Here is a 124,479-nt window from a genome sequence, read left to right on the forward strand (position 1 = left end):
TGAAAAATATTGTATCTAACAGTTATTTAACAGGATAAATACATTTTCAACGACTGCTCCGGTGACCTAGTGGTTAGAGCGTCCGCCTCGGATGTGGGAGGTCGCGGGTTCGTAACCCCGGCCGAATTATACCAAACACTTATGACAATGGTAACAACAACTGCCTCGCTTGGATCTCAGCATTAAGAGGTTAGTGTTAGGACTGGTCGGCCTGGTGTGATGATAATGTGACTGGGTGAGACATCATGCTACATGTCTGCTGCATGATGCCCCAGTGCTGGACATAACTATAAACTGTCACACTGCAGATATCGTAGCGATATGACTGAAACATTGTTCAATCTACGTTAAAAATACAAAATCACACACACACACATTTTCAACAACATGCTGCTATGTAAGTGGAATGTCAAAACAAAGAAAACAAGTTCACTCACGCATCCACTTTCTGTGGAACAGAAGGAAAAAAATAATTGACGCTTTTACCTTTGTTGACGGATTCAATTTAATAAAATACAGCTGGGTAATCAAATATTTCTCACAAAAAGGGATACATAAATAAATATAAAGTATGAAGCAAGTGCTTATGAACTTAAATGCATGGTAATTCATGATCTGTTGCAACCTATCAGGCGGTGATGAAATGAAAACAAGTTTAATATGACCCCCCCCCCCAACAAAAAAAAAAGAAATCATAACAAAAACCACAACTGAGAAAATTCTGCTGATTTCAGCTGATCATAAAAGAGTAACACATGTGTCTAATTATTATCTAGGCTTCAATAATATGAATTAGCAACAAATGAAAGACTGTGTTTCCCAGAAAGAGTACTAATTTCTCGTTTCGTACAATATTATCTTGTGTACTTTATTCGTTCCACAAGTGTAATTATCAGTGAATGATTGAACAGATAGTATTCAATTTATTGTTTAGATTTGATAGTAAATAACGACATGACACTCTGCCAGAGGTGGATAAAATATCGTTTAACACCCTTCTTTTCGGGGGTGGGTGGGTGGGTAGGAGGCGCAAAACAAGAAGGTGAAGTGGCTGTGTTTCCTGCATTATAAATTTTGTTTATGGCATACTTTTAATCGCTCAACTGAAAAGAAAACTTCCTTTAGGTCACGTTCCGACTGTTTGGAGCTAATTTTTTGGGAGGGGTGTGACTCTCTCCCACCTGCCCCTGCTCCGCATTTTGGTATGAAACGTCTTCACAACGTCAAAAAGTAATCGCATTATGTATGCAAGTGGCGATAACTCTGGCAAACAACGCTCGATCACGGCAATTCTCAAGCAACTCGGTGACATACCAATTTTTTGGTTTCAGTTAATTTTAATCAACTAGTCTACTTTTACTAATATGAGGTCGCTTCACAAAAATTGATGAGGAATGATAATTTGGAAAATTTGTATTTTTATAACTAATGCTATTTAAACAAAATAACAACTATCTCATCATATGATAAATATCACATCTGTCCGAAAGCTCCAAGTTATAAGATAAAGAACGATAGTCAAAAGAGAACCATATCATTATGGTATCATCTGCACAAGTTCAGTAAAAGAAAGCTCTCTAGTGAGTTAATGATTTAAAAATTAAATTAAAGGATGATTAGCGTAGAATACTTCTTTTCAAATTCCTATATGTGTATGATCGTGTTTCCATTGTAGAAGAACGGTGCAGGAATCCTCTATCCTACTTCACACGTGACCTTTATCATGACTAATGGATTACTTTGACTGTCTACTGCAAAACATAATGCATACAAAGTATCAAACAATCTGCAATTTCGATTATCACTTGAACATTCTTTTTCAATAATCGAGAAAAACATTTATGGCATCACACTGATGTACTTAAACGAGCAGAGGTTGAAGTTAAGTGTCCCACAAACAGGCGGTTTCGTACTGGTCGACTTAGATACGTGCACGGCTTCTTTAGTGTAATTTTAAGTCGAAATCAGAAATGTAAGGAAAAGAATCCTTCAAATGCTTTAGGAATGGAAAAATCCACCTCGGGAACAAAATCTTGCGTCTGATACTCGGCAAAACCTAAGTGTCTGACTCAAAAATGTGACCCTCGGGTGGAATTTTCTTATCCTATACTGATGCTTACGAAAAAGAATTCCTTAAATCTCAGTCGAACCGTACGTGATGAATGCTATATGGTACGATATATGAACATGACGTCATTCAATAAACAAGGTACACGTATATGCAATGGAGGCTACTGAAGATTGTCTGAGGTATATCCCCAAAGTACTGGCGGAAACACCTGAGCGTCTTCCGATTGCAGCCAACATAAATAGAGGATCTCAAATGGGTAACGATTTAATATTGAATTTATGAAACGAGTTGAATAATGTCCAGCTTTTGCAAGCCTTGGCGATCAAAAACTGGACATTATTTAACGAGTTTCATAAATTTAATATTAAATCATTACCAATTTGAGTCTTTTTATCACACAGTTTTATTTCAGTAGAAATTATTCAGATAGAACGAATGATTTCGTTCATTCTGACAGACGCTGTACCTTTCATTTGTTGTGCGTAAAAAATAGTCTCAAAGTTGAAATAATAAAAGTATATAATAGATTTTTGATAATTATAAATAAAAGAATACGTGTCAATCCAAATATATAGAACAGTTTGCTAAAGACAAAACATTTGTCTACACAAAATGTCTAATGCGTGTAATGTCACATTGTTTGATATAGTCTACAGTACCGGTTTGAGCTGGCCTACACAACTCAGTGACAATGTTTACGTTACAATTCTACTTTACAACTAAACATATTTTTATGAAAAGAAGATTACTGGATGCAGAAATATACACATTTACTGTAATGTATTTGTGACTAGATATTTGCAGTGTTTGATTTGGAACGTTGGATTATACAGAAGATATATACAGATCTCTTTTTTGAGTCGGACTTGCATCACATATTTCCCGCGTAAATGCGCTACGGTTGAATAAGTTCTGTCAGTTGGGGAGACCGGTTTATGTCTATATTCTTCTGTGAACAAAGGTGAGTTTATTTACTTCAGTCAGTTCACATATAAACCAAGCTTGTATATAGGGTGGATTCCATGCCACAGATATACTGCCCATCCATCCCCACCCCCACACTCGTTATCATCCTAGCATTACTGGTAGTTTTACTTGTTGTTATTGTTCTTGTATTGGGAGTTTTGCCATTTTTCATGTTGTGATATATTATACATGACATAACCAACCCCTATGGGGGTAAATTGGCAATACTGAAGCAGATGAGATCATTTTTTCCCAATTCCCTTTCGCCAGTCGAATTAAAAAATGGCGGCCAAAAATATTCAATGAAAACAAAAAATTCCAGAAGGCGAGGTTAAAAAAAAGTTTTCGCACGATCGCAGTCAATCATTAAAGAGAATACTGCACAATAATTTCACGGGCTTATTTCGACCAATCTGAATCACATAGAGTGATATGTATAATATAAAAAATATGAAACTGCACACACTGAAGGCAAAGTGTACCGACTATGGGATAAGTCTTATGTTCTTGGCAAATGTTGTTACTGAACTAATTCGAACTACATAAAAAAACTACATCAAGAAAGAAGTAAACAAAAACCTGTTACGACACTGACAACAAAGCATAATGACTTTGATATATCTATGTAAAAAGAGCCATTATGGTCTCTGTTTGCATGGCTGATAAAACTGTTGTCACCATACAATACTAAAGAGTCTATGTCATTCATAATGTTCTTTCTAACAATGAAAGCAGACTACAGATGGAAGATCGGAATATATATATATATATATATATATATATATATATATATATATATATATATATATACACGTTTTAGGTGCGTTGTGGGCAGTCATCCCGAAAGTGGGTTTACGGGAAGGACATGATATAGTTTACATTTCAAATCAAAATACATATACATAGGTTGTATTTCTTACATAGTAATTATGTATATGTTGAAAATAAGTATATACACTTATGTTATAGTCCTATTCATGTTTTCGGTTCGTGGGCAGATATATATATTTCATGGGCAGTTTTGACCTTTAGGTTGAAGATGACAAAGTAACTGCCCAAAAATACGTTCACGAAGAACAAACATATAGCATTCTGCCCGTGAATACGGTCACGGGAACAATATATAGCGTACTGCCCACGAATACGTTCACAAGTAACAAATATATAGCATGACTTTCCGGTGTGCGCGCGCAAAATGGTTGTCAAGACACGACGATAAACATTAATCTATTAAAGCATCCTTTGCAATGGCCAGCGTACATATAGCGGACGTGAGGTTCGTTTTTCACAGCTTGTTTGAAATAAATGGATGATTATATATCCAGTGTAACAACTTGTCTTGACAGCTTATGGATGCTAATGTTTGACATTTATTGTGAAGATGATTGTTCACTGCTTGTTGATGAATTCGTAGCTTCTGTTAATCGATGCTATAGCTCAATTTAACTGTCATACACTGATATGTTTAAGTCTGCTTGCACAGTTAACTATGCAGAGTTATGGAAATATAACAAATTGGTTTTAATAACTTTCAGAGTTTGTTTTACTATTACTCAATATTTGTTTCAAGTACTATAAAGGCTGTGATAGGTTGGGTGGCTTAGATTACAAATCAGGCCCTTCTCACTTGGGGGGGTGGGGGGGGTGGGGGGTGGGTACTGCCCATTATGAATATTACTGGTCCTAGATGTCCAACCTGATATTTATGACATATAGGTTCAACATCTTACTGCCAGCAGAAATGGTGTTCTGTAGTATTTTTCCCAGTCAATAGTTTATGGATATATTATGTCATGTACTATGCTTGTTTAATTCTCTCATCTCAGTTCTGACGTTACCATTGAATGCTATAATGTTCCCAGACATCCGGTATTCTTGGTTATTAAAATTATATATATACACAGATAACTGAAGGTGAGTTCTCATTATTCCCTAACAATTGTAATTAGTGGGGCTGTAGCAATTGATGGTCTGAGAATTCAAGTTAACTGGTTCAAAACTTGGGTAAACAACAAACTGTTTTCTTCCTTTGACAGGCATCATAAAGTTTTGCATCTTTGTCTCTCTGATGACTGTGGTACACAAGTTACAGACTTTGCCTTAGAATGAGCCTGATTTTTGATACTTGTTACTGAATGGGGTGGGGTAGGGAAGTAACAAAATTATTAAAGGTGGAATGTATGCAAACCATGCTGGAAATAGATATGTGCCAGCAACTGCAACATGTAAGCTTCAATCAATTTGGAAACTATAAGCTTTATCCTGTAAATATTAACAGTTCACACCCTGTATAAAAGGTGATTTTGTGTTTGATTAACTGGAACTGTTAATTTATTATGTTAAGGAATTTATTGTTTTAACCCTAGTAAATGTAATATAATTAGGTCAAAAGTTCCAGTTTGTTTATTGTTTCCAGAGTTGATTATTGTAACTGGAAGAACCTGTTTCTAAGTGTTAAATGAAACGAAAGAGATATTGTTTACTCAAGTGATATAAAATAAAAGTTTAAAATGAACTGAAAGAAATATTGTTTATTCAAGTGATACAAAATAAATGCAAAAGTGTATATTCATTAAGAAGTGTATTGTCAATTGCAAATAAATGAAGATTTATCTTATTTTGTTCTTTACTTGTGTACAAAATTATACCTGGATTGGGCAATAATTACTTGGACTCCATTTGGAAAAGAAAAATCTTTATGTCCTAAATACCTAATGTTCATATCATAATGCTCTTTTAATGGATGATTATGCTTTTCAGCTGACGTTACCATATTGCCAAGTGAACTAATAGTATGGTCTTCGGTGTGGCCCACTAATCACATTTGTAAATGAATTATGCATACAATAGAGAAATAGCTCTTAAAATATCTTATGAGTTGAACAATGTGTGTACAGAAATAAACATGAAGCAAATCTTTGAACTTGTATGCCACACATGCAAGTGAATTGGTGGTTTTCATATGTAACTTGTGTACTCTTATGGCTTTTGTCTATATTACTTTTAGCCATTTCTATTCACACACCAGAACACAACCTTTTTTGTCTGATTCAGGTACTAATGCAAAACTTATTTCAGCTGTAACTGAAGTATACAGAATTTTTCCTGACGTTGAGGCCTACTGTGTAGACAGTATAGCTGTAAGTCATCAAATCAAATGGAAGACAACAGTGTGCAGTTGAAGAAAATGATATATACCCAGTACCATTTAGAGTTATCTTAAAGAAAAGTCACAATGCACACTGATACAAGTAGTTTTAGAAAATGCATTTGTTCCACATACATTTTAACTTAACCCAAAAGTTCAGTCTCTTGCCTAAAATTCAATCAGATGTATGCATTTATTCCATAAAACACAAATATATAATGAACCAAATCATTTTCATTATTGAGTTAGGTAGTAGGCTATGTTAAAGAGTGCAATCACTTTATCGATTTCTTTTTCCATTACATTTTTATTTATTATAAAATGACATTTCTTAGTGGAGTGCTAGCAACTGTAACTTGAGGAATATTTTGTACATGCTGGCCTAAGTGTCATGAATATACTGTGCTACATTTTGCTTTATTAGGTATAATACTATCATGAGACTTGCTTGATTAAATCCTGAATTTGTCAGTTACACTTATAAGTCCACTGGTAGAATTTAAAATCTGTGACAGTTTGGGAACCTTTTTTGCAGTAACTGCAAATCACTTTGCCTTCACAGTCAATGAATTCAAACCATTGATAATTGTCAAACCATTGTGACTGAAAATGTGATTGTCTCTTAGTTGTGTCCTATTTGATAATTTTGCTGCCACAGAGTCTGGATTGTGTCTCTGAAGAAATAGTTCATCTAGACTCTGTTGCAGTATTACATTTTATATGTTCAATTTAATGAATTTTCTTTCTTTGAATCATTCTTATGTCATAACTTGCGAAAATAGTTTAGTTAACAATATTTATTCAAACAGAAAAGATAACCTCACTTGACAAATCATCCTACTAAAGTGATCATGGCATACACTTTTATCTTTGAAATTCAAATATTGCCCACTCGTTAATTAACATAACTAATATTGCACATTGAAGGTGATCATATGTATCATCAGTTTTAAAAAAATAAAGACACGATAAAAAGTTTCTTAATATGGCTACTGTGGCAACCACATTGTATGTGTGAGTGGCACCATCTTGTTTTTTCTTCCAGATATTTTCACACAAATATCATATTTAAAGATAACATGAATTCATACAAGATCTTGTCAGTTTATTTCATAACAGATTTTTCCCTCATATTAATATAATCTTTTGAAAACATTTATACATTATAGTTCTAGAAATTTTTCATGCTCTCAGAAACTATTAAAATCACAGCAGAAAGTGTTATGTTATATCTTTATTCAGCACTGAAAAATATTTATGAACTCTTAAAGTTTTTTCCCCTATATTAACTTAATTTAATGAAGATTTTCAGACTATAACCTTTCCATTGGATTTATTTTTTCAAACATGGCGTAAAAAGTATGTTATAGTAACCAATTTTTACATTGCCTTCACCATTGCAGAAATCTCTATAATCAATTTCCTAGTAAAGAAAAGCCAAGAAAATAAATGGACAGTTAATATTCACTTCAGGATCACAGACCTGAGGCAAATATGTCATTGTTAAATCAAACATTTTTATTGTGTTTCCTTAGACCTAAATATATATATATACTTGCTGTTACTCTAAACGAAGGCTGGTGATCCAGTTGATAACCTTTTGGGGGTTTTAAGGATGTCTTTAAAATTAAGGCCTTAAAAATGTTGAGATCTTATATTAAAAATGACAATTTGAGCCTTGCAGATTCATGTCCACAGGTGCCCAAATAAAAAAAAAAGGGGGGGGGGTGCAAGGGGCAAGCTTGTTGGTGTGTTATAAAATAACTGACTTATCATCGGTGTGCTGACAGGTGATGTGTAATTAAATCACTGTTGTAATATTAATAATGAGTGAGTCTGCACAAAGGAATTTCATACAGCTAAACTAGCTCAACAACTAGAGGCAATTAAGAAATATATCCACATTCGTGATTCTGTCAAATGGCAGATACAACAGCATCAGGAAGCTCAAGTGGCATTTACAGAAGGTAAAGAGCCGCTATACTTGTTATCTTTTTAGGGATGTGCTTGGATTTTGCCCTCAAGCTGGAGCAGTCATAGGATATATAATAAATCGCCACGGTCGGAATTTATCCCCAAGCTGGGGTAATCGATGGGTAAAGTCTTATCCACAGTCGGGGTTTTATTCAAGCTTCAGGTGCAAGTTTTTGTGCATCTCCATGCCCTTGCATAAAACACAGTTACACGTTTTTTTATATAGATATTTTTCAGTTGTAGACAGGAATAATAAGTATTTGCGAGTGTTTGAAATGAATGGGTTCATTATGAATTGAGTGGCACTACATTTCAAAAGCAAAATTGGATTGAAATGCAAGAACTGTAGTACGGAATTAGTGTTGGTTCTGGATCGTAGAATGGAATTGTGTGTGTGTGATTGGATTTTTAACGTAGCTTGAATAATTTTTCAGTCATATTGCTACGATGTCTGCAGTGTGGCAGTTTATAGTGATGTATAGCACTGGGGCATCATGCTGCAAACATGTAGTATGATGTTGCACCCAGTCACATTATCCTGACACCAGGCCGATCAGTCCTAACACTAACCTCTTAATGCTGAGCGTCTAGCGAGGTAGCTGTTAATACCATTTTTGTAAGTCTTTGGTATGACTTGGCTAGGGTTTGAACCCATGACCTCCCGCTTCTGAGGCGGACGCTCTAACCACTAGGACACCGGAGTGGTCAGAATGGAATTGTAACAATTACAATGGAAGCAATTTGTATTATGCTTGTTGGGGCATTCCTCACTGATGGCTGTCAGTGACATCATCATGGGAATGTGTAACAGCCACATTTTGTAAGAACAAGGTGTAGTTGGTGAACAATACAGACACTTTTCTGCCATTTCCACTGGCATCATCTCATATGATGTTATTTAAAAAAACTTCCTACAACATACTCACAACATATAAAACCTATATGCAAATCTGATGAAAGCTGCTTGTGTTTCTGAAACACATATTCCATACTGGTGGCAAGAATGTCCAAATCTACATTACAAAAATGAAAACATTACCATCCATCTAGGAGTTGCAAATGTATGAAATCCTCTTGTTGGGTAGTTTTACTAACAGGCTTTACAGCAGGGCCTTCCATTAGATTTAAATGTGGCAGGTAAGTTGACAAAGTAGGGTGGGGGGTTGGGGGGACCTACCCCAATGGGGATAATTCATTTTTTTTTTAAAGTAGCATGGTGTAAAGTAAAAGTAGATGGGCTGATAAGGAATCCACTGAATTTACAGACTAAAGGTTCAGACATTTGTTTTTAAGAGAAAAATGAAAGAAGGAAACAATACAACAGATATTTTAATATGACTTCAATGTTTATTTTCTAGATTTAATTAAGATTATGAATCAGAATCAGTCTCCAACTCCACTGTAAAGTTTATCTATTACTTCTTCTGCTCAGGCACCTGCAAATTAAAACAAAATTGTAATGCTTAAATAAAGTCATATCATCTCAGCACTAGTTACATATGCAGAAGTCATGTTAATCAGCATTATAAAAATGTATGAAATTTTCTTCACTGCACTTGTGCTTCCCTTACTATCGTTAAGCCATGATACAAGATAACTTTGCACTTACTTGTCATTTCTGGCAAGTGGATGGTGCAATCAATTTGCACAAAGATGAATTTATTTCATCCAAATATTTCATGTGAATAAAAATTCCAAATGGAGGCACTTGTCTGATCAGACAAGATATATGCATATTGTAGTTAGCTGGACTCTAGCTCTGATAGTCCTGGGCAATAGGATAAGCTGATTTTGTTATCAGTTTAGAAATGCATCCGCTTTGCAAATACTATGCTTTAAAAGACGAAACTGAATCCAATATTGATGAAAGAAGAGTCATTTGGATTACCTTGTTTTTTATCATTCTGCGTTGGTTGGGTGCATATTTGAGGATCTCTGATATGGTCTCTTCCATTCCATTTGCCTTTGCTTTGCCATTAGTTTTCAAGCAGGCTTCTGCATGAGTAATACAATGTTTTAAAATAAGTTTCACAACAAAGGATGCATTGCATTTTTCTAAATGCCAGCAATAATCAATGGAATATTTTTAAAACATGTACTTTGAAATGTGTCTCAAGTTACTTTATCAATTCATTTAAAAATCTCTGGCAAGTCACATGAAAAACACAATTTAAATCAAGCCATACTTACTTATCAAAGACTTTCTCATTCACATCCTTTACCTCACACAATAAATATCAGCAACACCAACATTAAATTCACACAATCAGTACAAAACCTAGGTGTTACTCTGGACAGTACTCTCACATTGCACCAACATGTCATGAACATATGCAAGGCTGCGTATCTTGAGCTGAGACGCATCAGCTCCATTCTCAGATATCTTTCAGTTGATGCCACTAAAACACTTGTGTGTTCATTACTGCTTTCAAGACTGGACTATGGTAACTCAATTCTGTCTGGTTCATCTTAATATCTACTGCAGAGACTTCAAAAAGTTCAAAACATAGCTGCTTGGATCATACTTAGAGTACCACAATCAGAGCACACCTCCCCGCTGCTCTGTACCCAACACTGGCTATCCATTCGATCCAGAATCAAACACAACATTAGTTCTCTGTGCTACGTTTCACTGACAGACTCTAGTCCAACATACCTATCCGACCTCACCTATGTGTACACACAAGCAAGATACTTACACTCCTCTTCCGACAATCATATACTCATTATTCTCACTATGAAAACAAAGTCACATGGACAGCATTCTTTTGCATACCAGGGCCCAGCAACATGGAATGAATTGCCCACTGAACTTAGACACAAAGACGCAGTGATCCCATTCAAGAGTGCTCTCAAAACTACTTATTCTGACTACAAAAACAAACTTAATGACTTAATAATGTTAACTACCTTAAATATTCTCAGCATGTTTTTTATGTTTTCTAATTTCATGGTGTTTGTTTTTGTAATCATATCATTGTGTATGTTTTTATGTTGTCTAATGTTGCAAAGCGCTTAGAGCTTCTAAAGATTAGGCGCTATACAAAGTCCTCATTATTATTATTATTATATTTAGCTTGGATGAATATTTTTTAAATCAGTGGCCATAACTAAAAAATGGGATTTTGTTTTATGATCATAAAAGTATGTTGGACACCATCCATGATGTACAATGCTGTCTGACATTTCTATGCACCTAAGGTTTCCATCTCAAATATTAAAGCAAAATGCATACCGAATTTGACAGATTGATGAAAATAAAAAAAAGCAATGCTTACCATTTGAAAAGAGGCAGTTGTCACTAGAATATTCTATTCAAAATGATATTAATTCTGGACACAGGGGATACCACCCCCATTTTTTCCTGACTCGTGATATGTCGGCCTATTCTGTGCACAGCTTTAAAAGATGTAATGTTTATCCATCGAGCTATAGAAATGAAATACATTTACTGTAGACTGTTTCTGTCAGCAGTTGAGTAATTAGGTCAGGTTTATAGCTAGTTTACAAAATTCAATGTAGAATGCCAATAAATGACAAGATGTATTTTTGCAAACTAAAGTGATCTTGAAAAAAGATTAGTAAAGTTTAACATTTTATAAAAAATAAGCTATTATGTGGAAAAGAAACAACAATGAAATAGGATGCAATGTGTTTACGTCTAGTTTTGGAAGGTACCGTCTCTAAGGTACCGTCATAATTGTACCGTAGTTTAATGGGTGGAAAGGCCATTGAAAGGTAAGGGCAGTGCGGAGACCATCGAGTATGTTCCAGAATAGCTGAATCTTTGTAGATACATAGATCCATTCGTAACTTCAGTCCGCAAGCGAAACACTGTACTTCGTATCCCAATCCTGACTCGGGTCCGAAGTAGACAAATCCTGTTCTAGCTAAAACATACGAAGAAGGTAATCCTTCCCTATCCGTAGGCCATTTTTGAAACATGTCCAATCGACGGGCACAATCACAATAGTCAGGTAAGAAGACTGGAAAATGGTAGGGTTTGAACTTGGAGTTCTCACTGGATTTCTCACTCGATTCTTGCTGCGGCGAAGTCATCCTTCTGGTGGGTGGCTATCCTCTTACAACCAATGTTTTATACCGACATGTCCATACGGCAAAGTAAAGTGGGTGGGAAGCCGCACTCGCTTCTGCTACACGATTTGATAGACTTTTTCCAAGGGTCGACTGACGATGTGGTGTGTGGGTAAACGTACAATCTTGTTGGGTTGATAGGTGGTCACTATCTCTAGACTGCAAGGCTTCTTTCAATATGCCAAAGTTGACCACTCGACTGGTACGATAATTCAGAGTAAGTCCTTTCACTTTACACTTCGTGTGCACTTCTCCTTGTTTGGCCCAGTATTCGTAGCCGTAATTTTTGGGACCACCACTAACGAAACTTAGAATCTTGTCATCGGGGTGCTTGTCTGTCCAGGCTCCTAAACGGTCTCCTTCGATGTCAGGGTGCTGTTGACTCGGGTGATCGATATAAATGCAACTGTCCAGGTCAAAGTACAAGACATGTTCCCCTAACAGTTCTAAAGCTTCGTACAATTTTAAGCGAGCATGAGCTGTCATGTAAGCTGCAATGATGACATTTCCAAAGGGGTCATCTTCTACAAAGTTCAGATCTTCTTCGTAATTCACCAAGATCAAATCCTCACGAACGACGTCCACGTGTTTCATGAATTTGGCTTTGTCATGAATCATCTGAAAGTAGCGGGAAGGTTCGGTCAAATACTCCGTCTTGGGTAAACACGGTCATTGTGCCATTTTACCCCACAAGCAATTTAACATCACTTTGGCAAACGATCGCCTGCCTTCGTTTTTCTCAATGTGATCTGAAGTAATGCCTTCTTGTGCCCAGAATTTCTCTCTGAATGTCTTTTGGTCTTCGGGAGTGTGACACCAGGACAGATAGCCACTGGCTTCTTGCTCAGTTTCAAAAAGGCATCCACGTAGTCTGCGAAAATGCCTTTCTGCGTGGGGTCACCCTTGTGGAATTATTGTGTCTTGGGAAAGTGGCAAATTTCGTACACTTCTAACAGTTGGTATCCCATGTTCAGAGCTTTGAACAATTCTACGCTGACCCATGTCCCCGTCAAGGCCCGTTCTTCCTGGGTGTGATGACAAGGTTGATCTTGGTTGCACGTTTCAGCACAAGTACGGCACAAAGGAAACATAAGTTTGCCTTGGCAATGGCGAGGTAAGACGGGATGGTATAGGTTCGTGGGAGGCAAAACTTTGCACTTGACCAAGCCTTCGTATTGTCGAATGTTTTTTAGGTCGATGTGTTCGGTGAACAATTGTGGGTGCCCTGCAGGAAAGCAACAATATTTGCACACGTAGGGATACAGTGAACACACGTCCAAGTATATGATTTCTTCTCCTTTCTCTTCGTCAGCTTGGTACAGCAAACAGGTGGCATTGGTCCTTCCTCCGTACAAACTATTACTTGGGTTCAGGGGGTCCATGAACTGGTAACTTTCCATGAGGCGTTTAAACTCGGGATCGGTGTTCAAACAGTGATTGTATTTGTGTTCCCACATTTCCACCACTTGGTATCCTTCCTGTTCTAACTTTAGGCGTGGCTGACAAATGGCCTGGTACAAGTCTTCCATGGTTCGTTGAAAGAACTGATTTTTAGTGCTGCGGTCAGGGTAACAGACGGGACATCCGTGAAATAAGCAACCGTTAAACTCGTACATGATCTTGGGGTTTTCTAAGTCCCAGCCATTGACCGAATGCATTCCGATGATCTTTCGCCCTGTCCGTTGCGGGCATGCTGAATCCATTTGTCTTCCTTGTCGCACAAGTAATGCAACCAGCATGGGGCTTTGACCGAGTATTGACGTTTGACATAGTTGGTCGTTTGAGGACTGATGACAGCCACAGTGTTTTCAAGCATGAATCGTTGTCGGTAGACTAAGGAACACGCTTTGGCAATGGTGCAAGCCTCTTTTAAATGATCAACCCCTCCGTGTTCCATGAACAGTTCTCGAAATTTTCCACAGCATCGCCGTAAAATGTCCATGTCGAAACGACGATACTTTAGCATTTCTTCCTGAAAGTCAAAAGGGTCGGAGGCGTGAGCCTGGTACCAAGCGTAGAAAGTTTCTCGTTCGGTACGCATGTTGTCAGGGTCGTAATAGTGAGCCCGAGGCAAATGGGGTAGAACGGCGTGTTGATTGGCTTCTGTATTGAAAAAGTGTGGAAAGTACCCTTTAGCCATTTCTGTCATTCCAAACATTTTAGGCATTCGACTCAAAGGCATGGCTAAGTAGCTCATCGAATCTTTAAACTGCACTTGTCCCACTTGCATGAAAATGATTTTGGCTCCGTTCAAAGTGATTTTAGGACGCTCGATGCCACGTTCCGTATAACATCTCAAAAGAAACTGTCCATCATATCCGGAGAAATTGTGAGCCATCACCGTGGCATGACAATGACAATCTCCATAATAATGTTCGATGTCCTCTTGGCTCCACGTCTTGTCGATGGGGTCTAAGACCCATTGTGTGAAATCGGCTAGTGTGTTCGGTCCTTGAAAGATTTTTTCACGCCCTCCAGGAATCTTACTGCAGTGAGGGCAATAACTCAAGATAGGTTCTTGAATCACTTCTCGCACGCTCGATGAGCCACGCAGAAATTAGGAATGTGAATACTGATCTCTTGCATGCATTCGAAATCGAAAAAGATGAAATTGCCTTTCTTCTTCTTGTGACCATCCTCTTTCTCTGGTTGGGATTGGTATTTTTGTATGTAGCATTGGTGTTCCAAGTCCACAATGCAGTGACAAATGTGACATTTTTTCTTTCCTGAACATACGTGTGCCTTGGTACTGTTGATACATAGACCTTGTCCACACATTGGGCACAATCTCAGGAGTTGACAAGCACATTTCTTCTGTGAACCTTGCATCTTCAGATGTTGTTGGTAACAGGCAGGGCTGACAAATGTGCGCTGACAAGCAGGACAATGCACTGGTTCTTGCCCTTCGCTCAGACAGGGTTGAGAGGCCAAACATCCTGAGCATTTCGATCCACAATGTTTGTGTTGCTCTCGATTATTATAACCATCATAAGTCACATTTCTCACAGTAATATTTGTATCCCAGGAATCCAGTGATAGTGGTAATGGTATCGAAATGGTCATCGTGATGATAGAGGTGAATGTATTTTCCATCCTTAAAGTCTTTCCCTCGAAACAACAGAGACCCGCGCACTTCTTGAGGGTGCACTTTCAAGGTGTATCGTGGAGCTAGGGCATCTTGCAATTTTTGCATCTCAGGAATGCCACAGGATGTGTCTTTGGACAGGCATGCTTGTTGTAACAGAAGTTCTGCTTCATTTCGTTGTTTGGCTCGGTTCGATTTTCGAATGTTCTCCCAGGCTCTTTTCCATTCTACCGTGTCGTTCTTGTCGGCATAGGTTCATCCCACCACGATGGCTCGGGCTAAACACATGTGGTCTTGAAAATTGTTAATTTGGACAAGACTTGTTTTGGTAATGCGAAGGTTGTTGACCAATAAGGTCTTTTTGCATTGTCCGGTCCCTTGAGGAGGAGAGACGTGGGTCATGTCCAGTGTGGCTTTTCCATCGGTGATGTCAAACTGGTCATTAGATTGTTGCACGTGTTGAATCTTGTCCATGACTTTGGAAGTGGTCAATTCTGCAGGGCTGCTAAACTCGATCCAAACAGGGGATTTCAGGCCGTCATGTTGTATGGAAAGTCTCAAGCGATCATCTTCTTTGGGTTGACATTGTCGCTTGAGTGTGGTGAGCAAAGAATCCCACATGTCGGTGATGAACCCTTTTGCTTTCTCTAACAGTACTTCAGACTTGAAATCTTTAAACTTCACTGTGTATTTGTAAGCCGTAGTTCTAAATTTTCTAGAGGGACGCTTTTCCGTCTCTCGAATGTCATAGTACTTTTCAGGGTTGACTAAGGGTGGTAAACTTTGTTTAGAGGGTTTGGATTCTGGTTCACTCATGTCCTCTTCAAAATCACTGGCATGAATTTGTGCCAAGACTTCAGCCCTAGTACGAAGCGATAGATCACGTTTCTGCCTCTTACTTTCTTCTTCTTTCTTCTCAAATGAATTGGATCATTTCATCTCGAGAGCAAAAAGTCAAATGACTAAAGTTTAAACACCATGGATTAATTTATAGTCATAGCAGACCAGCGTATATAAAGGGTATGTGTCTTGTCCTTTCACTATTCATTTCACTCTCAAACTGAGCACAACAATGGAAGAGACTACCAAGATTGAACGTTTCATCAGAGCTTTGCGAGGGGTCATTAGAAAATTCTCTTCAGACCAGCCGAGGGACTACTCTCCTTCCTTTCAAGATAAAAGTCAAGATACTTGCTATATCTGTCAGAAGAAAGGGCATTGGTCTTCAGAGTGTCCAGACCGTCAAAAAAGAAAAAAAAGGGGTTAGAAGAGACAAAAGTCAAGATACCTGTTATTATTGTCAAGAAAAAGGACATTGGTCACCAGACTGCCCAAAAAAGAAACAAGAGGAGTCAGAAGAAGAGAGGGATTCTTCAGAGGAAGAGGAAGAAGAAGAGGAAGAAAACAGACAGGTGAAGAAAAAGAAACAGGAGAAGAAAAGAAGGGAAGAAAGTGAGGAGGAAGAGGAGGAAAAGACTATGACGGTGAAGAAATTAAAAAAACAGAGAGTGAACAATGAGACAGAATAAGTCTATGAACTTTTTAAAGTGCTCTGTTGTGAATTGTGAATTGTAAATATTTATAAAAGAATAAATTAATTATAAAAGGTAAGTGTCTTTGGGTTTTGATTTTAAAATAAGAACCTACACTCACGCACACTCATACACAGACAGGTACTATTGGGTAAAATGGTTTTTTTTAGTTATTGGCAATTGAAAGCCTATCTCTTTTCGAGAGATGTGGATGGCCCTGAAAAGGGCCTTTTTTGGTGTAAGGGGTGAGTTTAAACAATCAACTTTAACTGTCTTAAGCCTTTGCCATGGCCAAGGCCTACTTCTGGACTGCGTACTGTTGATGATGATTTCGTTGAAATCACTAAGGATGGTGCAGTAGGCGTAGTCACAGGGTTGGAGTGTTTAGCTTGGGAAGGTCGTATTCTCTTCGGCCGTAATAAAGAAGTCTGATACATCTGTTTCAGACTTCTTAACTAAAATGTCTAACAGTACCGTGACCGTTTGATTTTGACACCCTTGTTTCTTTGCTGCTGCGTCTTCTTCTTGTTTTTTTCTTACCTCTTCTTCTTGCTGCTGTTGCTGTAGGAGAAAAGCTTGTTCCGCTTCCTTTTGCTGTTGTATAAATTTCTCCAATTCTTCTTTCTGTCTCTGTCTAAAATTTTCCATGTGCGGTAATGAAGGAGAAGGTGACGAAGGTTCAGGAACAAATTCTTGCAAGGTAAAAAAATCCACAAAATCCCAATTCACCTCTTCTGAAAGTAAGTCTGGGTTCCCTTGGGTAGTCTCCACCATCAGTGCACCCAAACTGATCGTTTTCTGAGTTTCCGTCATGTTGAAAAACTGTCGCTTAGATTGACTACGCACAGGCGCTAGCGAATCTATATAGACTATGTGACGTCACAGACTGCTCTCTTCGGATTGGACGTGGACTGACTGAATTTTGTAACGCGTGTTTGGATTGGTCAACAAACTCAATCCGTTTCAATCCTTCCTCCCCCTATAAATAAGTACAGTTCACTGCATTCCTTCACCTGTTACTCAGCACCCCAACATGTGGACCGATGTACAATCTTCAACGCTTGTGTCTTCGATGATGTTCCGGACGGACATATCAATGTATGTCCGATCCAACTGGACAGTTATCCACAGGACAGACACCAGCCTGTGGATGCGAAGAATCTTATGTGGAGCATCAAGGATGCCTCAAAAGAGTCTTAATCTATGGTCCTGCAGTCAGGCACAGCCTAAGGTCAAGAAGAAGATGTCACAGATGCCCTTTATGTTAAGGGTATATTAACATAAAACCAAAGGCCCTTTTCAGGGCCATTCCTATCTCTCGAAAAGATCTTGACTTTCAATTGCCTACCCCTTTTTTTATTTTTTTGTTTAAAAAAATAATAAAAAAATAGAGACCCCTCCCTGTTTCAATTTTCGCCTGTTCCATTTTCATAGACCCATCAGGTCGGGACCTTATTAAAATAGGGTCCCGACCCTGTTCCATTTCCCCTAGTCCCAAGACAGTCCCACGATTTATTCCCCATGTTCAATTTCCCTTGTCCCTAGAGTGAATAGTTTTTTTTCTTTCTCCCATGTTAAATTCCCCTTGTCCCTAGAATGGATATTTTTTTTTTCTCCCATGTTAAATTACATAGTCCCCAGAGTGGATATACCCTTTTTAACATGGAAGTTCCCTAGTCCCTAGACCGTCCCTATTCACTACTACCATTGTCATTACCAGCCTGAAACCAAATTTAATGTCATTTGTATAAATTCATTTCAAATAAATATTATGATATAGTTGAAGTGTAAAGTCAAGCAAGTATTCTGTTTGCAGATTTTACATTTTAGATATTATAGTAAAGTCATATTTTCTCTTGTTTAGTAAACTTTATTGCAACTGGTTCCAAAATAGTAAATCTTATTTAATGTTCATTCACCAGAATAGGTATTAATACAATCCCGAATTAACTGTATGGTACTAAAATATACCCTGATCTTGTGTGAGATTGTAATATACAGAACTATACCTCAAGACAACAATAATATATTGAATTTATATTGTATCAAGACTGTCATGGTTATGAACTCCAACTTTATTCAGGTTTTTTCATAATAAATGATCATCTTGTGCTATGGTTGAAAAGAAATCAAAGTTCAGTTTAACTCCATTCTCTCCACATTTGTAAGTTGTTAAGAGGCATACTCATCCTCAGTGTTATAGTAAAATGTAATCTTATTTGGATCAATCTTGGTGGTGTAATATATGAATGGAGAAAGAATATTATCATCCAGATTAAAATATGTTTTATTCAGACTCTACTAAAATTTTTAGTTGGATATGGGTTACGGAGCCTGATGTGTACGAACAAAGCAATGTGTACCATGACCTTTTTAACTTAACATTTTAAACTCCTGCAGAAGAAAGAGATTTTTTAGATCCATTAATCTGTATTAACAAAAACATTTCTTCAGTATGATTTTCAATTACTTAGTATTGACACAACTCATATTTTAAAGTTGTTGTTTTTTTGTGTTTGGTTTGGCCTTTTATGGTAAACCAACACAAGTAAGTTATTTAGTGCCAAGGCACTTTAAGTATAGTGCCTTGCCCAAGGACACACCATGGTAGCTAACCCAGGTTGGTTTGATGGTAGAATTTGAACCTACCTTATTTCACAGGTCCAGAAAGCTAACCACTGAGCCACTACAGCTCCCCATCTTATAGTGGAATGCTGGTATACTTTATGATCAAGAAGGATGGGTTGGGGTATGCATGTTGCATCTGAAAAAAGTGATGGAATTTTTGTTTACATAATATTTTAGTCATACAATATGAATCATTTTCTATAGATTTAAGATGTATCAGATCAAGTTAAGAAAAATCATATATTCTGTTTCCTGGGAATGTACTAAAATTCACTGTTATTGTTTGATTTTTTGGTAGTAAGCTTACTTGGTATTTTTTTCTTTTTAACTTGAATACCTAATTTGTTAACATCCTATTCTAAATCTTCAGAGTTCTGTCTATTAAGTGACAACTGTTGATACATGTAGGGAAGTTTTTGTTTATATCTTTTGATTTTTGTGATTCTGGAAGTTGCAGTATTTGTTGTTGTATTATAACCATTTCAGTAATTTAATGAATGCAGAGTATACTGCTCTATAAATGAAATTTAAGTGAAAATAATGTAAAAGTATGTTTCACTGCAAATATAAATTGTTTAAAATAATATATCATTTATCATATGACTATTCAATTGTGGTAACTAGTATTCCATCCAATATCTATATATTAAAATATGTCTTTTCATACAGCTGGTGATCATTTCGATACAAGTCCAATTGAACATAATCAAATTATCAATGCAGGTGTTTTTATTAGTAGTAGTATTGCAAGTATAAGTGTTAGTATTAAGATTTCATATACAGGTATGATAAGTGTATCATAATGTTTAAATGATGCTCCTTGTTACAACATAAAATATGTTCATTGAAACAAATGGTTCACTGGTAAATTGGCAGCAAAGGTCTTCACTGAATTATGTTGCATGAACTATTTTACAATAAAACATATATGATGCATCTCAATTATGATGAATGTGAGGAGGAGGATTAATAATAATGCAATTTAAGTTATCTTCATAACATAAGTTCTAGCAGATGTGTAATTTTTATGTGGTTCATCATCAGTTTGAAACTGGTCTGTGATTTCTGGATCTGGACATACCTGGTCCCCTGCTGTTGTGCTGCTATGGTCTTTACAGTTCATTAGGATATCAGTTACACTTGGTTTACATTTAGAACCCCATAGGATGGAATGCCCAGTTTGAAACTGAGAGAATGGTTAATTATCCATAATATAACTCCTGCAGTTATTATTAGGTTTGATATCAAGGTCTTTCTTTAAAAGCTTTTCAACTCAGGTTCTGTTCTACCATACAGATAAATAAAGTCAAATTCAAGGCTTTCAGATTTGTCCAGTTTGTTTCATGTGTTGCGGCAGACAGACTGTATATTGCCACTGTACCATATAAATATCAGTGCTTAGTCTGCTCTCAGTTGCTGTGGTTTGATTAGTTACAAGTGTCATCACATGTGACTAATTATTGACCAATGTAATGAAACTTGTATAATTAGAAGGCTGTATTTAAAAACTCTAAAGATCTTAAAAAGAAAATTGGATCGGGGTAAGTAAAACCTTTTACTTTGACCATTTGGCTAGAAAATAATTTTCAATAAGTTTAAATTGGATAATAGTAATATAATAATTAATTACACAAATCAGAATAAAAGCTATTTGCATATCCCCTTACAGCTGTTGCTTTTTCATAGTACTAAGTAGAACAAAGTATAGTTAAGACAGATAGCTTTAAGCTAGAATTAAACTCAAATAAATTGCAAGAAATCAAAACAAACCCAGGATTAAAACTAAAGAAATATCCTGTCATATATACCTTACATCAAATAAAGAAACTCAAGATGGATAACAACAAAATTAATGTCACATCATCAAATAGTTATCTCAGCTGCCTGGTCAACCTAAAGGCAGATAAACTAAGGCAAACTTACTCCGAAGCAGTCTCATCCCCCCTAAGAGAAAAACGACAGATACAGTTCTTAACGCCAATTTTCAACTCGACCCCAACTGACTCGATGAGTAGACTCTACCTGTCACCAAGCGTAAACGAGAATGTGGACAATCTACCGAGTAACCGCAAAACTACATCCGACATGAGTACCCAAACTGAGGAACAATACTCAACAAGCACAAAAACAACCCAGACCACGCTGGTTAAAAACACTAGCAGCCAGGGGACTCAAACTGAGAACCTACTAGATGAAACAGAACGCCCTCACCCTACCACAAATAAAGCAGTCACACACGACTCAACAAAAGGTAAGAATAATAGGAAAACCAAATCCCAAATACCAGTTAGAAAGAATAAGGAACACACTAACTGTCAGAATACAAGACCCAGCAAGCCGGTTATGGACAACGAAACAAAGTCAGCTAAAGAGACAAACACCAGGGGAAAAAAGACCAGTCTGCAAAATATCCAAAACAAGAAACACCCCGCTGAACTGACTCTCTTCGTCAAGGGAGTAAATTCCAAAATAACGAAGTTAGCCTTTAAAACCATAGCATGGCAATTGAACAAACATCACCAAGGAGAATTCACGCTTAAAAGCACTAGAGACGACTTGCTGATAATCAAATGCACCACTGAACAACAGATTGCCAAATATATGGAAATTGAAAGAATAGACCAAATAAATGTTCAGGTCACTAGACACAACAGAACAAAACAACACATAGACCCAAACCCCCCAAAAACACACAACAAAGGAGTCATATACGTATCAACTCAAAATAAAACCAATGAAATAGTAGACTACATAAGGAGTAAAGGACAGGAAGTAGAGAAAGCAATCCGCCTAAAAACAAGAAGGGGAAAGGATAGCACTGCAGTGGTACTCTTTTTTAAGGGCGCCACCCCAGAAACTATCAAAATAGCCGAAAAACTCGAGGCTAAAAAAATTTTTGCTTTCAAAAACAAACCACGGTTCTGTGGCAACTGCAAAAATTGGGGGCATTACTCTAAGAGTTGCGGAAACCTATTCCGGTGCAATCAATGTGGTCTTCACCACCCAGACCGGAAAACATGTAGCGCCACCAATCAGCACTGCGCTAACTGTAGTGGTAACCACAAACCAAACCATGCAGAATGCCCCAGGGCTCTTAGAGAAGCCCTAATAGTCGAATATATGATCTCCCATGGGGTAAACTATAAGCAGGCCAAAACAAAAATCAGGATACCAAAAACAAAATAAATAGGTAGCACCCTCACTGGTAGGAAACACGCATAAAACGAAAACAACAGTAAATTAAACAAACTATAAAGACTTTTTGCACTAGAGATGGATTCCAGAGCAGAAATCAAAATATGGCAATGGAATGCACGCGGCCTTAGGGCCCACGCTGACCAACTAAATAACAAAATACTTGAACAGGAAAGAAAACCAGATGTTATATGCATACAGGAAACCCACCTAAATGATACCTCACGTATCCCAAACATCATAGGCTACAACACCAAATACCTAAAGCATCGATCCCCCACAGCAAGAGGAGGGGGGTTAGCAACCTTTGTTAGAGATGGAATTACATCAGAAATGCATAAATTAACAGATAGTAGACCGCCCAATGACTTCGAAATACAGATAGTCAAAATAACCGCTCAAACTAAGCAGGTACTAATCGTTAACCTCTATGAAACAAATGAGCAGCGCAATTTAAGTGCAGACGAAACAATCAAAATGATTAAAGACTGTGGAGAATGGGTGGTAATATGCGGGGACTTCAATGCGCACAATGAACTATGGGGGAGTCAAAAGACGGACATTAAAGGAAAAATTGTAGAAAAATGGGCACAAAAATGCAACTTAGTTTTTCTAAACAACGGAATGCACACCCGGATAGATGACAGAACAGGCCACACATCCGCAATAGACCTATCTCTATGCACACCAAGATTAACAGGCATTTCTGATTGGCAAGTTGATGAAAGCGACCCTATGGGAAGTGACCATTACCTTATAAATATAGAAATACAAATTAGAATACCTCAAAATAAAGCGTCCTTCACACCAAGATGGAAATACGAACAGGCCAACTGGATTAGGTTCAAACAGATAGGTGACTCAATCGACCCAGAAACCATATATCACCGGGACATTGACACCTTTAATGACAAATTAATAGAAACCATTAACACAATGGCCCAAGAAACAATTCCTAAAACTAAAGGAGTAGCACCCAAACCCACGGTGCCCTGGTGGAATAATGAATGTAAAATAGCAATTAAAGAGAAAAAAAGAGCTCTAAACAAATTCAAAAGAACTAAAAATAATAGGGACTTTAACTACTACAAGGAAAAGGAAAAAACTGCCAAACAAACTATTATGATAGCTAAACAAAACTCATGGAGAGAATTCTGCTCAAAACTAGATATTAACACAAAATCGAAGGAGGTGTGGCAAAGAATTAAAAAAATGAGAGGCAAAACTAAATCAATAACCCCCAACATACCTGGACAAAACAACAAACATAAGGCAGAATTATTCGCAAACTATTTCGCCAACATGTGTAGCAATACCAACTTAGAGGATAAGTTTAAAAATCATAAAAGGCAATTTGAGGAAAGCAACTCTGACAACATAAAGGAAGCAGGAAATAATGACGGCCCACTAAACCTTCCGTTTACAGAAGCCGAATGGAGAAAGGCCCTCGCCGGCAAAAAGACCACATCCCCCGGGGAGGATACTTTGGGGTATGAAATGTACAAGAACCTACCCAAAAAACTTGTCACAATTGCACTTAACCTCATTAATAAAATATGGGAAACCGGTACCATACCTATAAGATGGAAAAAGGCAGTAGTGGTCCCGATTCTTAAGCCTGGAAAACCCTCAAGCGATATAAAATCATACAGGCCCATATCACTAACAGACAATATATGTAAAATAATGGAAACTATGGTAAACAACAGGCTGAAATACCATTTAGAAAGCAAAGGACTACTAGCTAATACACAGAGTGGGTTTCGCAACTACCGAAGCACAATAGACCAACTCATGAGACTAGAAACCGCTGTCAAATTAGCATCTAGAGAAAAATTTTAAAAATCCAGATATGTTACAGCCATCTTCTTAGACATGGAAAAAGCATATGATCTAATGTGGACTAAGGGACTGATAAGTAAACTTAAACCATACGGAATAACTGGCAATATATACAAATTTATTGCTAACTTCCTAACCGATAGAAAGATACAAGTCAGACTAGGACAAGACTACTCCGAACGATACAAACTGGAAAATGGTACGCCACAATGAAGCGTAATCAGCCCAACTTTATTTAATATAATGATAAACAACCTGGAAACAGCGGTAAAACCCAACCACCTTGACTTATCCCAATTCGCCGATGACAGCGCCGTATGGAAAACTGGCAACCCAGCCAGCAGAGAAACGACCAAGCACTTACAAAAAGGACTAAACGATATAGGAAATTGGACAGATAAATGGGGATTTAAATTGTCACCTCTAAAAACAGTAGGCATAGTTTTCAATCCGGGAGGTGGCCACCCCCCACCCACTCCAAACTTAACCCTAAAGGGGGTACCCATCAAATTCGAAAAACAAGCGACACTCCTAGGTATGGTATTCGACCACGAACTCACGTGGGCAGCTCATATCCAAGAACTCGTAACGAAGTGCAAATGAGACATCAACCTCCACAGAAACCTCAGAGGGGTGAATTGGGGGGTTGATCAAAAAACACTCGTTACCCTATATAGAGCACTTATAAGAGCAAAATTGGACTACGGTTGCCAGGTATATGGAGCGGCGAACGCCACGTTACTAAAGAAACTAGACACAGTCCAATCAAAAGCGCTAAGGGTATGCACCGGCGTCCTAAATGGTACCCCCACACAAGATATCTTAATAATAGTAGGAGAACCCCCGCTAGACCTAAGGCGGAAGGAATTGATGCTGCGATACTCGACTCGAATATCAATACACCAACCCAACCACCTCACGCTACAAGCCCTCTTAGCATGCGACAAACCATTCGATACAAAAGGAAAAAATAAAAAAATACCTAGTGGGAAAATAATTATAGAATTAAAAAGGAAATTTCAAATCGCAAATATCAACCCAGAAAAAATAAGGTACTACCCAGACCCCCCGTGGACCTGTCCCACACCACAAATAGATCTTAGCTTACGTAAACTAGGACAAAAACAAAATGACCCGATAGGACTAAGAGCATCAATACTAACGTACATTGACAACAAATACGAGACATACACGCAAATCTTCGCAGATGGATCAAAAACCAAAAATCCAAATAAAACTGCAGCAGGGATAGTGATCCCAAAATTAGATGTCGCCGTTGGAAAAAGACTCCCAGACCAATGCGCTATATACACGGTAGAATTCATGGCAATACTAATGGCATTAACATACGTCAAAACATACCCCACAACTAAGGCAGTCATTCTAAGCGACTCTTACAGTGTACTACAATCGTTAGCAACAGACCAATCCAAGAGCAGACCTAATATGATTAATCATGCAAGATCGCTACTTAAAGAGATTGAAAAAAACAACAAACACGTTGAATTCGTATGGATACCCTCTCACATCCATAATCCCAGGCAATGACAAAGCAGATGCAGAAGCAAAAAACGCCACAAACGAACCAAAAGCCCAAAATATAGCATACAGCGTCACTGAAATCAATAAAATGGGACAAGATCAATGACATGTGGCAAGAGCTATGGGAAAAATCGGATGCAAACAGTCTAATACACACGATGATGAAAAAAGTAAGTAGAAAAGTCGAAAGTCCGACCTTCAAAAATCCATACGATATAACAATAATAAATAGAATAAGAACAGGTAAAACACTATTGGCAGGATGCGCAGGGAAACACACAAAAAGGGGACCAACCGAAAACTGCCCCTACTGCCCAACTCCAGAAACAATCGCACACTTAATAAATATATGCCCCAAATACAACCAGGAAAGGGCCGAACTAAAATCTCAACAGGAACAAATAGGAGAACGGTGGACATACCCGGAGTTACTTGTGGCAAAAAACAATAACATAGGAATGACCTATAATAACATCATGACATTCATTAACAAAATAGGCAAAAGGGGACAAATCTAAACCGAATGAAGGGTTGGGTATAAAGAGAGACCATGTAAAGAAATTAAAACCAATAAACCTAAAAGATCGAACCAAAAAAGAAAAAAACCAATCAAAATATTACAAATCACTGTTTGGGAATTGTGACGGCCGGCTCGGGCTAGTGGGTTCACAGACTGACACCGCCGCTCATAACCCGAACAATAAAAACCAGATAAGGACGAATATTACAAAATCACTGTTTTGGAATTATAATGGCATGCTAGGCCCCGTAGGTTCAAAAAAAAACAAAAAAAAAAGAAAAAAAGGAAAAAAAAAAAAAAAAAAAAACAAAAAAAAAATATTAAAAAGTAAATCAAAGACCAGTCAAAATATTACAAATCACTGTTTGGGAATTGTGACGGCCGGCTCGGTATCGTGGGTTCACAGACTGGCACAGCCGATCATAACCCGAACAATAAAAACCAGATAAGGACAAAATATTACAAAATCACTGTTTCGGAATTATAACAGCATGCTAGGTCCCGTAGGATCAAAAAAAAATAAAAAAAAATATAAAAAAATAAAAATAAAAAAAATATACATTAAAATAAATCACAAATAGCTAAGCTAAACAAAAATAACAGGTAAATAGCCAAGTGGTCAAAGCGAAGGGAAACAAAGGCAATCAAACCACCTCCCTCGAAGAAAACATCTCACGGCGAACATGGCAGTATCAAAAGGACGAGAAGGCCAAAATAGAAACGGACACGGGATAAGGCAGAAAGAGCTGAAATAAAGAAGAGCAGGAAAAGGCACAGGATGAAGTTAAACGTCCTAAGGCAGTAAAAGAAGAAAGAACAGGACACTTGCAGACCTTGGGGAATGAAGGCAGAAACAATGAAAAGAGTATGCCTCAAATAAACAAACCACCCCCACCCCCCAGTATGAAAAGAATTGCCTTCCCGAAATCAAACAAAAGAAATAAGGCCACCCCCCCCCACATCTACTTATAAGTGTGAATGAGAAAGTGAGCGTGAATGTGTGTTGTCGGGATATGTGGGAAAAGCAGAAAAACGAACAAAAATGTCTATAGCCATCACACAAATATAGCATACACACTCCCTACCCACCTTTTTTTTCTTTTCTTTTCTTTTTTTTTTCTTTTTTTACAAACAAATTTTACCACATAGGGCTTTCATTCTGACCCACGAAAGCCCTCTTTTGACCAACAACTTACTGGCCCTGAAACACACTGATTGGTTTAAAGCCACACGTACGAAATACTTAACCAAATTGAGATCTCCAAAACAAAATAAAGGGCTACTAAAAGCCTACTAGATGTGAAAAAATTTTCGGAAAATTCAAGTACGCAAAGTACACAAAATTTAATAGACCTTACAAAAGATAGGAAAATTCACAACTCAGGAATATCTGAAGCGTATGTGACAATCACATGTTTGGCAAGATAGTACAGGAATAGCCCAATAAATATAGGGAACTGGGCATTGATTGCAACGAAAATTTCATAATACTGCTGCTGGTGTGCTTCGGTTACTGCCTGAAATGAGAGAGGAAGGAGATGCAGGATGCAGAAACAGACCACCAACGGAGTACAACGATGGAGAAGGTTGCAGCGATGAGAGCCTGGGCGGGACCTTTTGGGGCACCTGGGCTTCGGCTTGCTTGCTTGGGGGCATTGTATAAGTTAATCGCTAAATTCAAAAAGTACACAAGCGTGTACAAACTAAACAGTCGCACATACCGAAAGGTGCACGTGACTTTAATCCAATGAATGAATGAAATGTGTGCTAGAGGGTAGGGTTAGCAGTTATACTCCCAATTATGTTTGTGATGAGCAAAAGCAGCTGCACAAATTTGAGCTTTTAGTTTGGTTCTGGTAGGGTCAAAGGATGCAGGTACATTTTACATTCATTTTTTACTAGAAATAGCTATTTTCAATATTTTTCTGTGACAAGGCAACTAAAAGAATCAGTATGTGCCTTATGCATGAATAAAGTTCACTAGTACTATAACAAATTAGCATACTTTTCATCACCCCTCTACCATCAAGATTTTTTTATATTTACCTCTGTAGCAGACACAAATAAAAGTCGGCAGCTCATTTGCAGACTAAGTTACGCATATGATCTCCAATGCTCATCTAACTGTGACAGGCAGTCACCAACAAGCCAACCTATTTCCATGCCTAACTCAAAGTAAATCTGAACCACATTATAGATTTAGCTTATGTGTAAATTTATAAATGCTAGGCTTGTGATAATTAGGTTCATGCCTTCTACCTTAAAAATTAGAGTGATGTCAAAATACGAAACTATCCAGTGAGACCTATGATGTTAATTTTAATCCCTATGGGATTTGTGACATAAAAACCCAAATGCTTTATGTATTAAAAGGTAACTAATGGGGGCAGGATCTGCAGTGAATCAATGGTTAGTATGCTAGACTCCTGATAAAAATGTTTGTGTTAAAATCCTGTTATCAAGTCAACCAGGTTACCTACTGCAATGTACCCTTGCCTTACTCCAATTCCCTCAGTACTCAGTAAACAACTAGTGTTGCTGTACATAACAAAACCAGTCCATATTGATTTTACATATTTTACTAAATCCTGACAAAAATAATTCTCTAAATAAAGAATGATTAATATGTGATGGTCTCACATGTAATCAAACTCTTCCAAGCTTTTAATGATATGAACCGATTTATCAATGTTTATCAAATTTGCATGAAAAACTATTTCTTATTTGTCATCAAATATGTTCAATGTTTTGATCATATAAGCATTTCTGCTACATTAGATCAAAATAATCTTTTTGTCAGAAATAGAGCCCTTATAGTATTTGCAAGGTCAACCAATCAGATGCAGAATTTGAGTTTAATATGAATGAATATTTTTTTTACAAAATTGCTCTTTTGCTATATCTTGATGAGATAAATCTATTCACCAAGTCTGATGAAATTAATGAGAAATAGTTTTAAGAGCAGTAGCAAGAATGGCTAGTGAGATGTAGAACCACCACATTATATGCATAGATTTTGCTTATAGCCTCAGACATACAAGCAAATAATTAAACAAGTCAGATCTAAATTGGATCATAAACACTGTTGTGCAAATCATAAGAAACTCTGTCAATCAGATGCAAGGTCACTTCACTACCATACCTTTATCACACTCATAATAAGCATCATTGTGAAACTTGACTCTATAAGCCCAATGGCCAAGCATGATCAAACTTGAATCAGCAGTAGTGGTTATAACCTCATGTATTTGTATGCATCTTCACTTCTTCAATCTAGATCTCATTTATATAAGCATGTATTCTACGTTTAGTAAAAACTGCACTACATGTATAAATATTGCATGCGGTGGTAACATACTCAGATGAAAGATCACCTTATTATTATTAATGGTTAACACTCATCAAACTTCAAGGACAACTTAATGATTTTAGCCTATATTGTGGAAGTATGGCTTTTAGGCTGGTTAAAAAACTCAACTAATCTTATACATGATCACATGTATATACTTGGATTTTGCTCATTATTAGATTTATCCAAGATGTTGATTTAAGCCCAAAACCAAGTTTTATATAAACAAATTGATCAGAACTATGGACTCCAAAGTAGCTAATTTCTTACTGTTGAAAGACAGAAGGGGATGTGAAATAAATAACACACTCTGGACCATTACATAAACCCACTTAGCCTTTTGACCAGTTGAGATAAAATATCAACAATAATGTTAAATAAGATTGATAAATTATGTTTTCTCACATTACCTCTAGCCCTTTTCAACATGGATGGTATTTTTCTTCCACATATGTCAGCTCTTAATTAGTGGCCCTTTCCCATCATGAATGTTGTAGGTGAAACTCTCAGAATTAGGCTTTTTAATTTATATCTGTAGAAGAAAAAAACTATTGGTCTGCATATATCAATGTCACCATTTCTGTATTAGATTAAAATACCATATGTGTGTGTGTGTGTGTGTGTGTGTGTTAATTTTAGAATTTAAGCAAACTTGTCTCCATGTGTTTATTTTAAAACTGATGATGATAACACATAACAGGTTCAATGGATAAAATGTTATTTCTTACTTCTTACAACTGCTCATTATATCTGAATTTACATTCAATGTTTGTTTTAATTAACATATTTGGGATATTGGGCAAATTATTTATTTTGTAGTTTATCATTGTATCATTTACCAGTCTTTTATCATTCAAATATGTAATATAGTACCATTATACTGACTTCATATTCTATATGATATCCCAGCAATACATATTAAGCAGATAAGTGCAAATAAAAATGTTCAGAATGTAAAATTTACTCCAAGCTCAAAGAAGATCAGCAAAAGATAATATCCAACAAATTACCAAACAAAAAGCGAAGTTAACGCAGTTACCTTTATTATGACGTCTCCAACACCAACGGTACTGTACAGCTACGTCTTCTGAGTTTTACCGTCATCTTGTCTTTCAAACCAGAATTAATTTCTTGAGCTCTTACAAAATGAAGAAACTTTTAAATACTATAATTTAAGCAGCTTCTTTACATGCCATCAGATAAATTATGGCACAGTGTTATGTCTGTCAGCAAAACGCAACTTCACATTTGGACGGCGCGCTGTGTGGGCATCGCCGACACAGCAACTGACATGAATTCTCTATTAGCAGACAATGATTCGGAATAAATCCTTCGCAAATCTAACATTCTCGATTTTTCATAGTTCCACTTTTCATTGTTGCATCTGTTTGATTGTACAATTGCTAATGATGTTCAATGAATCAACTTCAATTCATCTGCTGTCTGAAAATCCCGGTTCAGTTGGTATTTTCTTCCGCGCATGATGCCGTGTAAATAAAAGATACGGTCGACATTCAAAGTGGTTTAGGTTAATTTATTATTTTTCTTTATTAAGGTCATTTGCAGAAAGTGTTTCGCTAGGGTGAGAAAAAAAAATATAACAAAAAGAAAACTTTCTTTTCCAACGCTAATACTGTATATATTTCAATTTGTGATTGATGCTATAAATAAAAAAAAATGATAATAAAGCATTTTAGCCCGTGGCTTCGGCACGGCACTCGTTTTTGTGGGTTTTTTAAAATGTTGTTAGTGTTGTTTTGGGGTTGTTTTTTGTGTGTGTACCACACTAAAAAACATACCAGGTATTAGGCCTAACGTAGGAAAAGAAATTATCCTCTATTTATTACTATTCTTACTGTCAAATGACGCAAAAGTGATCAAATTGCTATTAAGATTTTGTTTTGTATAACACTTACCGCTCGTTTTTCTCGAGATAAAGCAGCCACTTCAAAATGATTATAAAATCTGTGACAGATGAAAAACGTGGTTTAAATAATTCGTAATCGCCTGCCTTAAAATACTGTAGGAATTTGCTAATGTATTTCATGGCCCTCGTTTGAATAGATACCAACGATCATGTATATCGACCAAATTTTGTATATTCCTGCCCACAATCATGTATTTTGTATTAAACCGTATATTACACGAGCGCTCTGTGGCAAACTCGGGGGGGGGGGGGGTCTCTATTATACCCAGAGGCGTAGCTATGATATTTTGCGCCCGGGGACGAACTATAAAATTGGCGCCCCAGCCCCCTCCCCGTTTAATCACATTTTTGAATATCACCCTTGTTTACTTATTATAATGTAACGTTGTAAGCCTCATTTTGGCGCCCCTGTACCTTGGCGCCCGGGGACATATGTACTCCCCTTCCCCCCCCCCCCCCCCCCGCTACGCCTCTGATTATACCTGCTGTATCAGTTGAGAAATATATTGAACAGATCAGGCCCCAATACTCTCGCTCTGAAAAACATTAAAATAATTATATGCAGAATATCGGTAGGTCTCCCTCTTGCCGAAAATGTCAGCACCATATATATTTTGCAAGTAATGTAATGGGTATAATAACACACACACACACACACACACACACTTTTTTGGGAGTGGGGGGGGGCAACGGACAGATGCCCCCATTTCCCAAAAAAAATAAAAAGTATTTTATATTTGTGTATTTCCCCCTCAGATGTGTTCTACGTTTTATTAAAACAAAATTTTATATAAAAAATTTAGTTTTTAGAATTTTTGATGGGGTATTTATGTTTCCATAGTGTTATCTAAAGGGTTGTTCGTCCGAGTCTGGTTTCCCTCACCTTGCTCGAAGTTCATTCCCTTGAAATGTTTTGTAACCTTTGCTATATGTCGCCTAGGTCTCAGTGTTTGCTATATGTAATGGTGTTATATTGTGTGTATGCTATATTTTCTTTATGTTTGAGACAGCAAGTATAGATCAAATATCTTTCCCAGTTGTATTTCTTCCTTTATGATGTTATATTGTATCTTTTAATTTGTTTTATGGTTTTCTAATTTTGACGATGGAATGGTGTACTATTTAGACTTTGTTTAAAAAAAATAATTTCCTATTTTATTATTCGAGTGATAATATGTGTCGTTCCTCATAATAGTCTTTAAAGATGTTGATAGGTAGGTTACGCTCGATCCAAGGTTCACGCTTCTTTATTCTCTGTGTGTTTTTCCTGGGTCGCGTTAGGCCTCTTTTATTTAGTTTATCTGATTATGCTTTATTGAAAGATCCAAACGTATTTATGAGACCACATTATTCTATAGTGGTCAACCATGCAGTGCGGGAGAAGTTAGTAGGGTTTTAAACTAAGTGTTATACAGTATGTATTTGTGTCTTTATTTTGTCTGTTTATGTTCTACATTGGGTGTTTTCAAAGACTCATGATGGGCCTATGCACTTCACTGAGCCCTGTGACTTAGCCCCATGATGTCATCGCCATTTACTTCCCCCTTATATTTTCCCTGTATCCCTTCCTATATATGTCTTTAGAATTTTCTTTCAGAGAAAGAAGAAAAAAAATTAAATTACAAAATTCTTTTATTTTTTTCTTTCTTCCTTTCTTCCCTTTTCTCTTTTAAAAAAAAAGTTATATGGGTTTCTTTGAAATATTTGAAATAGAATTTGAAATTTTCTTTGAAATATGGCTGTTGTGGGGTGCGAGGAGGGGGTATGGGTATGGCATCAGCTCGCAATTGCGCTACGCGACCCTTCGGTCTGTAATACCTATTCCTCCCTCCCCCTCTCTCCCCCAATTCCAACATCAATTGCGTTATATCAACCTGACGGTAAGTATCTATTCGTCGTAAGACGTACTGAGTTCTTGTTGTGGTTAATATTCTTATTTTTACCACGTATCTTATTTAAAAATCTTTATCACCTGTCCACAGGATATCATCGTAGTTACTATATAGTCTATACATTTTAGAACGATTTTGTTTTCGTAGTCTAAATCTATGAATAAAATGTTATTTTTGTTATACTTATATTTTTTGCAAATTTTCATTATTAACTTTATCCTATTATGTTTAGATTTATCACATTGGACAATCGTATGTAGTTTGGTGAAGTTCGCTGTTTTACATAAAGGGCATTTCGGCATTATCCTCAGCATACGATGTTTGATTGTTTCTTCGCCTGTTAGCCAGGTGTTGTGCAGGTATTTAAAAATTATACTTTGTGTTTTGACAGATCTTATTTTCCCCAATTTTTCCAATTTTTTGTCCAATTTACCCCCTCAGTTGTCCTGCTCTACTCTACATTTTATATTTTTGGTTACCTCCTCCCTAATCCAAGCGTGACTTTTACTTATTAAATTTTGCATAAATCTGTTTTGTCTCTATATTTTAAAATTAGTTCTCATATGTTTGCGTGGCACTTCGATTTTTTTATATTAATTTGTTATTTTTGTATATCTCTGGTCGGTTTCTCAAGGTGAAGCCGAACCAGTAGATGTACGGTGCTTCTCACGCTGTAGCCGGGTCTGAGTGCATTTTTTTTTTAATCTATTGATTATGTTAGTTAATTATAGTAGTAGAGGGCTCGGCAACCCCAAGCCCCCTCTACTTTTGGCCCTATATAATGTCTCTTTTTTTACATGATGCATTTTATGATTCCATATATAATCTATTATTTCGTTGTCTGTTTTGTTTAAAATTGTATTATCCATATCTATGGATTTAATTATGTAGTTAATATTTGAGTATAAATAAGTCTTGGCCACTTGGGCCCGCTCCATGATAGGTAATGGCGCCATGGCCAGATTTTCACATTTTCTCTTATTTTATTGATAATATGTTCATAATTTTCTACAGCTTCTTTTTTTTATTACCAAAGTAAACCCCTAGAGCCTTTACAGTGTCTCTCAGTAAGTGTGTGTGTGTGGGGGGGGGGGCGATAATCCAGGGTGGTTGCCCCTCCAGTTAACTATTTTTAAGATTTCGTGCTTGTTGTGGTTTATTTTGGAACCCGACGCTTATAGCATTTCCCCTCTCTTATAAAGATGTTGCAATCATATGCATGTTAGAGCATTTTTTAATTCTTTTTTAGGTTTGGTATTTGTATGCCTTGTATAATCAGGGGCGGATTAAGGCTCACTGGTGCCCTAAGCACTGACAAATCTTGGCGCGCCCCTCTTTTCCACGTACACCTGAGAAGATAACCCTAGGGTGTACCATGATCAAGAAACAGAACATCATGATCAATTTGCACTAGTTGTATCAGTTTTTTTTACAAATCTTCATTCTTTTTTCTTTCTTTCTTTTCACCCTTTTCTCAACTTTGTGGTGCCCCCTTTGGCCCTGGTGTCCTATGCACGTGCTTAGTCTACTTAATGGTTAATACGCCCCTGCTTGCACATCTGGGTTGTTTCTTATCGTGTGACGTAGGATTTATATTGCCATTACGTATTCTAGCATTGATAGTGGACATCCTTGTATCACTGATCGTTGTATTTCAAATTCTTTCGTGCATTTCCCGTTTAATTATCCCAGTGTGTAGGATTTTGGTCCATTTTGGAAATTGGGTCCGAAACCAAATTTTTTAAAAACATTCTTTATACAGTTTTGTTCAAATCAGTCGAAAGCTTTCTCCTGGTCGAAGAGTACCATAGCACTCATCATACCAGTTTCATTTATGTAGTTAATTATAGTTTTAATGTTTAAAATATTGTTTTGTATATCCCTCCCCCACAAGTTTGATTTACATTAATTATCTTGTTTATCCTACCCTTTACTGTATTTGTTAAAATCCTACTTAAAATCTTATAGTCCGTGTTTAAAAGTGATATAGGCCTCCAGTTTTTAATCTCGTCTCTATTCCCTTTCCCTTTGTATATAATTGTGATAACTCCCTCCCTCATAGATTTAGTCATTTTATTTTTACTTAAAACTATATTATTATACAAAGCGTTTAAGATCGGCGTCAGTTCACCGTGGAACTTTTGGTAGAATTCCACGATGAGTCCATCTTTCCCTGGTGACTTTTGTGAGTGTTGATATACTTTTTGTGATTTCTTCATCTGAGATGACATCATCACATTGGTCTCTATGTACTGCTGATGTCATCTCACAGTCGACATTTTTTAAGTAGCTGTCGATTGTGCTGAAGTATATGTTCTGTGTGGTGTGTGGTGTATAGTTCTTTATAATATTTGGAAATATTATTTAGGATATCTTCTTTTACAGTATGGGTTACATTGTTTATTTTGATATTGTTTAAAATTGTATCACCCCCTTTTCTAAATTCTTCTCGCTTATATACGTTTTTTGCCTCGTTGTAGATCTCTGTAAATTTTCCCGCCCTTATTATTCTCCCCTGATTTTCGTCTTCTTCAACGATTTTAATTTTGTCTGTCAATCGTTTTTTTTTTTTCTTTCTCCATCGTCGTTTGTTGTTTTGCTTAGTTCTAATTTGAGTTCGTGTTTGTCTTTTTTTTCTGGGGTTTTTCCGCCCTCTATTTGAGTACTGAATATTTATTCCTTTTATTTTGTTTTTTGAAACATCCCAATCAATTATTATATTAATATTTTCTTCATTTTTGACGGTTTCAATTTCTTTTTTTAATTATTATTTCGACATATTCTTTGTCATTTAAAATCTTATTATTTAGTTTCCATAGTCCTGACCCACATTTTTCTATTTTTTTCATTTTTAGGTCAATAGTGAGCATGAAATGGTCTGATAGCTTTTGGTTGGTTATTGCAGTATTAATATATATTAATGGATCATAAAAATTTCCGTAAAATTTATCAATCCTGCTAGACTGGTTTAATTTATAGTTACCCAGTTGAAATCTCCCCCTATGATTAGATTTTCCATCGAATATTGTTGTAGGTAGGTGTATAAGTTTTCTTTAAAATTAGTTTCTTATTTCTATTAGCTGGCATGTACACATTTATAATATGCCAATTAAACATTTTAACACGTAGCAACCGTCCCTTAAAAAATTCCCCCCTCCTCAAACCTTTCCCAGCTTTTTAAAAATATTATTGTTGCAACCAACTCTAATATCATTATTTGCAAAATTGTTGCATATCTTTATTGCGTTAAGTTTGTCTTCTACTAAAATTTCGAACTCTGGCTTAATTCTATAGTGTGTTTCTTGTATCATTATTACACCAAAGTTTGTTTCTTTGGCTACTTTGTCTGCTTTCGCTTTGTCTATCCCATTGCTGTTGATAGTAGCGATCCGGAAATTTGTTTCTTCCATTTTTGCTTTACTCCCAGGTGCCGCATCACTTTTATATAGAATTTAATTGTATATATTTCAGTTAAAGTTATTATATTCCATTTGTTTTTGTACACACACACCAGCACGCTCGACAAAGAGCGCTTGAGTAATATACAGTTTGATACATCCTACATGGTAGTGGGCAGGAATACATATATAGGTCGTTATCCTTCTCGACCGAAGTAGTAACATTGTTCCAATGCTAACACTCGACGTCCTCGATTTGTGCTTCATCGTATTTGCAGTCTATACACTTAAAGTTACAATGGAAAAGTGTACATGAACATATTTATACCATAGACAGAGCCTTGAAGTACTACTTTTTTCGGTCTAAAACTGTCCCAAAAAAAAAAGAAAAAAAACCCAGCATGTAATAGTTCATTTCGATACAGTTGCACAGAGCATTTGACGTTCATTTTGATGTCAATATATATTGATATCGATTAAGTGCGATTTGTTTTCAAAGCTGCTTTATTGCTGGTAGTGCTTCTGTTTTCAAGTTCGATATATAATATACCCATGGAGCAGTAGTAATACAGAAATCAGAACAACAACCATCATCATCATCATCGGGAGTATTATTATCGTATATGTTGGTCACATCGATGATCATTAATAAAAAGCGGTTGAAATATGAACAATATTCCATCTCTTCAAATAGCAAATAACTAAGCAAAGTGTGTGTGTGTGTGTGTGTGTGTGTGTAATTTTTAACGTAGCTTTAAAAAAAAATGCAATCATATCGCTACCATGTCTGCATTGTGACAGTTTATAATGATGTCTAGCAATGTGGCATCATGCCACAAACATACAGCATTTTGTCCCACCCAGTCACATTATCCTCACACCAATATCTTAATGATGGGCGCCAAAAGAGGCAGCTGCTAGTACCATTTTTATGTCTTTAGTGTGATTCGGCAGGGGTTTGAATCCGCGACCTCTCGCATCCAAGGCGGACGCTCTGTACAGACACTGCACCACCTGAGCGATCGCTTAGCAAAGAATGTACGATACTGTTTCCTGTTGTTCATAACAACTCGACCTGGAGACCCACCTGACGGAAAATGAAAGCGCATTATAACGTTATAATATACGAATCCGGAATTTTTTTTGATTATTATAATTTTCAAGAAAGTTAGTGCCTTTTAGCATTTGACAAAGTGTGCTTGCAGTTGCATACTAAGGGGAGGGGGAGTTTACAACATACTTCGATGCTGACTACTGATTTGAAGCATAAAATTAAAACTAAACAACAGCATAACATGTTTATATATCTTATTAAATACGTCTTCATTTGTCTTTCCGTGCGCCAAAATGCCTTCCTACACGAACATGTTCCATATAGGTAAATAAGTTGTACCAATCGTAAACAACCACCGATTTCGACATATATGATATCAATTTATAGGTTTCTCATCAGTTTAAATCGATCTGTGCAAAAAAAAAAAAAAAAAAAAAAAAAATAATTAAAAAAAATGTGTGAAAATGAATAATAAAAAAGTTGCTATTTGCGACTCATTGTCGCTTGCGACTTTACCGATCTTCGTATCCTTGATGCTTCCATCCTTCCCGTTTAGGGATGGTAGCACCTACTTGGATGCTAATACTATAGATTTGAAGCATATAATTAAAGCTGTACAACAGTAAATAATATGTTTATGTATCTTCTTATTAAGTACGTCTTCATAATGTATGTTCGTGCGCCCAATGCCTTCCTCTACGAACGGTTTCGATATACACGAATAAGTCATACCAATAGTAAATAAACACCGATTTTGACAAATTTCATATTAATATATAGGTTTCTCATCTGTCTAACTCGATCTGTGCCAACAGACATGTGTGAACATGCAGAATACAAAAAAGTGTACTTTTTACTGAATATTGGGTTCGACTTTACTGATCTTCATATCCTTGCTACGTTCATATACCGTTCCCGTTCTGCGATGGTAGCACATACGTCCATGCTAATACTATAGATCTGAAGCATAGAATTAAAGCTGTACATAATTATAAAATATGTGTATGTATCTTATTAAGCACGTCTTTATCTGTCTTTCCGTGTGCCTACATCTGACCTATACGAAAGTTTTCCATATGGGCGAATAAGTCATACCAATCGCAAAGAACGATTTTGACACGTTTGATATCAGTTGATAAATTTTTATCAGTCTAAATAGATCTGTGCCAATATAAATGGGTGAAAATGCAAAATAGAAAAGTTGGTATTTTTCACTCAGTATCGCTTGCAACGTTACCGATCATCGTGTCCTTGCTACGTCCATCTGCCATTCCCGTTTTGCGATCGTATCACATTTTTTCGATGCTAATTCTATAAACCTGACACATATAATAAAAGCTGTTCAACGGTAAATAATGTGTATGCGTCTTATGAAGTACGTCTTCATTTGTACGTCCTTGCGTTTAGTGCCTTCCTAACCGAATATTTTCCATATAGGCGAATAAGTCATACCAATCGCAAACAACCAACGATGTTGACAAGTTTGATATCAATTGATACGTTTCTCATGATTCTAAGTCGATCTCTGCCAATAGACATGTGTGAAAATGCAAAATAAAAAAGATTGTTCTTTTTACTGAATAACGGGTGCGACATTACCGATCTTCATATCCTTGGTACGTGAAACTACCATTGCCGTTTTGCGATTGTACCACATATTTCGATACTAATACTACAAATTTGAAGAATATAATTAAAGCTGTACAACAGTAAATAATATGTGTGTGTATCTTATTAAGTACGTCTTCATTTGTCTGTCTTTTCTCCTAATGTCTTCTATACGATCGTTTAACAAACAGGTGAATAAGTCATTACAATAGTAATAAACACCGATTTAGCAAAATTTGATATCAATTGTTAGGTTTCTCGTCAGTCTAAATCGATATGTGCCAACAGAAATGTGTGAAAATGAAAATAAAATAGTTTGTATTTTTGACTCGATATCGGTTGCGACTTATACGTGCCTCTACCATTGCAGTTTGCCACGGTACCACATATTTCAATTTTAATATTATAGATCTCAAACATATAAGGAAAGCTATACAACAATATATAATATGTGTATGCATCTTATAAAGTACATCTTTGTGTGTCTGTATGTCCGCTCAATGTCTTCCTCAATGAGCGTTTTCCATATAGGCAAATAAGTTATAACATTAGTAATTTTTTAAAAACGCGATTTAGACGAATTTGATATCAATTGATAGGTTTCTCATCAGTCTAAATTGATCTGTGAAATATATAAATGTGTGAAAATGCAAGTAAAAAAGTTGATATTTTTTACTTGGTGTCGCTTGCGATATTACGGATCATCAACGGATCATCATATTCTATATTCTACCTACGTGCCTCTACCCTTGCCGCTTTGAGATGGTACCATATAATTCGATGATAATCATTTGAATGTTAGTGCTCCTAGATCTTTACAACACGAACGTTTATCTTAGAGTCGAATAAGTCATACCAATCGTAAGCACACACAGATTTTGACAAATCTGGTATTATTTGGTAGGTTTCTCATCAGTCTAAATTGATCTATGCCTACAGAAATGTGTGAAAATGCAACCTAGAAAAGTTTATATATTTTACCCAGTATCCTTTGCGACTTTACCATTACCAATCTTCATATCCTTGTTACGTGCCTCTAGTATTGCTGTTTTGCGATGGTATCACATACCTCGATGCTGATACTAGTGATATGAAGCATATACTTAAGCAATAAAACAGTAAAAATTATGTGTATGTATCTTATTAAGTACATCTTCATTTCTCTGTCCGTGCGCCTATATCCTTGCAACATGATCGTTTTCTATAAGGCTAAATATGTCATGTTAATCGTAAAAAAAGCTACAAAGATTTGGACCTATTTGATATCCAGTCATTGGTTTCTCATTAGTCTAAAACGACCCGTGTCAATATAAATGTGTGAAAATGCTACCTTGAAAGTTGCCTTTTTTGTCTCGGTATTGCTTGCGACTTACCGATCTTTCATATCTTTGCTACCCGCTTCTACCCTTGCCGTTTTTTGATGGTTTGTATATAACCAAATAAGTCATGCCAATTGTAAAGAACCACCGATGTTAACACATTTGATATCAGTTTATAGGTTTCTCATCCTCCAAATCTTTCTGTTTTTAAGAAACGTTTTTCTAATTCAACTAACGGGTCATCACGCTAAAATTACGCTACTGACAAATGTCACCTTAATATCCTACATACTAAACTTAGACAAGCAGGTAGTCTCCTGAAATCCGACCTTTACATGGTGAATTTAGTTAACTCTTTCACGTGTGCATGTGCTTATGATAATGAAGAAGTTGAACACTTTGTCTATTGCCCCTTACCTAATGCCAAAGATCCCAGCTCTTTCGCTCTACCTTTCAATACACTTCTTGGTTAAGTCTAGATTTATCATTGAAAAGTGACGTGACTACTCACCTACAATAAGATGTCTTTCTGCTTGTGTGATGACCCGTTAGTTAAATTAGAGAAACGTTTCTTAAAAATAGAAAGATTTGGAGGATTTCGGATATCATCAGGCAGAGAGTTCTAAAGACGAATCGTATATGGTAAAAGGTCGTGTGAAAATATAAAGTTTGGTTGAGATTGGTGTGATACTTTGAGAGTAACGTAGACGATAATTAGATGCCTCATATCTCCTTTGTGGAAGAAGTTCGTTTAAATAGTTAGGTACTTGAGTATTTATAATCGAATACATAATGCATAATCTCTTCCTTTTCCTTCGTTGTGCAAACCAAGCAGTTTCCGCATAAAGAGACTATCTAGAAGAATTAATGGGTATAGATCTGGAACGATCCGTGCATCTTCCATCTGATTTTCCCCCCTTTATTCTGATCTTTCCGAATCTTCAATAGAACAATTATCCCAGACTCCAGAAGTATATTCTAAGGTTGGACTTATGAATAGTGTATATAATTTAGCTGAAGTCAACAATTAGTCTGCATTTAGACGGTAGTGTTTTATCTCCTTTCTTATACATCGGTATGTCATACGCTAGCTTGCACTGTGTTAGGAACACGCTGGCTGGGAGTGATTTATTTAAATGTATTTGCAATGGAACATACATTTCTTCAACTATACTTGTACAAGTTTATTACTTATTGGATTGGTTCCAGCGGTTTTGTTTAGGTCAAGACTAGTTACTACATCTATAATTTCTTGTTTATATATAATGATGGCAGAAATAAAAGTTTCATTTCTAACTTCAAAATGCGGTAACTGTTTATCATAATTTTTTAAACGTGTAACATATCAAACTTCCGAGTTCAACAGGTCTCACTTCTCCTGATCACTTGTTGCAAATTTAGATGATCATTTCGTACGTTTCAGTGGAGGTAATAGGTTCCATGTCTTTGTAGAATGTACTTGTTATCTCATTATTTTCCAATAAGGTCGAGGATTTGATCCGATGGCAGGGGTTGAACCTGCATCCTTTCGGTCGCAGGTCTGAGACGCTAACCACTGAGCCAATGTTGCTCCTCTTAAGATTAATATACCCATATGATATTTTCCAGTATCATACGTAACTATATGATACGTTTAATAACACCCAGTAACTCAGCAAATGCCGGCATGACGACATATGAATTGAAGGTGTAATGACGAATGCAATTTAAAGTCAATTATGTAACCTATTTTTATGCTTTTTATTGAATATCATTTCTGTCATGTGATACACATAACATAATCTTACATTTAAGTTTATTTAAAATGAAATTTATGAAATTCGTTAAATAGTTTCAATCTTTTGCGACTCTCGTGAAAAGATCCTTCATTGCTGTTCATGTAATTTTACATGTCATTATATTTCTTTATTGATTTGCACTTTGGTTACAAAAGAGACAACTTTTGCGATTTAAAACTTATTTCATCTATACTACACTAGTATAGCTCATGAAATGAAGGCAGTTTACTTGGCCTCTAATTCATCTATAGGGAATGATACCTGCGGGAGACTGCTCTATCTGACCAGTGTGTAACTATGGAAACGGTAATTTAGTGACCTCTTCTCCAGCCTCGAGCTTTAGGTTAAGACTGAAATTCGCTGTCTTATGTAATGTTCTGTATCTGTAGTTTAAAGCTGGGAGAATTATACAAAGAGAATAGCAAGTAAACCCTTCTGTAAATGGAGCAAACTCGCACTTTTACACTGTAAAACTAATTTATCTTACAATCATTTATGAATAATTAAAAATTACTGAGTAGTAACTAAGAATATATAAATTCTTTAGATGTAGACCCAAATTTCATTTTTTAAATTATCGTATTTTTTATGTTTACTTTCCAGATACATTTTTTAAAAAATTCTCAAGAAAATATGAAATCTGACAAAAGATAACGAAAGTCTTATTATTTTGATTTTTTGTAAAGAGCAAAGAAAGAAAACTATTAATGACATAAGCTTTCATCATGACATATACACACTAGCCTCCACAGAAGTACCTTTATGACAGTACGGTTAAAATAGATATAAATATGCATATACAGTTGTAAACTTTCCCGATTTATGACTATACATTTATACTGTGATAGGGAATTCTTAGTAAGTAAAATGTGTATTATACAATGAATGAATAGGAGGTATTCGATGAATGGACTGCACGCATTTCAGGTGCAGTGGCTACTCAAGATTATTTACTGATGCACAAACTAGTTATAGTTGTCATACTGGTTGTCATTCCAGGGATACTGACAGTCAGTGATTTCCACCTTGTAAAATCTTTCCTCTAGGGCGGACAATAATAATAGTTTCTGAAGCTGATTTTATTAGCAATGGTTTGCAAAATAACAACAAATATCCTTGTGTTTTATCAACTCATTATGGTTCCGCTGCTTTGGTAGAACAAAAAGGAATGTTCTTTATTGTTTTATGAATTTTATGCCCTGTGACAATGGCCAACATTTTGTAGGTCACGATCACTTTGGCATAAACTTATTTTATGCATGGCAGTTGGAAACTACGAAAATCTTCTTAGAGGCGAGCTGTATAATCGGCAGTTACATTGTTATTCTGAAAGAGTTCTGATAACTAAATAAATAAGTAAATAAATAAAAACACCATCTTTTATCATTAAAAGTTGCCAAGTGTTGTTTATACATTGTACGTGGCGTAATTCGTAAGTTTACTCGGCATATTTTCAACTCGGTAACGCCTGGTAACGGTCATACTTTTACCTAAATATGTGGGTCCTTTGAGAGCATCGTAAATGTATGGAGGAAAAGAAATAATTGTATTTTATGCTCATCTCAAAAGATTTGTTTGTATTTCTGCGAAATAGTCATGCCTAACCAGATAATAGCACAGACCCCCCCCCCCCATTGTAACTACAAAGCCTTGAGCAAGTGCGAAGTTACCAGTTAATTTTATTGTTTGTTTCTATTTTTCAAGTTGTCTTCGTGTGTGCGCGCGTAAATTGAAAGCTTGTTATTACCAGTCAATATCGTCAATCATATTTGCTCCATTATTCCATGCAGATAAGAAAGGAACTAATTTTGTGTTGAATTTGTGCCCCCCCCCCCCATCCCACCCCGCCCCGGCACGGTACAATAAACAAACACTTGATTGAAAATAAAATAAAAGAAACTAACCTTGCATTGTTATAATGTATTCCTTCTTTTTTCATCATGCGAAATTTACAGAACAAAATATATCAACGAACTCCGTAAATGTAGCGGATGCCGGCATGCGTATGCATCCTTACTGTGTGTGTATCGCTAATGTCAGATAAAAAAAAATATCGCAAAAGAGACGAAAATATCACCAGATTGCTTGAAGGCGCCTGCCATTCACGCATGATAAGTTTCAAGGTGCAAACGGACCAAGATTATATTGTATCCAGGTTAACTATACGACGATATCTCGCAAATAAAAAAAAAAATCATTATTTTAAAGAACATACAATGTGAGTGCAAATGATAATCTTTCGCAGGTATGAGTTACGAAAGTATCATGGGGGGGGGGGGGCACCAGACAGATGACCCCCACCACATAAAAAATAAAGTGTTTTCATGTACTCTTGTATACCCCAAGATGTGTGTGCTTGTTTAAAGTTTAAAAAAGGAATTTTGATCAAACTTTTAGTTTATAATTAGTCCTAGTGTTTTCTAAAGGGTAGTAGTCTGAAACATGGGTCTTATTCCCATTTTCAGATTTCATATCCTTGATTTTTAGTGATCTTTGTCAAGAATTTTCTATGTTCCGTGTATGCTATGTGTATCAATGCTATGGTGTGTGTATGCTATGTAGTCTGTGTGTAGGGACAGCAATACTATGTCAAATTTGTCTCTGTTGTCTTAATATATATTTTTCTATGGACTTTTCAAATTTATTTGTTTGTCCTGGTATAAATTTAGTTGCTTTTGAATTAATTTGCAATTTAGAATTCCGGCGAGATGAACGGTATACTACCATTTGAAATTAAAATAAAACCTTTTGTTTTATGTGATTGACTATGGTGTGGTGTTTCTCACATTAAAGTCTATTTTCAAAATGAGGTAGGCTGTATTCGAGTCAGGGTCCGCACTTTCTTTCTTTATTTATTTGTGTTTCTCCCGATTCGAGTTAGGCCTCCTCTCTAGTATTTAATTTATAATGTAAAAGAAGTAAATATCCAACCCAAAACCCCTTAGGAAGCTTTATACATTTACTGGTTTGGTTTTAGCATGAAAAACATAAGTGACATCTACAAAAATAATAAACTGGTAAAAAGACTAGAAACAACAAGGACCTTTAGAAGTATAAAGGAACTTTTATGTAAATATAGGGAAAATGAGGAACTTTGGGGAATTGAAACTAAGGAAACATATAATTGGATAAGGGAAAATTTAACCTCTAAAATTAAAAATAAAGTAGAGGAGGAAATATCTCGGTTAATTGGGACAGACCTTAGAGGTACTGGACCAACATCGGCTCTCCAAAAATACAAAGCTTGATATTCAAATATCTACACGACATATGCATACATGTAAATAATCTCATGTGCAAATGTGCGAACTTCACAAAATATCATGCGATGGCACAGTGCGAGTTTAGGAAACAAGACAGGATACAATTAATTATGGAGATATCCAAGAAATAAAAATACAGAAGAAACCAAGTTTTATATCAAGACGGCAACTTTAACAAAACTTTAATAGGAAAAATAACAGATAACATAACTAAAACCATGATGGCGTGTGACCAAGTCATAAACATAAAAAAAATGAATAGGCAAATTTTTTTGTAATCCTTTCAAATTAATTAGAAAAAAGAACTTCTAGGAAGATTTGTGAATGGGAGGGACGGGGCTGCAAAGGGTGAAAAGAAGGGGAGGGAGATGGGGCAATGGATAATCTCCCCTTAAAGGGGACCATCACAAAGTGAACCCTTGCCCTCATACCCCCACCCCGGATTGGAATCTGCTGTAGCCGCCACCCTTTTAGATTCTTATAAATTTTCCTAAACAGCTTCAGTTTCTTTTTATTATCCATTACAATTAAAATTAAATAATTACATAGACTTTAATTATATTACGTAAACTATCACAAATCCTAATTATCGGGACAGAGAAACTATATGGGAAAAGAACGAGATAATGACGTCATGGGGCTATGAAAGAGTCGGGAAAAACACCTCATATAGGAAACTTTACATACATACACGAAAACAAAGGATCTAATAAGTCTCTCTTCTAATTCTATTTGCTCAAAATGTGCAGCTGTCGCACTGCACGGTAAATCCCCACTGTGTGTGTGTATGTGTGTGTGTGTGTGTGTGTGGGAAGAACAACCATTTTTAGAGATTTTGGCAGAAATCCAATAAATAATTTGAGACGGCCTAACTCTAGGTGGGAGAAATACAAGCAAATAAAAAGTGTATGGACTCCAACTCGAGTACAGCGGATTTCAATTTACAAATCCAATATGTGAATAATGACACAATATATTTGCACACAGAACACATTAAGTTTTTTTTTTCTTAATTAAATTATAATACACCGTTACTTAGCCAAAATTCAAAAATATATTAAATAAATAAAAATAAACCTTTTCTTGATCCGATTATAAGGTCCTAAGATTACTGGGGAGATTTGGGAAAAAATAAAGGCTATCCCAACATGGAAGCAAAATATAGCATACACAAACTATAGCATATATATATATAGCACACACGGAATATAGGCGACCTCTAGCCAAGGTCAACCAAGAGTATAGGGAAGGGATTTCAAGTCAGGTGATGGAAAGATGGAAACCTATTCGGAAAAACAACCCTATAGATAAAACTAGGTTTTAAAAGAAATACCCCGTTAAAAAGGAGAATTAAATTTTTTTGACCTAAATTCTTTTGCATAATATAAAACATACAACACATGGGGGGGGGGATAAATACACATAAAACACTATAATTTTTTGGAAAAGTGGGGTGGGGGGTCTGTCTGGTGCCGGCCCCCCCCCCCAGTACTTCGTCTTGTGGGGATAAATGTACGTCATTTCCTGCTGGCGTCCTCTATAGGTGGAAAATCGTATCTAAGTAACAGTGATGTATACTTTTATTTCGAGAAATTAAATTATTTTTTCTGTACACTTTATAGGTTTTTTTTGGTTCTTTTTGTTCAAGTATAACTACTTTTAATCATGTTATGCAAATCTGATGTATAAAGAAAAATGTTGGTGCATGGCCGGTAACTTTTATACGTCATGGCAACGGAAAATAAATTCCGCGCATGCGCATTTTGTGTGGGAGCACCAAAAAAACCCCACACAAAAACAAGCAATTTACTAAAACAAGCCATTACGTGAGAACTTGGCCTGAAAAGAGCAAATATAGGTACTATAAAATATTGCTAGTCTCGGATTTGACAAGCCTTAGTTTTTTATGCTGATGAAACATTTTTCAGTAGAATTTTTTTTCCTACAGTTTAAATGCCTAATTTTACTGTTTATAATCATACATGTTCAAATGTACTGGTCACATATAACAATATCGTCGAAATATTAACTGATACCATGCTGGATTTATATAGAATGTCTAAATAATCATAAAACTAAAGGTGTAATTGATTATAACCAATATATATTTTTTGCAATAACAAGATAATGAGATCCGAACATTGACCAAACAGTACTTAGAGAAATTCAATATCGATTAGTTCATCCTCAACCTCCAACTGATATACTTTATTGCAAGGGGTAAATGGTACCGTATTGAAAGACGTGTTAGGATAAAAGATACCGTTGTTAAAGAATATCCTGACCGACTGAGATCTTAACATCGTACATCATAGCTGCAAACAGTGCAAGCCAATATACACATTTGCATTATGCTCACGCAAGAAATATTGTATCAACCAAATGGGTTTCTTGACCGAGCGATGTCAAGCCCTTGCGCGAATCCCGCTACGAGTCATAGGTTTCCCCGATTCAAAGGAATCCTGTACAACTACTTCTGCAAACTGGAAAGTCCAACGCGTCCAATCTATCAGTAATGTTACTCTAATTAATACATGACCACAAATCCCAACTTCCCAATTGTATGTCAATGTCACAACTGCAAAGCTTCTCTTCGTTAACTTTCCGTAACTTACCGCCAGTATTTCACGCCGTGAAACTATACAACTCAACAACCTAATACAGGGAACCGTTTTTACTACGCCACCTTAGGCCTTTTAAATCATGATTTTTAGCTTCATTTCGCCTGTAACTTTGTAACATATTTACCACCACAGCAACAATAAATGGCGCCCGCCGACGGCGGAACAGTCCTTTTCTGTTGATTCCATTGTATAATTTACCAATCTCCAGTCATAAATACTGCACCTGGAGTCACACGATCAATTCACGCAATTAGATTTGAATAGGGACTACTGAGTGACAGGGATACTCATGCGGCTCTTACCTGAATTCACCAAAAGTAAACCATGTCATCTTGAAACTCACTTACACTTCACTCCGTAACGTTTGCCCCTAGTAATTGGCTAATTATTTTGGTCTAAAGACTATAATCCCAGCACCGACTTCCCATATTCAAGCAAGTATATAAGGAATCCTTAAAATGGAGAGCGGTAAACAAATGCGCATACTCCAAAATATATTACAATATTGCTTATAAAATGTATTGTCTTTGGTCAACAAAAGTTGATTTAGAGAGGATAAGAAAAGAAGTTTTGTTAAACGATGATGGAATTAAATAAACACTGGGGACAATATCGTACGTTGCACATAAATCGCAGAGATTAATTGAGATTTTGCTTAACGGTCAATCAGTCCGCACTCGAAGTAGGGAAATAAGCGAATAGTGCAAAAGCCGACCATTGTCTGATAATCGACGTACATCTGCCACAGCCATATATTGTAAAAATCCCATTACTACAGGTAAAAAAGAATTAACTACAACTGCTTCTTTGGGGCGTCATGTGTGACCAGTGTATATTAGTACTGTGTTAGAAAAATATTGCGACAAACCAAAGTAAAGAAAACAGTCACTTTTATCAATCAGTCCATATCGTTTTACAAATTATACTGAATAACTGACTTCAGTAGAACTCAGAAGAATGTATTCCTGTAAGCACATCACGATTGCGGTGTTTGTACATTTATATAAAGTGGGATCATTTTACAAGCAAAGTATACATTTAAAAATTAACACTACAAATGAGACAACGCTTAAGTACATACGGATTATAATCGTGAGATGGCAAAGAATGGTTCATATGTTGAGAGGTAACCAATACACCAACAAAATAAGAGTTTGTAAGAACATCTTATTTCCTTCTTAGATATACTTAGCCATAATGCAAATTGTTTCCTAATATGAAACATGTAAACATATTCCGACCATGCTGGAAACAAAAATAGTAAATTTAATTTAGTTCAGCGTAAACTGTAAGTTAGTTCTTTCCTTTTGGCATGGTGTCTGAATAAAAAAGTATATTTCTCAAATTTGCTAACCACTACACTGTCATTATGTAATTAGATACCTAATTGATGTACCATGGTTGTATACATATATCTATAAATATATATAGTTTTGTGGACATGTACGGTTGAATAATACCATCCCGTGTTTGTGTAGGGAAATGTGTACATCACAATCGCACTCGTAAATTTGAATCAATACCATCTCATGAATGGTTAGGGGCCGTCCATTTAGTATGTACGCATAGAGGGGGGGGGGGGGTAACCCAAATGCATAGGCTTGAGCATGGAGGTATACTGATAATATATGTACGCATTTAAGGGGGGGGGGGGGCGCTGAAACCTCGAAAATAAGTTGTATAATACGTAACCTGTTCGACTTGGTTCAGTAGGCTTTTGCATTTTAGCGGACATAAGACAAACTTGTCCCACCCAGTCACACTATCCTGACACCAGGCCGACTAATCCGAACACTAACCTCTTAATGATCGGCACCAAAAGAGGCAGCTGCTAGTACCATTTTTATGTCTTTAGTATGATTCGGCCGGGGTTTGAATACGCGACCCCTCGCATCCGAGGCGGACGCTCTATAGACACATTGCACCATCGGAAAAGTCGCTTAGTAAAGAATGTACGATACTGGTTCCTGTTTTTCATGACAACTCGACCTGGAGACCTACCTGATGGAAAATGAAGGCGCATTATAAGGTTATAATATACGAGTCCATAAATACATAAATATTTTTAAATTATAATTTTCGAGCAATTAGTGTCTCTTAGCATTTAACAAAGTCTGCTTGCAGTAGCGTACTAAGGGGAGGGGGGTTACAACATACTTCGATGCTAATACTACTGATTTCAAGCATAAAATTAAAGCTAAACAACAGCATATAACATGTTTACATATATTATTAAGTACGTCTTCATTTGTCTTTCCGTGCGCCAAATACCTTCCAACACAAAGATTTTCCATATAGGTAAATTAGTTGTACCAATCTTAAACAACCATATATTTCGACATATATAATATCAATGTATAGGTTCCTCATCAGTTTAAATCGATCTGTGCCAAAAAAAGTCGAGAAAATTAATAATAAAAAAGTTGGTATTTATGACTCATTATTGCTTGCGACTTTACCGATCTTCATATCCTTGATATGTGCATCTACCCTTCCCGTTTTGCGATAGTAGCACATACTTGGATGCTAATACTATAGATTTGAAGCATATAATTTAAGATGTACAACATTAAATAATATGTGTATGTATCTTATTAAGTACGGTTTCATATGTCTGTTTGTGCACCCGATGCCTTCCTATCCGAACGGTTTCCATATAGGTGAATAATTTATACCAATAGTAAACAAATACAGCTTTTGACAAATTTCATATTAATATATAGGTTCTCATCTGCCTAAATCGATTTGTGCCAATAGACGTGTGTGAAAATACAAAATAAAAAAGTTCCACTTTTTACGGAATATCGGGTGCGACTTTACCGATCTTCATATGCTTGCTACTTTAATACACCCTTCCCGTTTTGTGATTGTAGCACATACTTCGATGCTAATATTAGAGATCTGAAGTATAGAATTAAAACTATACAATATTATAAAATGTGTGTATATATCTTAATAAGCACGTCTTTATTTGTCTGTCCGTGCGCCTAGATCCGACCTATGCGAAAGTTTTTCATATGGGCGAATAAGTCATAACAATCGCAAAAACAACGGTTTTGACACATTTGATATCAGATGACAAATTTGATTTTAATTGATATGTTTCTAATCATACTAAATCGATCTGTGCCAATAGACATGTGTGAAAATGCAAAATAGAAGGTTTTGTTCTTTTTACTGAATATCGGGTGCGACTTTACCGATCTGCATATCCTTGCTACGTGAATCTACCATTGCCGTTTTGCGATCGTACTACATATTTCGATGCTATTGCTATATATCTAAAGCATATAATTAAAGCCGTACAACTGTAAATAGTATGTGTATGTATCTTATTAAGTATATCTTCCTTTGTCTGTCATTTCGCCTAATGTCTTCCTATACGATCGTTTTCCATACAGGTGAATAACTCATAACAATAGTAAATAAACCCCGATTTTGACAAATTTGATATAAATTGATAGGTTTCGCATCAGTCTAAATCGATCTGTGATAGTAGAAATGTAAGAAAATGCAATATGAAAGTTTTGGTATATTTGACTCTGTATCGCTTGTGAATTTAACAATCTTCATAACCTTGATACGTGCATCTTCCATTGCCGTTTGTCTCGGTATCACACACTTCAATGTTTATAGTATAAATCTGAAGCATACAAGGAGAGCTATACAACAGTATATAATATGTGTATGAATCTTATTAAATACATCTTGATGTGTCTGTATGTCCGCCCAATGTCTTCCACAGCGAGCGTTTTCCATATTGTGTATTGTTCCACTTCCTATTTTTACACTACCTAATTTTGACCTAGTTTAATAAACACCCATTTCTACAGAGGACACATCTGTCGCAGCCTCGACATTTTTTTACACTTATCAGCATTGAGTCACTCGGACAAAAAGATTTGTCAAAAGTCATATCATTATTATTAATGAAGTGAAACAAGGACACATACGATGAAAAAAATAATACATTTCTCCAATTCACTTTTTTCCAACCAGGAAGTCCTCTTAAAATCTTTACCAACTATTCTGACAAGGCAAATACAATTCGTTCCATACCAATCATCCAGTCTGCTACTCAACATGTGTTAGCTATGTGACTCACAGCTGATAACTGCATCTCCATCACCTTTTTAGAATTGTGTTTTGTGTTTTACGTGAATATGTCATTACTGATTTTCTGAGGTGGTTCTTGGGTATTTTACTTTGGAGTAATGAATATGAAACACACGTTTATGGTATATTTCATAAATAAATCAGCATCCTCTACATTACTGCTAATTTAAATAAAATTACGTGTATTACTATTAGGATGTTTCTCTCAAAAATAGGCAATTTTACTTTAATAGTAAATTTTCAAACGTCCATTAAACTAATCTTGATATTTAACTTATTTTGACAAATTAATTCTTTCTAAATGTCTTCTGTCTCCTATTATTTGCACTATTAGAGAAATAAGTTATGAAGTATGCAAAACAGTTTTGTACCTTAAACAGTACATGTACATTAAAGAATTGGGGTTCTGCATATTCACAATGCCATTTAATTATTGCAAGGATGTTGTACACTAAATCCAGTATTCTTTTATTATAAGTAAACAATTGTATTATTATACCATCATGATTTTCCCCCAATTTTATTCTTTCAGCTTTTCCAACAAAATATCTGTTCCAAAACAAATTTTTTGATAAATATAGGAACAAATTCTGAGTAAACACCATTTTTCTTTTGTTGTCGTTGTTAATGGTAGACTGAGAGAAGAAAATGCAGCAGCATATAATATGAACTTAAGTGAAGTTATGAACTTACTAAGCCTGGATTTAAATAAATGGTATCACTTGTATTTCTAATGACAGCCACAATCCTCTTAGTTTGGGCTCAAGACCAGCAATAGTGAATAGAGGTATTTCGAAAGACATATAACAGCTCACTCATTATAATGTTACTAATTAGCATTATTGAAAACTTCTTAGATATCAAAATAAATAGTATATATGTATGGTGCTTGTTGGCGACATTGGCAGATTATTCACTCCACATCCTGGTTCCCGGGCAGTTTTGATCTCTCACAATAATAATCACGGGCATAGTGGCTCGTTACAAAGAAAATCAACAGATTTGGGTTCTAACCTGTAACACTATTAACATATTATATTGTTACAGGTTAGAACCCCATTCCTTGATTTTCTTTGTAACGACCCCCTGTCATCATGGGCAGTAAATTTGAAACATACTACTTCCGGGTCAATCTATTTTTAAGGTGCAATATATACTAGTACATAATGGGAGGTAACTCAAGTTGTGCTATTCAATTCAATTCATTAATGAAAAAATGGAAATAAATAGGTAAAAAGGCAATTATTTATTTTGCAGATGAATATTTATCGAATATTTAACATTCAGCAGCATAAATATGCATTTATTTTATTGATATTTGTGGCAAGAGTGCAGAAAAGGACGACGTGCTTCGTGGGCAGATGGAAATCTGCCCACGAACTTTTATCTGCCCACGAAACCGTCTGAGGACGACAAAACTGCCCACGACCCACCTTAAATAATAGTGTATATATATATATATTATTCATCTAGTCTCCCAAATCCAGATGAGCTAGATCCAAAATATTCAAGTTCGCTGCTTCATCATAAGCTGACACGGTAGCCCCGTCCATTTCTGTAGCAACAGCGTTGTCATTTCTAAGCATATGCCCCTGTCCACCTATTAGAGATCCGCATTCCGGGCATTTGCCTTCTTCCGTTGCTCCACCGCAATCGCCAATAGCATAAACATGACCTATGATATTTATAAAAGCAATTTTATCAACATTGAAAATATCTGAATTGTGAGTCATCTACGAACTGGACGTAACGAATATCGGATATCAGGAAGCAATCTACAACATCCATGTTCATGGTTGGGTGCTGCATCACCCTTATTTCAGATTTCAGATATCACAATATGATTAAAGCCATGTATGTATAAAGGTATAAATTCGAAAATTGTCAAAGGTTCTGCGCCACATATTCGTGCTTTGCACAAGGTTTGACTTTTAAAGAAAATGAATTTCTCAGGTTTCCCTCCTGGCCATCCTGTTTAGTTAAAAAGACCTTTAATATGGTAGGTATTGTTAAACTTAACTGTTAATTCCCTCTCTTTGGTGTATGATTGTTTGGTGCAATTTGGGGAATACAGTATACACCTTGACTTTACTTCAAAGGTGCACCTCTCAAAGGACTGCTAGTTCTGCTGGGTTATTTTCACTTATCGAAATCAGAGGTAAATTGGAAAAAGAAAAAAATAGGTGAATACCTTTTTTAAGTTTTCTTTATTTTATATTTTATAGTTCTTTCATTGTAAATGCAGAAGGTATATTTGTCTAGTTTGGCAAAATTAATTATCCATAGTTTTAATAACTGCTTAAGCTATTATATTCTGAACTATATCAAGTTCATTGATCGAGCACATGGAAGTATCCATTTTTATCAGTTGTATACTTTACGGGGAGCGTTCTTTTCCATAATATCATATATAAATTAAATTTAGGAACAGTACATGAACGTAAAAAAGTATGTCAACATTCTCTCCATTGTGCTTGCTACAAATCCACAGAGCTCCACATTATACCAGCCGCAGTTTCAGAAGTAACTACTGTAGAGCAGTCCCTAACAACCGATATGTAACCTTAATATAGTGTGATCATGTTCTCAAACACTAAAGAGTATACATGGATTAGAAAAATATCAGGAATCAATACAAGAGTAGAGGTCTATAGCGTATGATAATAAATTGCATGACACTCTTGAAATTTCTGTTGTAACACGTTTCGAACAAAAATACATTGATACAGTCCAAGAGAAGCAAGAGTTGGAGAATATATACACCATTCGAAGTAACTATAAAGATAATTAAATAAACGCATAAATTGTTCCTTTGATACCACTAATCTTTAAGCCATTCTTTGAAAACAAAATCCGATGTTTAATACTTTTTCTCTTGATATCTAGCAAATCATAAATGTAGCCGAGTTCCTCGCATATTAGCTTCCATCATTATAAAATGATAAAGTATTACAGCCCATACATTCATCCATCCATACATACATAGATATCTCTGTAACTGTACAGAGTACACTGTTTAATGGGACGGTGACATGTCTACTTGAAATACAGTAAATAAAGGCTAGAAAAATACAAAGTTTTAAAGGTTTTCTGAGTTCAGTAAGAAATAATTTGTTGCTTATATATTCCATAAATGCAAGATAGTTTTAAAAAAAAAAAGATTAAGAAAAGGAGCAAGAAAATACGTCACATACCATTTCGGCATTTAAACCAATGACCTCTCTGGAAGTCCATAGCCTTCATGATCATCAGTCGCTCTTCCTCTGTGATGCCAAGACCGGTCAAGGGTATAACTTTCTTTAGATGATCTAGACAGGATTTTACCTTCTTCTGACAATCTGGGGTGAAACGCTTCCCACCACTGACCATGCGCTCAGCTTCCTGCATCTGCCTCTTGAGACGTGGATCTATTTCCTTTCTAAGAATCCTTGCATTCCTCTGGTACAAAAGTAGCAGAAGGAAGGACTCTAATCGGGATATTTCTTGTTTGGCATCGCTTATTTCTTGTCGAGTCATGATGTTTCTCTCCTCAAGAGCCCAATCATGTAGTCTCTGAAGCAGATGAACAGCTTTTTGTTTATCTACGCTGAAAGCAACATCTCGCAACTCCTCCCACTTTTGTATCAATCGTGTTATGGAGTTTAAAATTAAAATCTGCTTTTCCAACGCAGTGTACTGTCTTTCTGATGTGGCCTGTTTTAGTAAAGACTTTACTTTTGCAACTGTCTCTGGCGTCTCCGTATTAGGAAGGTGTTTTATTAATTCTTTTATTAACTGTTCAATTTCTTGTATTCTATGCCTGCTACCTAACGTCTTCCTTTTCACCTCTTCTATTTCATTTAAAGTTGTGTTCGTGATTCTCCCATAACGAAGATTTCTTCTTATAGGTGTCTTGCAAATGGGACAAACTTTTAGCTGTATTGAACTGGCTGCGTTGTCGTCACTTACACTGCCAATCCACTGGTCCATACCTTCTACCTCAATTATGTGTTCACAATCCTCGAGTTGAACGAATCGAGCGTCAGGTTCATCTTCTCGTCCAAAGAGCATCTGTGTCACAATTTCTTTGTCGCATATTCTGCAATATTTTGGACACTTTTCTCCGCACAATCCTATGCAGGGATGTCCACAACGGAGATTCTTTGTGCAAGGTTCATTACATCTAGGCCTGTTACATGGCTCACTGCAAAGTTTCTTGCAGCGGAAATGGCGACACTTCCATTCACAAGGTTCTCTACAAGGTACACAGAGTTCGCCACACAAGGATCCACACTTGCTATGGACACATCTGTTTTCGCATGGTCGTCTACATGGAGGACAGTTGTTACATGAGTCATCGCATTCGTGACTACATACAAGTATTCGCCCACATCGAAGTTTGCACGGCCGATGCACTCTTCCTTCAAAACAACTTCCACATGTTCCTTCACACAAATGTTCACAGTCAAGGACCTCGCCACACTTATCTGTACAAGTAACTTTATCTTCTTCGTAGCATTTCACTTTCCCAACATGCCCACAAGGCCATTTCTTCTCAACTACAATCTGGCAATCGATCGTGTGAGCTGATCCACATTTGTTCTGGCACTTGTGACCACAGGGTAACTTGAATCCACAGTCATTTTGACAAACATATTCAGCGGGATCCATGCCACATGGCATTCTTTGTTCATGACCACATCGCGGAACTCGCTTAACTGTCACAGCATCACATTTTGTACATTCTTGGTGGCATTTACGTTTGCACTGGTGCCCGTTAACGCAAATTTCTCTTGTGCAAGGTTTTTGACATTGATAGTCACTATGATCTTTGTCGTACATGTGGCAGAACCTTGTACATACATGTCCGCACCTTAGCCTATATTCACACTTTCTATCACAACCGCCTTCTGGTGCTCTCTGAAAGTCTTTGGCATTTGTAACTTCAATACCACCTGTTCTGGGGTGATTTTGGCAGCATAACTTCAACGAAGGTCCAAAACGATTATTTCTTTTCATAGTTGTCACCATTTCTTTCCAGAGTGTTGACTTCTCTTGCAGAAGATCAAAGTTACCGATGACAAACAAGCCCTTGCGTGCTCGAGATAATGCGACACATATTCTGTTTTCAATCTTGAGAAACCCAACATCTCCATGTTGATTGCTTCTAACGAGAGAAACCAAGATAATATCATTTTCCTCGCCTTGAAAATTATCGACTGTGGTTACCCTCACTCCATCAAATTCACTTTTGGGCATCAAGTTTTTCAGGCAGTAAAGTTGTCCTGAATACATCGTCAGGACTGTGATCATGTGGGGCTCATATCCCTGTAAAAGGAGATACTTACATAACGCTCTGATAAACTCAGCTTCATGTAGATTTGAATGGCTTCTTTCTCCAAATTCCTGTTCCCATTCTGAATGGTTAATAAAATAAAAGTTTTCGGCAACTCCTTGGATATTGTCGAAACTCTGAACGCATGGATGATCTTGTAGATCACTATAAATGTTGTGCATCAGATCTGAAATTTCAGGTCTCATGCGGTGCTGGAGCTGCAAACACTGGAATGGAAACTTGTTATTTGTCATCCTTTCAAAAAGTGACAGGTCAAGGTTGTAATCCTTAGCAAGTTTGTAAACTGTCGGGTTTGGCCTTAGTTGCTTGTGGTCTCCAATTAGAATTACATGCTCACAGCCATTGTTAAGCGTTGTAACTACGTGGGCCTCAAAGACTTCAGCGGCTTCTTCAATTACGGTGACCCTGGGTCGGATCTCTTGCAGAATAGACTGGTATCGAGCAGCTCCTGTTGTGGTCATCCCTATAATGGCTGCATGACGCAAAATTGCCTTATCTTCCTGCATCAGAGCTTCTCTATATCTTGCAGCAGCCTCCTCAAATTTCTCTTCTTTTTCTCCGATTTCGTCTCCCAACTTGTCACAGTAAACTTTGATCCATCGCCGATAAAGACGCCATCTGTCCTCATCGGTAAGGCCCCAAAGATTGACAACGGTGTTGCTCTCCTCATCCCCCATTATATCGTTTGAAGATAAATTTCTTTGAATAATGGTTTTAAGTTTCTTCCTCTCCTTCTTCTTTCTCTGCCAGCGATCGTTGCTTTCATCCTTCGGTTTTACGTCGATTTCGCCTACATTTAGGGCTACTGCCTTACCTTTTACCATGATTTCCTCTATGATTTTTTCAAGAGTTTTTCTCTCTGCAGTCCCTGAATATTCAAACTGTTCAATCAAATCAAGAATATCTTCGTCTAAATCCCCAGCAAGTCTTCTCTCTGCCTGAATTGCATCAACTTCGTCTTCAACATCGATTCCTTCTTCATCTGCATTATCCCCAGCATTGTCCTGGCCATGGATAAATGCTGGTAACTCTGCCTCAACTGGCCCAGGCATTTCAGCTGCCAGATTTCCCAGGCCGAGCCATTCAACAAGAACTGAATAATTCTTTGGCAGAAAATCTACAACATTAGGATTAAATGCCAAAATCTGCTGAAACTCGGCCAACAGTTGTTCATATGCTTCACCCATACAATTCTTTAGAAATTCTTCATGCAATATGTTCGTTCGTGCACTTTGTATTTCCGCAGCTCTTTTATTTATTTCACCTTTTAAAAGCTCCATCTCATTCCTAGCATCAATTCTATTTAGGTAAACCTCCTGGGGAATTTGACGTCCAGTCCTAAAGCGATGTCTATAATTGTGCAAATTGTAGTTGGCCAGTTTTTCGCTTTTGCTCCTGTTTCCAACACGAATGATGTCTCCGTTAAAAAAGGTAATCACTCCCTCTAAGAACTGATCTAGAGCGTGGTTTGTATAACATACTACCAACATTGGACGAGGGTCAGGATTGCCGTCTGGATCAAAAGACCACAGATGTCGGTTATGAAGTAGGATTTTCACAATTTTGAGGCCGATGTAAGTCTTCCCAGTCCCTGGTGGGCCTTGTGTGATAGTAAATTCTTGAGTCAGCGCACTGATGAAGGCCCGATATTGAGATGCATCAAACTGAAACAGATCCGCGGGTGGCCAACTGGCTCTATCAAAGACTTTAACATTCTGAGCAGGTCTCGACTTTTCACTAAAATTGTAATGTGTGTCTCCATCCTCAACCATTCCCAGATGTTCCAGTCGGGAGTCACCTCTAAGAATAATGTCCTCATCAACAAGGGGTCTGAGGTCAACTGTAGCATTCTGGTTTCTTCTCAGATATGCAGGTGGCTGAACGGCGTGATCACAATTTACAATTAAGTTTTCAAATGGAAGATCCCCATCTCTCATATTTTGGAGCCCTTTCAGTACATATCTATATGCCTCAAAAAAGGCAGCAGACTCTGCCATGGTAAAAACCTGATCCCGTAACGTCTGGACCACTACATTATCATGTTCGAAACTGACCTGGACGATCCCTCTCTCAAGGTCCTTAGGATCACGATTGGCTACTGTTGCAAAATACAGTGTATTGAATAGATCCGGAGACAGACAAACAAGTGATCCATACATGAGACGTTTTGTACCACTCCATCTAACTTTGAGTTTGCTGGTATCATAATGCAAGATATGACAAAGTCCTTTATCACTACAAACAGGGGCAATTACTCTCACGTTGCCATATATCCTGACGTCCTTTAATCTACCAGCCCTACCTATATCATGAACGGCAGCGACATAGTCAGAGATTCCATCTCGAAGTGGACCGATAAAATCTTCTCGTAGGAGTCGAAACTGCACGTCTAGGTAATGATCAAGAGTGTCGTAACCCCCCACTGGTTTGTTCTTTCGTAGGAACGGATCTTCTGCTCGGTTAATATCCTCAGTTTTTGGAAAAACGTCAATCTCGCGAAAGTCCTCAGGAGGTTCTACACTATCATTCCCGTCTGTATCGTCGTTCCTTTGAACGCGGCGCTCTATCCGTCCCGTCAGTCTCTCTACTAAATCTGTCAACTCTCTGAACTCTCCCCACAAATCCTCTTCTATGAGATTGGGTGTCTCTCGAAGTGTTTTCACAATATCTTGCAGTATGGTGTGGATTCCAAGGAAGTAAGTCACCGAGTTTGGCAACTGATTCAACAATCCCATTGTCATCGTGACGGTATCTTTGATAACATGCTGAATGGTCCTGTCTCTGCGATGTATCAGAAGATATTCGATAACATTCTCAACAAAGTTGGCTTCCTTCATCATGTTGTAAATGTCCAGCAGATTCTGCCCCGCCGAATGACACTGAGTAGCGATTGCGAATACCTTAAGCAATGCTCTGAACATCTCATCATTCCTTTTACTGTTTTCAATCGCTTGGCTCAATCCAGAATTCCGCGCACCAATCGTCATAACAATGGTGCTGGGTTCTTGTAATGCTAGTTCTTCAATCTGTTGGAGTCCAAGTCTCCTGGGACCTCGCTCATGCCTCGCCGCAGCTGGTCCTCCTCCTCTTGCTCCTCTATGTGGACCTCGCCTTCCTTGAGGCTGTCTATCATCCAGGTTCCACTGTTCCTCGTCAGGGATCAGTCCTATTCCTGCCCCCAAGCCTCTTGCACCACCCCGAGGTCTTCCGTGTTGGTGATGACCCCTAAGAGAGTTATGAAACCGATATCTAACTTCAAGTAGGCTACAACTATATGTCTAATGAGTAATAATGGTCATGCGATTGGTGACTTAAGTTTACACTGATGACTGAAGTTTACATAGATTACTTAAGTTTACATTGATGACTGAAGTTTACATAATAGTTGCAATAATTCTAATCAAAGAATTCTGCTAATATGGTAAAGCAAAACAAATTCCGTCGCGTTTATAAGCCAATTATCTTATTTTTATTTTCTATATTTGTGCCAACGTTGTAAATAAATTAATCGGAATAACTGGACTGCTTGACAAATAACTGAAACCCTAAAGGCTTGATGATGTGATATATATATATATATATATATATATATATATATATATATATATATATATATATATATATATATATATATATATAGTGAATGCTTTGATTACTCTAACACTCCTACCAATTTTGCATATTAATAACTTCATTGTTCGGGCATGTTCAGGCATGTGTATAGTCTTCGTTTGTTGGCTATTTTATACACAAAATATACCTTGCACTGCCTGATAACGTATACCTGTGTTAGTTCCAAATATACTGAACAGAGTCCAAAATAAATAACGATCGTGCAGTAACTGGTTCCATGCAGCAGCATGTCTAGTAATGTGCATAATTTTCATTGCATCTCTGTGTAAATACTTTGAACAAAACAAAAGCTGAATCAAAATATAAAAATACCTACCTATTTGCTTGAGCCATTCTCTATGGCTGTAATTCACTCATCTGAAATGTCAAATTAAACGTAAGCCTAGAAAGGATACCAAAGTCAGAAAAAGTTCTAAATACAGGCATAACTGATTGTATTTTGGAGCGAAAATTGTATTACCGTTTCGCTGACTCCTGTCAACTACCTTGCTGGTTCTAACTTTCATGTGACACCCATTTTCGTACCGTTATGTTAGCATCACATGACTTCGTCCCAGCACAAAGCTGGTAAATAGTTTGAGGTGTCACCCTGTTCGTACCGATAATAAAATTTATCAGTAATTATAACACTATGAGAATACATTTGAAAGAATCTTCTTGCTTTGTTATATGAAGTAATATCATTTTAAGCTACCTAAACGAAATAGCAAAACAAAGAAATCTAAAAATTACGAAATCAAGGACATCAAGGACATAAAGCCCAAACAGAGGCATGCAAATATATCCTGCAGTTTACGCACTAAATTAAACCGCATCAAAATAAACCGAAACATTTCAAAGGAATGTTGTAACATGAAATCAATAATGTTAAATTTAACCTTTTCGATCAAGACCCATACCTAAGTCAGACAAACAGAAAAACAAACGTAGACTAATACGTTGGTTGATCTTACTATACTATGCTAGTTCAATACAGCTGCAAATAGGCATATTAATACGATGTGGGGGGGGGGGGAAGACTTAATTTTCTAAACAAAAAATGTTTGGCTATGTCTTCAGTTAGGTTTGCTGACCAAATATAATCGTAATAAGCTGACTTGTAATAGAGCTGCACATATGAAGATCCAAAGATCCAATGCTGACCAAAGAAGGGCCCCGAATCTGTTGAAAAGTTATACACGTTATGAAGATTACAAAAGTGAATTGTCACGTAACAGTAAATTTACAGATAGCATGAAAATATGATTGTTGTTACTTAGTAGTTTTAGTTACAATGTGTGGACGGACCGGCAAACGGCCAGAAAGACTGAGGGAAAGATAAAAAAGAATAAGTGGTTAGTATCAGCGTTCCGTTAGGTGTTGTTGTTGTTGTTATAGAGTTTAACGCCATTTTTCAGCACAAGATAGGCTATGCAAGGCAGCCAGTATAAATGGTGGAGGAAGAACCCGGGAAAACTCCGGAATGAACCAACGACCTACTGGCAAGCTTTCTCACATACCCACACTGGCCCAGCCCGAGATTCGAACCCACGCAGACAGAAGTCAGATGGCAGTGATCCGTAACGGTGAGCGCTTTAGACAACCAGGCCACTCGGGGCACCGCATTCCGTTAGGCAAGCTTTTGCGGGCTTCTACTGTTAAGTTTTGGTCGGCCTAGGCTTGCCACAGTACCCCCACCACCACCCCGACAAGGCGATGGGGAACCAATGAGGATAAGTGTTAGCAAATCGCTCCAACTTTCCTCACTGTAATTAGCTTTTTCAGCATTAAATGAATACTACGAACACATTTTTCTCCCGACTATTTGTACATTACGAGCATGTTATTTAGTCGGCCGCCGCATTCCAGTGATAGAGATAAACCTGTTCATTATAAGTTCAACTAAACCTATGTGTTATCTTTGAACCACTGTTCCCGACGCAGTTCAAACCACTATTGATAAATAAATTGTGATATTGCTACCTTGTGCTACTTGCTATAAATATTGACTAAACATGTACTTTAGCTTATTACACATAACATTTAAACATCATACAATTTAGTCTGTCTGCTAAGCACACAAAAAACCCACAGTAAATATTTAAATATTTCTGCGATATTAAATTGTTTTAAATCAAAACAACATACAGTCATCTGAATGATATTTGCTGAAATCACAGAATATATATATATATATATATATATATATATATATATATATATATATATATATATATATATATATATATATATCGGATGACAACATTTACGCTCAAATGCGCCCCTATGACTACTTTACAAGAAATGTTAACATATAATGTCTGTATTATTCTAGTCGGAGAATAATAATGAATGTTCAATACACAAAGTCAAATGTGCACATCTCTGAGTATAGTTTGAATACTTCCGGAATAGCTTTGGATCGTTTCGCCCCAGGAAGTCGATAGGGCTTGTATTCAAACACGTGTATAGTTACTGAAAGTGACTCTAAAGCTGGTGTGTCAAACAAACGGCCCGCCAAGCCGTATCCTGTGGCCGGCAAAATGATTGGCGTCACAAGGATTCATGAGAGATAACAAAGGTGGTGCGGCCCTTGGGCCATCAAAAATGCCCTCATACGGCCTTCAGGGAGGTTTGATTTTGAGACCCCTGCTCTAAAGAATGGAATCGACGCAGATGCCTGAAAACGAACGGAATGAATTATGTCAGGACAGTCTAAGTCAGAGGTCCGCGACATATTTTGCAGAGAGCGCCACTTTTTTCCGGATTAATTACAAAATGAACAAACGCGTGCCACCAGTAAGAGAGTAACAGCTAAAATCTAGATTTTTGGCTGCCCATCGCGTGCCACATAAAACCTCTTGACGTGCCATCTTGTGCCACGCGTGTCGTAGGTTGCCGAGCCATGGTCCAGGTGCTTTAACCAGACGAAGACTGGGATACCAAATGGCTTTTTGGCCACTTTTATTAATAAAGGTTGCCATCAACTCAGTGACGTATGACAACATTAGCGAAAATGCACACCGGCTGATTTCCTTTTGATGCCATTGTGCCTTAGGTAACTATGTCTACTGCAGCGCTGCATATCCGTGCATCATCTCAGACAGGCTTCTAACCAATTTTGTCAGTAACAATGGAAGTGTACGGGCTTTACTGGGATAAGCAGGTCATACTACTTGAGAACTATGGAACGTGAGGCTGCGAGCACAATAAAAAGGGCGTCAATAATCCCAAAAGTGACACAGTGGCCAAACATTTGTTGTGTGCCTGTTAAACCTCATAGGCTGGAAGCGCGCTGAAAATGGGTCTTAAGCCGGGCAGGTGTTCAGATGATGCAACTATTATCAGGCAGTTTGTGCTGAATTCCCAACGAAGTTATTTTGTAAGAGCTGTTTGCGAGCTTTTGCTTTTCCCTAGGCTATTAATTCTCCCTTTTTTTTGGCCACTTCGTCAATTACAACCAAACTGTTTGCAATGAGTGCGTTAAGCACTATTTCATTTTTATGGTTGTCTACTTGACGATATAGTTGATGATAAGCTTGAACTCATCCTCGGAAGATGGCTTTCTCGCGAAGCGCCTTAGATATGTGGTCTTCAATCGTATTTAGCTTGGTTTCGACTACGACGAGGTTTTCGTCGTTTTTTTTTTTTTGGGGGGGGGGGGGATTTCTTTGTTCGTTGCCGGCTGACATAGTTTTCATCCATAGCGACCAGCCCGAAACCCACAGATGCAGTCTCGATGGCCATCGCGACTGGGACAGCAGTGACTGTCCATAATACATTTATTCCAGCCAAGTCCGTGCCCACAGACACAATCTTCATTGGGATGTCAACGCCGTCCATCACGATGGCAACACGCCTGTACCTTTTGTCCAGAGTGCGCCCCTGTTCGACCTATGCCCACAGGAAGGTTGCAGCCACGCTAATATTTTTCAGGACAAGCTTTTATAGGTCTTGTTGGTATTGGGGGGTATCGGGGTCTTGTGGGTCTTGGAGGTCTTGGAGCTTTATGTACAGCAGGGGCAGGGACATTACAAGTCCTTTATATGGAAAGTGATATGAAAGTCTAATTGCTCCGGGGGGTGCGGAGGAGGACATACGGGCGCCATTAACCTGTCGTCGTGATATACTGGTGAGATGGCAATGGCTTTAAAAAAAAATTAAGTGTTTTTAATAGCTTTAGATCTGAAAATGACAATGCTTTCAACACTGCAGCCAACAACCTCGCATTGAGTACCGGCCAACGCGCCTTCTGTTCGAAGGTATACCGACTGTTTTTGTTTTGGCCTATTACTTTGCTGCAACAGAGCTTATCTTTGTGACTTTTTAATCTCCCAACCGAGTGATTGATGGTGTTACATAACCTGATGGAAGGATTGTTGTCAAATAGGTCCCTATTCAAGATGTTTCACCAAATACCACGTCGTCATTGTTGTAGCATTCGCGTCTGCGGCCGCTCGAGGGCAGTATTTTTGAATCTGTTCTCAGCGAAAGCGCAACTACTCAAAGCTGGCTGAGAGGTTGGCTTAGGGTGTTCTGGCTGCTCACAATGATCAATGTCTATATGCTTTGCTACCTTGTTCCATCCCAATCTGAACGCAGGTAAAATGTCGGGTATTTGTTTTCCGAACTTGTCCAATACACCGTTGTCCCACTGATATAAGCCAGTCATATGTATTGGCATAACCCCAACAACTACGGTAACTCTGTCAGCCATTAATTACACCCCCGAAAGACTGCACCAATGCCTGTTCATATGGTGTTAGCAAGGACAGCCACGCAGCTGGGTTTTAGCCAATGCTTTTTTTCCGTCTGTGATGAGTATCCTGAACTCGTGGAAACCGCTTTCACACAATCTGCACCATTCCATATGGCTCCCAAGTGACGGCAACATGGTACTAAAGAAGCCAGAGCCACGTAACCTCATGGCATGTGTGTGGTAGTCGCACTCTTAATGTAATGGTGACGGTGTGCCTAAGTATACGTTGCGCTCTACGGTTTCGTATTTACCACATCCATAGAATTTGAAAGAAAAAGAATTCTCCCCGGTTTTCCTCACTGGTCATACTGGCTATTTAAAAAATACCTTGTATGTGTTAGGTATTGTTAAAAGAACGTTTAATTCCCTTTTATTTTTGGTGTTGGAGTAATATGGTTATAGAGTATACAACTTGGCCTTACTTCATGTATGCACCTTTAAATAAAAATCCTGCTAGCTCCGCTTGGTCATTTTCACTTCCTGGTCTTCAGAGGTAAATTATGATAATGGAGACGATAACTTTTTTTTTTACATTTTGTTATACTTGTTAAATCATTCATTGCACTTTCAGAAACTGGTACTGTATAGTCTGGGAAAATTCATTTTCCGTATTGTAATAACTGATGATGATTCAGATTGATCTTTCGGTCATATTTATGGGAAGAATTATTTAGTCTTTCCGCCCGTCACACCTTGGTAAAGTTTTTCGCATAGGTCGCTGTTAAAGATTTTGTACTCTGAAGCTTTCTTTTATTACCTCCAATAACATAACAAGGAACCAATAAGTAATTAAAATTCATTAATGTAAATCAGTATCTTAACTTGAAACAGTCATTGTCCCACTTCATGGTCTCGTCAGTACGATACTGTTCTAACACAGTGGATGAGATGGATGCATTTAAAAGGATTTTATTAATTCCAAATAAAATAATTATCGGAAGATCTTGAAAACATTTGAGATCTGTAAGAACTAATCAAAACGTACCAGTGGCGTCACTCGGGTTGGTGTCACCCAGTGCGGTAGCTCATGGTGTCACCCCCATGGTCCTCCTTCCGTAACAGACCATACAGAATCCTTAGTAATGTCACTTTGGTGTCACCCCCTCAGATGGTGTCACCCGGTGCAGTCCGCACCCCCCCCCCCCCGCATCCCCCTAGCGACGCCACTGCTGTGCCTGCTAGTCATGTATTTAACTATGATCGGTTATCCGCTTATGAAATCCGACTAGACCGAGCAGTGTGTGCTCTGTAAAATTTGCAATTTTTCATTTTGGTGTCACCCCTCTGAGATGGTGTCACCCGGTGCGGTCCGCACCCCCCGCACCCCCCTAGCGACGCAACTGAAACGTACCATTTTTTATTATTAGCTTAGACAGACTTTTAGACGTTATTGTACAGTGTCCTGAATAAACTTTTTTTTACATACTTCCGAAGAAAAACGAAAGTAATGGTCGATTAACATGGGAAAAAAGCCTCTCAGGACAGAGATCAGATCACATACGTGTATTTAAATTGATTTATGGCCTTAGTTTCTTTCCAGAATTCTGTGATAACAAATTTCCCCTATTGATCTTTAATGTGTTAATAATAATAATAATAATGAGGACTTTGTATAGCGCCTAATTTTTAGAAGCTCTAAGCGCTTTACAACATTAGACAACACCTATAACATAAAAAACATATATAATGATATGATTACAAAACACAAACACCATCAAATCAGAAAACATAAAAAAAAACATCCTGAACTATTTAAGGTAGTAAACATTATTAGGTCTTTAAGTTTGTTCTTGCAGTCGAAATAAGGGAGTTTTAAGAGCACTCTTGAATGGGATCACCGTGTCTTTGTGTCTAAGTTCAGTGGGCAATTCATTCCACGTTGCTGGGCCCTGGTATGCAAAAGAACGTTGTCCATATTACTTCGTCTTCATAGTGGGAATAATGAGTATACGATCGTCAGAAGAGGTGCGTAAGTATCTTGCTGGTGTATACACATGGGTGAGGTCGGATAGGTATGTTGGACTAGAGTCCGTCAGTGAAACGTAGCACAGAGAACAAATTTTGTGTTTGATTCTGGATCGAATGGATAGCCAGTGTAGGGTACAGAGCAGCGGGGAGGTGTGCTCTGATCGTGGTACTCCAAGTACGATCCGAGCAGCTGTGTTTTGAACTTTTTGAAGTTTCTGGAGTAAATACTAAGATGAACCAGACAGAACTGAGTTAAAATAGTAGAGTCTTGAAAGTACTAATGAACACACAAGTGTGTTAGTCTGTTGTTTTACTGGTTCTACACACACAGAACCCTTACTCATCCGTTACACATCGATTACGTTTCAAGTACACTGTGCCTTGTGTTAGATTCTCTCTGTGTGTGTGTGTGTGTGTGTGTGTGTGTGTGTGTTCTTAAATGAGGAGTCTCACGGTGTTACATGTCTGTCGGGTTGGTGGAAATCTTGAACGTTAATGCAACTATCAACTACGTATATACAGGGACAGCGTTGGTTTTCAATTAACATAAATCAAAATTTGTTTAAACACAGAAAACAAGGTTGTTACCAAACTATAAACGCAGTAACGTCAATCTACCTGCATAAATGAAGTCAGTATATATTATTACCTTATAATGTTAACAATGATCACCGAAAACTTGTGGGCAGGAAAGTACAAATAAGAGTTACCTCCCATAGGCACTGTTGCAATGAATCACAATTTATTTATACCCATTTTCGACATTGTATCAATCTGAAACATTTAAAACGTACGAGTGAAATTAACAACTCGGTTACAAACTGTCCCTACTTATCGATGAAGTACACTCGATATATACTGTACAATCTCGTTAGACGATATATCGTTCTTATCCAGTCTATTTACAACCACAGGGGCTCGTATCATTGCTTAAAATTGACCTGTCGTACATTAGTCCTACAATGTAAGACATAGAACATGTTGTTTTTGTACCCCCAGAACAAAAATATCGGGTGATGTGTCTTACGTTGTAGGACTAGTCGTACATGTACTATATAACTAGTTGCTATACAGTACATGTATGGCAGGTCAATTCTAAGCAAGAATACGAGCCCCTGTGTTTAGAACGTCGTTATAATCATCTACGGATATGTCTGTTTTTTAAAAAATAGACCTAATCTTTTAATACTAAAGAAAATGGAAAGAAACTTACCGTTCTCGTCTCATTTGTGAGTTAAAATGGCCGTCTTCTGTACAACTGAAACTACACAGCTGACGCATGTATTCCGTGGAATTCCGTACGTCACTGCCTACGAATACGAAAGTAGACTGCCGGATAAACATTGGGTATTCATTTCATTATAAGTTTTGACTGTTGTAAAAAGAAATCAACATCGCTGATAGAAAGAAATGATATGCAAAACAATCAGACCGTAACATGTGTATGCGCGTGCGTGTGTGTGTTTGTGTGTGTGTTTGTGATTTGGATTTTTAACGTATTTTTTATATATTTAAATTCAGTTATATTGCTCCGATGTCTGCTTTGTGGCAGTTTATAGTGATGTCTAGCACTGGGGCATCACGCTGCAGACATGTAGCATGATGTCCTACCTATTCGCATTATCCTGGCACCAGGCCGACGAGTCCTAACACTAACCTCTTAATGATGAGCGCCTAACGAGGTAGTGCTAGTACCATCTTTTAAAAATAAGTATTTGGTATGACTCGGCATGGGTTTAAGCCCGCGACCTCCCGCATCCGAGGCGGACTCTATGACCACTTAGGCCACCGGAGCGATCTAAAGTAGCTTGTGATTCAGCCGTGTCAACAGATACACTTTAGGCCATGCTGTATATTATATTGTGACCTGTTTTTAATTGAAGTACGATATTTCATTGACCATTTTGTTTAGAAGAGATATAACGTCATGATCTAAGTACCTCTAATATAAAAGACATTGAGGTATCTTACGTGTGGTAAGATTGAAGTCGGGTGTTGCATGCCAAATTTAACTGTTTCTAAACTTGATAAAGATGTAACGATTGACGGACATGCATACATCTGTATTTTGCTTACTGTAGGGTAATCGCAACTATATTAGTATGCAGGAGGTAAGAAGATAGCACAGTTTCTTTAAGAGTTGGTCATAGCAATTCCGTGTGGTGTTTTGGCTTGTGCTTTCATTTTTACACGTACTTTCCATGTCTGGTGCCTTTTGGCTAAAGGGTGATGAATTTAGAGCTCAAGTGCCATCTTTAAGTAATGTTCAAAATTCTGAAAGAAGTCACGGTCAATTATTATTCTCTTAGTGCTTTCGTTCTAAATTGAAGTCTCAGAGTAAGTTTGGTAGCAATAGTTGAAAGGACTCTGAAATTATAGCCCGAACGTAAATTTAATAAATTTCTTAAAATCATGAAAAAGAGATCACCGTGACCCAATTTTGATAACGACAAGCGCAAATGTCAAGATACACAAAGTATAAGTGTTTGATGTCAATATGTGTAGTTGTGTATAACCTGGAAAAATGAACACAATGTTTTTAGCAATTTTTAATATATCCAGTAACGACTACGTTTCGATGCGCAACACGGGTCATGAGAAAATGCACCAAAAGCGTTAGTTTAGTGGCGATAGGTGAAAAACAGAAGCATTGGAGTAATAGCCAGGATACCAATTTAACCAAAAACTCGTGGATTGTGGGTCACAGCGATAAAGTTTTAGAGCGCGTTCATCACAAGATGCAAAGTGAAACTTTTCTGTCAATATTAGGTGAAAAAATATTGACTGTAAAGCCCGGAAAAGAATGACGGACGGACGCATGGGCAAAACGAATCATATATACTGCCTGCTTTGTGATGGCGGATGTATATTATCATTGACAGCAGCAATTCACTCTTTGATAATCGTCAGTGTACTCTACACCCGCTTCCTCATTATTATCCTCATATTTATCGTTATTTATTTCGTCATCACTGACTTCATGAGAATGTTGATATTAGTACAATATTGGCAGAACCGTCTAATACTATGCTACCGTTGATTTTTCTGTTATTGTTTGTCGTGATCGTCTTTGCCATCGTTATTATCGTCATAGCTACTGAAATTGTTCTCTTCGCTGTCGTTTTAGATTTCGTTATAGCTTTTATATCTAAAATATTCCTAACAATAGCTTAGAAGAACTTAAACATTTTGTTACGTGTGATAAGAACGTGCTATATTGCACATACCCTACAAGTTTACCTTCGAAGCGTTGTAATACTGCGCACTAAATTCAAAGGTATCTGTTTATTCGATCGTGGTCTTGATGCATATGTGAGTGCCAACATGAGGCCAGGGCCGGATCAGGTCAAGTATTGGAGGAAAGGAGAGTTGTTGCAAAATTTCAAAAGGGTCCTGACTTTTCTCCCAAGGACACAAAAGCAAAAATTTTTGTGTCTGTTTACTCAGAGTGTACATAATACTCATCAAGCTTTTGGAAGAATAAAATGATGGTTAGATTTCAAGGGACGATGACTGCGTTGTGTGTGTACGTAGTTGTTTTAGCCGGGGTAGGGGGTCCGGAAATCCCGGACACCCTCCCCCATCCGACCCTGCGAGGCTAAGGCTGTATGAAACTTTAGATGAAATATGAAAGATGTACGTTTCTCTACTGCTTCATCTCTTTTCTACTTGAATCAAGTTTTGGGGATATTAACGGGCAGAATCTCAGGCAGTGAATATGCTACATTTAATTCTAATTTGTGGTTGCTATTTGTTTTAGTCCTCGTTGTTGACAATAATAATCCTGTTTTACAGACGAAAACGAGGGCCATGAACCCTTAAACATGTTGACTTGAGGTTCAAAAGACAAATATAATCTCAGCTAATTTCCATCGATCCGTGTATTCTTCATAACCTGAAGATCTCGTGTGTATACACCCTTACCCTTCCCGATACAGAAACAGACCTAGGAGATAATTACCTCAGCGACATATATATATATATATATATATATATATATATATATATATATATATATATATATATATATATATATTCGTTGATTGAAGCCAAATCCTCTGTCTGCGAATGGTTCGTCGTACGATAAGCTCTGTTGACCTTTATTCTTTAGGCATAAACGCGCACGAGTGCAAGTTTGTCACTTATCTGAATTCAACGTTAACTTTTTTTTTAATGTATATAAAAATATTAACGTATAAAAAAACATGCACGTATGTTAAGAGTTTTTTTTTTTTTATTTACATAAGCAAACAAATCTATTAGAGGCCGACCGAAACTAAATTTCTGGTTTCGGCCGAAAACGAAACCAGACCGAAAGTTATAATTGACTTTTGGTCGAAACCGAAGCCGAAACCGAAGTTGCCGAACTCAAGATTTATTAAGTAGGCCTGGGTCATGATGCAATGCTACACTTCAACAACTGAGTAGGGTAACATGTCGACAACGATCAGGGGTCCATGATGCACTTATCAATTCTCTGAACTGCAACGTGGTCATCAGGCCAGACCAATGATGTCAAGGACGAATGCACAAAATTCGGTAAGGCATGTTTAGTCGCTTTCTCTTCCATCATCATCTTTTTCGAGGCACGCTCTGCTCCGTCGTTCATGGACCTCTTGAGATACGTATCATGGAGCTCCGTTGCAGCTGGCCAGATGACCTTTCAAGTCTGAAACTGTCTGAAGTCTTGGTTTATCGCTGCCAAGTGATAACAGTTTGTTGCATTCTTTGCACTGCTTGCATAAGAACCGATTTTTGTGATGTAATCCCACACTGCATTCTTCGACATTCTTTGCGGTGGTTAACTAATCCGTTTATTATTAACTTCAATTTTCTACTTACACAGATTAACTCGCTACAGTTTAACTAACTGAAATTATCAATATTGTCAGACTTCGAAATCTCTGTATTCAACACGCGAGTAGACTGAAATGCAACAGTGCCTAGAATTGCCTAGCGCCGACTGACTGGCCGACAAGCAGAGTAATAGACGCAGCACTAGCGCTGCATTCTGAAAGTTACAATAGATCTTCGGCTGATGACCGAAAGTCAATACCAGTTTAGGCCGAAACCGAAAGCTAACTTTTTGGCTTCGGCCGAAACAGAAACTACGCCGAAAGAGGCCATTTGCCAACTTTCGGCTCCGAAACCAAAACCGAATTTCGGTCGGTCTCTAAAATCTATTTAATTCACATATGCGAACTCTGTGTCGCATGTGGTAACTCTTTTTTCACGTGAAATTCTTGTTAGCATCTGTGCAATAAATTATTTATTTTGCATACGTGAAAATGAATACAGAATCGACACTATCTCAGAAGGTAGATACGAGGCGGAGTGTAGAAAGAATTTTCTTTCAAACACGTAAAATATGCACCATTCACATAACGTATTAAGAAAGAATTTCACGTGTGTACAGATGAACTTTATTTCACACATATTAAAAATACTCTATATATATATATATCTTGTTCACATATGGAAACAATTTTACATATAAAAATTTCACATATGAGAAGAGTATTACAATTGAAAATAAATTTCTCACTAGTAAGAATTTATTTCAGTCAATATTTTAAATACTTATTCACATATGTGAACCAGGAATTTATGCTAAAACGACAGGCTACGCTGGCCACCGTTTCTTTCATACTTATTAGAACCATACACTCCCACTCCAGTGTCGATATTGTATTACTGTATATTGTATAATAATAAAAAATGGGGGGGGGGATCAATAAGCTGTCTCGAGTCTGACGGATCCCCTGTGAATCGCAAATCTTATGGAACGTGGTCTGCCCTTGTGCTTCATCTCTAAAGTTGTCTATAAATATGGTTATCTCCATGTGTGGGTAAACGGAATCACGTGACAATTAATACTTCCAGCTCAGTACCCACAAATGTAGTTCTAGTCTATTTTTAGAACATTTTTTTCCTCTCTCATTTTGGTGGTGATAGAAGAGTTTTATTTATGCATTTTTGGTAGGAATTTAAAGGTAACTGTTTATTCTTGATAATATGAGCTCAGGGTGTTGTTGTCTGTGTGTATTTCGGCAACAGTGCACAGCGAGTAATAAGGCCTTGGTGATGATCCGGAAGTGAAATCTGTGTTCTGTTTACATGCTGCTATGTTGACATTCCAGCATCTCAAAAAAGAGCAGGTCAACCTTTGACAATAACTTCACCGTGAAGTCATCTTTGAAGGTATTTTAGATTAACATATGATTTGCATTGATTTTCACACAGTGGAAAGGTCAGTACTGAGAAACAAATGTACAGAACATATAGTAAAATTAATTGTGTTCTATGTCCAAACGAGTGGTCTATTGTTTGTCGGGACATACTTGATTTAGTGCTTGATGTATATCTTCTAGTATTCCGTCAACTCAAGCGCTACAATTCAACGTTAAAGATAAAAACATTTTGCATTTTCTCAGCTGTAGATGTATGAATGAGATGTAACGTCGTAAACTTAATGGCGTCATTCACTTACCAATGTAGAGAATACTAGGCAAGATCAATGCTCCACACCAGTATCTAAGTTTTAGTTTCTTTTCTTTACATGAAAATGAAATAGCCTCAATTTTTGTACATTTTACAACTATGTATATGAAAATGAAATAGCCTCAATTTTTGTACATTTTACAACTATGTATATGAAAATGAACAGCCTCGATTTTTGTACACTTTACAACTATGTATATGAAAATGAATAGCCTCAATTTTTGTACATTTTACAACTATGTATATGAAAATGAACAGCCTCAATTTTTGTACATTTTACAACTATGTATATGAAAATGAACAGCCTCAATTTTTGTACATTTTACAACTATATATATGAAAATGAACAGCCTCAATTTTTGTACATTTTACAACTATGTATATGAAAATGAACAGCCTCAATTTTTGTACATTTACAACTATGTATATGAAAATGAACAGCCTCAATTTTTGTACATTTTACAACTATGTATATGAAAATGAACAGCCTCAATTTTTGTACATTTTACAAACATTTTATTAAAAACGTAAGAGTCATGTGATCAATAAGGCGCAATCTAAGCTGTGGCTTAAAGTGTATGTGAACGTAGTTTTGTAGGCGCATTTACTAGTCTTACCAAACTCTATTAAATCCTGATTATTGTATTATCTGCACCTTAAATGTCATCAAAACACTTCCACACTAAAATTATTGATATGGAGTCTTACAATGGTGGCCAGGTATTAAAACCAAGAAAAGAGGACGTCGGGTCTATCATAACAGATACCAGGGTAGTACGAAAGTTTATCAACATTCGTGACATCACCACACATGACATTCAGTTCAGTTTCTAATCATACAGTAATGGATCGCATTTATATGTTGACGTCGTCCAAAAATGTCTATGTAATTTAACAATGACTGTTACCGTAAGCATTTCTTTGTGAGTGTAAACAATAACCTTCCAAGTGAATATGGACGTGCGATGATTTAAAGGAAGTGAATTATCACCATTTAAAAGATTGTACTTTTCTCGTGGGTCGGTGGTTCTCCACCATTAATACTGGCCGCCATGTATAGCCTATCGTGTGCTGAAAAATGGCGTTAAACCCCACATAGATAGACGGAAAGATTGTACTTAATTATATCTTTTTAAATGACACGCATTAGTGAATTAGTCGGTACTGAACGCCTACATGATATGTATAACTTGTATTATAAATAGTACGTCCATTTTCGACTCTTAATCCAATATGGGAAATGTACACCATTTGATTAATGTGATTTTAATACGAATTATTTACTTGTTCCTAGTTATAGCACGCGTCAATTGGTCGTACTTTATTGAACAAGTTGATCGTTCCGGAACGGAGGTGGTATGATAACTACTGAACGTTCCGGAACGAATTTTATCTCCTCAATGGAAAGGTCTGTCGAATCAAGTACGACCGAGTGACAATTACAGGAATTGTGCTATAAAAAGGATAAAAGTAAATAATTCCAATCAAAATCATATAAATCATGTTTTATTTTGCTTTATAATATTATTCAAACAAAAAACAAATAATAATTTGTGTGTGGAAACCGATATATACAGAAAGAACATGTAAATACATGTGTATTTATGTTTTTCAGTGTATTTCGGTGTTTCTAGTAACCCCTTTGTTAAGGGTCATTTTATTGGGTGGTGTATACTATCGTTTTATTCAAACTGTAAAATAAACAGCAGAAGAAGCTTTGTTCGTCATCAGAGCCTACATATAACGTTTTCTATGCAAGTGAGAAGCATAATGCTGGGTACTCAACACCATATTAATAGATACAGTGCAGGTGAATAGCTGGGGCTGCAATTAAAGGAAGGGATTCTTATTCAAACCTTTTTATCGCATGATCATCCTCAATTACATCTAGAGAAATCATAACCTCTTGTATGAAGCATGCCATGTTTCATTAATTCTGCAACTTCCACTCGACAGAGTTAGTCTGCAATGATGCAATGATCTAGTCCTTTACCTAAGCGCGAATCGAGTGGGCCTCACTGGTGAGTGTGCTATCCTCTCAGACTGAGATAATCCGACTGAATTGACCATGGGGAGAACACGTCAGGCAAAATTGTGATTGGTTGTAGATTTAACATCCGGTGACGTTTCATTTAAATATGGCGCTAAAATAGATGTCATAGCTACTGAAAGTAAAAGAATTGTTTCACTCACAGGAAAAAGCGTTGTTTTCAGTTTTACTATCTGGGTAATACAATAGATGAATTGAGATGGATATTTGTCTTACATTCATCTTATGACACTGAATGATAAATTGTATTGAATCGTTTTGTGTACAGTGAAAAAATATTGATATCTGTAATTTCAATGATCTCGATTCGTATTCATTGACTGCATCCCTCATTAATGAGTGTAATTGCACTGATTTATGATTATCTTGTTTACAGTGTACTGTCATATGCATATATTTTGTTTAGAAAAGAGTCTAAGACTTCATTTGCTAATAAATGTCGTTTATTTCGCCCCCCCCCCCCATTTTTACTCCGTTTCTAAAAATAGCCACTGGAATTTCTCCTGCATAGTAGGACATCGACCCAGATTGTTTTGTTTTGGGGGTCGAAGTCTTATTTTTCTAAATAACGGCGCTGTGTAGCGTGTTCTGATGTTGACTAACATCGTAACGAAAGTCAGATTTTCAGGAACATCTCACACACTTGGCAGACCATATATACGCTTTTCTACAAACTAAACTCAATGTTTAGTCAATGAAAGCCGGGACTGCCGAAATCGGGTTAAGTTGAAGTGTTTTTTAACGAATCGAATAAAATAAATTAATATTAAAGAAATTGTTTAGGTGGCCTCATTTCGTTAAAGAGTCTTAACATTCTTTTGAACGATTCTCTGCTTCTGTCGCATTCCAGTCAATTGAAAGCCAACGGAACTTGAAAAACCTGTCTCTTTGTTTGTGTGGGAACTTGAATTTAGTAGAAAAATGACATCAGTAAGTAAAGTCTGACTATATCATTATTACTTTAATTTGTAGAAAAGCACCAATATGGGCTGCAAAGTGTGAGATATTCCTGAAAATTTGACTTATCATTCCAATGTTAATCGACATTAGAACATGCTATAAAGCGCCATTATTTGGGCAGTAAGACTGGACCCCCAAAACATAAATATCAGGGTCAATGACTTACATTGTAGGACTACCACTGCAGTCTGACATTTTATCAGTAAAATATGACACAGATTTGTGACAATTTTGTGAGAATTTTAGCTGATACACCTTGACTGAAATTAAATTTTGAATTGAGTGGATCATGCATGTAATCAGAGCTAGAAATGATGTCATTTGAAAGCTCTAAAATATGTTACAGCTAGACTTGAATTTTAAGGAGAATTATATCTGTGAATATTTGCCATAAAGAAATTATGACAAACACTATGATTTGAAAGATGTGTGCATTTGCACTCATGTACGTGGTACAGGGGTTTCTAACAAGTTTAGAAATCTTTTCAACTGCCATTTATAGTGAACTTTCAGAAAGTAAGAAGAAAAATTCTTGATTAAGGGTAGTTGATTAAACATTTTTACTAACTTGCAATTACAATACTGTACTCTAATTACTCGATTAAACGTCATTACAATGTATAGTGTTATGAGTCTATGCTCTTAAAATAAGTGATAGCAAAGTGTGAAAGACAACAAGCTTTGTAAAATTTAAGACATAATTTATTTAATAATAATAATAATATGAGGACTTTGTATAGTGCCCAATCATTAGAAGCTCTAAGCGCTTTACAACATGAGACAACACATATAAGATAAAAAACATATAATGATATGATTACAAAAACAAACACCATAATATTAGAAAACATTAAAAAACATGTGGAGAATATTTAAGGTAGGAAACATTATTAGGTCTTTAAGTTTGTTCTTGCAGTCGAAATAAGGGAGTTTTGAGAGCCCTCTTGAATGTGATCACTGTGTCTTTATGTCTAAGTTCAGTGGGCAATTCATTCCACGTTGCTGGGCCCTGGTATGCAAAAGAATGCTGTCCATATGACTTTGTTTTCATACTTGGAATAATGAGTATACGATTGTCAGAAGAGGAGCGTAAGTATCTTGCTGGTGTCTACACATGGGTGAGGTCGGATAGGTATGTTGGACTAGAGTCCGACAGTGAAACATAGCACAGAGAACAAATTTTGTGTTTGATTCTGGATCGAATGGATAGCCAGTGTAGGTTACAGTGCAGCAGGGAGGTGTGCTTTGATTGTGGTACTCAAAGTATGATCCGAGCAGCTGTGTTTTGAACTTTTTGAAGTTTCTGGAGCAGATATTGAGATGAACCAGACAGAATTGAGTTACAATAGTCCAGTCTTGAAAGTACTAATGAACACACAAGTGTTTTAGTGGCATCAGGTGAAAGATATTTGTGAATTGAGCTGATGCGTCTCAGCTCAAGATATGCAGCCTTGCATGTGTTCATGGCATGTTGGTGCAGTGTGAGAGTACTGTCCAGAGTAACACATAGGTTTCGTACTGATTGTGTGAATTTAATGTTGGTGTTGCTGATATTTATTGTTTGAGGTAAAGGATGTGAATGAGAAAGTCTTTGTGTTGTGATCAGAATGGCCTCAGTTTCATCATATTCATCTGCAGCTTGTTACATGTCATCCATGATTTCACATCAGAAATGCACCTCTCTACACCTTGGATGGTAGCATCAACTTCAGTTGGGTGGCTAGATTTGTATATTTGGGTGTCATCAGCATACAATTGGTGAGTTGTTGTTGTTGTAGGGTTTACCGCCATTTTTCAGCACTCGATAGGCTATACATGGCAGCCAGTATTAATGGTGGAGGAAGAACCCGGAAAACCCCAGAAAGAACCACCGACCCACAAGAAGCTACTGGCAGGCTTTCTCACATACCCACATTAGCCGAATCCGAGACTTGAACCCACGCAGACAGAGGTGAGATGGCAGCGATCCGTAACGTAGAGCGCTTAAGACCACTCGGCCACTTGGGGCCCTTCAATTGGTGAGACACTGGATGATGATCTATGACACTTGAGAGCGACTGAATGTACAGAATGAAGAGAACAAGTCCAGGAACAGACCCCTGTGGAACACCACAACATAGATCAACTGGGCTGGAGTGTATTCCATTTGCAGATACAATTTGTGTCCTGTTGACCAAGTAGGACTTGAACCACGGTAAGGCTGTATCATGAATGCCAAATACATGCTGGAGACGGTGAAGTAATATATCATGGTCTGTTGTGTCAAATGCTGCAGACAAATCAAGGAGGGTGACGACTGTAATCTTTCCGCTATCCAACGCAGAAAGAATGTCGTTAACTACTTTTAGAAGAGTAGTTTCAGTACTGTGGCAAGGGCGATATGCAGATTATACATTGCTAAAAAGACTTTGAATTTAGATGAGATACAAGCTGGGATAGAACAACCTTTTCTAAGATTTTTTATATGAATGGGAGATTAGAAACTGGGTGGTAGTTCTTTAAATCGTTATGGTCTAGTGTTGGTTTCTTCAGCAGAGGCTTTACAATGGCAGTTTTGAAAAATGATGGGAATTGCCCAGATGAGAGAGGTCTTAATAACATCAGTTAGTGAAGGCAATACTGGATCTAAGCACTCAAGCAGCAATGATGTTGGAATTAGATGAAGTTCACTTGACTTTGGTGCACCCTTCATCAGGATTGTACGTACGAAATCCATAGAGACAGGTTCAAATGCTGCTAATGGTTGCCGGTCAAATTCTGTATCCCAACTGTATGGTGACGACGAGTCAGTTGAAATTGTGGCGTCAAACTTATCTCTAATGGTTTGTACTTTGTCATGGAAGAAATTTGCAAACATGTCCAGAAGGTCGACTGGAGAGAAGGTAGTTGGAAGTGGTTTAGATTTGTTCCTTGCTGATCTGTCAAGTCTTTTGTTGAATCACTGTAATATAATTCCAGGTTTGAATATACTATAAATTCTAGTGAATGTCTTTATCCAATAATTTTTTCAGAGCACTTTTGTATTTTCAGAGAAAATAATCACTTGAATTCAGTCATTTGAAAAAAATAAAATTCAACCCAAACTGGTCACAACATAATACAACTTGAAAGTGCTGTTATGTTAAAGCGTGAATCCTCACAATTATAAGATTATAGTTCTCTACTTGACCTTAGGTCACAATTAGCATTTTCTAAGTAAAGAAAAAAACATTTTCAAATGGAAAATAAACTTGAATGATCTAATGAACCTTGTTTACTTACAACACAGTAACCTTTAAAATTCACTTAGGAAATTCCAAAAGCCCGACCCATTAAACACATTTACTCCTTCTTGTATACCTGAATAATAATCAATATTATGCTCATTCACAAAGAGAATAATTTAGCTTTGTATTAGTTTGTGACATAAAATTTTAAAAAAAAATTAAATTTTTTAAAAAGTAAATCAGATCAAGCAGAAATGAACTCAGTTCTGGACAATATCAAGTCCAGGATACAAAGTTACATTATAATAACATGTAATGAAATAATTAAAAAAAATTAAAAAGTAACAAGCAATTAAAATAAATATACATAACAATAGCTTATGTTGCTCTCTTTTTAAGTTATACACTGCATAAGAATATGATAGTTTTTAAACATGCACCAATGAAAACCACACACACACACACATATAAATGTTTATAGTGTAGATAGAATTCAGAACATTTTCTGCTTGAAAATAAGGTAATGCTTCAAACCAGTGTTAAATGCAAACATGCATACTTGGAGGGCATAATTCAAATAAGCGAATGAAAACCACACATATACACACACACACACACACAGATATATATATATATATATATATATATATATATATATATATATACATTGTGTGTCTTGCTTTGCTCTCACTTCAGCTCTCACTTCTCTGTTCTGCCCAAAAGAAGTCACTTCTCCCTAAAATTCAAGTCTGGCTTGACCCCTGCATTTTATACACTATTGGAATAAAGAAAACTGAAATACTTGTATTCATTCATCATTCACGAAATGATGAATTTCCAGAAAAACTGCTGGTGTCCACCTGCTCTCACAGTTATGTGAGTTCAGTTTGGGTTCTATTTTTACAACAGAAAATGTTACAGTGCACATAACTATCGCTTTGCAAATGGCACACATTATACTGGCATTAATGAACCATCTTTTCGCCAGTCACAGTTGTTGCTCAATAGGATGATTTCTGAGGATATCTGTAAGGTTGGTACGTGATGTACATGAGAATGTGAGTTACATAATATGCAAAACAGAATTCTTTGAGCAATTAGCAAATAGATTGACATAAATTGTTTATCTTTAATTAAAAATATATAATGATCATCAAGATAAAAGAATTCAGCAACTAACAACAGTATTTTGAAATTTTTTAACTTGAATGATCTCAAAATTCATCTTAAGTTTTACAGAGTGGACATTTTAGTCCATAGTATGTTGTTGCGTACTTTCATTAGGAAGCTAAATTTATTTGCCAAACTTAACAATCCTGAAAATGGCCTTAATATTGACATTTGTAAGTCTTTACATGTATTTAGTACATTCTAATGTTTGACTGACTTTTGTCCAACCCATCTAACATTTACAGAACAGAAATGAGTCACAGTGACACGACTCTTATATACCATTGTCTTAACTGAATAGCTTTGCACATGCGTTGTTTGTGTTACCCAAAAAATAATTAAACTGATAGTAAATCAATATTCCTTTAAAAAAGACTAAATGATTCTTTATAATCAGATAATTATTTTTGTATAGTTTATCAATATAGTATGGGATCTTGTGGTGGTAGAGAGATAAATGTTGTGTGGACAAAATCTTCAGGTGCTGTGCTATGTTAATTTTTCTCTTCATATGAGATTTAATAAAGACTTGTATTTACTTTAGACCTTTAAAGAATTAAATGTTACTTGTATCTTGTTTAATAAATTTATTTTAGCATGTATTTACTAGTTTTTGTGCAGGTGATATTTCGTAAAATAATGATTCAGCACTATTAATACATGACTATATCAGTACTTCAGTGTACATATTATTATTAAAATCTATCAACGTAGTTTCATAGAACATTAATTGAAACTAAAACTAACATATTAACAAATTACTGACTGCATAATTAATAGCTTTTAGATAAATAAATATTTATGAAGTTCCATTGGGGCATTCAAGCAAATTATGTGTCATGAAAGAAGCCAAATGATTAAATATTCTCACCTGATGTAGTGCAGATACTCCCTGAATCAAACCTGTCTGTTGCAGACTCCAGACAGTTCTATGAATCTGAAAAAAAAGTTAAATAAAAATTTGTTTTTGCTTGGCAAACACCTTTTATAAAAATTAAAGTTAATTCATATAAATATACAAAAAGGTGAGATTGTAGAACATTTAAGTTATTCAGTAGCCAAGGTTTTGTAGTTCTGTAGCCTAGGACACATAATTCAGTAGCCTAGATTAGATAATCCATTAGCCTAGGACACAGTGTTCAGTAGCGTTGGACACATAATTCAGTAGCCTAGGACATATAATTCAGTAGCCTAGCACACATAGTTCAGTAATCTAGGACACATAATTCAATAGCCTTGGACACATAATTCAGTAGCCTAGGACATATAATTCAGTAGCCTAGCACATATAGTTCAGTAATCTAGGACACATAATTCAATAGCCTTGGACACATAATTCAGTAGCCTAGGACATATAATTCAGTAGCCTAGCACACATAGTTCAGTAACCTAGGACACATAATTCAGTAGCCTAGATTAGATAATCCATTAGCCTAGGACACATAATTCAGTAGCCTAGTGTCGGGGGTGTTCCTAAAGTATTTGGCACCTGGGGCGGATCCTTCCTTTGGCACCCTCACAAATAATTGTAAAATGTAAAAACACAGAAAAATATCATCATAACAATTTTATATATATGACAGGACCGAGAAGAGACACAAGTCTCTAATGAAAGCTGAATCAGTAAAATAGAGACAAACAGTCACATAAAATTATATCTTTTAAAGGATATACAAGATATCAATTCGTTTATTAAAATTCTATACAGTTGTATATAGTGCCTTGGTATTTAGGCCATTCGGATAGAAAGTATCTAATTTGTGAATCCAAGAACTTTCCTTTATGAGTCTGTTCTTGTCTCCATGCTCAATATCTATTGGCATGAACAAAAAATCGCGTAGAGTTGATTATTTGTATTAAAATGTATTGAAATATTAGAGAAAACTGAGGATCTCTATAAAGTTTTATATGAAAGCGATGATTATTCATTCCCTTATAAACTTGTTGAAGTTTTTGCCCAACATATTACAGGTTACATTGTTTGCAGGTTATCAAATAAACCACGTCAGTTGATTCACAGTTAGTGTTATAACGTAAATAAAATACTTACTTTGTATTGAAGCTGTTAAAATAAGTAATTTCTCTTATATTTGTACATTGAGAGCACCAATGTCTGTTACATTTAGATGACGAGAAATATCTTTTTTCATTTTCTGTCACTTTAGTTACATTTTAAAAAAATTGCAAAAATTCTTGGGTCTTCTATAAGCAAGAATTTTATTGTGTTTTTACACTGTTTTTATTTGATAAATTTAGGAAACTCCAATATTTATTAATTATAAGGCCTATATTAGATAATGAAAGATTATATTGTATTGTGAAAGGTATTATATTTTTATCTATTGTACATTTTGCTGTGTTTAAAGCGTCAAGTTGAGTAAAAGAATGGGTTTTGCTCAGTGCAGAATCAGTTTTTTGTATAGGATAATTTCTATTTTTGGAAATAGGTTTTTAATTCATTCAACTGATTTTGAAAGTGACAATCATCTGAATTAATGCGTAGGTATCTTTTGGCCTGGCTATACGGTGTGCCATTCTTACATTACATGGGCTGACATGAAGAATATTCTGCAAATTTGTGGATATTAGTTTCCTTGATATGAAAATTTGTAGAGATAGCGTTATCAATATTTTTTTATGACATTTGCATCAATATATGAAATGTGCATACTAGATGCACTAGACATCACTATAAACTGTCACACTGCAGACATCATAGTGATATGACTGAAAATTGTTAAGCTGTGTTTAAAAAAACAAATCACACATACACATTCAAGAAAAGAACATCTAGAAATTTTTTTAAATATTATTTAGAGCAGTTTGTTTGATTGATAGTTACAAGAACCATGAATAGCAAAATATCTTTGGAGTTTGGCTCTTCCATTTGATCTGAGGTTGGTTACGATTACTTCCAAGCCATCATGATTCTCAATGCTTTCATTCAGGTCTGAATTAGGGATATAATGAGTGTTTTATTTTTCAGAATCTTCCTGCCTTTTTCTTGTACCAAAGCTAAAGAATGCCATATTCTCAAAGAAGGACTGGCAGTCTGGGACTCCTCCTGCTTGGATTACAGATGGCTAATTTTGGATTTGACAGAATACCACCAGTGACCTTGGTTGCTATTGTTACACAGGTTGCAATATATCTAAACCTTGGAGACTTGGGTCGATGGTTCTCCTCAACAAATGCTATTTGCATCAGTGCTCACCATGTCTGGCGGAGGGGAGAATGGAACAGACTTTTTTTAGGCACACTGTGTCATGCGGATGACATACATTTATACTATAACATGATTTCTTTACTCTGGAAAGGTCATCAGCTTGAGCGGAAGTTTAAAAGTGTCTACTTTGCTTATCTTTTAGCAGTATTCACCGTGCTTTCTAGTGTTGTACTTGTTGCACTTCACATACTTTTAGCCCAGATCTATGATGACAGATCATATGAATTAACATGTGCTGTGGGTTTTTCAGGTGTTTTGTTTGCACTAAAGGTACTTAGTGTTCATTATTCACCTTCTGGAGTACACTATTTGTTGGGGTTCATACCAGTCCCATCAAAGCATGTCTACTGGGCTGAACTCGCTCTAATTCATTTTCTTGTTCCAAATGCTTCATTCACAGGTGAGTGATTAAATTGAAAATACTTTCTAAGATGTTCTAATGTTTATATTTTTTTTGGGGGGGTAGGGTCATTCATTTTTATGGTTCTGTGAAGAATTTGCAGGATCCATTAATCATAACATAGCTGTGGAGTTTTGCTCTTAAAAGGATGGTCATACTTGCTTGGGAATTTTACCTCAAGTTTTCCAATGCAATCTGGATTTTGTCCTAGATGAAAATTGTGTTGATCATGCATGCAGTATGGCCTCCACTGCAGCTATGTGAAAATCCTATTGCTCAAGAATATTGGATATGGTTTCAGCACTTTGCAGTGATCTTCTCTTGAATTGTTGGGATTTTGTTTCGGACAGTGTATTGTCAGTCCCTTTGAATGATTTTTGTTGCTGACTCAGCTAAGTCAGTTTTGGTCTTATGAAATGAAAATCCTATACAGTAATAAATTCCTCATATTTTTTGTATTGAAGAGAATTTTATTTGCAAGTACTCAAGTTTGTAGAAACTTAAGTGGCTACATATATATGAAGTTTGAATTTGCTAAGATTGTCATTATACATTTCGGTTGTGAATGGTGATGAACAAGCATAATTATAACAACTGTATATTCAAATTTGTTATGACATAAAGATGAATGTTATAATACTCTTCATCAGAATTTGCCAAAGCCAGATTTTGTGCTTACTACAATTTCTCACTGACTTGTACTTTTACGTTTCTAGGTCATTTGGCAGGAATCCTGGTGGGTTTGATGTATACAAAGGGACCACTGAAGGCTATAATGGATAGTTTTATATCACCAGGTATAAAGAAAACAGTAAATTGATCAGAATGATTTTACAGTCATCATCTTTGTATTGAAAATGTGTTTGAATGAAGTGCAGAGTATAGAGCATTGAAAGCGGATTTGATTAGTTAATTAGTGCAATTAGTGTTTTTCAAGAGGGCTATGTAGTAATTTTATACATGTTGCAGGTAATGGAATTCATGTAGATAATATATCAGAAAATTACATGTTGCAGGTAATGGAATTCATGTAGATAGTATATCAGAAAATTACATGTTGCAGGTAATGGAATTCATGTAGATAGTATATCAGAAAATTACATGTTGCAGGTAATGGAATTCATGTAGATAGTATATCAGAAAATTACATGTTGCAGGTAATGGAATTCATGTAGATAGTATATCAGAAAATTACATGTTGCAGGTAATGGAATTCATGTAGATAGTATATCAGAAAATTACATGTTGCAGGTAATGGAATTCATGTAGATAGTATATCAGAAAATTACATGTTGCAGGTAATGGAATTCATGTATATAGTATATCAGAAAATTACATGTTGCAGGTAATGGAATTCATGTATATAGTATATCAGAAAATTACATGTTGCAGGTAATGGAATTCATGTATATAGTATATCAGAAAATTACCTGTTGCAGGTAATGGAATTCATGTAGATAATATATCAGAAAATTACATGTTGCAGGTAATGGAATTCATGTAGATAATATATCAGAAAATTACATGTTGCAGGTAATGGAATTCATGTAGATAGTATATCAGAAAATTACATGTTGCAGGTAATGGAATTCATGTAGATAATATATCAGAAAATTACCTGTTGCAGGTAATGGAATTCATGTAGATAATATATCAGAAAATTACATGTTGCAGGTAATGGAATTCATGTAGATAATATATCAGAAAATTACCTGTTGCAGGTAATGGAATTCATGTAGACAGTATATCAGAAAATTACATGTTGCAGGTAATGGAATTCATGTAGATAATACATCAGAAAATTACATGTTGCAGGTAATGGAATTCATGTAGATAATGTATCAGAAAATTACCTGTTGCAGGTAATGGAATTCATGTAGACAGTATATCAGAAAATTACATGTTGCAAGTAATGGAATTCATGTAGATAATATATCAGAAAATTATCTGTTGCAGGTAATGGAATTCATGTAGATAGTATATCAGAAAATTACATGTTGCAGGTAATGGAATTCATGTAGATAGTATATCAGAAAATTACATGTTGCAGGTAATGGAATTCATGTAGATAGTATATCAGAAAATTACATGTTGCAGGTAATGTAATTCATGTAGATAGTATATCAGAAAAATACATGTTGCAGGTAATGGAATTCATGTATATAGTATATCAGAAAATTACATGTTGCAGGTAATGGAATTCATGTAGATAATGTATCAGAAAATTACATGTTGCAGGTAATGGAATTCATGTATATAGTATGTCAGAAGTTCTCAGGCTTTCAGCTTCATATAATACATGGAATATCAGGTATTACAGACATGAAATTAATGCTGATGTAAAACAAAATGGTATGGAAAATCAGATGATTGTTGAAAGTCAGGCCCTATCTTTGTTAGCTTGTTTGAATCTCACTGATTGTTTTTAAAAAATGTTCCTATTTAAATACTGAAGTGAAGATCACTTGAAAAATGATTCTCTTACACAAGGTAAATGCAGTTCAGTTATAAAGAATTTCTTATCCCATGTAAAAATCGATTCACTCTGAAATGTTCATATCTTCTGACATTAAAAAGCAACAAATCCCTTGACAAGTAGCTTACATAGGACTAGGGATCAGTGTAAAATACAAACATGCCCCAAGCATTAAGAAGTTCATTTTTTGGAGCATTTTGTTGTTATTATATTAATCGTTGGTTATTCATAATGTTGATAATAATAAATAGTTTAGTCAACAAGGGTTTCACATGACACATTGTCACTCCATAATGTTGATAATAATAAATAGTTTAGTCAACAAGGGTTTCACATGACACATTGTCACTCCATAATGTTGATAATAATAAATAGTTTAGTCAACAAGGGTTTCACATGACACATTGTCACTCCATAATGTTGATAATAACATGGCATGGTAAACAAGGTTTCACATGACGCAGTGTAACTCCATAATGTTGATAATAACATGGTATGGTAAACAAGGTTTCACATGACACAGTGTGACTCCATAATGTTGATAATAACATGGTATGGTAAACAAGATTTCACATGACACAGTGTAACTCCATAATGTTGATAATAACATGGTATGGTAAACAAGGGTTTCACATGACACAGTGTAACTCCATAATGTTGATAATAACATGGTATGGTAAACAAGGTTTCAGCATCTTGAAAGCTGTTAGAGGTTCCTTATTAAATGTCAGCATATTTGGAGTTACATTCATGTTAAACTGTTCTTGAAAGCATTGTCTATTCTCCCATCCATTACACCTGAACTATGTCTACATTCATAACCTGAGCTGTGCCTACATTCATAACCTGAGCTGTGTCTACATTCATAACCTGAACTGTGTCTACATTCATAACCTGAACTGTGTCTACATTCATAACCTGAACTGTGTCTACATTCATAACCTGAACTGTGCCTACATTCATAACCTGAGCTGTGTCTACATTCATAACCTGAACTGTGTCTACATTCATAACCTGAACTGTGTCTACATTCATAACCTGAACTATGTCTACATTCATAACCTGAACTGTCTACATTCATAACCTGAGCTGTGTCTACATTCATAACCTGAACTGTGTCTACATTCATAACCTGAACTGTCTACATTCATAACCTGAGCTGTGCCTACATTCATAACCTGAACTGTGCCTACATTCATAACCTGAACTGTGTCTACATTCATAACCTGAACTGTGTCTACATTCATAACCTGAACTATGTCTATATTCATAACCTGAACTGTGTCTACATTCATAACCTGAACTGTGTCTACATTCATAACCTGAACTGTGTCTACATTCATAACCTGAACTGTGTCTACATTCATAACCTGAACTATGTCTACATTCATAACCTGAACTGTGCCTACATTCATAACCTGAACTGTCTACATTCATAACCTGAACTATGTCTACATTCATAACCTGAACTGTGCCTACATTCATAACCTGAACTGTGTCTACATTCATAACCTGAACTGTGTCTACATTCATAACCTGAGCTGTGTCTACATTCATAACCTGAGCTGTGTCTACATTCATAACCTGAGCTGTGTCTACATTCATAACCTGAACTATGTCTACATTCATAACCTGAACTGTGTCTACATTCATAACCTGAACTGTGTCTCATTCATAACCTGAACTGTGCCTACATTCATAACCTGAACTGTGCCTACATTCATAACCTGAGCTGTGTCTACATTCATAACCTGAACTGTGTCTACATTCATAACCTGAACTGTGTCTACATTCATAACCTGAGCTGTGCCTACATTCATAACCTGAACTGTGCCTACATTCATAACCTGAACTGTGTCTCCATTCATAACATGAACTGTGTCTACATTCATAACCAGGGGCCCCGAGTGGCCGAGTGGTCTAAAGCGCTCTTCGTTACGGATCACTGCCATCTCACCTCTGCCTGCGTCGGTTCGAGTCTAAGATTCAGCCAATGTGGGTATGTGAGAAAGCTTGCCAGTAGCTTCTCGTGGGTCGGTGGTTCTTTCCGGGGTTTTCCCGGGTTCTTCCTCCACCATTAATACTTGCCGCCATGTATAGCCTATCGTGTGCTGAAAAATGGCGTTAAACCCCACAACAACAACAACAACAACAACAACATTCATAACCTGAACTGTGTCTACATTCATAACCTGAACTATGTCTACATTCATGACCTGAACTGTGTCTACATTCATAACCTGAACTATGTCTACATTCATAACCTGAACTGTGTCTACATTCATAACCTGAACTATGCCTACATTCATAACCTGAACTGTGCCTACATTCATAACCTGAACTGTCTACATTCATAACCTGAGCTGTGTCTACATTCATAACCTGAGCTGTGTCTACATTCATAACCTGAACTGTCTACATTCATAACCTGAACTGTGTCTACATTCATAACCTGAACTGTCTACATTCATAACCTGAACTATGTCTACATTCATAACCTGAACTGTGCCTACATTCATAACCTGAGCTGTGCCTACATTCATAACCTGAACTGTGTCTACATTCATAACCTGAGCTGTGCCTACATTCAAAACCTGAACTGTGCCTACATTCATAACCTGAGCTGTGTCTACATTCATAACCTGAACTATGTCTACATTCATAATTTGAACTATGTCTACATTCATAACCTGAACTATGTCTACATTCATAACCTGAACTGTGTCTACATTCATAACCTGAACTGTGCCTACATTCATAACCTGAACTGTGCCTACATTCATAACCTGAGCTGTGTCTACATTCATAACCTGAACTATGTCTACATTCGTGACCTGAACTGTGTCTACATTCATAACCTGAACTATGTCTACATTCATAACCTGAGCTGTGTCTACATTCATAACCTGAGCTGTGTCTACATTCATAACCTGAACTATGTCTACATTCATAACCTGAACTATGTCTACATTCATAACCTGAACTGTGCCTACATTCATAACCTGAACTGTGTCTACATTCATAACCTGAACTGTGTCTACATTCATAACCTGAACTGTGCCTACATTCATAACCTGAGCTGTGTCTACATTCATAAACTGAACTATGTCTACATTCGTGACCTGAACTGTGTCTACATTCATAACCTGAACTATGTCTACATTCATAACCTGAACTGTGTCTACATTCATAACCTGAGCTGTGTCTACATTCATAACCTGAACTATGTCTACATTCATAACCTGAACTATGTCTACATTCATAACCTGAACTGTGCCTACATTCATAACCTGAACTGTGTCTACATTCATAACCTGAACTATGTCTACATTCATAACCCGAACTGTGCCTACATTCATAACCTGAACTGTGTCTACATTCATAACCTGAACTGTGTCTACATTCATAACCTGAACTGTGTCTACATTCATAACCTGAACTGTGTCTACATTCATAACCTGAACTGTGTCTACATTCATAACCTGAACTATGTCTACATTCATAACCTGAACTGTGCCTACATTCATAACCTGAGCTGTGTCTACATTCATAACCTGAACTGTGTCTACATTCATAACCTGAACTGTGTCTACATTCATAACCTGAACTGTGTCTACATTCATAACCTGAAATATGTCTACATTCATAACCTGAACTATGTCTAGATTCATAACCTGAACTGTGCCTACATTCATAACCTGAACTGTGTCTACATTCATAACCTGAGCTGTGTCTACATTCATAACCTGAACTATGTCTACATTCATAACCTGAACTGTGTCTACATTCATAACCTGAACTGTGTCTACATTCATAACCTGAACTGTCTACATTCATAACCTGAACTGTGTCTACATTCATAACCTGAACTATGTCTACATTCATAACCTGAACTATGTCTACATTCATAACCTGAGCTGTGTCTACATTCATAACCTGAACTGTGTCTACATTCATAACCTGAGCTGTGTCTACATTCATAACCTGAGCTGTGTCTACATTCATAACCTGAGCTGTGTCTACATTCATAACCTGAACTATGTCTACATTCATAACCTGAACTATGTCTACATTCATAACCTGAACTGTGTCTACATTCATAACCTGAACTGTGTCTCATTCATAACCTGAACTGTGCCTACATTCATAACCTGAACTGTGCCTACATTCATAACCTGAGCTTTGTCTACATTCATAACCTGAGCTGTGTCTACATTCATAACCTGAACTGTGTCTACATTCATAACCTGAACTGTGTCTACATTCATAACCTGAGCTGTGCCTACATTCATAACCTGAACTGTGCCTACATTCATAACCTGAACTGTGTCTACATTCATAACCTGAACTGTGTCTACATTCATAACCTGAACTATGTCTACGTTCATAACCTGAACTGTGTCTCCATTCATAACCTGAACTGTGTCTACATTCATAACCTGAACTGTGTCTACATTCATCACCTGAACTATGTCTACATTCATGACCTGAACTGTGTCTACATTCATGACCTGAACTGTGTCTACATTCATAACCTGAACTATGTCTACATTCATAACCTGAACTGTCTACATTCATGACCTGAACTATGCCTACATTCATAACCTGAACTGTGCCTACATTCATAACCTGAACTGTCTACATTCATAACCTGAGCTGTGTCTACATTCATAACCTGAACTGTGTCTACATTCATAACCTGAACTGTCTACATTCCTAACCTGAACTATGTCTACATTCATAACCTGAACTGTGCCTACATTCATAACCTGAGCTGTGCCTACATTCATAACCTGAACTGTGTCTACATTCATAACCTGAGCTGTGCCTACATTCATAACCTGAACTGTGCCTACATTCATAACCTGAGCTGTGTCTACATTCATAACCTGAACTATGTCTACATTCATAATTTGAACTATGTCTACATTCATAACCTGAACTATGTCTACATTCATAACCTGAACTGTGTCTACATTCATAACCTGAACTGTGCCTACATTCATAACCTGAACTGTGCCTACATTCATAACCTGAGCTGTGTCTACATTCATAACCTGAACTATGTCTACATTCGTGACCTGAACTGTGTCTACATTCATAACCTGAACTATGTCTACATTCATAACCTGAACTGTGTCTACATTCATAACCTGAGCTGTGTCTACATTCATAACCTGAACTATGTCTACATTCATAACCTGAACTGTGCCTACATTCATAACCTGAACTGTGCCTAGATTCATAACCTGAGCTGTGTCTACATTCATAACCTGAAATGTCTACATTCATAACCTGAACTGTGTCTACATTCATAACCTGAACTATGTCTACATTCATAACCTGAACTGTGTCTACATTCATAACCTGAACTGTGTCTACATTCATAACCTGAACTGTGTCTACATTCATAACCTGAACTATGTCTACATTCATAATCTGAACTGTGCCTACATTCATAACCTGAGCTGTGTCTACATTCATAACCTGAACTATGTCTACATTCATAACCTGAACTGTGTCTACATTCATAACCTGAACTGTGTCTACATTCATAACCTGAACTGTGTCTACATTCATAACCTGAACTATGTCTACATTCATAACCTGAACTGTGTCTACATTCATAACCTGAACTGTGTCTACATTCATAACCTGGGCTGTGTCTACATTCATAACCTGAACTATGTGTACATTCATAACCTGAGCTGTGTCTACATTCATAACCTGAACTATGTCTACATTCATAACCTGAGCTGTCTACATTCATAACCTGAACTGTCTACATTCATAACCTGAGCTGTGTCTACATTCATAACCTGAACTATGTCTACATTCATAACCTGAGCTGTGTCTACATTCATAACCTGAACTATGTCTACATTCGTGACCTGAACTGTGTCTACATTCATAACCTGAACTATGTCTACATTCATAACCTGAACTGTGTCTACATTCATAACCTGAGCTATGTCTACATTCATAATTTGAACTATGTCTACATTCATAACCTGAACTATGTCTACATTCATAACCTGAACTGTGTCTACATTCATAACCTGAACTGTGCCTACATTCATAACCTGAACTGTGCCTACATTCATAACCTGAGCTGTGTCTACATTCATAACCTGAACTATGTCTACATTCGTGACCTGAACTGTGCCTACATTCATAACCTGAACTGTGCCTACATTCATAACCTGAGCTGTGTCTACATTCATAACCTGAACTGTCTACATTCATAACCTGAACTGTGTCTACATTCATAACCTGAACTATGTCTACATTCATAACCTGAACTGTGTCTACATTCATAACCTGAACTGTGTCTACATTCATAACCTGAACTGTGTCTACATTCATAACCTGAACTATGTCTACATTCATAATCTGAACTGTGCCTACATTCATAACCTGAGCTGTGTCTACATTCATAACCTGAACTATGTCTACATTCATAACCTGAACTGTGCCTACATTCATAACCTGAGCTGTGTCTACATTCATAACCTGAACTATGTCTACATTCATAACCTGAACTATGTCTAGATTCATAACCTGAACTGTGCCTACATTCATAACCTGAACTGTGTCTACATTCATAACCTGAGCTGTGTCTACATTCATAACCTGAACTATGTCTACATTCATAACCTGAACTGTGTCTACATTCATAACCTGAACTGTGTGTACATTCATAACCTGGGCTGTGTCTACATTCATAACCTGAACTATGTCTACATTCATAACCTGAACTGTGTCTACATTCATAACCTGAACTGTGTCTCATTCATAACCTGAACTGTGCCTACATTCATAACCTGAACTGTGCCTACATTCATAACCTGAGCTTTGTCTACATTCATAACCTGAGCTGTGTCTACATTCATAACCTGAACTGTGTCTACATTCATAACCTGAACTGTGTCTACATTCATAACCTGAGCTGTGCCTACATTCATAACCTGAACTGTGCCTACATTCATAACCTGAACTGTGTCTACATTCATAACCTGAACTGTGTCTACATTCATAACCTGAACTATGTCTACGTTCATAACCTGAACTGTGTCTCCATTCATAACCTGAACTGTGTCTACATTCATAACCTGAACTGTGTCTACATTCATCACCTGAACTATGTCTACATTCATGACCTGAACTGTGTCTACATTCATGACCTGAACTGTGTCTACATTCATAACCTGAACTATGTCTACATTCATAACCTGAACTGTCTACATTCATGACCTGAACTATGCCTACATTCATAACCTGAACTGTGCCTACATTCATAACCTGAACTGTCTACATTCATAACCTGAGCTGTGTCTACATTCATAACCTGAACTGTGTCTACATTCATAACCTGAACTGTCTACATTCCTAACCTGAACTATGTCTACATTCATAACCTGAACTGTGCCTACATTCATAACCTGAGCTGTGCCTACATTCATAACCTGAACTGTGTCTACATTCATAACCTGCGCTGTGCCTACATTCATAACCTGAACTGTGCCTACATTCATAACCTGAGCTGTGTCTACATTCATAACCTGAACTATGTCTACATTCATAATTTGAACTATGTCTACATTCATAACCTGAACTATGTCTACATTCATAACCTGAACTGTGTCTACATTCATAACCTGAACTGTGCCTACATTCATAACCTGAACTGTGCCTACATTCATAACCTGAGCTGTGTCTACATTCATAACCTGAACTATGTCTACATTCGTGACCTGAACTGTGTCTACATTCATAACCTGAACTATGTCTACATTCATAACCTGAACTGTGTCTACATTCATAACCTGAGCTGTGTCTACATTCATAACCTGAACTATGTCTACATTCATAACCTGAACTGTGCCTACATTCATAACCTGAACTGTGCCTAGATTCATAACCTGAGCTGTGTCTACATTCATAACCTGAACTATGTCTACATTCATAACCTGAACTGTGTCTACATTCATAACCTGAACTGTGTCTACATTCATAACCTGAACTGTGTCTACATTCATAACCTGAACTATGTCTACATTCATAATCTGAACTGTGCCTACATTCATAACCTGAGCTGTGTCTACATTCATAACCTGAACTATGTCTACATTCATAACCTGAACTGTGTCTACATTCATAACCTGAACTGTGTCTACATTCATAACCTGAACTGTGTCTACATTCATAACCTGAACTATGTCTACATTCATAACCTGAACTGTGTCTACATTCATAACCTGAACTGTGTCTACATTCATAACCTGGGCTGTGTCTACATTCATAACCTGAACTATGTGTACATTCATAACCTGAGCTGTGTCTACATTCATAACCTGAACTATGTCTACATTCATAACCTGAGCTGTCTACATTCATAACCTGAACTGTCTACATTCATAACCTGAGCTGTGTCTACATTCATAACCTGAACTATGTCTACATTCATAACCTGAGCTGTGTCTACATTCATAACCTGAACTATGTCTACATTCGTGACCTGAACTGTGTCTACATTCATAACCTGAACTATGTCTACATTCATGACCTGAACTGTGTCTACATTCATAACCTGAGCTATGTCTACATTCATAATTTGAACTATGTCTACATTCATAACCTGAACTATGTCTACATTCATAACCTGAACTGTGTCTACATTCATAACCTGAACTGTGCCTACATTCATAACCTGAACTGTGCCTACATTCATAACCTGAGCTGTGTCTACATTCATAACCTGAACTATGTCTACATTCGTGACCTGAACTGTGCCTACATTCATAACCTGAACTGTGCCTACATTCATAACCTGAGCTGTGTCTACATTCATAACCTGAACTGTCTACATTCATAACCTGAACTGTGTCTACATTCATAACCTGAACTATGTCTACATTCATAACCTGAACTGTGTCTACATTCATAACCTGAACTGTGTCTACATTCATAACCTGAACTGTGTCTACATTCATAACCTGAACTATGTCTACATTCATAATCTGAACTGTGCCTACATTCATAACCTGAGCTGTGTCTACATTCATAACCTGAACTATGTCTACATTCATAACCTGAACTGTGCCTACATTCATAACCTGAGCTGTGTCTACATTCATAACCTGAACTATGTCTACATTCATAACCTGAACTATGTCTAGATTCATAACCTGAACTGTGCCTACATTCATAACCTGAACTGTGTCTACATTCATAACCTGAGCTGTGTCTACATTCATAACCTGAACTATGTCTACATTCATAACCTGAACTGTGTCTACATTCATAACCTGAACTGTGTCTACATTCATAACCTGGGCTGTGTCTACATTCATAACCTGAACTATGTGTACATTCATAACCTGAGCTGTGTCTACATTCATAACCTGAACTATGTCTACATTCATAACCTGAGCTGTCTACATTCATAACCTGAACTGTCTACATTCATAACCTGAGCTGTGTCTACATTCATAACCTGAACTATGTCTACATTCATAACCTGAACTGTCTACATTCATAACCTGAGCTGTGTCTACATTCATAACCTGAACTATGTCTACATTCATAACCTGAGCTGTGTCTACATTCATAACCTGAACTGTGTCTACATTCATATCCTGAACTGTGTCTACATCCATAACCTGAGCTGTGCCTACATTCATAACCTGAGCTGTGCCTACATTCATAACCTGAACTGTGTCTACATTCATAACCTGAGCTGTGCCTACATTCATAACCTGAACTGTGCCTACATTCATAACCTGAGCTGTGTCTACATTCATAACCTGAGCTGTGCCTACATTCATAACCTGAACTATGTCTACATTCATAACCTGAACTGTCTACATTCATAACCTGAACTATGTCTACATTCATAACCTGAACTGTGTCTACATTCATAACCTGAACTGTGCCTACATTCATAACCTGAGCTGTGCCTACATTCATAACCTGAACTGTGTCTACATTCATAACCTGAGCTGTGCCTACATTCATAACCTGAACTTTGCCTACATTCATAACCTGAGCTGTGTCTACATTCATAACCTGAACTATGTCTACATTCATAATTTGAACTATGTCTACATTCATAACCTGAACTGTGTCTACATTCATAACCTGAACTGTGTCTACATTCATAACCTGAACTATGTCTACATTCATAATTTGAACTGTGCCTACATTCATAACCTGAACTGTGTCTACATTCATAACCTGAACTGTGTCTACATTCATAACCTGAAATGTGTCTACATTCATAACCTGAACTGTGTCTACATTCATAACCTGAACTGTGTCTACATTCATAATTTGAACTATGTCTACATTCATAACCTGAACTGTGTCTACATTCATAACCTGAACTGTGTCTACATTCATAACCTGAACTGTGTCTACATTCATAACCTGAACTATGTCTACATTCATAACCTGACCTGTGTCTACATTCATAACCTGAACTGTGTCTACATTCGTAACTTGAACTATGTCTACATTCATAACCTGATCTGTGTCTACATTCATAATCTGAACTCTCCACATTGATAACCTGAACTGTCTAATTTGAACTGCATCTGCATTGAAAACATGAACTCTGTCTACACTGATGACCTAAACACCATGTACACTGATAACCTGAACTCTGTCTACACTGATGACCTAAACACCATGTACACTGATAACCTGAAATCTGTCTACACTGATGACCTAAACACCATGTACACTGATAACCTGAACTCTGTCTACACTGATTGAAAGGGCATATTTTATGAGTCTGAGAATAAAGGTTTCAGGTCCTGGTTGCAGTCCTTGGTCGGGGTGTTGGAATCACAAGGACATGTAATGTGCAGCCTAAGGGTGGGTTTTAGAGACACATGGATTTATATTAACCCTTTAGCTACGACTACCGCATCTAAGCGTCACCTGTAAATAGCTCCTGAACCCCACTGACCAATATATGCAGTGTCGATAAGACTAGTTTACTACCCCAGTGTCGCTTATGTGCATATAGTTCAGCAGTACTCAAAACCTGAGTGTCGCATCTATGCGAACGTGACTGCTATGTTAACTAAATGTTGATTGGTTGAAAGTACAGATGTTTACATATTTTTGATTTTCATAACCAATGAGAGAACTGTTTACTCAACAGTAGTGAAACTGCACAACAGCTGTAGTAGCTAAAGGGTTAAGTATTGGGATGGAAGTGGGTTTACGAGTCAACTGTAAATTGAAAATATTTTGTGGGGTACCAGCTGATGTGAATTTTATGGGTGCTACTAACCAATCATTTAAAGACCCAGCAATGATAATTCTGTGGAAACAATAATACACTGTCCCCAATAATCAGTGGTCCTTCTCATTTGTTGAAACAGTAGGACACCTTCCCCAATCCACAAATAAATCAATAATCCATTTGTGGAAACAGTGGGTCGTTTTCACAGAAGTAACAGTTGTGGTCATAAATACCCACAATACTATGTATGTGCCTTGCGCTGCCAATTTGCTTCCCTAAACCATTGTTAACATCACATACGTTCGGGATATGAATCTGATTTAATTGTCTGTAAGGATATTTATTTCATTTAAATTATACCTAGATTATGCTTGAAATTAAGAACCCTATAGTATGAAAGACAAAATAAAGCTGTAAAGTTCCCTGACTAATATTTGAAGTTGGAATACTGAAGTTGAACCACATGCATGCAAATTAATATAAAATAAAATGCAGTTATTTCTGATAGTCATTGTTGTGATTTTGTAATAAATTTATTATGTATTTTGCCCCCAAGTTTGCCATCTTGAAAGAGTATTTCCTGACATTGATCTTTGGAAGACAATATCAGTTATGAATTTCATAGCATGTGTATTATGCCAGAACTTTTATGTACAGATACTTTTCGTGAAAGTATGTGCTTGTGCCAAAGACATTTGACAAACCAATCTTAATTAGTATGGACAAATATTGTATTTGTGTTGGAGATGATGGACAGAGGATACTGTTGTATGAAAGCAAGAAATGTTCAAAGATGTCTTATCTTCAGTATATTATAATGAAATGTGTGCCTCATTGAACATGACTTTGTGTCAAATGTCAAAACCGACTATTCTTGATATGCGTTTAGAAATATGAAATTACATATTAACAAATCACTTTTTAACTAGAATAATAAGAAAATGATTGATTTCAGCCCATGAAAATTGAAAATCATTACATGTTTATACTTGTTTGTGTATCCATTTCTTTGTGCATCTTTTTATTGATGGATCTATTTGTTTATAGAAGAATTGCAAGATGGTTGAAATTTCAATGTTTGATTTGAGGGAAATAAAGCAGAAAAGTCACAAATTCGGTCTCGAGTGGTTGACATTCCTAATAGAATGTCATGTATTAGGTTGACATTCCTAATAGAATGTCATGTATTAGGTTGACATTCCTAATAGAATGTCATGTATTAGGTTGACATTCCTAATAGAATGTCATGTATTAGGTTGACATTCCTAATAGAATGTCATGTATTAGGTTGACATTCTTAATAGAATGTGATGTATTAGGATGTCTTTATGCACAAAATGAGACATACCTTTATAAATTTCAGGGAGAACACTGTTAGGTGCTTGTTTGCATGGGTAGGGAATCAAAATGGCAGATTTGAAAGTGCACACGTTTGATGATGTCACATGAAAACAACAGATAGGACACCTTCCCCAATCCACAATATAATGTACTGATGAAAATGTAAGTTTTAAAAAAATCAAGAAAATTGATACATGAAGATAAATTTGCAGTAATAAAAGGTGTGTATATATAATTAAGTAAATGTGTACACAGCAATTATTTCGCCATTACAGGTCCCTGTGATGGTAGTGTGATGTAGTATGAAAATTAGAATAATATATTGTGGGTATCTCAAGTGGTCATCATCTTTAGATTTAGAAAGGTCTCACCAGTATTTCATATATTTAATTTAAATTATTGGCAAATTGGTAATATTTTGACCATTTCAACCTATTTCAGGACCATCTTATACCTATACAGCCAGAACCACAGGGTATCAATACACTCCAGGCTACACAACAGGTGAGTTCAGCATAATATTGACATACCTGTGAATTGTGATAAGAAGGTGACTTAATGATGATGAAAACTAGGACACAACAACAACAAAATGCTGTTTGGCCTTATTATTGTATGACATACAGAACAGAGACTTGAGATCTGAATTTTTCTTTCAAGGGACTCAACATGGCTGTGAAACTTGTACCCATTTTTGAATAAATTTGATGTAGATTTCGTCATGGAGTGATGTTCCAGTAGAGAATGTCTTGGACTTTTTATTAAAGGCGTGGCATTTAAATAATATAAACATACAAGGCTTTTATTTTAAGATCTTTGCCCATTTTGCTTAAATCTTTCTTTTGTAAGTCTCTTTCTGGATACCTAACCTACTTGGTGGGGTTGTACTGATGTGCCATTAGACCCAATAGATATGTACTTACTCGGCATGGGGAAGGTGTGACATCCTGATCAAATTTTAAACTTTCCAGGGAGTTAGAGACTGCTCTTAGGGGATCAAAGAGAAACCCAGAAATTTTAATATGTTGGTCTTATGCATGTTACTTCATTGAACTATACAAAGATGACATGTACAAAATTAGTTATTGGTCAGTGGCAGAAAACCAGAGTGATGTTTGGTCAATGGCAAATAACCAGAGTGATAAAGAATGTCAACTGATGCACCTCAGCCTAAAAGTCTCTGCATGTATTGTAGCAGTAAAACTACTTTACACTTTATTAAATGTATTTTCAGTTTGAGGATTAATTTAATACATCTTTTCTTCAATTTATTGCTCATTTTTTTCTCAAAAATGAACGCACTTGACTTTTTGAATGCTTTTATCAAAGATTACAGTGTTGAGATTTATAAGCTTTTTGTCAAGCCTTTTTTAATTGCAAGACATGGTGAGTGTGGTGTCTTTAGTCAGAATAAATTCTGTTTTAAATTTTGTTCAATCCATTCAGTGCTGGATTGCGCCTTTCCAGTGCCCTAAGCGCTGAAAATATTATGGTCCACACACACACACACACACACAAAATGTGAATCAAAAGAAACAATATTAAAAGCTAAAAGATGTGAAAATACCTTAATTGCCATATCTCAAATAAAAATACTCATACATGCAGATTGAAATGATCACATATAATTGATTCAGTTTTATCATCAACAATTAATTTGAGTTTTTTCTAGTGCTTCTGTTGGGCTGGCGACCATAGCATGTGCTTAATTGGTAATCTACACTGAAGAATCCATTGTTAAAATTTTTGTACAGGGTCATAACTTGGACAGCGGCAAGACGTTGTGAGCCTGGTGATGACATGTTGTGTGAATTTTGTGTGCAATCCAGCATTAAAATTTTTGTACAGGGTCATAACTTGGACAGCGGCAAGACGTTGTGAGCCTGGTGATGACACATTGTGTGAATTTTGTGTGCAATCCAGCATTAAAATTTTTGTACACAAGTCATAACCTCAAAAACGGCAGGATGTAGTGAGCATGATGTTGTCAGTTAATGTTAAGGATGTAGTGAGCATGATGTTGTCAGTTAATGTTAAGGATGTAGTGAGCATGATGTTGTCAGTTAATGTTAAGGATGTAGTGAGCATGATGTTGTCAGTTAATGTTAAGGATGTAGTGAGCATGATGTTGTCAGTTAATGTTAAGGATGTAGTGAGCATGATGTTGTCAGTTAATGTAACCTTGTTAAGATTTTGTGCATAGATAAAACTTTGAAACAGGAGAGTTTGTGTCTTGTTTTTATGTATGGACATCATAATGGGATGCATCCCAGGTTAAAAAGGCTGCCCCATTTAGGTACCTCTTACGACATGCATGTAGGTATATTAAGTCTCTTCAACGTCCCTGAGCCTGCAGAGGAAAAATGAGAGTAAATGCTCTTGTTTTCTTTATGTACTTTTGTTCATTTATGTATGGATTTCATTTTGTAAAAGAATAAACATAATTTTTCTATAAAGATGTTATTTTCCATTTCTTCAAAAATTGGATAGCCACATACAGACCAGTCAAAGTCTGACATGTTATCTGCTTGCTGGAGATCTGCTTGGATAGGAGTGTCATAACTTTTTGAGATGGTATTAAAAAAATCAACATGGCTGCTAGATTTTCTTATATGGGATAATGGCAACTACAAAAACCACTTGCACTTGGCTTTTTCATGTGCAAGAAATTTGTATGAAGCAGTTTATATGTTCCAGTTTTGGAACTTGTTTTTCAAACTGTAAAAGTGTAGTTGTACATTGTTCTATTTTATATGTAAAGTTATTTGCTAGGTTAGCTTCTTGAAGAACAAACATTTATTAATTGCCTTTTTCGCTACACCAGGTGGTAGAGCTGCCTTTAGACAACCAGAACCAGCTGACAATGCAGGTTATTATGAATATTCTGGGGGCCTTAGCGAAGAGGAGCAAATCAGGAGAGCTACTGAAGAGAGTCGCAGGGAATATGAAAGTGAGAGACAGCATTCATTTTTATTTAGACTGACAAATTCCCTATGTTGTAGGCATATATTCAAGAATATTAAATTCAGACCTGGTCCTTTTTAAAGTGTGGATGACAGTAAAAAAGATAACTCCCTTCCCCCCCACACACACACTGTCTTTCTCAAAGTAAATGGAAGCTTAGGCAATTTTGGTGCTGTTTTACTATGAGTTTGTAGGAAAGTGTTGCTTATTTTATTCGGTATAATCTGCTATGGGGTCAGTTTATTTGATAAAGTACTAATTTGTCATCGAGTTCAGAAAGCCATAGTCCTGGGTTTTTTTTGCATTTGAATATGCCATTAATTGGAACAAAAGTCCAGTCAAACAGTGCTTGTCACATTTGACCATTAGTAATTATCTAATTAAGATCTAAAATGGTTTCCAAGAGATTCCAGGTAACTGTATTCGCAGGATCTTGGTAAAGCTAAATTAAAGTGTTATGTTAGGCATTTAAAAAGAATGCGATAAAATAAAGCTAATTTATAAAATATTCAAAGGCTGAAGGGTAAAACCAGTGTTGCACCAAATGTCACCTGCTGCCGGGTTCTTACGGTCTATGAAGGTCTTTGACAGTTTGGGAAAAATGAGGTAGCATTTTCAAGGCCTTGAAAGTTTAGGAAAATCGAGCAGATTACCCTGAGATCTTTAAAAGTCTTTGAAAATTGAAATAAACCCAAACATTTTTATTTCTTTCCATAATCACAGCAGTGGCTTCTCTTTTCAAAATGATTGAAGAGAAAAAACAGCAACTATATTAATGCATTTAAAGCAGTGCAGCCTGTTAAAAGAACAATTTATTTTGTATTAAATCTGCATAAATTACACATTTCAGAAATAACAATTGATGTTAACCTATCTTCCAGATCATTGTAAAGCAATTTTAGGAAATTAATTCTAGTTTGAATTTCATCATTAAACAATATTGTGGTATTTTGCATTTGTTGTTTTCTTATATAACATAACTTGTATACAAAAGGTTGGTGAAAATAGGTCTTGGAAATCTATGTTTGTGGTCTTTGAAAGTTTGAATTTATCATTCAGAATTCTGTATGTTATATAAAAGTTTGCTGGATGTGTATTGAGTTGTCTGTGTGGTTGGAGGCTAATATCAAGTAATTCATTGTAATATTGGACATGTATTGAGTTGTCTGTGTGGTTGGATCCTAATATCAAGTAATTCATTGTAATTTTGGACATGTATTGAGTTGTCTGTGTGGTTGGAGGCTAATATCAAGTAATTCATTGTAATATTGGACATGTATTGAGTTGTCTGTGTGGTTGGAGGCTAATATCAAGTAATTCATTGTAATTTTGGACATGTATTGAGTTGTCTGTGTGGTTGGAGGCTAATATCAAGTAATTCATTGTAATTTTGGACATGTATTGAGTTGTCTGTGTGGTTGGAGGCTAATATCAAGTAATTCATTGTAATATTGGATATGTATTGAGTTGTCTGTGTGGTTGGAGGCTAATATCAAGTAATTCATTGTAATTTTGGACATGTATTGAGTTGTCTGTGTGGTTGGAGGCTAATATCAAGTAATTCATTGTAATATTGGACATGTATTGAGTTGTCTGTGTGGTTGGAGGCTAATATCAAGTAATTCATTGTAATTTTGGACATGTATTGAGTTGTCTGTGTGGTTGGAGGCTAATATCAAGTAATTCATTGTAATTTTGGACGTGTATTGAGTTGTCTGTGTGGTTGGAGACTAATATCAAGTAATTCATTGTAATTTTGGACATGTATTGAGTTGTCTGTGTGGTTGGAGGCTAATATCAAGTAATTCATTGTAATTTTGGACATGTATTGAGTTGTCTGTGTGGTTGGAGACTAATATCAAGTAATTCATTGTAATTTTGGTGATAAACTTTACATTAAAAGGAGAATGTTATTTAGTGTAAGAAACAAAAATATACATAAATAATTGTACACCACAGTATTAGCATTTATAACAGTGCTGTCCAACCCGTGGCCCGCGGGCTGATTTTAAATGGCCCGCCAGAGCTCGAGCAGCTATATAGTCGTTGCTTTTCAGTTTTCTGCTGTGGCCCTCTGCTTCAAGAAAAACATTTGTCAGTGGTCCATGGTGTCAAAAAGGTTGGACAGCACTGCTTTATAACAACAGCTACTGCAACTTGAACTATTTATATTATTATTATTTACATTATTATTATTGTATGAAGTCACCATAATTGTCATTCTTTTCCCCTCTATATTGCCCAGCAGGAAATTTAACTTTTTCCTGTTCTGCCTAAGGGGGAGAAGTAAATTCATCCAGTTCTGCTTGGGGGGAGAAGTGACTTCTTCCTGGTGTGGAAGCCTAAGATAGTTTCCAGCAATCAGACGATCTTTTTTTATTTATAGTTGTTGAGCAAATATGCATTGAATGAGGAACCCCACACCCACCCACCTCAATGTTATTCTTATAAATTTTAACTTGATTCTTTGGCTAGTACAAAATGTAAAACAATGAATCATACTGCATCAAGATAACAATGGCTATTGAGCTATTACATCATTGCATGCTGATTATTACTTTGCAAGTTAGATTCCTTTCACTTCTAAGGAGATGATGGAACCTGCTTTTTTGTGTACTGAATATCTGTATTTACTTGCTAAGTCTATTCCTTTGACTTGTATAAGAGGAACCTGCTTTTTTGTGTACTGAATATTTGTATTTACTTGCTAAGTCTATTCCTTTGACTTATAAAAGAGGAACCTGCTTTTGTGTCAGTGTTTCCCTTTATGCACATTTGTGTATCAGGGACTCACGCTGGAGCAAATTGACGCACACATTTTGTTTCCGTGCATTTTTTTGACGCAAAGGATTTTCATAACGTGATCAGGATTTATTTACCGATACATACGTGACAAAGATACACCACACTACGAAACACTTGATGATAGCCGGCCAAGTTAGCAGGATGAAAGGTGTCATGCCGCCATATTTCAATTCTCAGTATAAAAGAAAAACATCAAGTACAACCAGGACAAGCCGCTAAAGTTATATTATATTCTATGTACTAAAAACCACATATACATAAGCGATTTAAATTAAAAATTTTGAATGACACTTACGTTTTTATTGGACATTGAATCAGTGATTCATATGACATTCTTACCATTACGTTTGCATGACAAACAATAAAATATATTTAGTATACAGGCGCAGCATATAATCTGGCACATTTATTAAGCAATGCATTAACACTTAGTTCATCGTTTTGGAACATATCCCACAAATGAAAGATTCGTCCTTGTTTTTCTTTAGTTTTCCGGGTCTGTCTTCATTTTAGTTTCCCTTCCGAAACCATCTTCAGTTGACTAGGAATGGTGTTTGCCTCCTTGTACAGGAGAGTCACTACCAGATACAATGACAACTTCGATTTCATTGCACGGCGATTTAAGCTGTTGTGCCAGCCTTCAACGTCGTTGTTAGTTCTAATTGCCCTCTGGAATACTGACCATGTTGCTGGAAGCCATGTTGGATTTGTTATCCAAGGTTTTTTCAACATACTCCATCAGTTGTACTAACTGTTCAGTATTGGCCTTTTCCTTCATTTTGTAAAATGCGTACTAGATGCAGCATAAGTAAATTCAATTGTCGGGTGAAAATGATTTAGGTGATCAATAAAATTTTCCAGTTCTTCGGCTGACTGCTTCCAGATATAAATATGTCATTGAAAAATCTGAACCAAAGAGATGGATTAAACTTTTCGTTTTGAAGAAAGGCCTTTTTAGATTTACCCATGAAAGGAAAGCGTATGAAGGAGCCATATTAATACACATTGCCGTACCATTATGTATATGTATTTCGTATTATTAAATTGAAAATATTTATTTTCCAAGATAAGTTTTAATATTATAGAAATATCTTCACAAGATAGTGGGCTATTATTAGGATTGTAATCAAGAAAATTTGTACACGTTTCAATACCAACTGCATGCGGAAAGTTGGTATATAGTGATGTTACATCTAATAATATCAGGAGTGAAATTAACAGATAGCTGTGGAATAGACTTCAACTTTTTAATGAAAGTTGTTGTATCTTTAATATATGATTTCATTATGAGTTTTGGGTAATATGTAGAATTGAGGTGTACGCATGTTAAGAGTGAAAGTATCAAATTCCTCATATACGGAATTATTGTTTTTAGCCATCTCATTAATGCATGTTGAAATTTTTTGTTTCATTTCTATTGACGGATCTTCGCCAATATGTTTGTAGTAGTTTTCATCATTTAATTGACGTTCAACTTATTTAAAATAATCTTCTTGATTCATAATAATAATAGTGTTTGACTAATCATCCTTTTTAATCACTATACTGTCGTCATTCATTAGATTATATAAAGACTGAATTTTGTCTTAGAAATATTACTATGATATTGTTTTTATGATTACCAGTTAATATCTCTTTTGTGATCGCGTATAAATAAAAATCTAAAAATGAATCACGTAAAAGATCTTTTAATTCTGTTATAAAAAGGTTTTGGGGCGACTTCTCCAGACGAAGTGGGGCGACTTCTCCAACCACTCTGGGGTGACTTCTCCAGATACGCTGGGGCGACTTCTCCCAGGGCGAGTTCTCTGCATACCTAGATGTTTAATCTCAGTGCTTGTTGCACTAGAAAGTGATCTCCAGATTAAAACGACGTGCACTAAAAATCATTAGCGAAGAAAGTGAAAGAAGCAGAACACAAAAGAATAACTGTGGATCTGACTTCAGTGAAAAATGGAGAAAATAATACCCTTGACTGGAATACGGTATTCATACATTAGGATTACCGGTGTGACTTATGATCGCATGATAGCGAAGAATGCAAAAGTGAATAATCCTTTCGTGACAGGGTCTTGGAATTTTAAAAAATCTGCCCTTGTTCGCCACAAGATATCTGGAGAACACATTATAGCCCAAGACATTCTTTCACAACAAAGAAATCAGTAAACTTGCATAGACAAATGCGTTATTTGGATTACAAAGTCAGTGGGTCATTACAGATTTTGTTGGTTTTTAACTTTGCTGCAATGAAAGATAGATCTTAAAGTTCAAGTGTAACTTATTTAAAAGAAGATGAATCATTATCCTCCTTGATATTTGGATAAATATGTTCTAGGACGAAGTACAATGAAACCGATGATAGTACACATTTTATTAAAGGCAGTAATTTGACTGCCATCTTGTTTAAAAGATTTATTTGGTTTTTTGTATTGGCTTGTATGTACTGTGTTGGGCTATAATATTGCTTCATAATGATTATAAGGAGACTGTTAAAAGTACGACTTTAAAACAAATGAACTAATAAAATTATTCTTTGAATGGACAATGCATTTGCTTGTTAATTGTGCATGTTGGTTTATTTGTATGAGAGAGAGAGAGAGAGAGAGAGAGAGTATGTTGTGCAAGTTGCAATATTCTGTTTCAAGCTGAAAAAGTACAAGTCATATAAAAATTTGTCAGTACATTTTTGACCCCCACATTTTTTATTTGACCCCCAGTTCTGACACCAAGGGTTTTTTTTTACCCTCAATTTTACACCTCTGGGGGATACACTGTGTGTGTACTGAACATTTGTAATTACATGCTAAGTCCTCTTCCATTGACTTATAAAAGAGGAACCTGCTTTTGTGTGTACTGAACATTTGTATTTACTTGCTAAGTCCTCTGCCTTTAACTTATAAAAGAGGAACCTGCTTTTGTGTGTACTGAATATTTGTATTTACTTGCTATGTCCTCTTCCTTTGACTTATAAAAGAGGAACCTGCTTTTGTGAATATTAAAAATAATTTGCAATTTTTGTCAAAGCTCTATCTGCCCCTTTATCAGTCTAAGGGAGACAACTCTATTAAGTTTGTGAAATTTTCTATCTCTTATAGGGAAAATGGGAGAGATTTTAACAAATATCTAAGTTTGAAAAATCTGTTGATTTAATGTTTTATGAGATCATAAATATAAATACAAGCTGAACTTACTCAAACACAATATGTTTACCTGACACTGTGATGCCATAACATTGTGACTATCTTTCACTATTAATGATCTTCATTGGCACAAGAACAAACACCGAAATGACTGTTTTTCATGGTTACCAGTTTGTGTAAATTTTTGTGATTGCTAGAAACCATAAATTTAAAGACCCAAAGAATAATGACCCATCAAAGTAACTGGGCCCATTTCTCCAATCCAAGTATTTAACCCTTTAGCTATGACTGCCACATCTAAGCGTCACCTGTAAATAGCTCCAGAACCCCACTGATGCATATATGCAGTGTTGATAAGCCTAGTTTACTATCCCAGTGTTGTATTTATGCAGACATGACCGCTATGTTAACTAAATGTTGATTGGTTGAAAGTACAGAAGTTTAAATATTTTTGTTTATCATAACCAATGAAAGGACTGTTTGCACAACATTTAGATACAAGTTTGAAAGCTGAGAGGTTAAATTTAGACACACTGTCGGGGCTTTTCTGCACTTTACGAAACGTGTAGTTGAGATAAAAAAAGATGGATTCCAATTTGGATATGAAAAACTTTAAAGGGTTCAGTGCAAGCGATATCAAAGAGTTTAATGGTTCACTCTTAGAAAATGGATCAGATATTGATGTTAGTTAGATTGCACAGTGGAGTTATGATCTTGCCATGTTCAAGATCAATTTTGATCCTCATGTTGATTCAGCAATCGAGCTTGGACCACTAATGAGAAAGGTTTTTTCTCAGGTTTGTTTTGTGAATGTCTGGTGAAATTGCTTGTGAAAGAAATAAACAATTATGCCAAGAAAATGGGGGACCAAAAGTAAGACCTGAAATGGTATGAAATCAGCATCATGGAGATGTGGGCATATCTTGGAATATACATCGTCATTTATGTGTGGATAATGACTGTTTTGAGAGGTACCACTCTCAACTTTGTGATTAGAATGTGGATTTCCGTCATGTTTTTATGTGTATATATGTAAATATTGGATTTATTTTGTGGGATTCAAAACAGTTTACATGACTGGGATCTCTTGTATGATGGGATGTTGGAGTATATTAAGTGGAAATATATGAATAACAGACACTATACAAGGTAAGCTGTTTTTTTATTTCACTGAAATCCTCCAAAAATTAATGAAATAATGAATATAAATGTAAGCATGTTTTCATTGTCAGTTTCTGTAGTCAGCCATGATGATGCTCTAGTATTCAGCCTAGCAACCAGCCTCAGTAGTCTCAGTAACTGATATGATAGCACTCAGCAGTAGTGAGACTGCACAACAGCTGTAGTAGCTAAAGGGTTAAATTAAGGGACCAAATTTGATCCAAAATGGTGAAAATTAATGTCAATGAAAACATTTGAATAGGGTTTACGTTCCCCCATCATTTGAAGAAAAAAATTGACATGTACTAAGACAAAGAGGTGTTGATTTAGCTGCACTAGGGGGCAAATTACATTTTCAGAAGTCATTACAAAAGGTTGGTTAAATCATGCAGTTTAATCTGACAATACTTTTTTATCCTAAGTCTAAGCCATTATTTTGTCAAACATCTTAATATAAATATCATTGTATCTTGTATAGTCTGGTTTATGGGCTCTTACATCAAATTATAAATGGTGGTGTAAAGAGTCAGTCTACCAGACCACATCTTCCACCAAGTTTTACCTAATTGAAATGCATGATATGTTGATGTGATGGTTCATGAAGCAAAATGGCAGCCTTAAATCACTAACCACTAGCCAATGACTAACAGTTTAAGCATTCTGTTCAAGTATAAGGCACTGCTGGGAAAATAAAAACAAGAAGAAAAGCTTGAGTGGCAAAGAACTATGGCAGGAAAAAAAGATTGTTGGATTTTTTTCTCACAGTGCAAATGGGAGGGGGGTGCACAGTGAAATGTGTATGACATACAAAGCATGCTGCAATTAGGGTGTGTGTGGAATATTTGTGAATGTAAAACTAGAAGAACAATGCTTGCCATGAAAAGTCAAAGAGCCATCATGTGAAAAATACCAGGATTATATGGATCCAAGCAAAACTAAGACAGCTCCAGCACTTCGAGTTTTGAACACCTTAATAAAATTATTTTTATTTGATTGGAAGGACCAGTTATTTTTTCTCTGCAGGACCAGATTTTTTCCGTGTTTGCTAACCCTGCTGTTCAGTGAAATAATCTCTGTTAAGTCAACATACCTGATGTGAGTTTTGTGCATACAGTTAATTTTTACCACAATGTTTTAGAAATTAAATGAATCCCACAATGTGCCTATTAGAATAGACCCTTGATAAATTCACAGTATTATACATTTTGATAAACGAGTATTTTTATCTTGCCAAAACAATTTAAAGAAAATGAATCCAAATAAATGAAATAATGTATAAATTGCTTTGCATTTTTGTCGTAGTAGAATTAAATGAATGTAGTACAGGAAATGGGAAGAACACAATTGTTGATATGCTACACTCATACTTGGGTTGGAAAAATGGAAGCAGTTACTTCTTCCTCAAGACAAAATAAAAATGGATTTAAATAACACAAACTTGAAAAGTGCTTGAATCTTAATGGCTACCTTGAAAAGTGCTCGAGGTCAATGCCAGAAAGTATTGGAAAGGTGCTTCAGAATGCTTAGTAGTTCTTGAAAATTAATTGAAAAACATTAATTTACTGACATAATTATTGCATAAACAAAATCCATTAAAAATGTCAGAAACTTGATCTTCCAGGAGTTGTACTTCATTTTGGATTGCTTACATAGTCAGTAAGATTTCAGCTGCTAAGGTCACCTTATTCAGTGGGACTTCAGCTTAATCAGTAAGACTTCAGCTGCTAAGGTCACCTTATTCAGTGGGACTTCAGCTTCATCAGTAAGACTGGGTTTCTGAGGTTGATGACATGCCAGTCAAGTACTTGGAGGCAATAAGTGCTGTTATGGGAGGCAATAAGTGCAATATAGAAGTAAGATGTCTCAGTGATAATGGATAAGCTAATTGAAAGGAAACTGAAATTAGCTCTATGGGTAACAGTGCTCTGAAATACCTGGGCGAGAGTGAGAAGTACAAAAAATAATGAAATATCAATATTAGGAATGAATTTGGAAAATTTTTGCATAAACATAAAAACTCAGGGAGTCAGAAACTTAAACAAATAATTCACTCATCTGATGTTGATGCCCACTTCAGCCTTCACCTTGGCCAAGCTCTAAAAAAATAGGGTTCTTATCTGAGAATAAAATACTCTGCACAGCATAATCAGCATTCTTAAGTTAAGATCCAATTAAAGTTCTTGAAAATTCAATATGATTTTTCATTAAAAAACAAATTTTGTAATGAAATGTATGTATAAAGCATGAGGGGGAAGTGATCAAGTTTGAGGAGAATTGAGGGAGTAATGAAGTGAAACTATAGTTTTCATTCTCAGTTTTGTATTTTTTTATTTTAATTATTCATAATTGTCATCTTTACAATAATCAAAAATTTCTTGATTGGAATTTTCATAAATATGTAAAATGAGTTGTTTTTATTTGCTGCTTATTTTATCACTAGTTGCTTATGTGCATAATTCCAAAACCTTTCTAATAATGAAATGTGTATTCTTAATATTTAATTTTACTCTATAGACAGCTTTGCATATGTCTAGCTTTTCTTGTGGGGATTTCTTATGTTTTGGAATAATGCAGTTACAGTCAAGTCTTCCAGCTAGGAATTTCCAGTAGAGGACAGGATGAGAGGTACTTTTGTTGAACGATTTTTTAGTCAGTTTTTGTAACCAATTGCATTTTTGTGATAAAAAGGTGATATCAGTAATCAATTATGCATTTAATCTTTTTTAAAATAGAAACACAAAATCACTTTTACAAGTTTATTCTACATTAACAATAAGTGAAAAAATACAAATATGAAATAAGACATTTTAGGTAATTTAGTGATCTGGATTGAGGCAGATGGGAGGGCTTTTGGCATATTTGAAAGGGCAGGGATGGGTTGCTAGATAACTGCTGAAGGGAGAGCACTCTATTTTGCTTGCTGAGGTCAGTCGTAATCTTTTTAAATCAGCCTCTCATACTCACCTTACGACTTATAAGAACCAGTGCAAGGTAGTGAGTGATAATGTTGTAACGTAAACTGTTGATTTCATCGAGCTGCAGATGAGACCAATTTCAGGTGAAAATTTGGGTTTGGAGGCTATCAATGTGCCACATTGGTCCCTACTGTAAATGTGCTGTTAATGTTCAGTCACACATTGGTCCCTACTGTAAATGTGCCGTTAATGTTCAGTCACACATTGGTCCCTACTGTAAATGTGCCGTTAATGTTCAGTCACACATTGGTCCCTACTGTAAATGTGCCGTTAATGTTCAGTCACACATTAAAACCTTATGATAGCCTTGAATCCTAGATAACCATGATTGAAAACTAGTATGGATTAAGAGTGTACAACTCGAAGACAGGGATGGGGTGGTTGTGAGGGTGGGTGGGTCTGCAATTGAGGCAAAGTGATAATTGCTCAAATGCATTAAAAACAGTTGATCGGTAAGGAATGTAAATATTTTTCCATATTTTTTTCAGGTAGAAATGCTGGTGGAAGCAGATTGTATCCTGATCTGGATGAGATAAGAAGACGAAGAGCTGAACATTACGAATGACTCTTTGTTATATATCACAAGATATCGATACAGGAAGGACATATATTATATATATATATTGAAAATCTTGCATGAGTACTCATGGCAAATGAAATTTGTGAAATGAATCTGATATGTAATAATATAAATTTTTGTTTCCTCTGGATTTCATTATATACAGAAATTTATTTTATTATTATCATAATTATTATTATTGTTATTGTTGTTGTTGTTTAAAGCTAAATTCTCTCATAAAAAATGATAATAACATGACATGATTTTGTGGCTCACCCAGTGAATAGTTTTGAAAATATTTTGAGCTAAGGTTGTTGTTGTTGTGGGGTTTAACTCCATTTTTCAGCACACGATAGGCTATACATGGCAGCCAGTATTAATGATGGAGGAAGAACCCAGGAAAACCCCGGAAAGAACCGCCGACCCACAAGAAGCTACTGGCAAGCTTTCTCACATATCAACATTGGCCGAATCCAAGACTTGAACCAATGCAAAAGAGGTGAGATGGCAGTGATCCATAACATAGAGCGCTTTAGACCACTCGGCCACTCAGGGCCCTTTAAGCTAAGGTACACCGTAAATTAAAAAATATAGGGGAGATACCCAAGTGAGGAAATAAAACTCAAGTCAAACACTTTAGCATTTGAAATAAGGTGCAGTGTTTTCCAGTATATTTTTTGTCGTGCATAATGTCAGAACACTGGCAGTGAGGTCACCTTGGCACACACAGCCTAATTAAATAGGGAGATGTTGAAGTAAAGTGTAGAGAGAGGGTGCTTTCTCCATCCTGATGTCGCTACAAGATGATTAGTACCTGTCTAAAACCATGTGTACCATTATGTATGTAGTAAACCCAGTCCATAAACAGGAGTATCATTAAGGGTGTAGTGAACCCAATCCAAAACCAGGTGTACCATTAGGTGTGTATTAATCCCAATCCAAAACCAGGTTTATCATTAGGTGTGTAGTGGACCAAATCCAAAACCGGGTCTGCCCCAAATGATGCAGTAGACCCAATCTAAAACCGGGTCTGCCCCAAATGATGCAGTAGACCCAATCTAAAACTGGGTCTGCCCCAAATGATGCAGTAGACCCAATCCAAAACCTGGTCTGCCCCAAATGATGCAGTAGACCCAATCTAAAACCGGGTCTGCCCCAAATGATGCAGTGGACCCAATCTAAAACCGGGTCTGCCCCAAATGATGCAGTAGACCCAATCTAAAACCGGGTCTGCCCCAAATGATGCAGTAGACCCAATCTAAAACCGGGTCTGCCCCAAATGATGCAGTGGACCCAATCTAAAACCTGGTCATTCATTAAGTATGTGGTAGACCCCATTGGAAACCAAGACAGTCATCTTCACTAAATACATTTTGACACTTCAGAGAAAGCTTATCTTGTTGTTGTTGTTGTTGTTGTAGGGTTTAATGCCATTTTTCAGCACACGATAGGTTATACATGGCGGCCAGTATTAATGGTGGAGGAAGAACCGGGGAAAACCCTAGAAAGAACCACCGACCCACGAGAAGCTACTGGCAAGCTTTCTCACATACCCACATTGGCTGAATCCGAGACTCGAACCCACGCAGACAGAGGTGAGATGGCAGTGATCCGTAACGGAGAGCGCTTTAGACCACTCGGCCACTCGGGGCCCCTTATCTTGTAGATAGATGCAACACTAGGTCGGTATATTAACAATCATCCATAATACTAATCTAGCATAGCCATCGTATAAAGTCAGTGCATGTATTAGACATTTCATGCCAGATACCTGAGACTTTGGAGGAAAACAATTCACAAGGTATCAAAACATAAGAAGAAGTAAACAGAATACATGATATTAAAAGAGATAACATTGCAAGAACTATGAAAAGCAGATGAGAACAGAAAAAAAGATTGTAGATGTACTTGAATGTTTAGACCCAAATTCAAGCCTATACAAGCCTTACAAATGTTTAGACAAATTCAATACCCTATCTTTCGCTCTACAAGCATTACGAATGCTTAGACACACATTCAACACCCACTCTATCACTATACAAGCTTTATGAATGTTTAGACACAAATTCAATACCCTATCTATCACTATGCAAGCTTTATGAATGTTTAGACACAAATTCAATACCCTATCTATCACTATACAAGCCTTATGAATGTTTAGACACAATTTCAATACCCTATCTATCACTATGCAAGCCTTATGAATGTTTAGACACAAATTCAATACCCAATCTATCACTATACAAGCCTTATGAATGTTTAGACACAAATTCAATACCCAATCTATCACTATACAAGCCTTATGAATGTTTAGACACAAATTCAATACTCTATCTATCACTATGCAAGCCTTAAGAATGTTTAGACACTTATTCAATACCATATCAATATACAAGCCTTACGAATGTTTAGACAAATTCAATACCCTATCTATCATTATGCAAGCCTTTCAGACTTTGAAGGGAAGGAAAAATAAAATGCCTCACATTCGATCCTATTGAGTAGCAGATAAATAAATAATCCTTGGCAGACTGAAATGTAGAAATAAATATTTTGTCACTTTACAATCACACAAGAGTTGCATATAAAAAATAAATGATGTAATCTGCCTAAACGGTCAAGAGATTTAAAGGTTAAATAATGATATTAGAATAAAAGTTACTGACTTGATAATAGCTACCAAAAATACCATTCCATAGATGCAGAATATGATGATTTTACTGAGATAATGGTAATGAAAAAAATAAAATTAATGTTAATGGAATCGTGATTGGAGTTGTGGAAACAACTTACAACTAACAGATGAAATACAAACTGATGTTACATTCCCTGAATTTTATGACAAGTTATATGATGTTGAACAGTAAAAAAAAAAAATACATGAAATAATATACATAATGATTTTAAAATGTTGGTACAAGGTACAATTGATGAGCTAGACAAATAGATGAAAGGTACTAGTAAAAGATTTAACCAATTTAGGACAAATCGATGAAGGTACTAGTAAAAGATTCAACCAATTTAGGACAAAAACTGATAATGGAAACCATTCCATTAAGAGCTCAAAAAGATAAATGATATTGCATGAAGTGGTAGGATTTACACAATTAAATCTGGAATAATCTAAGACAGACATTCAAAACTGAACTTAACATAAAACGGGGTTTAAAGACTTGCATTGGGTATTGGAATGGATGACTTAAAATGAAAGGAGTTTGGTGACAAAATCAAACTGATGTCTGTTTGTATATTATTTAATAAGTAAAATGTTGAAAAATACTAAAGTGAACAAGTTAAACATGAAAATTTATTGTTGCATGTTTTAAAAGATGGAAGTACACCTAAAATAGTAGTTAATATTTTTGTATGCTCATCAGATTTTACCCAAAACACAGTATAACATGTAATCTAGAATTCCATCCTTAAAAAACAAAACCAGATCTGATTTATATACAAATTGTATCAAGTATTCTGAAGGTAAAGGAGGCAGAGAATTTTATACAGGATTAGAAATATAGGGTTTTTGCGCCACACTCAGTAAATGAATCATGTATATATGAAACCAAAGAGAACAAAGTTTCAAATTGAAGATTTACGAGTCCTAAATTTCTTCACAAATTCTAGTTATTACTGTTATATTATTTGCATTAGTCTTGTTAAAATTATATATCGAAGCAATATCAAAATATATTGTTATGAAATGCAACAAAATGACAGCAGCAGGAATAGTTGTAACAAGAACTAACATTATTTACCGGAAGTCACTTTGTGGCACTGTTGGATGGAGATTTTTGCAGGATAAGTAGTTTACAGAAACAAATGAAAATAGAGCTTAGACACTGGATTACTTGAACGAAACTTGAAAGGTTTGGTTAGGTTTATTGGTATTTTTATTGAGTAAAATGTTTGGATTCCATGTTATCCCTTATACAGGCTTCACCATTTGTAAACTGTTTTAATATTTCTTTGATGTTTTTGTCATGTAAGGGGCCCCATTTAACTGAGTTGTCCAAGGCACTTGCTTTCACAGGTCACTCAACTCACCTTTGTGTGGGTTCGAGTCTAGACTGATCCATTGTGGTTATATGGTATCACGGTACCAATTGTTTTTCCATATACCTCAATGCTAATGTTTTGTGAAATAAATATACTTTCTGTCCTACTTGGGCATGCATGTCACACGCTGTCATATAGAACAATGCTAGATTGTCAATTTGACAATGACATAACCAGGTACTCCATTGCATTTAAGAGAGATAACTCTACTGGAACTAGACAGGGGTAAGAGTTATCTAGTCACAACAAGCACATTTTCAGGCATGTGTACCATATTTTAAAAAAATCATAAAAAATACAAAATATGATCTAGATAGAAATTAACACAAACTCACATGTTGCCAAGAGGCTCAACTTTTTTTTAAGCCAAACAGAAAGTACAAGTCTTACATAATGCACCAATCACAGCTAGTTTTGTTCTTTAATTCTGAATACAATGTTCCATACACCTTAAGCTCCGCCCACCTGGACTTGCGCAATTGGTACCGTTATACCATATGAGAAAACTTGCCATTAGCATCCCATGGGTCAGTGGTTCTTCCTCCGCTAAATATACTGGCCAACATGTAAATAGCCGAATCTTGTGATGAAAAATGGAATCAGATCTCACAAAACCGAACCTTAATCAATTGAATTTGTAACCAGTTTTTCCATAGTCATTCCCAAAAGTGCAAGTCAGAATGTTCTTTTTAACTGTTATTTCTTTTCCTACTTTCTTGATCCGATCAAAAATAATGAAATGCTTGCTAAATGAAACACGTATGCTATGTCCTGCTTCAGGTGGAGATTGTAACCAGACAAGTATTGAATGAACATTCGTGTACATTTGTTATGTGTTGGACCCTAATATTTGGTGAAGGTCGTCTAGGTTTTGATCTGTTATCATTTTCATGGAGATATGATGTATTTGTTGAATTATATTGTTGTTCATCTTGGTGAATATCATGGAATTTTTTCCTTAATTCTTCATGCCCTGGGTTTGCAGATTTGCTTGACACATACAAACAGTTCTTCAATAAAGTATGATTTCTTGTGGATTATTAGTTTGTATCCACACCGAGAAAAAAATATGACCAGAGGAATGTGTTTGGCTGTATTAATTGTCCAGAAGGTGTCAAGATTCTTTATGACAAGTTTGTGCCTTTGCTACATCTATAATTTCCAAATCATAATATGGAAATTGTAATTGGTGTTGATAGATATTGAATGTTATAACTGAACCTGTATGCTTTATATCTATCCAGTTATCTTTTTTGTTAAATAGTTGATCATATTCTGATGTTTGTTTTGTGGCATATGTTATGAGAAATTTTTAAACATTTTTTTAACCAACATGCAATGTCTGTTTGTGATCAGTCTTTCAACTTCATTGTGCCTTGTGTATTGTAAGTCATGAAGTCCACCACACTGAGCATGCCAGCATGTCTTTCTCCTTCCATTTCAGTTATTCTAACTGGTTTTATATAATAATGCTCAACTACTTCATAAACATTTACTTATCAAATTTATTCTGGAATTTTCTAATGTCTTCTAATATTACCAGACATCATTTAGAACAAAGGCTTGTATTTTGGTGATCACTTTAGATATTTGTTAAGATTATTTCAAACTGATACTAAAGCATAGGAAATAAATCTATCATTTTATTTCTTATCTTGGTGCAAGCTTTTTCTGTGAACCCATTTAGACAAATTTAGATGTCAGCTTCCTCATTGCCATTGATACCTATATATATGAGCAGTGTTAAGTACTCTGTACTCCTTCTCGATTATATCTCTGTACTCCTTCTCGATTGTATCTCTGTACTCTGTACTCCTTCTCAATTGTATCTCTTTTATAAATATCGTGTTTATGTCATAACTTTACATTTACTTAAGAATTGAGATATTGTTAGTATAAAATCTTGTTTACTTTTCAAGCAAACAAATCTCAAAATCTTGGTGCTATTTAGAGTAATTAATTTGGATAATATTTCATATATATATATATATATATATATATATATATATATATATATATATATATATATATATATATATATATTTAGCTGCTGGTTAGATTGATCATCAGTGTTTTGGAATTGGTAATCAATATTGTTAATTTTATTCACAATGTTAGGAGAAAAACCTGTATGGTGGTAGTAGGTGTTAGAACCAATTTTCATTCAGGCTCCACATAAGCTTGGATTAATCTATTTTTATACAGTGCATCTCAGTTTTTCTACCAAATTCAACCTCTGAAATATTTTAATAGTGATATAGCGTAAAAAGGTTAATTGCTAAATAATGGCAGAGAATTTGGTCACACTCATACCCTGGGTAAATGAGAACAATGTCGATGACACATCAGATTATTAACGAGTTCAGTAAAAGTTCTCAAGTGAAAAAACAAAAGCCTTTAAATGACTTGGCCAAAATTAGATCATCTTAGTTGCCATAGTGATAGCTATGAATTGTGGGATGTATATCACACAGTCTATATTATAACTGTATCCCGACAGAAAAAATTGCCATTGAAAGTGAGCTTGCTTTAAATTGCCATTGATAGTGAGCTTGCTTTAAATGGTCTTTAATGATGATCCTGGCTTAAATTGCCGAATTCAGAATAATTGGTGGATGGTGGCTAAGAACCGTATTCTAACTAGGTTTAGGAAGTTACAGAACAGCTAAACTACAACACCTTCACAATTATCCAAAATATTTCAAGGGTATTTTCATCTTGGCAAGGTCAGCAACAGTAATGGAGGGATGAGACTGTTGACTTAAAAGTAATAATTAAGACAAAATATATTATCTTAAACACAATTAATGAAAAGCAAATACTAATATTACCCATGTAACAATTTATTAAAATAGAGAGAAGGGGTTGTATTAAAGACAATGACGAGAAAATATGACAAATTTTGGTATATTTTCATTTAATAATAACTTTATCTTTTAAACTGATTGCAGGTATTTGAAAATCACAATGTGCAAATTCAAAGAGATTGATAAAAAAAGATTTCCAAAAGGCAGTCTTGTCTTTTCAAGGAAATATGTGACATTAAAAAATTTATATAACATTTTGCTACAAATAACAAATATAATTAAAGGTTTCTGTAATTTTGTGCAAAATATCTGTAAAATATCCATACACAAGTAAAATGTGTCTTTCACCAGTTCTTTCCTTTCTATCCAAATGTATGTATTCTGTCGTTCCATTTTATTCTCAACTTGTGCCTATAGCAACAATAGCATGTACCACTGTTCTTTGGTTTAGTAACAAGGTCTGTCAAATGTATAATCCTAAAATGTTGTATCAAAACCTCCATTTAAGTACTAGATGTTAGATGAAACAAACCTGCATCTCATGATGCATACTAAATGTATGTAACATGTTTTCAGAAATTGTTTCATTGACAATGTGAGAGACTGACGAAATATTGGAGAAGCAGTCAAAAGGTCAGATGATTGGAATAGTGGACATCATTATGACCTTTGATGACATAACTAGAAATGGGCAAAACTTGAAATTTTCTCTGATTCATTATAATCCATTTAGATTCATTATCCAATTTAACCTAACTTTTCTGTACATGTAACTTGTATGTGGACCCTGAAAGTTCCTTACGTGACAAGACTGCTTTGAATTGCTCAATTTAGAATAACTTGGAAGATGGAACGAACAAACTGCACTCTTCCAGTACAGCTAAGGTCGATTTCCTTTGCTAATTACTTGGGAAGGATCCCAATAATGGGAGGTGGTGGAGAGTGTGCCCACCCCTACCCCGTAACTAAAATTGACCTCAGAACAACCTATATGTTTCCTTGAACAAATTTTCTTTTACAGTTAGGTGGCTAAAATTATTCCTTGGATACACTTAAAATGCAGGGGCTCATCATTTGGGCCCTCCATCAGGAGTTTCATCCCACATTGATACATCATTGGAAGTTGTTGACCTCGATACTTGAGACCCAGAATGGGAAATAACATTACACCATAGGTTTACATTTGGGGCCTTAATGAGACCCAAGATATATTATGTAGGGTGGCCAATACTCCACACTTACTGCCCACGAGTTAAGTGACCAGTGCCCAGTTATCTGCTATCCAATATCCACATTGTACAATTAGCACACCGTGTTCAGTGAGCAATACCCCACACTATACCTTCAACACACAATGAGAGTAACTAACACTGAGTCATCTACCTCATCCAACATGACCTGTGGTGACCAATACCCAACATTATACCATCAACATGCCACATGTAGTGTGCAGCACCTAGTCATCTGCTATCCATCACCCCACATTATCCAATGTGCATGCACATATATATATATATATATATATATATGAGATTTATATATAAAGCTTTCCTTATACCTCAGTTTATAATGCTTATACTGTACCAATATTATAAATGGCTTTAATCAATGGAACGAACTGATAATAACTCTGAAATAGCTGTCACTAAAAGTAGTACTAAAATTCTGAAACGGTCATGGAATTTAGCAGAGACGTGAGAATAAAAGCAACAAAACATTGTATCCAAATGAGCTAAGAATACTACTGAACTTCAGAAATTTTCTGAGACTTAAATAAAGACTTCTAAAAAATGAATCCCAAAAATAAATTTAATAGTATGGCCCAGACAATACCGCAAGTCTAAAACAGTCACAGAATTTAGTGGAGAATATAAAAAAAATGGAACTTTGGGCTAAAATGGCAAAAGTAGTAAAATTTTGGAAACTGTCACAGACATTAGTGCAGAAAGACAAAAATAGGAAAAAAATGTAACAAATGTTGCCCTAGATATAAGTAGTACTAAAATTCTGAAATTGTCAGATACTGAAAAAAAATCCAGACCATCAGATTACAAAAACGTGACTAAAAGTAGTGCTCAAATTGTGAAACTCAAGAGAATTCAGTGGAGACTGAAACATATATCAAGAAAGTTATATTAAAATGTGATCTTTTTAGCTGCATCAGATGTGGAATGTGGGACTCTAACCAAGCGAGATTTTCATGAATATGTACGCATTATAGCGGCAATATTTCTCCTTTGCTTGAAGGAGACGTTTTCTTTTGAGTTTTCTTCTTCATATAATGTGAACGTACTGCACCTCTTTTTTGTGTAGTCCGTCATTTGCGTGGTTTGGTAGTCGTTGGGCTTCCTTCGGTATTAGGATTCATTTGCAAAAGTGAATAAAAAAACCCACCTAAAGATCCATTTCCACCTGGTTTCAAAACAATTTGATTTGATATTTGCGTAATTTTTTTGTTCTTTTAAATAAAATAGTTTTTGTGTGGAATGTGAATGAAGCCTTGTGGTAATTCGCGTCCTTTCAAAGTAAACAATGATACCACTTCTTGTAGACTTGCATCCAATAGATGTACACATACACGAGTACTTTTTCTGATCCTTTCTTAGACCAATGGCAAACAGTGCACAAGTCTGTGTAACATGAGGATGAGATTAAAAGAAAGTCATGTTGAATACTGACAGAAAGAAAAGAAATGAAGGATGCTTTTTGTAGTTTTCGGTTTTGTTTAAGACAGATGATAGCGATGCAGGTGAAGTCTATACATACCTAATCCTCCTTCTTCACAAAAGGCGTGAAGCAAGTTTGTGAAATTTCAGACAGTCAGGAGT

General features: G+C 36.2%; 2 protein-coding genes and 1 long non-coding RNA gene across 8 annotated transcripts; 1 reads left to right on the forward strand and 2 right to left on the reverse strand.

The window, feature by feature from the left end:
* Positions 1-9,484: 9,484 nt before the first annotated feature.
* Positions 9,485-32,285, reverse strand: LOC149798582 (uncharacterized). Of its 2 annotated transcripts, XR_016420829.1 has the most exons (5): positions 30,987-32,285; positions 30,358-30,479; positions 19,521-19,635; positions 10,048-10,154; positions 9,485-9,595 (listed from the first exon to the last, which is right to left on the reverse strand). It is a non-coding gene; the product is annotated as an uncharacterized LOC149798582 (long non-coding RNA). The 2 variants fall into 2 exon arrangements; XR_016420828.1 differs by lacking the exon at positions 30,987-32,285 and having other exon boundaries at positions 30,358-30,973.
* A 21,937-nt stretch (positions 32,286-54,222) lies between these two features.
* Positions 54,223-69,899, reverse strand: LOC149798583 (NFX1-type zinc finger-containing protein 1-like). The gene is made up of 4 exons (XM_089957395.1): positions 69,814-69,899; positions 62,211-62,251; positions 56,121-61,486; positions 54,223-54,601 (listed from the first exon to the last, which is right to left on the reverse strand). Exons 2-4 carry the CDS (start codon positions 62,225-62,227, stop codon positions 54,396-54,398), a joined length of 5,589 nt encoding a protein of 1,862 aa, XP_089813521.1. The 5' UTR covers positions 62,228-62,251; positions 69,814-69,899; the 3' UTR covers positions 54,223-54,395.
* Positions 69,900-72,983: 3,084 nt separating this feature from the next.
* Positions 72,984-120,497, forward strand: LOC149798584 (rhomboid-related protein 4-like). Of its 5 annotated transcripts, none has more exons than XM_089957397.1 (6): positions 72,984-73,139; positions 85,474-86,113; positions 86,830-86,910; positions 101,626-101,688; positions 104,009-104,134; positions 108,661-109,498. In XM_089957397.1, the coding sequence occupies exons 2-6, from the start codon at positions 85,510-85,512 to the stop codon at positions 108,771-108,773; spliced, it is 987 nt and encodes a 328-aa protein (XP_089813523.1). In that variant the 5' UTR covers positions 72,984-73,139; positions 85,474-85,509; the 3' UTR covers positions 108,774-109,498. The 5 variants fall into 5 exon arrangements, with proteins under 5 accessions (XP_089813523.1, XP_089813524.1, XP_089813525.1 ...); XM_089957398.1 differs by lacking the exon at positions 72,984-73,139 and adding an exon at positions 75,918-76,010; XM_089957399.1 differs by lacking the exon at positions 72,984-73,139 and adding an exon at positions 75,947-76,024.
* The last annotated feature ends 3,982 nt before the right edge of the window (positions 120,498-124,479 follow it).

Source organism: Sinohyriopsis cumingii, chromosome 5, assembly GCF_028554795.1.
Source record: "Sinohyriopsis cumingii isolate HCF-2022 chromosome 5, ASM2855479v2, whole genome shotgun sequence".
In the NCBI taxonomy this organism is placed as follows: Eukaryota; Metazoa; Mollusca; class Bivalvia; order Unionida; family Unionidae; genus Sinohyriopsis; species Sinohyriopsis cumingii.

Coding starts and splice junctions, on each gene's coding strand:
- LOC149798584 (XM_089957397.1), top strand. CDS start 85,510: ATGCCATATTCTCAAAGAAGGACTGGCAGTCTGGGACTCCTCCTGCTT. Junction 86,911..101,625: donor GGATAGTTTTATATCACCAG/GTATAAAGAAAA, acceptor AACCTATTTCAG/GACCATCTTATACCTATACA. Junction 104,135..108,660: donor GAGTCGCAGGGAATATGAAA/GTGAGAGACAGC, acceptor TGTTATAAAAAG/GTTTTGGGGCGACTTCTCCA.
- LOC149798583 (XM_089957395.1), bottom strand. Junction 54,602..56,120: donor TTGGTTTAAATGCCGAAATG/GTATGTGACGTA, acceptor TAAATATCATAG/GTCATGTTTATGCTATTGGC.